The sequence below is a fragment of the Nannobrachium achirus genome (genome assembly GCF_963921795.1).
Source record: "Nannobrachium achirus genome assembly, chromosome: 22".
NCBI classification, from domain to species: domain Eukaryota; kingdom Metazoa; phylum Chordata; class Actinopteri; order Myctophiformes; family Myctophidae; genus Nannobrachium; species Nannobrachium achirus.
In genome coordinates this window covers 34401335-34535238 of record NC_137829.1, presented here as the reverse complement: position 1 = coordinate 34535238, position 133904 = coordinate 34401335, and the positions used below count along the sequence as shown (strand labels likewise).

The 133904-nt window shown below is 42.2% G+C and overlaps 6 protein-coding genes across 6 annotated transcripts in view; 4 read left to right on the top strand and 2 right to left on the bottom strand.

The window, feature by feature from the left end:
* cryl1 (crystallin, lambda 1) overlaps positions 1-23278 on the bottom strand; it is a 49601-nt gene extending 26323 nt beyond the window's left edge. The window contains exons 1-6 of the mRNA XM_080753067.1: positions 23137-23278; positions 21035-21142; positions 14732-14858; positions 5946-6107; positions 3463-3558; positions 677-775 (exon numbers count right to left, since the gene is read on the bottom strand). Coding sequence (XP_080609193.1) covers positions 677-775; positions 3463-3558; positions 5946-6107; positions 14732-14858; positions 21035-21142; positions 23137-23177 — 633 coding nt within the window. The 5' untranslated portion in view covers positions 23178-23278. The remainder of the gene's footprint in view (positions 1-676; positions 776-3462; positions 3559-5945; positions 6108-14731; positions 14859-21034; positions 21143-23136) is intronic.
* Positions 23279-24566: 1288 nt separating this feature from the next.
* On the bottom strand, positions 24567-38351 carry ttf2 (transcription termination factor, RNA polymerase II). Its single transcript, XM_080753471.1, has 17 exons — positions 38321-38351; positions 37387-37492; positions 34575-34655; positions 33766-33835; positions 31048-32768; positions 30797-30902; positions 29874-30058; positions 29396-29549; positions 28723-28814; positions 28502-28581; positions 27974-28113; positions 27467-27643; positions 27278-27336; positions 26158-26311; positions 25597-25679; positions 24964-25038; positions 24567-24775 (listed from the first exon to the last, which is right to left on the bottom strand). The coding sequence occupies exons 1-17, from the start codon at positions 38346-38348 to the stop codon at positions 24631-24633; spliced, it is 3456 nt and encodes a 1151-aa protein (XP_080609597.1). The 5' UTR covers positions 38349-38351; the 3' UTR covers positions 24567-24630.
* Positions 38352-39502: 1151 nt separating this feature from the next.
* Positions 39503-76195, top strand: cpap (centrosome assembly and centriole elongation protein; the record flags this gene model as incomplete). The annotated part of the gene is made up of 20 exons (XM_080753470.1): positions 39503-39901; positions 41758-41881; positions 42220-42436; positions 43256-43361; positions 43788-44540; positions 45648-46530; positions 47601-47730; positions 48530-48695; positions 48964-49095; positions 49506-49646; positions 49807-49900; positions 51290-51432; positions 51542-51631; positions 51913-52053; positions 52853-52937; positions 53140-53260; positions 57006-57202; positions 61215-61377; positions 63900-63986; positions 76159-76195. The coding sequence occupies 20 exons, from the start codon at positions 39503-39505 to the stop codon at positions 76193-76195; spliced, it is 4209 nt and encodes a 1402-aa protein (XP_080609596.1).
* Positions 76191-108796, top strand: LOC308307915 (caveolae-associated protein 2-like). Its single transcript, XM_080753246.1, has 3 exons — positions 76191-76567; positions 77201-77527; positions 105193-108796. The coding sequence occupies exons 1-3, from the start codon at positions 76325-76327 to the stop codon at positions 106120-106122; spliced, it is 1500 nt and encodes a 499-aa protein (XP_080609372.1). The 5' UTR covers positions 76191-76324; the 3' UTR covers positions 106123-108796.
* Positions 108797-114295: 5499 nt separating this feature from the next.
* On the top strand, positions 114296-122163 carry nabp1a (nucleic acid binding protein 1a). Its single transcript, XM_080753333.1, has 6 exons — positions 114296-115451; positions 115733-115871; positions 116336-116407; positions 117799-117883; positions 119443-119509; positions 120125-122163. Exons 1-6 carry the CDS (start codon positions 115355-115357, stop codon positions 120334-120336), a joined length of 672 nt encoding a protein of 223 aa, XP_080609459.1. The 5' UTR covers positions 114296-115354; the 3' UTR covers positions 120337-122163.
* A 5027-nt stretch (positions 122164-127190) lies between these two features.
* On the top strand, positions 127191-129723 carry LOC308308100 (C-X-C chemokine receptor type 2-like; the record flags this gene model as incomplete). The annotated part of the gene is made up of 2 exons (XM_080753469.1): positions 127191-127197; positions 128593-129723. 2 exons carry the CDS (start codon positions 127191-127193, stop codon positions 129675-129677), a joined length of 1092 nt encoding a protein of 363 aa, XP_080609595.1. The 3' UTR covers positions 129678-129723.
* Positions 129724-133904: the final 4181 nt, after the last annotated feature.

Below are 133904 nucleotides of genomic sequence, written 5' to 3'. Positions count from 1 at the left end.
AGCGGTACACATTATGTCTAGTCATGTCATCAACATGGATCTGTCCCATTTAGCGCCACCATCAGGCCGTTTTAAACACATTTTGGAGCTGATGGTCGCTTATCTCCTGATTAGGGAGTCTTACTGGTTATTAGCGACTTTAAGCTAGAAGATTTTCAGGACGCCAGGCGGACTACGGCTGCTATGACGTAATCGCAGTAGCGATCAAAATGGTTAAGCAAAGCCTCGGCGGCAACAGGTTCCGACCCCTTTCAATGAACGCTTTGGTTCCCATGGCGACGTGTACACGCAGCAGACGGAGTAGGCGCTACGTGGGAAGGGACCTTCTGCCGTAGTAGAAACGGCTGCGGCGACGGCAGGTTTATCTATCGAGCGTGGATCATTTCCGGTTACCGTTGTCATCTGCCGTTGCCGTAGCGTTGCTTAAGGTCGCTATTAATGTTGCTACTACAGTACAATGTCTGAGGAAACGAGAACAGAATAAATTTACTCTTTACAGTATGTGCCTGTACACAACATAAAAATAACACACACACACACACACACACACACACACACACACACACACACACACACACACACACACACACACACACACACACACACACACACACACACACACACACACACACACACACACACACACACACACACACACACACACACCTAAGCTCACCTGAACCAGTCTCCAGGACTCTGCTATGATGGCATACTGAACTCTGTTGAGGGCAAAGCCGTCGATTTCCTTCTTCAGACGAACAGGTGCCTGGCCAACCTGTACACAGACACACATGATCAGTTCATCACATACCCAGCAGCGTTGATTTCGTCGACTAAACCTATGACGAAAAATGTTGACTACCTTTTTTCACTGGCGGAAAATAAACATACTGTAAACTGAATATAAACTAAGCTATGATGATTAAAACTAAATATGTTGACAATTTCGTCAACTAATACAAACTAGACACTAAATGTTAGGAAGGGACTAGCGGAGAAGAGAGCCAGCATAACTAAGACGTCATGGTTGCACTCGGGTGCCACAGGCCGAAAATAGCCGATCTACAAGCTTGTAGATCGGCTATTTTCGGCATGCAGCTAAGTGAAAATCTGACATTTTGATAACATCACGGCCAGCCAAAAATACATTTTAGTCGACTAAATCAACTGTAGATTTAGTCGACTGAAATGTTATATTTAGTCATCTAAAATTAGACTAAAAGTAAAACATTCAGGTGACTAAAATATGACTAAAACGTATTCAAAATACTATGACTAAAACGAAATCAAACTTTGCTGTCAAAATCAACACTGACACCCAAAGACATACATTGCTTTTATACAAGCAGACAACGTGCAATACCACATGTGGTGAGCTTGTTAGATTTGCTATTTTTGTTATGTTTGAGAATTCTGAAATGTTTGTGTGCATGTGCATGTGAGTGTAAACTGAGTGCCGCATTTCAGTTGTTAACAGTACTGTCGACTAAGAACTGCCCTGGCAAAGGAAAATGTACAGTCTGGGATTCCCCCACAGTGTGGGGAGAGAGTTGGTTCAGGAAGCGGAAGCGTGTGTTGCTGGAGTGCTTCGACTTTATTGGCAAACAACCACTCTGTAATGAACCATTGAACATGGCTTTTCCTCTCTGTGCTTTGGATAAACTCCGGTGTCACCTCGGCTGTGAATTCATTCAACCATTCCAATCCACAGCAACTGTGTCTCGCTGACAGGTGTGATCCATGTTTATATGGAAGCTGAGCAATCAGCACAAGATTATCACCCCTCTTTTTATCTCCCCCATGGGCCCTCACCCATGACATATGAAGGATATGAGTGTGTGATGACTGTGAGTGTATACAGCTGTCAAAGCTAACAATCCATTAACGCAATGTTATTTTATCGCCACTGCTGTGCCCATTTCTTCTAAACATTCTAGCTATATTGATAAGCTATTGATAATTTACGGTAGTTATTGACAATTTACAATAGATATTGCTCATTATAGATATTGCTCATTAGTCTGGTTACAAATTGCCATGATCGCTGTCCGTGGTGCTGAACTAGGCCGTGTGTGCGGCACGCCTTTGTGCGCAATTTGTGCATGTCAGGCAGCTACGCAATGTAGTGTTATTTTGTTTCTCGTTTGTCCGTTTTAAGTTATCGATGATCAACATGAATAAAATGGCCTAAATAGCATTTAGCTAACTTATATAATCTGTGTGTGTCCTGAAACCCTAGCCTGACTCCAGTCTGAATCACGTGCACATCTCCTGGGGCGGTCTGTCCGTGACGTCAGCTGGGTGGATGTCGGTCTCTGTGTGTACTTTGCTACTATCACTAGGGCTGTCACAATTATTACATAATCGTCTCGTGATTATTTTTCATAATCGTCATAATCGTTTCCATGTTGAAAAATGTTCATATATATTTTTAAGTAAAAAAAATAGTGGAAATAGCAGATCTGCAAGCTCACAACGCGTCGCATCGCGACGCATTGTGAGCTTGTAGATCAGCTATTTCCACTATCAAGGTTCTTTTTCAAGTGTAAATCTGTCAAAATTGTAAGTAATTTCTTTAGGTTATGTGTCATATCTGCTATATACGTGCAACTTCAAAGCCTACAAGCCAAACAGAAATGTAATTGTCAACGACAAAAACACAATCAAATCGTTAATCGCAATTATTTGAGAGAAAATTAATCGTCATGTAAAATGTCATAATCGTGACAGCCCTAACTATTACTACTGTTGTGATTGATTAGGGGGTGAACCAATCGCCGAAGATCCCTCTTTGGCAACGCCCATCCCAGAAACGGCTGCAGTAGGAAGGGCTTTAAGACTGAATAATGGAGTGAAACGAAATGAAAATGCAAGCTACTGCATCCCCCCATAGTGTGCAGTGGTCCTCTGCGTGTTTTGTATTTCTCAAATGATTTGAATTCATATGAATGTATCAATGTGAGTAGTGTCTTACCACATTTCTTTTTTCTACTACTGGATGGAATAACATCAGACTACCATAAGAAAATGTGTTTGTTGTTAAGTAATGTAACTTCAAGCTCTAATGGGTTATTTAACACCATAATACACCATAATATACTCTATAGAGTACATTTATATACAGTATATAGCGTGTATGCAGTTGAAACAAAGTCACGCTTTACAGAAGTGCTGTAACATGACATAAAATGGTAAATGGTGCATTTATATAGCGCCTTTATCCAAGGCGCGAGCTTAATTAATTCAGAAGCAAAATTTGAGTTACAAATGTTCGCTTAAAAAACACATAACCGGTATATTCAAAGATTTGCACACATTTTCACGACTTCTCACAAATAGCAGATCTATATCTGCTAAAGTATAAAATTATTCCAGCCCTAATTGGGTTCAAGTCTGAAAACAACTGTGACAAAGGATCTTCCATGTGCAGAGAGACACAAGCCATGGTTTTGGGATCCCTACCTTGGTCATCAGGGCGTGGGTGGTGTCCATGACGGAGGAGGCAGTCTCCGGGTGGGGCACCAGCTCCACCAGTTTGACATAATAGGGCGGGTTCACCTGTTAGCAGCACAACAATAAGCATTACTAGGCAAAAAGGTAACAGTAATAATAACTACTGTAACTATTACATATGCTTTCCTCCGACCACGTGACTTGTTCGTCGCATGGCAATTACCCACGAAGCACTCTCTCAACAGTCAGTTTTACTGGGGGAAATATGCAGAAGGTTGAGCTATGCACCTTATGTACATTATATATCTGTTATTATACAACAGGTAGTCGGGCTCTCAATGGAAAACAGGCTCTCCAACCGTGAGAACCGTGCACCGTCTCATCAAATAAAGAAATCAGCTGCGTTTGTCACGAAAGAGAGCAAGCGCGCCTCTCTCCCCACACTATGCTAGGCGGCTAGGCTAGCGGTTTTCATGTGAAGTTCAGGGACATAGTAGCTAAATGAGGCATTAACAAATTACAAATTCCTATCGTATATCTTAATTACAATGAAATGAAGTTGACGTGTTTTTTTTAAGGGCAATAGTTGTATAATCGCAATATTACACTTGAGGGTCTGCATTATCGCGGTTATTTGTTCCTTCAGTCCTGCCTACGGCTCGTTCCTGCAGCAAGACTGTCGGGCCAAATAACCGCGATAATGCACACCCTCTCGTGTAATATTGCTTAACTATACTGTAGCTGCTGCTAGAAATTAGCTGCCTTCCATTGCCATTTTCTGCTCTAACCGTGCACCTTGTGTACTGCATATATTTGACTCATGTGGAATATGAGACTTTTCTGATCCGTTTCCTCGTTATCCTTTTCCTCGTTATCCTTTTCCTCGTTCTTGAGAACTGCAAACGATTGCACAGCAAAGAATTCCTCCCACTGTTTTACACCTGTAAACCAGTGAGGCAACACTGAAGGTGAAGATGATGCTGCTTTTTTACCCCCCTCTCCTGTGCTCAGTCTTGTGTCAACCATGGAGCTAGTATTATCCCTCTTCTTCAATTATCTTGTATTTATCTACAGTACACTGCACTACAGAAGTCTGTGTTAGTAACCACTGTAGAAAAGCCATATAATTCACTACAGGACAGTCATTACCACTGGTTCTCAAAGTGGGGTCCCTGAGGGGCTTTCAGGGGGTCCCCAGCTAAATGAGTGACAATTTAAACACTAAGCAAAAATAGCTGATCTATGAGCTCACAACGCGTTGCAATGAGAAGCGTTGCGAGCTTGTCGTAGATCTGCTATTAAATCTTGACAAACCTTCTCTTATGGGGGTCCCTGGCACAAATTATTTTTGAATGGGGGTCCACGGCCAAATACATATCAATTTGGGGGTCCTTGACATGAACAAGTTTGAGAACCACTGGTCCATACAGCGAAGTGGGTCTTGTTGACGTGTCAATGACCAAGGCATTCACTCACTTGATAAGTTACTAAATACCTTAAGTGTAAGTGAGTATTAGCTGAACGCCTAGTGTGATGGATGGGTAAATAAACATATTTATAAAGCACTCTCTCAGCAGTCACTATTGACATGTAAATAGAATACGGTAGAAAGTGGTGACACTTAAACAAACCTCCTCATTCACAGCTATGTGAGGAGGGAGGTCGGGGGCCCCAGGAAGACGTTCTTGCATGTACAGTATATCTTGCATATAAAGTCTTACAGTGTAACATCCATCTTTCGTGGTAACTTTGGGTCTCTTTCACTTACTACAGTCCTACTATAAAGGCAAAAATGACTCCCATAAAATCTAACTATGTGTTTTTAATTATTCTGAATCCATTGCAAGCATTTGTTTTGCACAAAAAACATTCCTTGGGCTAAACCCCCACCCCACCCCCCGACCAAAACGATGGTTCAGTGATGAGTCATCACTTTTCACAGTTTCGTGGGGTCCATATTTAGCCCAAGGAATGTTTTTCGTGCAAAACAAATGCTTGCAATGGATTCAAAATAATTAAAAACACCTAGTTAGACCCCTCACATCCCACTTAAAGCGTATTTTTGGGGAGTAATTTTTGCCTTTATAGTATAGTGTATATTAGAATGAGACCCAAAGTTACCCTAGCTGTCAAAGATTCTCCTAGGGATGTTGAATTTCAAACGTTGTTAGATATGTTACTAGACACCTTTACGAACACACTGGTGAAGAAATCGTTTGGTAAGGAATTTATTCCCAGCTTTGACAGGTATTCTGATAATATTCCCTGACTATCATTGTAAATCTAAATTGCCTTTTTGGTTACGGTGCGGTGAAGTTGCAATTGTTTGTTTCCAGAAAACGCATCTACTGACTTTAAAAGACCAATATAAAGAAGAAAGAAGCAACGCACTTCCAATGCCGGTACAGTTAATCACGAGTGCCCAGCTGAACTGGGTTTAGTTTAATTAAAACGTTTGACACCGGATTTATGGGAGTGGTTCGGGTACCAACCGGGTGAGATATGATGCAACGACTCCGCTTCTGGACCTGAGAGAAGACGTTGCTAGGCAACAGACAGGAAGTAGAGCTGCTCAGAATGACATCATCTCCTACATGAGTCTCCACCGCCTGGAACACACCCTGCTTGGCCTCCAACTGCTCAAACACTGACTCCTAGAGAACATGCACGCACACACACACACACACACACACACACACACACACACACACACACACAGACACACACACACACACACACACACACACACACACACACACACACACACACACACGCACACACACACGCACACACACGCGCGCACACACACACACACACACACACACACAGTCAACTTAAAACATGTCACAAATTCAACATTCATTTCATACTTAGAGCAGTGGTTCTCAATCTCAACCTTTTCAGTCCGCGACCCCCACAATAATCATATTTTAACTGGGGACCCCCCACCCCTACACAAGCACTTGGAATTGTAGGATTGGCATTGCATTGAGTTTGACTCGATCTATACCATTGTGAAAATAGCCGATCTACATGCTCATGCGAGGCGTTGTGAGCATGTAGATCTGCTATTTTCACTATTTCTGCTGTTAATTTTTTCCACGTTTGGAATTGCAACAGCTGAAATCAATAATATATCAGTACTCCAATATTAACCTGCGGGCCGCATTAAGTGAAGGTGAGGGCCGCATGTGGCCCCCCGGGCCGCCAGTTGCCCATGTATGGTATAGAGGCTGTATGACGGGAGACGCGCTGTGCACTGACATAGGGACAGTACACACTACACAGCCAACAGCAACCAATCACCATTGTGCCACTGTGATTTGTATACCATACTGAAATGAATGGAAATCCAGTCAAATGAAAGCACATTATTATTACTTAACATGAGTCTCAGTCAATGGATTAAGCATGCCAGACTAACTAGTACTTGTAATTTATACTCCATAACACAATGGCGTTGCTTGCCCACAACAGCTCTTCTGATTGGTCAGTGACCAACCAACCAGCAGGCTCCCTCTGCCTTGTTCTGCATCCTTCTGGTTGTTTATGCTGAGTGTGTTGAAATTATTAAAACAATATCCTGTTTTTGAAAAAAGGGGGAAAACATTTTACACTCAGTCACAAATCTATGCTGCACTCAAGATGTTCCTTTTCACTGAGTCAAGTTTAAAATAAATATGAATACATCAATACACAGTAAACCATTCAATTCTACTGAATAAACTAAGGGCGATTGGTTTAGATAACACATCAGTAGACTGGATGAAATCCTACCTGGAGGGAAGAGAACAAATGGTTGACATCAACGGAACCATGTCCTCGTCCCTCCCAGTGAACTGCGGCGTTCCTCAAGGTAGCATTCTAGGGCCGTTACTGTTCCTCCTTTACATTAACGACATGAATGCTGCCTGTAACTGCAAACTGTTCCTGTTCGCTGATGACTCAGCACTCCTGATCTCGGGAGAGGACAAATTACAGGTTGCGGAAGCCCTCAGCTCATAAGTCACCAAAATTCGTACTTGGCTTACTGACAACAAACTGTCTCTACACCTTGGTGAAACAGAATCCATTCTTTTTGGGACCAGACATTCTCTGAGTGAGATAAATGTAAATGATTTTGTAAATGAAGTTGATGACACAGTAATCTCTAGCAAGGAAGAGATTACCTATTTGTGCTGTATTCTTGACAAATACCTGTCTGGGGATAGCATGGCAACAATGGTGATCAAAAAAGTAAATCAAAGAACAAGATTCCTGGGCAGAATCTCCACTTTTGTCAACAAAAGTGCCCTCAGGACTCTTGCTGGGGCCCTCATTCAGTCCCACTTTGACTACGCTTGCACCTCATGGTACTCCAATATAAAAAAAACACTAAAGACTAAGCTCCAAACTGATTCTGCAACTTCTCGACCTGGGGCCCATGACCCATATTTCTCCCACACATTTTGCTAGCCTAAGTTGGCTCAGCGTTGAAGACAGGGTTAAACAACTAAAAATGGGATTGACTTTCAAAATAGTCAACGCAAATCTGCCCTCCATTCCCCTCAGTACCCGCATATCTGACCAAACAGCTCCAAAAAGTTAGCGACACCCACAGCCACAACACCAGAGGGAGCGCACACAATGATCTGATAACACAAACCCATAAGACAAATATGGGTAAATTCTCCTTCTACAACACTGCCACCCAGGTGTGGAATTCCTTGACTACCTCCCTTAAAACATGTAGCTCGCTGGCATCCTTCAAAACTGCCCCGAAAACTCACCTTTCAGGAGGCCAGAGAAGGAGGTAGTTATCATTTCTCCCATTATAGACAGGCGAGAAGTGAGCACCCCCCCCTTACCTTAGCCCCACCCCCTTGTTTCCCCGATCCTGTACATATAGTGTTTTTATAACTGCGATATTATTAAATGTTTTCTTTGCTTGGTAATTATCATGAATTAAATACTGAGGGCTTTCAACGTAAAAAAAAGACCGTAAAAGGTCTTATTTGAGATGTTCCTTTTAGGCAGGGTGTTTAACTGTACTTGTACTGTACTACATTTCAATTGTATTGGCTATACTTGTACTGTTCTCCATTTTTGTGTAATAAAACAATCAATCAATCAATATGTTTATTTCCAATTAGTATTGGTATTGGATGGAGAGAGAGGACTTTTGTCCAACCAAGCAACAGCAACCAATGTGTGTGAATAGGAACAGGACCATAGGAGGGACTTGACAAAGGAGCCAACACAATCACATTGAAGAGGTCAGGAAATTAACCTATAGCCAATACTCGGTTGAACGGAATCCCCCAGGCCTCCTGTTTTTGCTGTATAATAAATATCTTTGCATAAATAGCTGACCTACAGTATAAACAGGTAGATCTCGTAGATCTAGTTTGTAGACCTGCTATTTGTGTCGAATATTCATCCCAGAGTAGGGACAATTCAATTCAAAGGAGCTTTATTGGCATGAGAAAACATACGTTCACATTGCTAAAGCAAATGTCAAAATATGATAAAAACACTAGGGTTTAAGTGGTTAAATAAATTAAGCTGACTTTGTCCAACTCTTTCTTATCATAAAGGGGGGAAAATCATTTCTATTGTCTATTCTCTGTTGTGTTGACACAGATAATAAGCAGCTTTGGTTTATCCGGCCAAAGGCCTCTGGCTTGTGGTTTTTATTGTGACGCCGTATCAAGCCAAAAACATCCTAGTTAGTGTATTTAGGAAGGAGTGCCGCCTGCACACGGCCTTGTTCTTTTTTTAACACGTTTTGGAGTGACGAGTGAAAAGATCCAACTAAAACAACTGGCTGAGCAAGTTGAATACCTGACACGCACTCACACACCAAACATGCATGTGGTGCACCTCAAGGCAACAGTGTGAACAGATCAAAGCCAACATACAAATACATTTTAAAAATGTAAATCCTTGTGGTCAGGCAGAAACCTCCTAAAATATCTCCATGTTCTAACTTTTTTGTGTTTTTTCGTAAATTAAAGTGCTATCATATTATATATTATCAGGCTTTCAGAGCCATTCTCTTCCTACACTATAATTCCTTCCCTCGACTTCTGTATATACATATATATATAATATATATATATATATATATATATATATATTCTCCACAAGTTTCCAACATCCCATCATGCATTGCGCAGAAGGTGTGCGGCAGCTTCCGGCGCCGCAGCCGAGTGTGATCTACAAGCTCACAACGGTTGCATCTGCGACGAGACGCGAGCTTGTATGTCTGCTGTTAACTGGAAGTGTCCCGCAGATAATGCTAAAGTAAATTCTCGTGGAAACAGGTGGATACACACACACACACACCCACACACATACATACTGATAACATTTATTTATATTATAAATTGTGATGTCACATGAAGCTTGACCAATCCTCAAATCCATTACACTGTCCAATCAGAAAAGGGATGTAATGGATAAATCAAATACTTATTTCCTCCACATAGACATACACACAAAGTCACGTATTGGAGAAAATAATTTACATTTACAGCGTGATAAAACTTTTCACAAATATTAATACAGGTGTGCCTCTAGATTTTGACTTGCCCACTTGGTGTGCCACAAAAAAAAGTTTGAAACTCACTGGTGAGTGATCGGTTGGAACACTTTCACTGCAGACAGGGGTGTCACAAGGGGGGCGGGGGGGGGGGGGGGGGGTGGGGGGGGGGAGTGGGACTGCGTTACTAGGGCCCAAGGTGGAGGGACCTGTCTTTAGCTATTGAAAAATAGCAGATATACAAGCTCAGGTGCCGCGCTGCGAGCTTGTAGATCTGCTATTTTTGAAAAGTCGTGAAAATGTGTGCAAATCTTTGAATATACTGTATGTATTTTTTAAGCGAACATTTGTAACTCAAACTTTGCTTCTGGGGGGGTCCCTGGAACTAAATATTTTGAGATGGGGGTCTGTGGCCAGATGCACTCGGTGCCGCGCTGTGAGCTTGTATATCTGCTATTTTTCAATAGTTAAAGCCACGAAATAATGCGTAATAATGCGTTCCCAGTCTAAATGGGTTAAACCCCCTCCCCTTATGAAGAACATTCAAAGGGGGCCCGCAGTGAATCCTTGTGCCCAGGGCCCAGAATTTGGTGCGACACCCCTGACTGCAGAACATAAACAAGCGGGGATCAATAACAGTGTAGTGGGAAGGTAAACGTGGTGCTTCCACTCCGAGGGAATGGGAAGAGCCTGCATATTTCCCCCTTGCTTCATAAAGACTACATTGTGTCTTGGGCTGTGGTGAATTCGATCCGTTGTAATGATTAATCTAATGTCTGATGCATTGGTGCCCTCTCTGCACTATGCTCCGTGTTAGAGCCGTCCGTCTCCTTAACCTCTCCCTTCCTCTTGTGTTCTTTTCCCTCTCAACTTCTCTCGTGTTTCAATGTTTTCTTTCCTTTACGTTGTGTGTATCGTTCTCTTTGTCTCACTGCGTGAGGGGCACCAATGTCTGTTTTTGTCACAGTCAGTACAGGAGAGTTATTTTGCTTTCTTGGCTGGAAAACCTTATTTCCTACTGTATGTAACACGTGCTCTGTGTGTGTGTGTGTGTGTGTGTGTGTGTGTGTGTGTGTGTGTGTGTGTGTGTGTGTGTGTGTGTGTGTGTTTGTGTGTGTGTGTTTGTGTGTGTGTGTGTGTGTGTGTGCGTGCGTGCGTGCGTGCGTGCGTGTGTCTGTGTGTGTATGTGTGTGTGTTTGCGCCACATGAGAGTAAGACAAGACAAGTTGTATACTATGAGTATCAAGTACATCTTGTGTGTGTGTGTGTGTGTGTGTGTGTGTGTGTGTGTGTGTGTGTGTGTGTGTGTGTGTGTGTGCACGCGTGCGTGCGTGCAAGCAAGCGCGCACGTGCACTTCTGCATGCAAGTGTGTATGTTTGCTCGAGGACCATGCGCTGACCGGAACCAAAACAAGATAAGCGTGTGTGCGTGTGTGTGTGTGTCTTGCGAGGGTCCATTGTAAGAATGTGTGTTTGACTGCTAAGCGTAGCGGAGAGGCGATGAGTGACTGGAGGCTAAACCATGGTCTAATGGTTTCAGCCACCATGTGCCTCCTGTCATACAGCCTCTATACACTGACACTCCCAGGGACGTGCTGGCCATTGGGAAAAACGGGACAACTCCCGAACGGCCGGTTCATTCCCAGCCGGTCCCCCGGCCGGCCATTAGGAAAAAAATAAAATAAAATGTCGGCCTTCGTTCCATTTTGGGGGCTGGGCGGCCAACAAAGTAAATCGTCACTGTCGGGCAGAAACTTTGTGTCTCCAAGTTTCAAATTTGTCAATTTTTTTCGCAAAGCAAAGCCCTGCTTCATCATACAAGGCTGTCGCACAAAAGTAGTGAAAACAGCATATCTACAAGCACACAACGCCCTCGCGGTTGTGAGGCGTTGTGTGCTTGTAGATTGGCTGTTTTCACTAGTTTAAATCATTTTTAAAATGGTTTTGGACATACAAGGTTTCCCACCCAACAATGACGAAATATAACTCATGTAATTGGCCCACTGCTTGTCACTTGCCATGATCTGAAATGGCAAATCTTTGAGTAGCAGCAGCGCTATAGGGAGAGATCTCTCTCTATAGCGCGCAATGAGGGCCTCTACAACTCTTTTTTCCGGGCTGAATCAGGGGCCCAGCCACGTCCCTGGACACTCCTGTGCTTTCTGAACATGAAATATCTGACTGTTGTTGTGTTGGATTTGCTGAGGGACATTGGGGGTCCATGACTCTGCTGTTGATATCCCCCCACCAATCATTCACTTTTACTAGCCCTTACCCGTTCAAAGATATGAGCTCCGAAATGATGTGCAGTGTGTGGGTTATGGGATGAGGGATGGAAAGTAACTTTAACTGGTGCTTGCATGATAATATGTAGGAGCATCAATGTAAGAAATACCCGTTTTGTTTAATGGCTACAGAGATACTGTGTTCCATCCCCCCCCCCCCCCCCCCCCCCCCCCCCACCCCGCGCCCGCCCGCCCGCCCGCACACACACCGCCTGCCTGCCTGCACACACACACACACCACAGCTGGTTAAACATGTTGCCTCATGCTAGATGCAGAATAGATTAGCCTCAAGCTAGATGCAGAATAGATAGTAGATACACCATAAAAATGCTAATATACAGCATACGATTTGTGAAAGTGACAAACGGGCTTCACAGTTATGTCAGGTGTGTTCATATGCTAATTGTGATGCGATTTCAGATCAATTGCTCCAACCACTGAGGAGAAACGCTGTTTCAGACAGACAGACAGACAGACAGACAGACAGACAGACAGACAGACAGACAGACAGACAGATAGACAGACAGACAGACAGACAGACAGACAGACAGACAGACAGACAGACAGACAGACAGGACAGACAGACAGACAGACAGACAGACAGACAGACACTCACTCACTCACTCAGACATTTGCAAAATTATAGTATAGATGGCCTGCAGGGTTCTGGGGTTTTATCCCTGCTTCTGGTCAGAGTCTATATCAGACCTGGAATTTCATCATTTTAGGGGCACAAAGGCCAAATGCCAGGGCAGGGAGGCCATCAAATAAAACAAGATTTTAGTCCATCTATACTATAAATTTTGCGAATGTCTGTCTGAGTGAGTGAGTGTCTGTCTGTCTGAAACAGCGTTTTCTCCTCAGTGGCTGGAGCAATTGATCTGAAATCGCATCACCATCAGCATATGAACACACCTAACATAACTGTGAAGCCCGTTTGTCACTTTCACAAATCATATACTGTATATTAGCATTTTTATGGTGTATCTACTATCTATTCTGCATCTAGCATGAGGCACATCTATTCTGCATCTAGCATGAGGCAACATGTTTAACCAGCTCTCTCTCTGTGTGTGTGTGTGTGTGTGTGTGTGTGTGTGTGTGTGTGTGTGTGTGTGTGTGTGTGTGTGTGTGTGTGCAGGCAGGCTCCTACATATTATCATGCAAGCACCAGTTAAAGTTACTTTCCATCCCTCATATACTGTATGCACAGTGCACATCCCATAACCCACACACTGCACATCATTTTGGAGCTCATATCTTTGAACGGGTAAGGGCTAGTTGAAATAATTAATTGAACTTAAGGGTTATGTAGAATATAACAAGACACTGGTGTCTATGTGACAAGACAGACACGGGTGTCTACATATTGACAAGACAGAGGAGAAAGTAGTACAGTCAGCTGGGCTGGGGCATTAAGGCTACTGTGGCCTCAGGCCATTTTTTGGAGGGGCACAAGGCCAAACTGAGGGGCAACGACGGCCATGGCCTTCATGGCCTCCCTGAAATTCCTGCCCTGGTCTATATATATATATATATGTATGTGTGTGTGTGTGTGTGTGTGTGTGTGTGTGTGTGTGTGTGTGTGTGTGTGTGTGTGTGTATGGCTGCATACCTGTTTTTTTCCAGTTTATAAATAGGCGATCTATAGACGTGAGCGGCCCGAGATCAGACAGGTAAGGAGACGGGTAAGGATCTAGTTTATTATAAATGCACATTAACCACATTAACCCCAGTGACTATTTTCACTATTTGTTATATATGACTATGCTATATAGAACATGTCCTGACCCTGAAGTTTTCCTATAAAATATGCTTTTTCAAACCTTTCAAATGAACAGATCGCACTCTGCACGCTATGGGGTGAAAGGGAAACTAAGTATGCAGACCGGTCTCCAGAATGTGCAGACCGGTTCAAGAACATCCACTTAAACCCTATACTTAGTGGACTGGAGTCCCCCAAGGCTCTATACTAGGTGTCCTCCTGTGGCCTCTCTCTACACTAAACACCTTCACGAAAAATAGCAGATCAACAAGCTCACCAGCGCATGATCTCCTGATGGGGATAATGAGAGCGCACACATTGGTGTCAGGTAAGACTAAGACTGAATCATCATGACATCACCAAAACCAAAAATGTATTTCCGGGTAGATGGGTCTGGCAGTGTTGCATTGGAGCAGTATTATTCATCAACCTTATTTATGGAAGAACAGGACACTTGACAATTGTTATTGACGACCGTATTACTAGAAATATGTTCTATCCGTGTCTTTCAATGTGATATGAGATACATGAAGTGGTTCCTGTGTAAATAAGCAGTGAAACTTACTAGGATCTCCTTTTAGTTGACCTTGTACCAGTGAACTGTACTGTCGTGAGAATTTACCTTTTCCTATGCAACCTTCAAATACATTTTTCAATCAATCAATCAAAACTGGTCTATTACTGTACTTGTCTCCATTTGGTACCTGGACAAAGAAGGCGCCCTCTAGTGCGTGAGCCAGGTCATCATGACTGCTCATTAAGGCTATCTGCTCCGCTGCACTCCGCTCTCCTCTCAACATGTGCGCGTCCTCTAACTCCCCCAGCTGCCTCCTGGAGAAAACACACAAGGAGAAAGGTCAGTGGTATGCATACAAATGCTACGCCTATTCAATCATTATTTTGCTAATAAAATAAGTGGTGAATGATTTATTTTGTATTATTTATTATTCTATGCAGTTAATTTAGAGACCATAAAAGTGCAGTAAAATGAAGTACACATTCATGCGTGCGCACACACACATCCCCCAAAGTCAGTGAGCTGTCAAATATGAGGAAAACTTTAACACCTGACTTGTTAATAAAACACAATGAGCTTGCAAAACCATGACATATTTACCAGACCAAACCCAGTACTGAGCTGGCCTGCAAGTAGCCTGCATTAATTACAGCCCAATTCCCCTGCCAATGATTAAAGCTTATTAAAGCTTACTGATGTACTATATATTTCAGTAGTGCATTCCCCGATTCAGAGGCAAATTTTAGATCCTAAAAACATATTTTAACCTGGCATCCCTATCTGTTCAATCTACAAAATATAATAATATAATTAAAGATAATAATGTCCCGAAGCGGGTATGTTGTACGGAATCCCCAGGTAGATGGCTGTGTTGATTCTGAACTTGATAAAACACAGTGGACTAACACCACCAATACAATGCAATGCTGGTTTTGCAGCACATTGCTTCATCAAGTTCAGAGTCAACACATCCATCTATCCGGGGATTTTAGAGAACTTTGTGCTTCCATAATTTGACAAGCCGTATGGAGATGATGATTTCCTTTAGGCAGAAGCACTTGGCTCAAGCCCACAAAGCCAAAACTACTAGTAACTGGTGTACTGACCATAGTATTACTGGGCTTAATTGACCAGCCAACTGACCTGAACCCCACAGATAATCTGTGTTGTGTCGTGTTGTCAAGACTCAGGATGATGAGAGACACCGGACTCAACCACACAGATGAGCTCAAGGCCTCTATAATAGCAAACCTGGGCTTCCATAACACCTCAGCAGTACCACAGGCTGACCACCTTCATGCCACGCCCCATTGATGAAGATATTTGTTCAAAAGTATTCCAAGTACTGAGTTCATACATTAACATAATAACCTTTCAGAAGTTTGACATTTCTGTATTATAAATCCTTCTGAGTGCTTGTGTGTAATATTCTAATATTTTGAGATATGGATTACAGAAGAAAATGAACTTTTACACATTATAATAATAATATTTGTTGTCGCATTCCAAAGACAATAATTTTATAATAATACATTTACCCCCATTGATTCCGGATGGAGACACAAATGCATTTGTGTCTACATCCGGAATCAATAGAGGGTACATTTATTATTGCGACCGTCAGGTCACACTTACTACCAAAACCTCCACCGGCTATCTGTCTGTCCGATCTGTCCGTCCGTCACACGTCACACTTTTGCCCTGCTCATATCTCCGCAACCGTTGCCCTGATCCATGCCAAACTTTGCACACATACTCCTTGCCTGCCAAACCACAACCATCAATTCTCACATGGCCCTCTTCTAGCGCCACCATGAGGCCGATTCTTGAAAAACACATTTTTGGACACTGCTCCTACAATTTTTGCCCTAAAATCACGCAAACCAGTACACAGTATGTCTACACTCATCTCATCAACATGGATATGTCCGATTTAGCGCCACTTTCAGGCCGATTTTTTAAAACACATTTTTGGACACTGCTCCTACAAATTTTGCTAAAATCACGCAAATCGGTACACACTTGCTCTACACTGATGTCATCAACTTGGATCTGTCCCATTTAGCGCCACCTTCAGGACGATTTTTTAAAACACATTTTTGGACACTACTCCTACAGATTTTGCCCTAAAATCACGCAAATTGCTACACAGCATGTCTACACTCATGTCATCAAAATGGATCTGTCCCATATAGCGCCACCATCAGGCCGATTTTTTCAAACACATTTTTGGACACTGCTCCTACAGATTTTGCCCTAAAATCTTGCAAATTGGTACACAGTATGGCTACACTCATCTCATCAACATGGATCTGTCTCATATAGCGCCACCATGAGGCCGATTTTCACAAACACATTTTTGGACACTTCTCCTACACATTTTGGCCTACAATCACGCTGCGACCTGACCTTATCTCCCGATTAGTGAGTCTTACTGGTAATAGAATTAATGTCTTAATGTGACAAAAACAACTAAAATATTATTGAACTCAAGTCTCTATGGGGTGAGTAATCATAGACAAAAAGTCATTTTGGAGGTGAACTACTCCTTTAACAACAGATCAACAGACATGGTCAGGTAAAAATCACAGAACAAACACGTCGTAAACCATGAGAAAACACGGTGTCACAAAGGGAAAAGGGAAATGTGGGCAGATGGCTCAATGCAGTCGGGTCAGTTTCCAGGCCAAAAAGCCAGCATTAATTATAAAACTAGTTGTGTTCACTGGGGTAGAGTAGCTATGGCATAGAAACCTATCTTGGTGTTAGTTATGAGTGCTGTATGAAATGAGACATGGCCTCGCTCAATGAACCTGTCAAAATTTAAACAATTGAACCAGGCGTTTGTTTGAAAACAAATAAATGTACACGATAATGAGGTTGCCTGGCTGGTACTGTATGACACCATGGATGGAATGCTAGGCGTTGACATTTGACAGCTGGTTCAGCAGGAAATCTGACAGAGAGGGAGACTGAAAAAACAGACGAGCACGCCCTCTACTGTTTATGTGGTAGACTGCAGCTCACAGATGGTGAAAAACAGATGACTGTTTACTTGAACCCACCCTCAACTTAAGATTTTGCACATCACAGTCATTCTGGCTATAAACTAAACTAAGATTGAGCCCTAACATACAGTAAATGGTTCTTGGTTATCGACAACCATGCGGTACAGTTTAAACAACACTGACCTTTAAAATATAGGCTATACTACAAGGGTCTTCAAAGGGGGGTCCAGGACCCCTAGGGGGTCCTCAGAATTACTACAGGGGGTCCTCTTTTTTTCTCCTTTTTTATGTGCATGCACTTGAACCCTAGTGTCCATATCCTGAGAACTTTAGCCAAAAATAGCAGATCTACAAGCTCACAACGCCTTGCGCATATCCTGAGAACTTTAGCCAAAAATAGGCGATCTACAGGCTCACAACGCCTCGCAGGAAGAGGTTTGGTGTAGAGGGGAAAAAGAGCAGACTAAGTATCGAGTGAAAGGTCAAGTTTATTAATTATTGACGGTTCAAGTGGTTAAATATCTGAAAACACAAATTGACATGAATCCAAAATACACATTTATACATGATTGTTCTGTCAAACGATGAAACTATATGGAATTTGTGATAAGATTGTGTGGGGGTCCCTGCTCTCTCTCAACTGAGGGGTCCTTGGCCTGACAACGTTGAAGACCCCTGTTCTATATACCAAAGAATTGCATACCAAACCAGTGAAATGATTTCTTGTTTGCTAGGTCTATGAAACTTCCATTTGTGTGGTCTGATTTCCATTCGAGTGGAAGAATTTTACTGACACATCCCATAATACTGTACGTACCTGCAGTGTTGTGGTACTTCTTCATACTGTACCTGCATCTTTGATCTGTGATATCATTAACACCGTCAGAACAGACAGTCGTCTTTCATTTTAAACACTTTTGTCATTCCGGCCATTTCCGGGAGCAATCTTTTAAACCAAAGAAGACAAGATAGTGTAACAGAAATTTATCTAGACTAGAGTTTAGAAGTTTTTAGTTCTTTATTACAACTGTACTTGGACTGCATTTTTTTTTCTTCTTTTTTCGGTCTACTCCAAATATCTTTGCCAAAATTAGCCGATCTACAAGCTCTAGATCCGGTGACTGTTCCCAACAGAATAGGCATGTTCAGGTTCAAGTTAACCCATTAAGACCTGAGCTCGATTCTACAAATGTCTTCTAAATCCTAACAGTTTTCTGAAACACTTATGTTGCTATATCAGTTTTGTGCCAGCAGTGGGCGTGTGGAGTTTGCATGTTCTCCCCGTGTCTCCTAGGGTAGATACCCTCACAAAAACATGCAGTAATCCTTGTCTCTATTATGCCCCCCCCCCCCCCCCCCCGGCCAGCCGAGGCACCTGATGGAGAGGAAAGGAACTGGTTGGAATAACATGTTCCTTCCACGTTCTACGTCCAAACCGGGGAAATCCCCCGTCAGGTGAAAAGAAGCAACTTGGACTACTCATGCACTGAAGGAAGTTTGAGGTCAGTCCGTCTCCCCAGGCGCGGCAGAGGGAGAGCAGAGACCAGGATTACAGGTTAGGTAATTGGCACTGGGTGAAAAAACGGGTTACAAAATCGTGGGATAAAAATTATAAAAAAGAAATCAGTGATATTAGTGTTTAGTGTACGTCTGTGTTTTACAAATATTGAACCAATGAAAGGTATTAAAAAAGTGCCTCTGACTAGATGCTTCATCAAAATGTCCGTCAAAACCACGAACGCCACTTGAGCTGTATTTGGGTAAAGTGATGAAACATTCATGCATCTGAATGTAATACCATTTGATGAGACAGTATTGTGTTGTTCCTGAAAAGTTAATATTTGGACATTTATACCAGGGGGGTCTTCAACGTTTTCAGGCCAGTTGAGAGAGAGATGAAGCAGGGAACCCCACAACCTTATCATAGATTCCATATAGTTTCATAGTTTGACAGCACAATCATCAGTATATTTTAGATTCATATCAATTTGTGTTTTCAGATATTTAAAGGAGCTATAGTCAACTTTTTCATTGTAGGTCCGACACTTTGTTTACATCCTAGTCTATAGACTAGAATGTAAACAAAGTGTCGGTCTGACAATGGCCAAAATGATTATTTTATCATTATTTTACGCCTTTTGTGGTCATTTTTGAATAGAAACACATATATGAAGCTTATTTTTTTATAAAATATTTTCGAAACATTTTTATTTTAGCATCCGTTTTTCAAGAGAAAGTTGACTATAGCTCCTTTAACCACTTGAACTATTGACCACTTGTCAATACTTAACTAGTAAGACACCTCAGGGTGACTTGCGACCTCAGGGTGACATGCGACCTCGCCCTAAAGGACAAGGTCGCGCCAATTCTGATGTATATGGGACCAGTTACTCATATATGGAGACCCCTTCATGACAGTTATGTTATGTCAAAACATGCCCATATATGGACATTACCAAATATGAGCATTCCCATATATGTCCTTAATATTGATAACATAATATCCTTAATAATGTTCTTAATATTAACAATATAGGAATCTCCATATATGGGCATAAAACGTAGGGCCTTGGTTTGATGCCTGTGGATTTCCATATATGGGCATAAGGGGGTACCCTAACATTCTCATTTTCGGCCTCCATTTTCTGTACAATGTCACGTGACATCCCTTTTATGCCCATATACTGTACGAGTCATTCTGTACCACATCACTGTGATCAACTTTCGCTTTGCCATGCAATAAACTTCAGAGCAGTGATGTGGCACAGAGTGACAGTGAGTCACAGTGATATGGTACAGAATGACTCATATATGGACATAAAAGTGATGTCACGTGACATCACTTCCTGTACTGAAAAACATGTGACATCACACTGACATCACTTCCTGTACAGACAGACAAGCGACGAGGTTTTTCAGGGTATATGCGACCTTCGGTCGCAATAAACTTTACCTTTCACTCTGTACTTAGTCTGCTCTTTTTCCCCTCTACCCCAAAGCTCTTTCTGCGAGGTGTTGTGAGCTTGTAGATCTGCTATTTTTGGCAAAAGTTCTCGGAATATGGATATATGGATATGGAATAATTATATAATATAAAAAAGGAGAAAAAAACTTTCTATCAATCAAAGATTTGGAGGACCCCCTGCAGTAACTCTGAGGACCCCCTAGGGGTCCCGGATCCCCTGTTGAAGACCCATGATCTATACTGTATGACAGTGCTATACCACAATGGGTTCGAAAATATCTCAAATCAGAAGATGACCCAAAAAAAAGGGAAAACAGACAAGCATATAAGATGTACATTAACCACTAAAAAGGGGTCCCCCAAAGGTCTATACTTGGTCCCCTCCTTTTTTCCCCCTCTACACCAAGTCTGTTTGTCGAAAATAGCCTATGGTTCTAGGTCACAACGCGTCGTGGCGCCTTGTGAGCTTGTAGCTCGGCTATTTTCGCCAGGTTGATGTGGTTACAGTAGTACTGACTTGATCTCTGTGATGGCCTTGGCTGCCAGTCCTGCCTGGTTGTCATAGATCTTCACCCTGTAGCCTCCACTGGCAAACACCATCGCCCAGGAGCGGCCTATCAGCCCACTGACACACACACACACACACACACACACACACACACACACACACACACACACACACACACACACACACACACACACACACACACACACACACACACACACACGCATATTAGTTACAGTATATATCTGCTGCGCCTGCTCTACTCACAACAACTGTATGTCTATCTCAGGTACCGTATAAGGTGATTTACGGTGTAAATATGTAGATTTTGTGTTTAATTGCTTAGATTGTTTGTGTTTCTTATTCCCTTTCTCTTATTTCACCCACTTTTTTTACACCTGTAAACATGTGATATGACAATATAACTGATTCTGCATATTCAAATTATGCTAATTGATGCATTGTTGTGTTGTCTGTTTCTAGACTATGAATCCTGTGGGGCAGCAAGCAACTATTCATTATCTTCTTATAGTCATTATTCAATTGATGATCAAGAAATTGATAAACACTGTATTAAGCCATTATTTCATACGGGCAAATAATGTGACACGTTGAGCAGCTTGTAGGTTGGCAATCTTGTGACTTTTTTATTATTATTATTCACGTACAATGATATGCCAAAAATATAACAATTATAGATTATTTAATTAAATTACCAAATACCAATTATACTTTGTAATTGTTTCAATCGTTAGTTTGATCTACTGTTGCACCCCTAGAATGCTACAGCACAAACGATGATGAGGACATATAGCCTGTAGCTGACCATTACACAACAAACAATCTTACAGGTGATTGTACACTACAGACTTGAACATTTAGGCCTATAGTACTGAAAAAGAAAACACCTGATATTAATGTATACTTAAACTTCACTATTATGTCATTTTCATTCATAACAGGTCATCTGTGGTGCAAGTACTGTATGAGGACTGCAGAGTCACTCTACAAGTGCAAAAACCTGTCAAGTGTGCAGTAATCATGAACAACAGAACTTTGGGGTTAAAATGTAAACCTTGCAGTGATCAACTCATCGCTCAACTCCACATAATGTTGCACAACAGGCCCAGATTTACGTGCTGTCATTGCAGAATTGAAGTTAAAAGAATGTGGGGAGAAAGTAAGTCAGTGGTTCTCCAACTTTTTGGGCTTCAGTACCTCCTTTACTGATTGCTGAATCCAAGTACCCCCTTTAATCGACAACAACATTTTATCAGAAAATACATTCTAATCGATGTATTGTATCTAATGTATTGATTAGAGACATCAAAAGTCCAGTTTTTACGTCAATATCTTGAAAATAAAAGTAAGTAGCCTGTTGTTTTCTCTTAAGTAATAGCTGTGCTAGTCAAAATGCTTATTAATTTGGTTTAAAGCTTTACAGAGCAGAAACGCATATACATGTGTCGATGTTTTATCATTAAAAAACATAACAGTGAAATAAACGTTTTCATTTTACATTTTCTCTCAAGTACCCCCTGTAGTACCGTACCGCCCTGCGTACCCCCATTTGTTGAAACACTGTTGTAAGTGATATCAGGAGAGAGAACCACACAAAGATCATTTATCAGATCATTGTGTTTCAGTTCCGATGTTGTCTGCTCATTTGTTTATTTCATCACTTGTTTATCCTGCATGAGTTCTCTCCTCTGATTGGATCAAATTGGTATCCCAACCTGAAAGTATATTTTCTGTTTAAAAGAGCCAAAATATACTATGGTCCTTTATTATTTAACACGTACCGTATTTTAACCAACAATAAATACATCACTTAAGTTTGCACCTTAAAAATGGGGTAAGAATTGCAGGAAATCCAATGAATAAACGTCTTCAGATTGCCCTTAATTTAGACAAAAGTGTATTAATGATCTAGGCCTCCTGTTAGCTATAGGTATACAGCATAGAAGTAAAGATTTCAGATATTTAGCATATCAGAATTATGTCATGCATGTTTATCAATCTGAAATTGATCAGGTAAGCCAGCCACAGACAGACGACTGTTGTCAACATGGCCAGGTTTAACATATAAGTTAGAACGTTAAGGTTATACTGACCTGCCAATGACAGTGATTGTCTTCCCGTCAGATGAGCTCATCTTGTAAACCGTTATTTTTGTCAGAGCAGAGCAGCAGACTTGCTGTGTTATGGTTGTGGTCAGTCACTTCATAGAACTTCATTCACTACACTGCCCTGTCACATGCTCCTACAAAGGGAGACGTGACTACGGTGCGCTAAAAGGTCCAAAAAATACCGTTTGCTTTTTTTTTTAACTGTTCAAAGATCAGAAGAATACCTCAAAATTGTAATTATGTACAGTACTTTAGTAAATATACTTTACACCACTGCAGAAGCAGCACAAAGAAGTCATGTTTTCACGTTTATTTAATTTCTAACTTCTCTGCATCTCACATCCAACACTTTGCAGGGTATGGGCCATTTTCACTATAGTTTTTGTTTATAATAATTGTTTAATGTTGTCAATAGTTTTGTTTAATATTGTTGACAATAATTACACATTGAGTTTAATATCGCTGACAATAATAGGCCTACATCATATGGATTGTGCACTGTGCATCTTAATTGCTGAAGTGGAAGATCTGAATTTTATTCTGGGTACAATAATGATTATAATCCAACATTTCACAAAATCTTTTTATATGACTTAAATTTATTTTACACATTTTTCTGGTAGACATGATTTTGGTCATTTTAAATGAAATGAACGCTTCGAAAACAAAAAAAAATCCTGCAGAAATGTTTTTCAATGTTTTGCAACTGCAAAAGATAGCAAGACAAAAAGACTTGGACCACATATCAAGTTAGCGATAATTTGCAATAATACAAAGACATTTGTATAACTCAATATTTTGAGTTTCTGTTACTGTACAGATAAACTAGTGACTACCAAGAGTATGGCCTCTAATTATTTCTGCACAGAAAAGGATAAAAGGATAATTTTGGAAAATGCAACAGATCTGAGAATCTGACAAAAAAAAATACATCAATTACATTAGGTATGCACCGATGATGAATGTTGAATGCCACCAGCACATCTGCAAAGTTGACATTCACTGATGGCTATAGCTGATATTTGCAGTATCCGTTAGTGTAACGCATCAATTTTGTACTGGCTACTTGGTGTGTTTATCTGCAGGTGTGTTTATCTGCAGTTTACCAAGCTGCAGTTTCGGAACAGTTGTTTTATAATGGATATGCTGGTTTCACTGGCACAAAAAAATAAATGTACAAGTAATGTGAAAGCATGTCATACTTTATTAGAATACACATAATTAAAAACACACTTCAAGTCATGATTAAACCTTGACATCAGTGGTTCATCATAACTTACTACTTAGTGACAACCTTTAGCATTCTTTGTACTGTAATGCTCATAGATTATATAAATCTGAAATTTGAACAAATAAGTGCAGCACTTTGCTTGAATGTAGGTAGGCTTGCAGTGAAGATATTGGAACTTGTGATGATGGCTGGATCTGGAAGTGGAAGTTGTTGGAAGTGCAGGGTCTTCTACCTCCACCACCATTGCCTCAAATCCCAAAGATGACCCTGAGGTCGGCCAGGGAGAGCTTGGTGGCTGAACTTCCCGTTCCAGAGAGCACTGACTGGGCCAGCTCCTTTTTCTTCTCCTGGAGGACTGAAATCTTGTCCTCCACTGTGCCCTCACACACAAACCTGAGCACAAAAACACAGGAGAACTTAAACTTGCATGCATTTATTTATCGGGGGAAATGTACATGCAAGGATGATATGGTAGCCCTTGAGATTTCGTACGTGATCTGCCATTGTTTGGGAGCACACTGCAAACATACATGCAAGGTAATTTACGTTGCCTGCGAAGACTTGTGTATTCAACATTTTACCTGTGAATGGTAACGTCTTTGACTTGTCCGACTCTGTATATGCGGTCGCATGCCTGGTCCTCCAAGGCTGGGTTCCTGTCAAAGAGACAATCAGTTCCGGGCTCAGCTCACCTTTTAATTAATGTTATCTCAGTTAATCTGTTCGGTGTTAGTTTGTGTTGAAAATTGTGACGGAATAATATAAATTACAGAAAAGACCTGCAATACTGTAAATGTGATAGTGAAAATGTATTAAACTCAATTACTCAAGTAAATGTATTACAAACATTTGAGCATGTGAAGGCTGAAAAATTAATGCTCCGTTTTCATGTGGCGTTTCAATTTACCTGGCCGGCTGAACTGAAACTAAACTCACCTCAGGCCTGGGGTTAGTTTGAATCATTTGTGAATGCCGTTTAAATCTTGAACACATGCATAAAACAAATTGCTTTAATCTTGCTTTGAATACCAGAGGGGAGGCACTTACAAGACTGGAGCAACTCCGATTGCACCAGAAGAGTTGCTACAGAAAACTATTCAACTACTATTCTGAAATGTCCGCAATAGTTCTGTTAGTTGTACTGTTGTAGCTGTCAAACACTAGCCAAAATAAAAATGAATCCTGCGTTTAGTGAGTGTGTGAGTGAGTCTCACCAGTGCATGTCGATGAGGAAGAGGTGGTTTCCCCCTATGAGGTTGAGCCCCACACCCCCAGCACAAAGAGAAACCAGCATCACCTTGGAGAAAACAAACCACAGAAACATGTTTAAATAAAAGAAAAATGCGCTGTGGGGTGGGAGACGGCTGATTTAAGCAGACACCTGGCCTGAGCCCAAATATTTTGGGCATCAAGGTTATAAGATGCACACAAGATAAATCAGTCATCCCCCCACACATTCTGGGGGAGCCAAGGTCTGGACAACACAACATCTGCTCTCCTCTGTGACCATTTCTTCTATAGCCAAGTAGTTTTATATACTCTAGTACCACAACTTGGAAAGCAGCTTGTGAGATTCTATAAATGCAAGGAAAAGGTGCGTTTTGACCCGAAACCTTGCCTGTCTGCAACTAAGCCCGTTACATGCACATGATAAGAATTAATTCATAAAATCCCATTAAAAATGTCCAATCTTCTCTGTGGTTGCCAACCAACCAACACACTACCCTAACCTGTGCTAAAACATGTAGTGAGTGTGAAAACTAGGGCTACAGTACCTGTGGTCCTTTAGGGTTGGTATTGAACTCCTCCACAAGGTCCATGCGTTTTTTGGGAATGACAGAGCCGTCGATGACCCCGTAACTCAGACCCAGCTTCTCTAGATGAACCGCCACAATCCGAAGCATGCTTGTCCACTGTGATACTATCACGCTGGAGGAAAAACACAATTATACAGTATACTATACAGTATGTATATTGTATACTGAAATATATCGAGTTCTATCCATTAGAGTGCAATAATATGGTGTTATTTTTGTCACATTCCTAAGCCAATAATTTGATTATAATAAATGTATCCCCATTGATATCCATCCAGAATCAATGGGCCTAAAAAGAGTCACCTCAAATTATTGGCTTAGGAATGCGACAAAAACTACATAATTATATTGAACTCAAGTCTCCAAGGGGTGAATAATCGATAGGAAAAAAAAAAAAAAAAAAAAGCCAAATCAAGCCTAAATTAGATCTGTGCCATATCCAGACTGGAATGTGATTTGTTAAGTCATACATATCCGACTTGAGCCACATTCAGAGGTAGTTTCAAATCTGATTTCTAAAGATGCGTCTCAGTCTGAACGCAGTGTCCAACTGTCACTTGCAGTGTGACCCGAGCGTCACCGACATCATTACAGAGCGCGAGAATTGCATTTTGATATACCGGTAAGAGAGTGCAAGGCGTTTAATGAAAATAAAATAGTTCAGCATAGGTTTTACACTACAGAAGAAATGTCGAGCAGCATTCAGTGGACAAACAGAGAAATTCCATGTCTCCTAGCACTTCTCAGTACAAGCGAAATTTACAGAAACAAGGCAATATATGAAGACATATCTCGTATCATGGCAGAAAATGGGTTTACAAGGTCCTATCTGCAAACTGTGCAAAGTAAGAGGAAAATTAAGAATTTGAAGAACAAATAAAGAAATGTTCTAGCATGGCAACGCCTAAATCTTCACGCGAGGCAGCTTTGGGTTGACGTTTAAATCAGTCTGAACACAGATTTGTGACAGATCCGATCAGGTCACTGGCAAATGCAGTGTGATCATTCGGGCCAAAAGATCAGACCAACAAGTGTGTGTGGTTCTGGAGGTGAAGAACTTAAGGTGGGGTGGAGTTACCTTTTCTGATCATCACTTTTCTCTTTGATTGCCTTGAGTTCAGTCATGACAGCAGAGATCTGGTTTGAAAGATTTACAAAACAAAAAAACATGTCTTGCATTGAAGTTGCAATCCCAAACTTCGTTAAGTGAATAAAAGGTTTGTAGCTTCAAAGCTACGCAATTACAATGGCAGCAGCAGGCACAGACCTTGGTGCTTTCACAGGTGTCCTCAAAGAGATGGGAGGGAAAGCGGCTGCCGTTGAGCGACACAGTGTCTTTAAGGTCTGGATCTGATGGGGGGCTGGAGGAGAGGCACAGGGCATTGAGCTGCTCCTCTAGAGACAGGACGATGCCATCACCCTGCAGTTCAGTCTGGTCCAGAGTCTGGGGGAGGAAGTGACAGTGTGATAATGAGATTAAATCAGAATCAACTAATTGCATGGCACCGTTTCATCAGACAACTTCAAATGTAAAGTGGTTCCAGTATGTGTGTGGTGTGAGAGAACACATTGTCGCGTTACCATGTGCTGTACAGATGTGATGTATAGATGTGCAATTTTTGAATTTCTTTGAAAGCTTATTTTGACCTATGACATGCCCAAAACAGGGTGAACATGGTCAAAATAAATCAGGACACGTCAGCTGTATAATTGCCAATAACAATGTCGTCAAATAATGACTGATCTGCCTAATCTAATCAAAATGTATGTGTACCTTCTTTAGCAGTGACAGGTGACAGCAGCACTGTCGGAGGCGCAGCAACAGAGACAAGATGTGAACACCGGTGGTTCCTTGCTTGGATGATGACGTCGCTGCTGCAGGCTCTGACTGGGAGAGACCAAACTCCTGGGCCACTGAGATGGACAGACACGTACACAAAACTTCATTTAGTGCCTCGACTCAACAATCTTGCCTTGTAATTAGTGCCATGTATATATTCCCCTGGGGCTGTAAATACTGATTATGTTCTTACCGATTATTCCATCAATTACTTTTAAGACTAATTGAATGATTGAGAAGCATTTTTTAAATACATACAGGTAGGCATATATGTACATTTATACACACACAGAAGCCATATTTTCTACTTTGTTGTCCAAGACAAGATAGCGAGCTTGTCGACTGACTAGCCATTTTAGAAAAACGATTAAATAGATTAGCTGCATCTTCTGTTTGGAGCTTCATTCATTGGGGAGTCTGGATCGGTGGTCAACCGCAGCGATCAAGCATGTGATATCTCACCTTTGTCGAAGGGATTGGAAGTTGAAGCTTTATTCACGTCATTTCCCTCGTGTTTCTTGAGGTAGTTTTGAAGAGTAGACCTGGATGAGAAGAACAGGAATCTTTAACCAATTCTGCAGTCCAGAATGCCTCAAATGCAAATGGTATGGGGGTTCTATTACTTTCTAAAACTACAATTCTCGATTGTGATTTTTTTTTTTACAAAGCATTGTGTGTCGCACCTCGACTGTGCGAAGACCACCTCGTAAACAGCCAGCTCATCCTCTGACAGTTTCAGACGATGAACCTCACAGGTCCGGTCAGGAAGGTATACCTGCAGCACATACAGTACTTTCAGTCAGCACCAACATAGTTTAAGTGTTCCATTTCTCATACTACTGTAGAATCAGTATGGTTCAAGGCTGTACTTTATTGTTACGTCTTTTGTGCAGGTACATAAGAGTAAAACTTGTTTTGTTTGGCATCCTTCAGACAATGCAGTGGTATATCTAAAATAACAGCAAACAATATAATAACGGCAAACCACATCTAAAAAAGAAGAAAAAAATAGTCTAAAAGTGGTAACAATAATAATAAGACGTAGAAAGATGAGAAAAGAGGGTGCAAAAGGCACAAGAGCAACGAGAAAGAAAAGATTCCTTTCCTTTCCTTAAATGTACATGTGCATAAAGTTTGGCATATTCTATACGCCAACAGCATATTTTTCCAGTAGTTTCTACTGTACTGTACTTAACTCTTTTGTAAACATCTTCACAGTATGTTCTATACGCAACAGGTTAGTATATTCAACACAGTATAAATTTATGTACAGTAGGTGCAATTCAACTTCACAGAATTTCCCTTGTGTTTGTACTAGGCCATTAATATTGTTAAGGTGTGTGTGAGTGTGTGTACCAGTGGTTTTCCTGCGGAGTCCCGTTGGTCTTTGGTGCGTCTGAGCAGCAGACTCTTGGTTAGGAGGTTGAGTCTCTCTCCTCCTCTCTTAGAGCCGTTGTCTACCTGAGCCTTCCACAGCTTGTACTCGTCAAAGGGAGAACAACGCAGGAACCTGGCAGAGAGACACAAGGAATGAGAGAGAGAGAGAGAGAGAGAGAGAGAGATGAAGTTGGAGTAATGCATCATGGGTAAACATTTTGATGACACTAAATGAAAGACAAACGATGCATGATATAAATAAAAATGCTCAAATTGTGAGTTTTATGCGAGATAATAATGAGAGAAGTAATGTGCCAAAATTAAATAGAAATTGTGGGACAAAAATGCACAATTCAGGCACTTTATAATATTTGTATTCGCATCTTTGTTATGGGTATCTGAAAGACAGAAACAAATAATCTTAACTGGTTTCACCCAAATGTACATGTTTTCTTACTTGAGCAGGGAGTACATGTCCAGCAGATTGTTCTGGATGGGGGTTCCAGTGACGGCCCAGCGAGCCTGGGCTCTGAGCCTGCATGCGGCCTGCGATTGCTGAACCTTGGGGTTCTTGATGTTGTGTGCTTCATCCAAAACCACGCGGGCCCAAGCCACACGCAGCAGAGGAGCCGCGTTTGACGGCTACAAATATCAAATCACAAAAATAATAAACTGTTAGGGTTCAGTTAATGTATCCTATTGATTTCAGGTTGAAGAATGTTGTTGCATCATGTCATTCCTCCCCTCCGTCTATGGTTCCTAACCGTTCCTTGTCTCTTTTCACTTTTGCACCTCAACAAAGCAGAGGTTCATTCACTCAATTCTTGCCATTCTAACTGTCCAGTCCAACAGTCAACTATTTAATGTAAAAACATGCTTCATTCTCAGGTTTCTTTCATGTCCACAGACTTGAAATACCAAAGCCCCTGAGGTGAAGACGTACTGTATGTACAGCATCACATGCTGCAACTTTAACAATACTAAGAATCTAAGAGCTACAGTATGTGCTCATCACACCCGACTGAAAATGTTGAGCAAAGGGAAAGCACAATGGCTACAGAGTCATCACAATCCTAGCTGAGCACATTACGTTTCATGACAAATCTGTCCATTTGAGTTTTAGACATTGTGTGTGATAGGCTAGTGCTAGACCAAAAGTGCAGAGGTTATGAAGTTAACACATTATGTTCCACGGCAATCCAGGAAGTAATTTGGTATAATGTACCGTATAACAAAGTGGTGGACAGACGGAGCCACTAACAGCACTAAAACGTTTGGTTATGGTGTCTAGGGTTGGTAAGGCAAGGGCACAGTAGACCAAAGTCCAGTCCCCCAAATATAGCACATCTTTATTGTTAGTCTAGTTTTTATCCTGCGTACCACACTGTCTGAATCCTTGCTGGGTTGCTCAGCATCCTCCTTCTGCACAGGGACCTCCTTGGACACCAGGCTATATGTGGTCACTACTACATCATGGTTAGCCAGCCTGAGGAACACACAGAAGAACTCAATAATTCAGTTCTATAAACAATTATTGAAAGAGGAACAGTCACACAGTCAAAAATAGTCAATCTACAAGCTCCCGTGTGTGTGTGTGTGTGTGTGTGTGTGTGTGTGTGTGTGGTGCTTACACTCTGGCGTTCCTCTGCCGGTTGGGCCCATGGTACAAATACACACTCAGTTTTCCTGTCTTGACGCGTCTGTCAATCTCGTTCTTCCAATGGTGAATCAGGGAAGCGGGGCAAATGATAAGGGTGCCCTTGGAGACCACCAGTCCGGAGTCATTCTTGGATATCCAGCTGTCCAGTTTTTGGTCGGCATCTTTGTGATCCTCCTCTTTCGTCTTCTTCTTCTGGGCCAGGATGAGAGCGATGATGGTCAGGGTCTTCCCTAGACCCATGTCATCCGCCAGAATTCCTCCACAGGGTTTCTGGTTCTCTCTCCATAGCAACCAGGCTAAAGCTTTCCTCTGGTGGGCCAAGAGAGTCACCTTGATTCCCTTGGGGTCTGAGACCTCAGTGTCAGGACCAGGACACGTCTCCATGGATTTGTGTAGGTGTTCGATGGCCTCCGAGGTGGCATTCTTCACAGCCAGCAGACGACTATCAGTCATTCTCCCTCCGTAGAATGCCGATTCCTGGGGGTGCGCTCCATACTGGCTGGAGCTGCCTGAGGCCTGTAGGTAGAGAGGGCCTGGGGGTGGCGGGTACGGCAGGAGGACTGTGCCCCCTTGCCGACTGAACGGGTTACTCTGGAGGGGAGGGGCCTCTGGCTTGGCATGATCACCCCCACCATCTCCACTGGGGGACTCATGTTGAGAGGCAGCGGTGATGCTCAGAGACTGCAGAGCATCCTCCAGATCTTTGACCTGACTCTTCAGCCTCTCCCCCTTATCAGGCAACGCAGACACATTCACTACAGACAGAGTGGCCTTTTTCTGTTTGAGCTGGGCAGAGAGCACACTGTGTAGCTCTCTAGGATCCTCCTGTCGACCTTTGACCTGGTGGAACCCTGGGAAGGCGCCAAGGGTCTTCTGCACAGAAACCACCGGGGGAGTCCTCTGGGTGGCAGGCTTCACTGACACCAACAGTACATCATCGTCGTCATCATCATTAACGCCAATGCTTGCATTGTCAGGTCTGGATTGATCTTGTTCTTTGGAGTGAGTGGCACTTGGTTGTGTGGGTTTGCCAGAAGACGGAGGGGTGCTGGTGCCTTCTTCAGGGTCTGCCTGAGTGATGCCAACAGCAGAGGAGTCGGAAGCACTCTTCTTAGTCTTGTGACTGGCTTCTTCTTGAGTTTCAGTGGTTTTGATAGTTGGTTGTTGGGCAGAGGCCCCATCGTGAATTAGTGGGATTTCACGTGCTCCGTCAGTGTGTGGGGACTTGACACTAGCTGTACTATGGTTCTTTGTTTCTTGGCATCTCTCTCTATGGCCATCTGTAGCTTTCTCTTTCCCTTCACCAACTACGTTTTTCTCACTGACAGTTTCGGAGACGCTTCTCTCCTCATTTGAAACCCTCTTCTTTACCTTCATTCCCGGTGGAAGCTGTTTACCACGATATGAATCTGACGTGCACAAACTCCCGCTGTCCTCGTCATCAACACCTTTGCTGTGTGCATCTTTTCCATTGCCCTCTTTACTTCTGCTTTCCAGGCTTGCTGCCAGTCTGTCCCTCTCACTTGTTTGGTCTCTTGCTTTTTTCTCAGTCTCTGCAGGTGCCAACATCTTCTTCCATTCAGAATCCTGCTGGTCCGTCTTTTCTGGAGCCTTGAAAGGGTTTCGAACCGGTGGCAGGAAGGAGGGTTGAAGTGGTCTGTCGGGTAATGGGTTCTGATTCTCCTTCTCTGGCTGGAGGGAAAACAGCAGACCAAAAAAAAGAAAATGTAACAAATATTACTGTCAAATGAACACAGGATGTGTGCCTAACTGAGAAAAAACCCTGACATGTTTGTCTTTAGCTTATAAGTTACCAATTTGAAAATAGTCAATGTTGGTCTCAAGGATGTGATCAAGACAACACTAAATAAAATGTAGGAATAATTGGGGGACAAACCATTAGGCCAATATTAAAAAGCATGTTTGATTTCATCCTGACAGCTATCATGATTGGTAGACAGGTTCTGATGAGGGGTTGGAAGAAGGCGGGGAGTCCCTTTTTCCAAGAATGGTATGGAGAGATTGGCAGGGTGGTTGCATATGAGGAAATGATTTATAGGAGGACTGATATAATGGATAAATACATCTGCAAATGGGGAGGCTTTATAATGTGTATGGCCAATAGGACTTGAGACGTGGTTATGGCGCAACACTGTTATTCTGTATTATGTACAGTATGTGGCTGTTACCCGGGATTGTTTGGCATTGTTTTACTTTAGTTTTACTTCAGTTTTTTGTTTAGTCTTGTGGTTGTGTTTATTGTATTGTATTGTATTGTGTTTTGTTTTTGTCGGTTCTATGGTTGCTGTGTACTTTGTTCCATGTTATTGTGAAATTTTTAAAAAACAAAATACACATTGAGTAAAATAAAAAGCATGTTTGAGGTGCAGATTTTAGTCACATTACCAATTTGTCAACTGAAAGTTGGCTTGAGCCATGTGTTAACTCTTGACAGATATGTACATGTCCTAGTCCCAAGCCCAGCGACCCCCCCCCCTCCATCTCTTTCCCCATGTCCTGTCAGTCTGTTAATCTATCCAAAAGATATCTTACAAATATAAATAAGAAACGTACATGTTCAAAAGCACTGCTGAAGAGAATCATGTTAAACTGAGACCCTTTGAATTTACAGAGGAATGAACAGATCCATACATGTGTTCTATAAATGCAAAGTCAAGTAATGGCTTACTGGAGTCCAAGGCACAGTTCCACACCACTTCTTTCCTTCCGTCTTCCCCACAACACAACGGTAGTATATCCTGTAAAGACAGCTTAACTCACTTAGTGCCAAACGACTTTCAGATCAACTATCTCACTATGGACTTCCCTGCCAAACGACTTAAATCGACTTTTACTTAGAACATTTTTGAAAAAAATTTTTGGACCCCATTAAATCTAGTAAACATGATTTCAATCACGATTTTGCATGTTCCACCCCCCATACAGCCCCATCTTTCATACAGGGCAGCCATCTTTGCTTACATAACATGTAAAACATAATGGCTATTTTCTCAAGAATGCCTGAACGGATTTCCAATCTGATTTTTTTTGTTTGAAAGCTGTGAACAGCCTGCACAAACATGGTGCATGATCTGTGCACTATAAATTACATGGAAGTCTATGGCAGGGAAAACCCAAAGAAGGCATATTTAATTGGCAGTAAACGAGTACACACACACACACACACACACACACACACACACACACACACACACACACACACACACACACACACACACACACACACACACACACACACACACACACACACACACACACACACACACACACACACACACACACACACACACACACACACACACACACACACACACACAGTACTCGTAACCCTCTGTATGACAGAGATGGTTCAAGCATATCATTCAAACACATATCCACTGTCCCCGTGAACATACACACAGAGCTGTCCTGTCATTCCATGTCTCTTGCGTTTTCTGAGCCATGCTCCAGAAATAAGAACAATGCAGACACACACACCTATGTTTCTGTTGCTCACGTGAGAGCACTTGAAGTTCCACAATGGAGTCTTCATGATTTATGCAGTGGGATGGTTTCACACTAAAGGAAGGGAGACACATGAAAGGGTAAAACATCATTTCAACTTCCTTTAGACATCATGCGAGTCCAAAACAATAGCAGCAGGAAAACACCCCCTTTCATCCAGAATGCATTTAACCATTTTAATAAATGTGATGCCAAAATAGTCATTACAATCTGAAAGAACGGTCGTATGTTCAAAAATGACCAGATGACTTGAACGTTTTGGATGGTATTTATCTCTTACGGTCATGTTTTGATTTGTCAGTCCAGTGGAAGCCATTCTTTTTTTTTTTTTTTTATATTAATTTTTATTTGATTTTATAAAAGACAATACAAGACGTAACAAGACAACACACACCAGACTGGAGAGCATATAGTATAAACGAGTGGTAACCTATCATACAAAAAATACAAAAGTCTTATTTAAAAAGGTGGAAGCCATTCTTAAGTCTGTTTTTAAATGGAGTGAAATGCTACACTTTCTTATAGGGTAGGGAACAGGCAGAATCCTCTCATCCCATTAAAGGGGCCACACCATGCTTTTCAAAATATATATTTTATATAAATATTGGTCCATGATACGGTTTTATACAGATTTTAGCCTAGCCTTACATTAAGCCGACCTGCAGTGGCTTCCGCATTTTGGCTTTGGGACGGCTGCATGAGCGTCTTACCGTTTATACAGACAGTTCGGGGGCATGGTCGGCAAAACTGCAATTGCGACTCTACACATGCACAAAAATGCGAAATATAGCACATCGCAGAAGTTCTGCAAGATGTATACGACTTGTCCGGAAGCCTTGTTTAATGTATTAGTCCGTATTTTTAAATAAAATTAGTTTTTACCAAGTGTACAGCTTTTCCTCGTTTGCTACAATGTTAGCTGCAACAGCGCCCGTTGGTGGCTGGAAGCATTATTGATACGTCATGTCCTTGTATGAGCGAATGGGGGAATGGATGAACGTCACGTGATAAGTGCAGCCATCTTTAACCAAACCAGAGATGCTCGATTTGAATCGACACACGAAGGATGGCGTCACGCTCGCAGGAGTCAGACCGCGAAGATCAAACAGAGGAGAAGAGTAATAAAAGGAAAAAGAATAGTGAGACAGCAAGTTCAAGTGGAGAGGAATGTTCTGTAAAGAAATACTTGGTTGGAATGAAAGCTGTATCGAAAGCAAACGGATTGTTTAGTCAACCGCATGCAGTGAGCAAATTTGTTGTGAGTAGAGTTGGAGAGATAAGGTCGGTGAAAGTGACAAGAACTGGGATGGTGATAATGGAGTGCAGGAACGCAAGACAGATGGAGGAAATGTTGAGAGTTAAACGGTACAACGGGAGCGAAGTAATGTGTTTCGAGATGACAGAGAAGCCAAGGAAGAAGGGAGTAATTAGTGGAGTACCACTGGATGTTAAAATGTGGCAAATTGTGGATGAGTACTGTGTGCAGGACGCTAGGAGGATGTCTCGATATAGAGACGGACAGAAGGAGCTAAGCGAATCAATCTGTATAACGTTTAGAGACGAGTTGCCAGACAGAATTCATGTTAATTACGTGATTTATAGGGTTAGGCCATTCGAGGAAGCACCACTAAGGTGTTATTGCTGCCAAGGATATGGTCATGTGGCGGCTGTCTGCAGAGGAGACAGAAAGTGTGGAAGGTGTGGAAAGGGAGCAGACGAATGTACAATAAATGTGAAGAGGATCAGATACCGGTCAAATGCACTAATTACGATGGAGCTCATTATGCTGGATCTGCAAAGTGTCCAGAAAGAATCAAAGAAGTCAGGGTAAATAAGATCAGGAAAGAAAAGAGTGTGACATATGCGGAAGCTGTGAGGACCCTGGAAGAAAAGGACGTGGTGGAAAAACAGAGTGGAAAAAGAGCCAGAGGGAAAAGGGACTGGAGCTGCTGAGCATGTATTCTGTTTTGAGAAAGGAAGATTCCTTGCATTTATTGCTATGGTGATAAATTGTGCTGTAGAGATTCCAAGGAAATCGGAGAGAATTAGGATGGTGCTGGACGCAGCTAGGCGGTTCCTGGACATTGTGGAAATAAGCGGAGAAGATCTCAATGACATTTTGAGAGAGGAATTTGCGCCGACAGCGATGTCGGACGCATATTAGAATGGACAATGTTGTGAAGGGATATAGTGGGCACTAAGTAGGCTATCACTAGTAATGTACTAGTGAAAGAAGAAGAAGAAGAAGAAGAGTAGTCTGGTCCATGAAAATGGACCAGTAGAGGGCGGTAATGCACCGGATAAACTGGATGCCAACCGCCGTTAAACACCAAGAAGAAGAAGAAGAAGTGAATCGACACACACTTGGTAAAAACTAATTTTATTTAAAAATACGGACCAATACATTAAACAAGGCTTCCAGACAAGTCGCATAAACCTTGTAGAACTTGTCCAGAAGCTATGTTTCGCATGTGTGCATGTGTAGAGCCGCAATAGCAGCTTTGCAGACCATACCCCCGACCTGTCTGTATAAACGGTAAGTCGCTCGTGCAGCCATCCCAAAGCCAAAATGCGGAAGCCACTGCAGGACCGACTTAATGTAAGGCTAGTTTTAGCCTACCTAAACAACCACTCGCATATTGAACTTTCACGTTCTGTCCGAGTCTAATTCCAAGCCGTTTAAGAAGCAATACCAAAATGCCCGTCACAAATATTCAGTAATATGAAGTCTACGAATATAATGTGGGTAGGTAGCCTAACCAAGGAGGAATAATAAAAGCTATACCTTGCTTTTTGTACAAAATCACATCCTCGCTTGTCAGCACAGAGGTAGAAGCTCTTTCCTTTACTGGGTCCATCCTTCACGCCCGTTTTCAACATGCACAAGCATCCTGTACAATGACATGGGTTTTAATGTCAATAATGTGATTTAGTGAAAACATAATAAAGGGTAATTATGCACAGAAATAGATAGGTTAGCTTTAGCCTATTAATGATCACAGAAAACGGAATGTGCCTTGTCATTTGGCAAGGTTCCAAAAAAAACCTTCAACCACTTTAAAAACCCTGACATCCCTTCTTTGGGCAGGATTGTAGACGATATTTTTGGAAGATTATTTGTCAATTCTTCGGAAGCTCACAACGTGCTATAGTGAGCCTGTGGATATGGTGTTTTCGGAGACAAAACAATGCAAGTTTTGAAAATAGGGCTTAAGTGGTTAACTTTTGAATCCCATTAAAGGAGGAGGCTGGATTTAGTGCATAAGGTCATGATTCTTAAAAGTAGGGTCCGGGGAGGCGGGGACCCCCAGGGCTCCCCAGCTAAACGATAGTTTGGACCCAATGGACCCATTATGGGCTCTGTAAGTCAGAGAGCTACACACATGGAACCAAATGGGCTGGGACCCATTTGCACACTCAGTTAAATTAACATTGATTTTAGAATATAAATTATGGTCTCAAGAGATAGAAATGCCATTAAATGGGGGTCCGTAGCCTAAAGCATCGTCAAACAGGGGGTCCTTGACAGTAACATTTTTGAGAATCACTGCTGCTAGTAGAGCTAGCTAGGCTACTAGAGCCGTAGTTTTTTTTTCCTTCTCTCTCTCTCATGGGGGTCCCTCCCTGGCATATCCTTTCAAATGGGGCCCCGCGGGGTAATACGAGTCAATTTGGGGGACCTTGACACGAAAAGGTTTGAGAACCACTGATCTACTCACCATGTTTATCACAAATAACTTCTTCCATGGTGCTCCAACCGGCTCCAACTTGTTGTCAATAATGTCATTAGCTGTGTTCCGCTAGCAGGAGGATTTAAATCTTACACTGACCAATCACATGTAAGCAGTAAACGTTTCCGGGTTAGAATGATCAGAATAAAGGTTCGACTCCAAATTAAACTACAAAATTACTACAAAACTACAAAACTACTCTTTTTTTTTTAATACTTTTTTTTTAAATTAAGTTGACAATGACAAGCGTTGACAAGACAAACACATATTCTCAGGATGTATTTATTGTGAAATACCAATGAAGTTGACTCCGGAAATTATATAATAATTATTAAACACATTTTTATTTTAAGACCAATTACGATTTACGTTTCGCGTCAGGTACAGTTAAATACATGATTTTGCAAAAAAAGCAAACAAATTCAGATAAGAGAATCTTGCGAATAGATTGTCGAAACAACATTACCCAGCATGCAATGCTTTGAGTTGTCGAAACAACACTACCCAGCATGCAATGCTTTGAGTTGTCGAAACAACATTACCCAGCATGCACTACTTCGGCTTCCGCGTCTCGCGGGCTTTGTTTTGCTATGGCGGTAGGCTTCGAATCTCCTCCTCGGTGTCTTTCTTTAAACTTTATTTCCATGTTTATACAAATAAATTAATTTCTGGTGCTACATTACGGGTAACTACCGCATGTTTTATCACAGTTTGGTATTGTTGCAACTTTCACACACTTGTCATTGTCGGTAATTTGTTGCTAAAACTGTGTGTTTCACAAACAGTTTGCATTCACTTGATAAACAGCTTCTGTACTTCATACTGCAGTGCACTCTGACTAGGGGATATGACGACATCGCATCATATATGTATTTAACCAGCGATCCACCCTTGTGTTATCTTCATGGGACAAACATGCCTAAAACGTTTGCTGTTGCTAGAGCAACAAACACTCCTTTTAAACTGCCACATCCTATCCCTTCCTTTGCATTGGTGTGATGAGCTTAACAAAACCAAAACCATTGATGGCTAGTTCCAGATAAACAAACTCTATAAATGCTCTGAAAGTTTTGACTGGAGAGACGGTGGTTGACTTCTTAACCTGTCACTAATAATCTGTTTGTTTCTAATCCTGGGATTAGGCAGCCGGCTGTTGAGTCCTCCTACGTGATGTCATCTCCAGGTGGGCTGCAGTACACGCAGTCGGACTTCCTCGCCCGCTGGATGCCAAGCAGCTCCCGTGCCGGGGTGATCCTCAACCCCTCGCCGGTCTTGGCTGAGTCTCTGCGGCACAGCGTGGCGTGGAGGTCCCCGCCGCCCCGGGGCCCCAACCTGATGGGCCCCGACGACTCCTTCGCCTCTGACTTTGCCCCGCTGCCTGTCTCCCCCAGCGGAAGCTGCTGTGCCAGTGTGGATGCTGCTGTGCCGGCGGCAGAGCCGGTTCCACCCACCCAACCAGAAAGGACTGTGTTTAAGAGCCTGCATCCTATCCAGCCCCCGCAACATGGGTTTGGAGAGGTGCTGGCAAACCAAGCGGAGGAGCTACCCCTGAGGATGAAGCTGGAACAGGTAAGGACAGCTGTTCTTACACTTTTTTTCAGTCTGAGAACTAATATTGAGTTAAAAACAACCAGGGCATGACACTAAGGCTTGTCCTGTTGTCCAGGACAACTAATAAATTAATCTTTATGGACAAGTTCATTAAAATGTACTTGTCCGTTGGACAAGTGGCTCTTGGTTTCGCTTTTTCTGTGACGCTCCTAGCAGCTTTATGCAGACTATGCCCTGCCGATACTTTGGTGTGGAGGGGGCCAAGGGGGGTCTTATTTATTTTTCGAATAAAAAAGAAATGGCAAATTTTTATCCGGACTAGTGACTGTTGTGCCTGAACAAGTGAATGGGAAATGTTTATGTACTTGTCCAATGGACAAGGGCCTGTCCATTGGTCCATTGTTGTTCAAACCCTGGCCTGAACAACAACTCTTAACAATCACTCACTTGATTTTGTTCTTACTATTACTTTTGTACTACTGGACTACTTAAAGTAATTTGCACTTGAAAATAGTGTGTAATTTTACATTGTCTAAACATTGTCTAGCCGCAAATTGCATTTGCAACACTAGATTTTCTTTTTTTAAATCTGTTGAATCTATGGTTACAATACCTCCCATAGGCAGCCAATGCATCAAAACAGTTTTTTGCTATCTGATTGTATTAAACAACGTCAAACTCACCAATATTGGGGCTCTATGGAAAGCTTGGAGTATCCTTTTTCTATCTGCAAAGTGTTTGTTTCATAAAAACCCAGCGTAGGCATATTATGAGTTATATCTGTGTTGCAATTTGCGGCTAAACATTGTCTAGGTTTCTAAAGATTCTGTTTTGGGGGAGAGATGGGGAATGACATGTGGCATAGGTCGCCTGGATTGGGAATCGAACCGGCAACGCCAGCAGGCATCATAGCCTAGTATGTGGTATGCGCCTGGACCACCAGGCCAGCGGGTGCCCTGTCAAGGTTTCTAGGTTACGTTAGATATATATGCTGTTGGCTAGTAAACAAATACTGTAAGAAGATTATGATGCGTTCTAGGAAATGTCCATCGCACAAGAACACTGGGGCTGAGCCAAACTCATCACAAGACACAAAGTAGAGTTTCACTGGCTGCTTGTGTCTGATTCATTTGAATCATACAGATCAATCTCAGAAAATTAGAATATTTTGTAAAAAAGCATTACAGACGCCATAGCACCCCAAATCATAACCGACTTCGTAAACTTCCCACTGGAATTCAAGCAACTCTGACTTCACAAGGTTGACATTTCTCTAATATAAATCCTTGTTTTGAGTGGTCTTGTGTAATACAGTAATATTTAGATACATGGACTGGACTTTTGATATTCATGAGAGCTGTATGCCATGAAAATTCAAGATTTTAACAAAAAAAGGTTTGGAATAATTCACTGAATGTGCAATGTATCTAGAATGTATCTAGAATATATGAAAGTTTCAAGAAATATATGAATGTTTCAAGAATATTTACTTTTACAAAATATTCAAAATGTCTGAGAGACAAGGTCCAAGTCTGTGGACCGCAGGGTCCGTGACAGAGTAGGTCTATCATGATTCATGGAGGAGGCCTGAGAGGTATTGTGGAGCCAGGGCGTTTTGACACTTGTTGGTGAGAAGGAGGTGTTAAAAAGTATAAAAAATAATTTTGGTGTCCGAAAGATCGTCTGATGGTGTGTGTGTGTGTGTGTGTGTGTGTGTGTGTGTGTGTGTGTGTGTGTGTGTGTGTGTGTGTGTGTGTGTGTGTGTGTGTGTGTGTGTGTGTGTGTGTGTGTGTGTGTGTGTGTGTGTGTGTGTGTGTGTGTGTGTGTGTGTGTGTGTGTGTGTGTGTGTGCGCGTGTGCGTGTGCGCGCTGAAGTTGCGTCGGTGGCAGCAACACATGCAGGAACAGCTCAAAGCCCATCAGCTTGAGGAGCTTCTCCGCCTGCAGGAAGAGCAGCAGAGGCTGCTGGGAATCAATGGGTCTCAGCACTGTGGAACTGGTAAATGGCATCACATCAGGGCACGCCTAACCATGAGATGATTACAAAAATCGTAATCAATTAATCGATAATTCTCATCAAAAAATCAAGACACATTTTGTTGTATGCAAAAAATTGCTGCTCTACAAACTCATAACGCGTATCATGAGCCATTATGAGATTGTCGATCGGATCTGCTATTTCGGCTATTGTATTAAAAAAATAATAATAATAATGAAGATGTTGTTATAATTACTTTATTATAAAATGAATACACTCTTTCGATTAACTGTTGCACCCATAAATAATATCCATATTAAATGTCAATGTGTGTTGAATGGCGATCTTCCACATTGCAGATATTTCAGAGCTGTCGGGAGCAGAAGGGGAAGAGAGCACCTTTCAAGCTGGCTCTCCCTGCGGAGAAGCTCCGTTCAGCTCCGCAGAAGATGACCAAGAACAGAGCTTTAATGCTAGTAGTCATTACGAGGACTATGACTCAACACTAGTATCCCATAATGGCATGTCTGTGACTGAAGACCACCGCAGAGATCAAGAGAAACACTCACATGACAGGTACATGTATTCTCCATTTAAAGTATTGAATAGAAGGATACTTGAAGGAAATTTGAAATGACTGTGCATGTAATTTTTAGATTAATTTTCATCTGGGTTTGTGGGTTTTTATTTTGTTGACAAAGTAGATCTATGTTTTTGTTCATGTGTTTACCGCTGTTCTGCACACTGCCTGTGTTTCCTGAGTGTTTGTTTGTTCCCGTGTGTGTGTGTGTGTGTGTGTGCGTGTGTGTGTGTGTGTGTGCATGCATGCAAGCCATGCGTAATATACCCGCATGTTTGCATATTATGAACATACCTTCGTGTGTGTGTGTGTTAGGGCATTCACGAATTGTGATTTTTAGTATTCTAATTATTCTACCTCAAAGTATTCGAATAGTCGAATATTCGACAGGACTGGCCAATTGTCAAAATATTAAGTCAGCAAGAGGCAAACATTGTGAACAATATTTATCTGTGGAACCGAGTCACATTAAATATAATACCTACAATTCCAAGTGCTTGTCAGTTCAAATATGTTTATTTTGGGGGTCATAGCCTAAAAAGGTTTGAGAAGCCCTGGTATAGAGCATTAACAAATGTCATCCACCAGGGACTTTACAACTCATTCTTATGACTTAGCCAAGCTTTATAAACTATATATTTTTTTAAAGAGAAAAAAAAAAGTGAATATTCGTGAACAACGTCGAATAGTGACTTTGATATTCGAATATTCGACTAGTTGGTGAATGCCCTAGTGCATGCATGCAAGCCATGCGTAATATACCCGCATGTTTGCATATTATGAACATACCTTTGTGTGTGTGTGTGTGTTTCCAGGCCCATCAAGCCAGGCATTGGAGGTCAGACCCAGACGTTTGACGAGCTGTTAGAGCAACAGCTGAGATTGGAAGAACAGAGGCTGAAGTCTTCGCAGCAGCAACAGGTTACTCATAATCAGAACATGTTTTGTGTGTGTGAATATGAGTGATGATTTGTCTGTTAGACTTATGTGTATAAACCTTTCAGACCACGTAAGAATTGTTACAAAGATGATAATTCAACGGTTGTTGGAGTATTTGACACTGTACTTTTTTCACTATGAACTCTTACTGTTTTCATTTAGTCATTTTGCCAATAATTCTATGCATGCTTTTATAACCCAATTGTACAATGCAGTAATTCGAATGTAGAATACAGTCTTTAGCTTTTTGTGCGCTTTCACATTCATTTGTGTATTTAAAAGGATCCCGATAACATTGGTTGTATATTTCTGTAAATAAATGATCATAAATTCCTAAAAGGAATTGGCAAATTAACAGATTTCTTTTAATATCCATCTTGTGTATTATTCATTGTGTGATTCCCACAGAGCCAAAATGTAGCAGAGGCTGCAAGATTTCCTCCTAAGAGAGCCTTTCTGAGGCGAGGCGAAGGCCTTTCCAGATTCACTAAAAACAACCGCAAAGGTTCCTTACCCAACAACAACAGGGAGATGATGACCGAGCCCAATCCGCAGCTCCGGGACAGAGTAATCACTCGCAGAAAGTCGGAGCCTGCAATGACCCAGAAAGCCACCAGCACTGGCAGAACCAACGGCGGAGCCCAACGACTTCCTGTCCAGCGCAAAACAGCTGTACTCAACAAGGAAAACCGTCCCAGAGGTCCCTGCTCGCCGCCTCAGGACGTCGGAACCCACAGCAAACCGGTGGTGCCACGAGCCACCAAGGTTCTGGGCAGCCACCAGAGACAGAACACAGATGGAACAGGTCATTCAGCTCTGGCCACGAGAAAACCCGGGACTCACGACGGGTACCCTCCGAACGCCGTCACCAAGGAAGTGGTGGTTGTCGCAGCGACAGCTGGAGGCAGCAGCAAATGCCAAAATCGTGTCGGCACCAGAGAGGACACGCACGGTTCCAGACAGAGGCGAACAGAGTCGGAAGAGGTCCAAGGGGAAGATGGGGGAGTGCCTGAACGTTCCTTTGAGCTGGCGCTACAAGAGAAGCTGCAGCGTTGGGATTCTGCCCGGCAGATGGAGAGCATGGAGCTGGGAGAGTTTGAGCTGCTGGAGGAGGCTGCTGACGAGCTCTCCTTCTCCTCCAACTCCTCTTTCGTCATGAAGGTAGGGCTGTCACAATTATTACATAATAATCGTCTAATCGCAATTATTTGAGGTAGTAGCAATTATTTTTCATAATCGTCATAATCATTTCCATGTTGAGAAATGTTAATATACTGTAGTTTCAAACACTTTCAGAAAGTATTGGAAATAGCAGATCTACAAGCTCACAACGCGTCACATCGCGGCACGTTGTGAGCTTGTAGATCGGCTATTTCCACTGAATTTTATTTTTGAAGTCTAAAGTTGTCAAATATGTCAGTAAATTCTTTGTATATTTAAGTTATGTGTCATAATTACCAGGTGCAACTTAAAAGCCTAAAAGCCAAACAGAAATGTAATTGTCAACGACGAATACACAATTAAATTGTTAATCGCAATTATTTGAGTGACAATTAATCGTCATGTAAAATGTCATAATCGTGACAGCCCTACATGAAGGTGACTCCTCTTTTCACCTGCTAAACTAGTAATCTTTTGCTTTATGAGAGTGTGAGAGAGTACAGTATGTAGCTCGATGCGAGCTGGATTTGAACGCAGCCACCAGGGGAAAGTAGTTCTGGTATACTGTACATGTTATCTGTGGTGTAGTCTCTATTCCACAATCTCCGAATGCTACATAGAGTCTGGAACGGCAGCTCCCGAACGGCGAGTATCGGAAGTAGCCACTGCTGCACAAAACTGTAGTCCCCTGGTAGTCCCATTGGAAACATAACAGAAGCACACTCGCACAGACAGAGTCATTCGAGCGGCATATTCTTGTAATGGATGTATAGTTTAAGAAAACATTTGAAAACATTGTGGAAGTAACACCAACAACACCAGAGAAAGACGATCTGTCACATCCGCTCTATCTCGCACTCATCGTATCTATTTCCGTGCCCCAGACTGTATGCCGGGAGCATTTGCAAATCGCGGAGGCAACAGTCTGGCCACGCGAGGCTATCTGTGTTGTAATCCTTTGAAAACTAAATGCAATCTGTGTTCCCTGGTACAATGTGGACTTTTAACCATTTCTCAAAAACAATTAGTTTTTTCCTAATTGTGTTTTCTGACCGTAAGATACCGGCTGAATGTTACAAACTCTCCTTTGCTCTCTTCTACTCTTAGATTCTTCATATGGACCAGCAACACCGGCAGCTCCTGGCCGCCAAGGGGCTCCACCAGCGTCGCCTCTCGTCCACACCCATCAAATCCCCCAGGCCTTCCCCTCCTAAGGCACTGCAAAGGTGTAATAGTCTTGATAGCATTGGTAGCATTGGTGGAGGTGGTACCTGTAAGAGCAACGCCTCAGGCGTGCTGGTTCCCAAGTTGAGGGATTCGCAGAAGAACAAAATTGACGCAGACAACTGTGATGAAGAGGATGACGGAACGGACAGCAAGCACGGAACAGGAACATCCGACGCCTCTTTCTGCAACGGCTCAGAGTTCGGGGACCAGGAAATGGCAGCGCAGCCAGCACCACCGCCTACATTTCCCAGCAACCAAATCTGTTTCCACCAGGCGCCCCTGGCCAACCTGCCATACGACAAGCGGTCGTACCAGGACCACAACAGCAGCCTTGTGGGGTTTTCAGACGCGGCGGAAGGCGAGTATGGAGAGACTGACAGCATCGTCAGCAACCCTGACGACTCCACGCTGGTGGAGGACAAAGACCACCAGCAGGACAGGCTGGTGTTCGATGACGACGACACGTGGCATGACGTCGATGAGGCCGTCGGTGGCCTGTCGAATGACAGTAGAGGGCCCAGCCCCGTTTCCAAGCCGGCGGCCAATGGGAGCTCTCCTCCGGAGAGGGCTCTGACGAGGAAGGTGGCGATGAACAAAGGGGCGGGGCTAGATAAGGGCGTACAGGAGCAGGATTGTGTTCCTCCTCCCACCTCCCAGCTCATGACCAGGTTGTTCCCCTCGCTGAAGCCCAAAGCCCAGACTGCAGCTCCCCACCCTCAACCCGCAGCTGCTACGGAGGTCGGAAGGGCTGAAGACGCACCGGGTGAGACAAACAGGGTTAGGCCAAAATCTACTGCACTGCATACACCTTACCTTCCCCACGTACACCCTAGTGTCTCTGGGCATGTCATAATAGGTGAATGTTCTGCAAAAATAAGTGAGCGTTTTTATGAAGGGGGGAAAAAAAAGCCTATATTAGAAGCTCACATCGCATTGCTATTTTCAGCAGTCAATGGTTACCAGTACTTTTCCAAAAAAAAGGGAAGCATTTGCGTACAGTTAAGATCTTAACATACCCGGGGCGAATTTGCAATGCAATGTAAGCTTCCACACCGGCATCGAATTACCACAGAGCGAAAATGCGGCTCTTATTTTTTCACTCTGGTGTCAAATTTTGGGGACATTCGCAGGCGAACTGCTCTCTCTCCCAGTATCGAAGCAAGCTATCTCTACCCAATTTAAAGAGAGAGAGAGAATGGTCGAGAGACCATCACTTTGCATTGAGAGGGATTTGGGGGAACAGCTGTTTCTGTGTGAGGCAGACTGCCTGTTGCCGCCAGTGGTGGAAAAAGTACTCTCATGTTTTACTTAAGTAAAAGTAGGGTTTATAACTACGGTAGTAACCACAGTTTTAAAATAAATACGTTGAGTAAAAATACACTATTTGGATCCGAGATGTAGTGGAGTAGAAGTAAAAGTAGAAATTGGACATAATCAAGTTAAGTACAAATACCTACATCAAGTACAGTACTTGGTTACTTCACTGAACTGGCTGCTGCTGGGGAACCCTTCTGGTGGTGGCCTCTCTGCTGTGATGTGATGGGTTGTTTGATGCCAGCCCGAAACAATTTGCACCACAGATAGGCCTAACCTTATTCAATTTGACAAATGTTATACGCATACGCTAATTCGCTGGTGTGTAATGATGATACAGTTTGTGTGCAGCATACATTCCCAGGGTGGAAAATACCTTCATTCTAAATTATTTACGCCACTATTTATTTCATGCTCTACTTCACAAGTTCATTCATCTAGCCACTACTGTAGTAGTTTGTCATGTGGTGTAGTCCTCCATACATTTTCTAATTTGTGCGTGCGTGCGCTTGTGTCCAGGCAAGCAGGTTCAGTCCAGACTGAGGGAGCGGCTGGTGGAGCTGGAGTTGGAGATTGAGCGCTTTAAGAAGGAGAACGCTGCCCTCACCAGACTCAGACAGGACAATGAGAAGCAACAAGAAAACCTCAGGTACAAACGATCTTTCCCCCTGTACACCGCTGCCTGTTATCCAGAGTTATAACCAAAATAGAATGTCCTTTACACACATTGTATACCACAGTGTATGATCTGTAATGATGTTTCTTTTTTTCTTTTCATTTTTTTCAAAATATTATCCATTTTGATTATTGTCACCCGTATCGTGACACTTCTTATGCATCTTGTAGGTTTTCAAAAAATATTCTCACAGTTTGGGGTTGGGCATATATTCTTTTGCCCTGCTTTTGATAAAGGCACTATACAAATACAGACCATTAACATAATCAGTTTTCTCACAGCCAATTTCAGTTCACGTTCAGAATGAGCTGTACTGTCTTGTTCGGTCACAGATCCTTGAAAATGGATGTGATGTATACAATATTGAGGAGGAGCCTGATTTCATGAAACGCTATGCTCCCCTCTGAGCAAGTCTGAAAATAGTTAAATGTTCTGGTGGCTATAGTATGTGGATATACATATTGGTTACTTACTTTTTCCTCTTTTTTTTTCCATTGTTTTCTTGACAACAGATGCTAAGTATGTTATTTACTATAATATAGCCTGTTGTTTAGACAGATGCGAGATTTGATGTTTACCTGAAATCCTAGTGCCTATGAAACACTGTAGTACTTACGTGACCATCTTACCCTATTTTTGACCCGGGTTCATGCCATTTATTCCGTTCTCGCACTTGTAAGTCACGCTGGATAAGGGCGCTTGCTAAAGGAGCCAAGTCAGATGTACAATACATACTGTACGGTTTGTGTGTGTGTGTGTGCTCCCTGTGCAGGAAGGAACGTGCAGAGTTCGAACTTTCGAAGGCGGAGGAGATGTCCAGGTTTGAGGAGCACAAGAAGGAGGAGAGCAGGAAGCTGCAGAAGGAGCGCCGGGTGTTCGAGAGACACGCCACCACGGTGAGGGCCATGCCAGACAAGAAGGAGAGAGAGGAGATCCAGGTGAGGCAGAAACACACTCACACATACCTTTGAACCTCTTTCAACACAAAAAATAACAATGGAAACCGGGGGTAGATAGCGCCCTGTAGCGGCAGTGACGTACAGTGGTCTATATTTTCAGAAATTACTCAATTAGCAGTAGGTCATCTGTTTTAACTATATGTCATACGACGAGGTATATAGGGTTTAAGTGATTAATATTCCAATGATTTACCTTAGTATATGTCTGCATACTCCACAACACTGATTGAAAACGATCCCTCCCCAGGCCTTAAAACAGCAGCTGAGCTCCGTGCAGGAGGAGTTGAGGAGACAGGAAAGCCGCTGGTCCTCCACACAGAGCCGCCTGCGGAAGCAGATCGACTCCCTCAGCTCTGAGAACATGGCCCTGAGAGAGGAGGTACTGAACTCTTCTGTCTTTCACCGTTGTCTCACTGTATTTTGAACAATGCTACTACAGACCTGTCCAACACACTTTGTGTAGTAGGTGGCACGCATTTTGACATCGGAGTGCACCGTAGCAATTTGTCACTCAAGTACGCACAAATCTGGTGCCGCTTTGTGAGTTGGACCAGTTATCATTGTGCAGTGCTCAAGTCTATGCAGGTGTCTTCCTGACGGAAAGAAAACCAGATCTCTGTTTATTTCGGTAATTGTAATGAGAGGAGCAAAACATGCTCCTTAGGGGGGAAAGAATTTTAGGGCACGTGCCGCAAAAAATCATAGACGGCTATAGAGGGAGTGAACTGCCTACTTTTATTTAGCTTTTGTTTCAGAACTTTTATTTAATAATTTCCCCTTATCACAAAGGTCCGTACACTGGAGAAACTCCGCCTCAGTGCCTGGAAGAAGAGCCAGTCTGAAGGAGAGAGGGACAAAGACAAGAGGGAAATCCCCAGAATGTTTGAGAACAGCAGTGTGCCTGCTGCAACTAAAGGGGTGAAATTTGCAGTAAGTGTGCTTGCTAAGTTGTACCTCACGAGACGTGAAATAAGTTCTCAACGCACAGACCTGTGGAAATGATTTGCCATAAACGGACCTTTTTAAGGAACTGTGGTTACTAATTCAGATCTTACTACCCCTCTCTCCTTTCCTTTCCTTCTGTGTCCAGAGCCCACTTGACACAAGAGGCAGCAGCCCTCCACAGAGCAGTTCCACAGCGGCCACTAGAGGACACCCAAGAGAGCCCAGTTTAGCTCCTACAGGTTCTGAACTTTAATTATGTTCTATTCATAACTTTAATTATGTTCTATTCATAACTTTAATTCATAACTTTAATTATGTTCTATTCATAACTTTAATTATGTTCTATTCATAACTTTAATTATGTTCTATTCCAGGGGTCTTCAACGTTTTCAGGCCAAGGACCCCTTAGTTGAGAGAGAGATGAAGCAGGGACCCCCACAACCTGTTCATAGATTCCATATAGTTTCATTGTTTGACAGCATAATCATCAGTGTATTTTGGATTCATGTCAATGTGTGTTTTCAGATATTTAACCACTTGAACGGGGTGAAATCAAAAACATGTTTTTCACACCTTTAGAGCATATCTGTAGTGATAATATGGCCATACCTAACACTAGATGCCAAAAAAATAGAAAATAAACTATTTTTGTGTATATTTATATCGAAGGTCCCTACTAAATAGGCCATTCTTAATTACTTCCTGTGAACAGAAATTCAAAAAGTGATGACATATAGAGTTTTTGAATATAAATGAACCTTTGATTACATCACCTGTTTGTTTCCCATTGCTGGCTCCCATTACTCCCATTACTCAGATTTTAAATCCCATCGCCTGAAGGGCTGGTCCCCTCGGATTGGTTCAGAAACACACAGGCTTCCTTTTCAAACTGAAACTTCAAAATACAATACCCAAAATAGTAATTTCATTGGGTCTTTAATAAACTTGACCTTTCACTCTGTACTTAGTCTGCTCTTTTTCCCCTTTACACCAAAGCTCTTTGCCAAAAATAGCCGATCTACAAGCTCAGCTTGTAGATCTGCTATTTTTGGCTAAAGTTCTCAGAATATGGACGCTAGGGTTCAAGTGGTTAATATAAAAAAGGAGAAAAAAGGTTTCTATCACTCAAAGATTTGGAGGACCCCCTGTAGTAACTCTGGGGGACCCCCTGTTGAAGACCCCTGTTCTATTCATATAGCACAGGTGCACTGCACAGCTTTTACGAGGTACTTCATAAGAAGTCGCTGAACGTCCTGAAATCTCTTACCCTTTGAAATATTGTCGGCCTCTTTGCACTGATCCTTAAAGGAGCCATAGTCAACTTTTTCTTGAAAAACGGATGCTAAAATAAAAATAATGTTTTGAAAATATTTTATAAAAAAATAAGCTTTATATTTACGCTTTTTGTGGGCATTTTTGAATTGAAACACATATATGAAGCTTATTTTTTTATAAAATATTTTCGAAACATTTTTATTTTAGCATCCGTTTTTCAAGAAAAAGTTGACTATAGCTCCTTTAAGTTTGTCAATATGACTATGCATGCAGCAATGGTGTTGTGAAAGTGTTGTTCCTCTGGATTCCCCGACTGAATCTCCTCTAGCTCACTATGGTGTGATTCCTAACAGGTATGAAGAGCAGCCTGAGGAAGTCTTCAGCCCCTGCATGTCTTCCCTCAGACCTCGGTCGTATCATAGAGCAGAGGTCTGCATCCACGACTAGAACCCAGGACAAAACACACAGCCAGGAACCCAGAAACGACACGTCCCCTGTAAGAACCACACACGCACACAAAGCCTGAATCACAGTTTAACATAATCATGTGGGTGCTGGTCACCATCTTGGTTTCAAATCTGGCCCTGTGTTGTTCCATTTCACAGAGAAGAGTCTGTGTGCAAAGTGAAGAACAACCAACGGTGTGCAGCGAACCAGAGTCTGGCCAGGAACTTATCACACACTCTGATGGAAAGGTGAGGAGGTGGAAAGAATACACACCAGTGGGGACTGTCTTTTAATCATACAGTGTATATATTATATATACAGTATATACTTTGTTGTCCCCCAGGGATCTATGCTGGGTCGGCTCCTTTTTACCTCAACAACAACAAATCACTTTGTCAAAAGTAGCTTCACATAACAGATTGTGAACTTGTAAATCTGTTATTTTGTTTCCCAAATGTTCACTCCAGATGTCTTTCTTGTAGAAAAGAACGTGTTTGAATTGAGGCTGTGTTTTTTCTTTCATCTTCAGATTGAAAAGGTCCTTCCATGTGGTGGGCGGCTGCTCGTCTTCCCAAACGGCACCAGGAAGGAAGTGTCAGCCGACGGACAGGCAGCAAAGGTCACTTTCTTCAACGGGGACACCAAGCAGGTCATGGCCGACCAGAGAGTGGTGAGCAGATTGTTTTAAAGCACCGTTTCCCAAACAGTGGGTCGTGACCCATTTGTGGGTCACGTCACGGACCAGTTTTTATGGTTCACGACTCGAGTAAAGGCCTTTGCACACAGGGTCCGATTTTCCGCAAAGGAAAAAAAACGGACAATAAATGAACACAAAGTGTTTAGCTTATGGGTCACCAATTATTTCGAGGTAACCGGAAAGTCACCTGACACGTTGATGATTTAAACGGAAACAAAAACATCGTTCACTTTTTCTTTTTTCTTTTTTTTTCGAAAAAGGAAAAGAGTCTCATAGTGTTAGTCTTTGGGGCGAGTGGTGGAAAGCGAGGTGGACACGGAAGCGGCTGTCTTTGGAGTAGATCGTCGCGAGTGGACAGGGATTATATTCCAATTCCAGGACAGCCGTGGGCATCTTTTGAGGGCTCGCGTGAGCAAATCGTAGCAACGCTGAATATTCTATGATAGTGAAAATCTCTGAAAGCGTGGCAGGTAGGTCGATGTTAGCAGTCAATGAGTTAAAACAAACAAACACACATATCTAAGAAATTCCAAAATAAAATAATTCTAACAATTTAGAATTGGTGAAAATAGCAAGCTCGCGACGCAGCTTGAAGCGACACGTGCGCTTATAGATCAGCTATTTTCACTAGTTTGGGTCAGGGCCAACGTCTGATCTCTTTTGGGTCTCGACCTGAAAAGTTTGAGATTCTTGGGAACCACTGTTTTTAAAGTATTCACCATTGTTAATTCGTTTGATTAACTGTTGCAACACTACTCTGCTCCTCGGTCAGATCTACTACTTTGCTGAGGCTCAGACGACCCACACCACATACCCAGATGGCATGGAGATCCTACAGTTCTCCAACAACCAGACTGGTGAGCGTGAAAGAACACACAGTCTTCTCTCCCTCTTTCTCACACACCTTTTGCTTGAACTGTGTTCAAAATAGTCACATTGTTCAATGCCCAGTTCTCCAGTTCAGTAACAAAATAATTCCCAGATGGTGACGTCATCATAAAAAGGACCAATTCTCCGGTTGACATTTTCTGTTTACAAATCAGTATATTTTCCTTCCAGAGAAGCATTTCCCAGACGGTCATAAGGAGATCACCTTCCCAGACCAGACTGTGAAGACCCTGTACCCTGATGGCAGGGAGGAGAGTGTTCTGACGGATGGAACAGTCATACAAGTCAACCCGTAAGTCAGGAGAACACTGGAACACGGCTTGACTTGACTACATAAATCTGGGAAAGCATCTGTCGTTTTAGATTTTTTTTTTTACATCTTTAATTTTATACTTTGGATATTCAAAAATAGCAGATATACAAGCTCATAGCGTGTCACTTTGTGCCATGCTATGAGCTTGTAGATCGTGTGTGTGTGTGTGTGTGTGTGTGTGTGTGTGTGTGTGTGTGTGTGTGTGTGTGTGTGTGTGTGTGTGTGTGTGTGTGTGTGTGTGTGTGTGTGTGTGTGTGTGTGTGTGTGTGTGTGTGTGTGTGTGTGTGTGTGTGTGTGTGTGTGTGTGTGTTCATATAAATTCATATACATTTGGGAGTCCTTGACATGAAAAAGTTTGAGAACCACTGATAAAGCAACATAGTTTTTAGTTTTTTTTAAAGAAAAACGGCCTTCAGTGTATCACTTTGTGCCGTTCTGTGAGCTTGCACATCTGCTATTTTTGAAGAATATTGAAAGTGTTTGAAAAGATGGGGGTCCGGGACCAAATGCATATCATGTTGGAGGTCCTCGGCTCAAAATAGGTTGAGAACAACAGATTTAGAAGGCATTTGTAGAATCAGCCTTCAGTGTATCACTTTGTGACACGGCCTCAGGTCTTAAAGGGTTAATGGGTTAAATGACTTTGCATTAACTGTTCTGCTGCCGTTGACAGTCCTCACCGTCATTGAAAGGGTTAATACCATGGCGCCGTTGACGGTGAGGACTGTGAATCTTACTGTATATACAGTAAAGATATCATTACTTACTTAATGTCGCTCCGGTCCCGCCCGCATCGGTAATGTCGGCGATTTGTTTACAACGCACGTTGGGCGTGCACGCGAAGTGAAGCTCCTCAATGTTAAGTCAATGGAGAGGCCCATAAAGAAACTTCATTTAAACAAAATAGCCATTTTGAGACATTTTGCAGCAGATCTAAATGTAAACAAGGCACAAGGCAGGGCGCAGCCATCTTCCTCTTCTTGTCCCACACTGTCATGTGACTAGATGACGTAATCGTTGCCGTCAAGTGATAATCCAAAAAAACAAAAACAACCCCCTTCCAGCCCTTCAAAATAATAGCGGCGGCCTATGGAGGAAACTGCGTGGCACCGAGGCACCAAGCAACCAAGCAACCTTCAGATTAAGAGGCACTAATTGTGTTAACAGTACAATATGACTTGGCAGGGTCAGATGGTAGACCTGTAGAGGCCTGTACTCAGTAAACAGCTCAGTGGCCTTGTGGTTAGAATGTCCGCCCTTAGTCCGGGAGGTCGGTGTTCGATCCCCGGCCGGGTCATACCAAAGACTCTGAAAAATGGGACCCAGTGCACTCAGCATCAAGGGTTGGACTGGGGGATAAGTCCCTGTGACATACTAGCGTCATGTCCAGGGGTTGTACTTGTACATCAAGCTGCCTCACGCTACAGAAACAGGAGATGGGCTCCTGCCTTATGGGCCTCATGGCTCGGCAAGGCTTACTTTACTCAGTAAACATGGTTACTTTTGAAATGTCACTACTAGGGCATTCACGAATAGTGATTTTTAGTATTCGAATTATTCGACCTCAAAGTATTCGAATAGTCGAATATTCGACAGGACTGGCCAAACTGGCAAATATTAAGTAAGCAAGAGGCGGACATTGTGAAAATAGCAGATCTACATGCTCACAACGCCTCGCAACAATATTTATCTGCGGAATCGAGTGCTTGTCAGGGTGGGGGTCCCCAGTTCATATATGTTTATTTTGGGGGTCACGGCCTAAAAAGGTTTGAGAATCCCTGGTAAAGAGCATTAACAAATTCATCCACCAGGGGCATTTACAACTCATTCTTATGACTTCCTATCTAGCCAAGCTTTATAAACTATATATTTTTGGAGCGGTGTGTGAAACACAGCAGCTCCGCTATAGGCAGAAATATGTGTCCAGTCTCACAAGTGAGAACTGTCCCGTTGAGTTTGAACAGGATCTGCGCATGTGCGCACAGCAGTTACACAACATTTCGGTACCTATAGATAGGCAGAAATGTGTGTCCAGTCTCACAAGTGAGAAGTGTCCCGTTGAGTTTGAACAGGATCTGCGCATGTGCGCACAGCAGTTACACAACATTTCGGTACCTATCGAATTGAGTTCCCCTCCGCCCTGATGCATGGAGAATGATGGGATTTTTTGTTTCGTTCAGTTCGAACAGGATCTAGGCATGCGCGCACGCGCCACGCACGCACGCACGCACGCACACACACACACACACACACACACACCACGTCGCGATAAAAACAAAGGTTAGCGGCAGCGAGAGGGAGACGGGGGGAGAGGAGGGAGAGAGAGAGAGAGAGAGAGAGAATCGTATTTCAGAGAGAGAGAGAGAGAGGGAGAGAGAGAGAGAGAGAGAGAGAGAGAGCTGCAAGCTCACAACGCCTCGCGCAAGACGCACATCGAGGTGTTGTCTGCGTGAAGATCAGCTGTTGTGTGTGTGTGTGTAGTCCGTTAATAACAACTAACAAGCATGGTATGTTGGCGTATCTCGAGTCGACCCCCTCTGCTGTCTGCGTCTGCCCGTGATAGCCGTTAGAGTGGAGGCTCACGAAGCATGCAGCCACCGTAGCGAGCCACGGGCAATCAAGAATTGACACATGTCAATATATAAAATAGGTGAAAAAAGTCAGGGACTTTGAACAGTCTATCCAAATATATCTCTGTTCCATCTATTCAGCATGCAGCCACCGTAGCGAGCCACGGGCAATCAAGAATTGACACATGTCAATATATAAATAGGTGAATATATTTATATATTTTATATATTTACCTGGAACTGCTCAAATTCACCGCTCCACTTCGAACCGAGGTTTGATTTTTTAAAGAGAAAACAATAAGTAAAAAAAAAAAAAAATATATATATATATATATATATATATATATATATTTTTTTTTACTTATTGTTTTCTCTTTAAAAAATATATTTTATATATATATATATATATATATATATATATATATATATATACACACACACACACACACACATACATATCTCTCTGAGCTCTGATTGCAATATATACTTATTTCAGATGTATGCAGCAAATCAGTGGCAGTGGTTTTGTAGTTAGTAGGCTACTTGTGAAGCAAAATCACTTTATAGATTGTGATACAATTTGTTATGACATTAGATGTGTGCAGTGTAGTTTGGGGAATAATTATGTATAATACAACTGTGTGTATTAGTACCTTACAATATCCCAGACGAGATCTAGACTCGTATCATGAGATAGATGAATAATAGTATTGATATATATCAGGGGTCTTCAACGTTTTCAGGCCAAGGACCCCTTAGTTAAGAGAGCGATGAAGCAGGGACCCCCACAACCTTATCATAGATTCAATATAGTTTCCTTGTTTGACATCACAATCATCAATTTTGGATTCATGTTAATGTGGGTTTTCAAATATTTAAGCACTTGAACCGTCAATACTTAATAAACTTGACTTCTCACTGTACTTAGTCTGCTCTTTCCCCCTCCAAAGCTCTTTGCCAAAAATAGCTGATCTACAAGCTCACAACGGGCGTTGTGAGCTTGTAGATCAGCTATTTTTGGCTAAAGTTCTCAGAATATGGATGGGAAACAAGTTTCTATCACACAAAGATTTGGAGGACCCCCTGTAGTAACTCTGAGGACCCCCTGTTGAAGACCCCTGATATATATATTTCCCATACTCTTTCCTGTCCAGTGACGGCACCAAGGAGATCCAGTTCAACACGGGGCAGAAGGAGGTCCACACAGCCCAGTACAAGAGGAGAGAGTACCCAGACGGCACGGTGAAGACCGTCTACACCGACGGCAGACAAGAGACGCGCTACCCCACCGGACGACTCCGAATCAAAGACAAAGACGGTAACGTCGTCCTGGACCAGATCGCCATGGACGGTGATTCTCAACCGTTTTAATTTCAAGGACCCCACAGCACTGGATATGCATTAGGACACTGACCCCAATTTGAAACTGTGTTTTCATTTCTGGGACCCCAAATCTATACTGTAAAATATGAGTCATTGCTAATTTAACTTAAGACATTGCACTTATGAGCTTCAGTCAGTACGACGTGTCAAACAGTGTCCTCCCTGACGCCAGTCTAAATGTCTCAAAGGTAGAGTAGAGCGACCACCTCCAACCATTGCAGATGAAGATGAGGATGTTATTGTATTAAAGGAGTAGTTCACAGTACACCCAAAATCACTTTTTTTTCCTATTGATTACTCATGCCATGGAGACTTGAGTTCAATAATATTTTTTTGTATTTGTTGCATTCCTAAGACAAAAATGTGATTATAGTAAATTTACCCCCATTGATTCCGAATGCATGGCCCTGGATGGGGACCCAAATACATGGCACTGGATGGGGAAACCGTCAGGGTACTTTATATTTATTATTAAATTATATTATTTATAATTTAATTTTTGTCTAAGGAATGTGACAAAAAACTAAAAAATATTATTGAACTCAAGTCTCCTTGGCATGAGTAATCAATAGAAAAAAAGTCATTTTGGGGGTGAAATACTCCTTTAACATCCTCTACCATACAGATTGGTTACAATTATTTATTCATTAACACAAGTTCCAGAATGGAGCTTTACCTCAGAAGTGGAGAAGTCCTTAAACCCCAGGGGTCCGTCCCTGGATCCCACATGGAGAACCAGTGGCCCAGGATGCGTTCAGGTCAGGAGAACTGGATTATGAAGTATGCAAGGAAACATCTGAACTAAGAAACAAAACCTTCGTCCAGTCATTCTTTATAATATATCACTTACAGCCATGGCAGAATCTTGATTTGAATTTTCAAATCCACTGCAAAATATTTTAAGTTATTTCAATTTTTTTTTCTAACCAGGTTGAAAATCACATCATCATGACCTTGTTCTGGTTCCCACCCCAGAGACAGTCACAGTACAATGTTGCAGCTAGGAAACAAATACCTCATACTGTATGGCAGCACAGAGTAAACGGACCTCCAGGATAATCTTAGGCTGTGTGTGTGTGTGTGCGTGTGTGTGTGTGTGTGTGTGTGTGTGTGTGCGCGCACGTGTGTGTGTGTGTGTGTGTGTGTGTGTGTGTAATTGGGCGGGGGGGGGGGGGGGGGGGGGGCTGCTTGAGTGCATTGTGTGTAGTGATTTTATCTGTAAAAACGTGTAATACATATTTATTTTCTTAGCTGATTGTACATTTTGTTTGTAAAAAATAAATTTTACATTTCTCTGCTTTTGAGGAGAGAGTGGTCTTTAATATATCACTAAGTCTGTTTTAGTGAAGTTTGCACTTGTTGCAGACAGTGTGTGCAGTCCGAATGTGTTACAACTGTTGCACGAGTGATTCTTCTGGGCAGCAGGTCCATCATGACCTGTGCTGTAGTGTACTAGCCTGGGGCCAGCCTAGATACTAATGCATCTTGCTAACTAACTGCAGTATGTACCTTGTTTTAACATGGCTGGGATGTCTAGCTCAGCTAGGCCAAAGGCTAGTAGTGTACAGCCTTGACTCTCCACTCAGGCCTGTATGGCAGAACTTCAGTCTCCATGTTGACCCTGCTATAGTGTTGGAAGTGTGGGCATGCAGCCCCACCTAGCGACGGATTGGTGTATAGCATCTTTCAGACAGCATTGCAGACAAACTAGAGGTCTATTCAAATAGGTTGAGCTGCCTGTTGAACTTGATTGTCAATCTGCCTGCCTCATCAGAAAGAGAATTGTTCAGCTTCATACATCTTAAAACCTGTTGGATGTATTTGTTTAGTGCGCGTGGCTATCATTTAAGGCTTATTTATTGGCAGGTGGTAGATCTACAGACAGACAGGAGGATGGTGTGAATCTGATGTCATTCCATTGCCAAATATTTCCCCCCAAAAAATGGGATCACAGCTACAACCTGCTAATGGTGCATATATTTAATTTGTTATTCAAAGCGACGACTGTGGGGAGTCGGGCCCAGAGAGCCTTGATTCCTCCATGGATGACAGTGAGCTGGTTTTACAGAGACAAACTCGATCTGGATGAAGTGTAAGTAAGTGGCCCCCAACCATTTATTTTAGTAGATGGTTATGGTTATGGTTCGTATAAGCCAAACATAAAAATTAAACTTGAACAGCAACACAATTAAAAAGGAGATTGATTGATTGATTGAATATTTTAATATACAGAAATGCAAAACAGCACGAGTACCGTCAAACACTTTGCATAAAAGGTTATTTACTATTCATTTCAGTATGTGAAAAACATACTGTACATCAAATGCATAGAAATTGTAATCTAAGGAAAAGTATGTATATGGTTAGTTGGTCATTTAGGCATAGAGATCCAAAATGAAAAACAACTTGCCCAACTTGTTCAATGTCTTCATACTGTTCTAAAATGGCGTCAAATCAAGAAATTGCAACTTTTAAACATTAAAAAATCATGGACTGACATGAACGTCCTGGGGTTTTTCAAGTATGTGAGACTGACTTTTTCCTCCCGGACAATGTCATATCACAGGAACATCCACATGAGTGATCCCAAGATGTTGAGAATGACAGAAAGAAGGGGACACCAGCTCATGACTCCTGTTTCCAGTACAGCCTCTTCTGGACACCATCAAAGTTGCTTGCGAAGCCTTTTACCACCCCTAGAAGAACATTTCAATTTGAAGAGAGGATGGTGGCAACCAAGGCCCCAATGACTTTGAAACAGTACCTGAAAGTGAAGCTGACCAGGTGGGGTTTCAAACTTTTTGTTTTGGCCTACAGCGGCAATGACTAACAGGGGTGTCCAAGCTTTTATCAAAGATGCCTACATTAAAACACCCAAGGGCCGACTATATCTCCTGACATAATGTACTTTCGGTCGGACCATAACAAAGTCACATACATATGCATCACATTTAAACAATTTTATTAACTATCGTCATCAATATTTAATAAACTATCTTTTTTTAGGTTTGTGCTCTGAAAACAAAAAACAAAACACAAATAACTCTGCCTTAATTCACATTACCAAATGTAACCAGATGTGCAAGGTAAAAAATACAATACAATAGCCTTTCTTTGACCCCCTCAGAATGAGACAACAGGGAACAAGGAATCCTGACAAATTAGGCTATACTCTGGGAAAATAATATTGTTTGACGGTGCTGGCGGGCCATTCATAATACAATTTAGGAATGAAGCCATGGCTCACCACATGCGCTGGGCTTGCAGCACATGACACTGTCATATCCCTGATAAAGGGCCGTAGGGGCTTAAACCCATGTCGGTAACACTTTACTATAAGGTACAAAGTAATACACTTAGTTAATGCTTAACTAACACTTTATTCCTGATTAACTAATACATCAGTTAATCATGAATTAATCATGAGAAATCATCAAGTAATGTTGGAATAGCTATTACTTAACTAACTTAATCTATCAGTAGTTAAGACTATGTTAGTTAATAGTTAGTTAACATCAACCATATTATGGATGGTTTGTAGATCTGTTTTTTTTATTGATGTTTTTTTGGTTGATGTTAACTAACTATTAACTAACATAGTCTTAACTACTGATAGATTAAGTTAGTTAAGTAATGGCTATTCCAACATTACTTGAGGATTTCTCATGATTAATTCATGATTAACTGATGTATTAGTTAATCAGGAATAAAGTGTTAGTTAAGCATTAACTAAGTGTATTACTTTGTACCTTATAGTAAAGTGTTACCTCAATGTCAATAGTCTTTTTGTGATTATACTACTACACCAGTCCGAAACTCTTCAGGGCTATGAGGTCTGTGTCACTACAATCCACCTGGCATACTCTGGAGGACATGTGGAGAGGAGGAGAGTCAGAACCAAATCTGTTCCATGCCCAACACCTGTCATAGAATACAACAAGTACATGGGAGGTGTTGATTTGTCTGACAAACTGGTCCAGTACTACTCTGTACACTACAAGAGCATCGGTACCGGACCTTGTTCTTCCACTTCCGGGACATTGCAGCCACAAACAGCTTCCTCCTTCACAAGGAGCTCTGCAAAGAGAAGAATGTCGAACGCATGATCCACAAGGTCTTCCTGAAGGAGCTGACGGCCCAGTTGTGTGGTGTCACAGTTATGGTCCATCCTGCAAACGAAGGGACACAGTGGACACGTGCCCATCGCAGTCAATCCAAATGCTGACATTGAATACACTTTCAATGTCTGATATGACTGAACTGACCACGTGGATTAACTTTTAGATAGGCTTGACAATTTCTTTGAGAGAACCAATGTGTGAAAATTGAACATTAATTTAGCCCAAGGGGGTGTGGGCTTTCACATTGATGATGATCAACAGAATTTGAGTTCTGCTGCAACGGGTATCATAACACTCAGCCTTGCACAGCCAGTCCGGGTTCAGGTCCAGCCTGATTGACCTTGCTTCATTTCCTACTTTCCTGTCTCGCTCTCAGCTACCTGAATAAGTCATGAAAATCTTAGCCTCAGAAACCCAGGCATTTTATTTTGGCGATAGAACACAATAGAGAAAATAATATGTGAGCTACATTTGCATTATTTATTATTTATTTGTTTGTTGATGTTTTAAAAGTTGGAGTTAATGGATATAGTATGAACATGTATGTTTAGTAGCTCTATATCAGGTTTTTGTGCAGTTTTAGTACTGTACTTGGCCACAAGGTGGAGCAAATGACTAATGTGTGTGTATGTACATAAAGTGATGCCACTTTAAATGTCAGTATAAAGGTTTTTGATGTGGAGTATGAAAAAGTGAGTTGCGAGCCTTCCTTTCCTAAAGTAATTCACTGTGTTTTACCATTTGGCTTAGCACCAAGACAAGGGAATTTAATTGAGCTTGAGTGATGTTTGTCAAAGATCAGAAACAAATGACAGTTATGAGGTGATACTGTGATACATAGGCTATTGTACATATATGATTAGATTTCCTTCAGCATGTCTCATTGATATGCAGTTGCATTGACTGCATATACGTCAGTCAAATCGCTGTGTGTGTGTGTGTGTGTGTGTGTGTGTGTGTGTGTGTGTGTGTGTGCGTGTGCGTGTGTGCGTGTGTGTGTGTGTGTGTGTGTGTGTGTGTGTGCGTGCGTGCGTGTGCGTGTGTTTGTTCAGCTTGAATACTTGAACTGGGATCTGATTTCATATGCAGCACACTAAGCACTGTGTGGAAAAGATGCTCTGATAAGCAACCAACTGACGTCACCACCAGGGGTCCTTCTTGAAGGGGTTCCACAGGGTCCCCAGCAAAATAACCAACATTTAAGTTCTATGTTTGCAAAAATGAAAATGTTTCAATTTGCAGTTCTGCGACTTGTAGATCTGCTATTTTCAATTTTTTTTAATATGTTCACCTGACATTCCCAAAATGGACGCTAGGTTGAAACACTTATATTGGACAGTATTATTCTCTGACTAGAAATGAGAGAATGACCGTGTAAGATAACGATATAGACAAATTGTAGAAATCTGTACTAAATCTAATCTAACATCAAACATCTTCTCTTATGGGGAACAAAACATGCACAGAATCCAGTGGCGTGACTGGCGTCAGTTCAGAAAAAGCTAAGGCAAGACACCAGTCATGTTGCCATACCTTAGCAACAGGCATGATACATTTATTTCAAGAAGTACATTCTATTTTTCCCCCTGTTTCTACGGTTTCTTGGGCTGGATATGGCAGCCTGGAACGGTTGTTCAAGTGCAGCTAAACTTGGCATGTTAGTAAACGTGCCACAGCATTGCACCTGTGCAGCTGACCCGCGGAACCTGGGAATATACCATTTTGTCAAGATGGGGAGAATATAAGTGTGGAGAATATAAAGTGACCATTTTGTTACATTTTGCATTTGTAGTTATTTTACTGTAATTTAAGAACATAATAACCAGCACAGATAGACAAAGAGACATTCATGGATTTATATTTAGAAGTAACTTTTATCTTCCCCCTGGACCCAGGGTATGGCTGCTGCATACCCCTGCCATACCCAATTGACGCCCCTGACAGAATCCCTGGCGCACAAGGTCCTTTCACATTCGGGTCTGTGGCCTAATGCGTATTAATATGGGGGTCCGTCCTTGAGATGACAATATTTGAGATCCACTGACCTGTCTGAGGAAGTGTCTGTTGAACAAGGAAGTGTCTGTTGAACAAGGCTGATTATGTTGAACGTTGGGGGGTGGCCTCGGACAACCTATAAGGTCAATGGAGTGCACTCTTAGGTTCAGTGGTGGGTCATTCTGGCAGATGGGAGAAAAAATGCCCCACCAAATTCTTAGCAGACCTGGCAACTGTGTGCGTGCGTGCGTGCGTGCGTGCGTGCGTGCGTGCGTGTGTGTGTGCGTGCGTGCGTGCGTGCATGCGCGTGTGTGTGTGTGTGCATGCATGCACTCGTGCCCCCAGAACATATAGTGTAACTTAGAGAGTAACCAAATGGACCCTTACAGGTTACATTTGTACACTCTCAGGGTTAAATAAACACTGAGTTCTCCTATGAAAACCTCCCTGTTAGGAGAGGGGTGGTGGGGTTGGTCCTTCCTGGTTCAAGCAGCAGACCCAGTCAGGGTAATCCTCGCTCTTTCCTGTCCGCTTTCTCTCCCAATCCAGGGAGCCCTGCGGACAGGGAGGAGCAGCAGGCAGGAAACTTCTGCCGGTGTCTGGGTGTCTGTTCTCGTCCCAAGCCCTGGGAATGTGGTGAATGTTATCACTCAGGAACGCTGAGATTCTCCCATGTTGGAATGAACTTTCACTGCAGGAAGTGATGTTTATGAATGCATGGGCTACGCTGTGCATGACCAGGGGCGTCTCAAGGGGGGAAAAGTGGGACTGAGTTACTTACTATAGGGCCCAAGGTGGAGGGCCTTAATTATTTTATACTTTATCTATTGAAAAATAGCAAATATACAAGCTCAGTGCGACACCGAGTGCCGCGCTGCGAGCTTGTAGATCTGCTATTTTTGAAAAGTCGTGAAAATGTGTGCTTTGAATACATTTATTGTTTAATATTTGTGGTCCTTCACATGAAAAAGTTTGTGCACCACACTGACATAGAAACATAGTTTTTTCAAAAGACTTACACAAAATCTTTTCAAAAATAGCAGATCTACAAGCTCACAGTGCGGCACTCGGTGCCGCGCTGTGAGCTTGTATATCTGCTATTTTTCAATAGTTAAAGTTCCCAGGGCCCAGAATTTGTTGCGACACCCCTGCATGGGCTTTGCCGACGCTGTGTTGTTCACCCAGACTGGAGGAATATTCAGAGTCCTCCTATGTTTCCACAAAGTAACCAGTTTTTCATGTTTGTGTTTCATATTATTGCTTCCTATAATCCTATAATGGATTCCTATAATCTTGTTTAAGGCTATAGGTGGAGGATGTTATTGTCGGTTACTGCGTTTCCATGTTGAATGTTTGAAGAGAAGGCGTGACCATGCCTAATACCTCTTGTACTGTAAAGGTGAAATTGCTAAAAAGTGTATTTTGAGCAGTCATGTTGCATACAACACTACACACACACACGCACGCACGCACGCACACACGCACGCACGCACGCACGCACGCACGCACACACACACACACACACATGCGCGCACACACACACACACACACACACACCAACCACACACACACACACACACACACACACACACACACACACACACACACACACACACACACACACACACACACACCCACACACACACACACACACACACACACACACACACAGTACAATAGAGGGTGACTGACAGGAGTGGGTGGGGCGGTCTTTGACAAAGGTCACAGATCAGATTTAAATCCACAGCAACATGAGTTCATGGCTATCGACCCCAAAACATTCACCAGGGAAATGGAGCGAAAACAGTGAGCTCTTCCCAAAGCAATACGTTTGGTTGGGTGTCGACCTCTTAACAATTCAGTCCATAATAAGCTAGAAATATCTCTATAGTGTTAACCTGTCACATATTCGCAGGAACCATGAATACAACGTAGCCTACATCTTGATGGGGAAAACAGCAGTGGTATTCTGATCAAATGTTCAGCCCTCTCTTAAAGGGAGGATGAAAACGGTAACAGGATAGGTGGGAACTGGGAACTATAGGGATGTAAAAATTATATTTGATCCAAAATGTATAAAAAATATATATATTTAAAAAATAAAAAGTAAAGTAAAGTATACATGATTAGAACATGCACCATCAGACTTAGTTGTGGGCTCGCCTGGAAGGCGAGCACACGTATGTTATCTTCATTGTGGGCTCGCCAGTAACTGGCGAGCACACTTTAGATATTGTCATTATTTATTTATTTATCTAGTATACTGTAGACGGGATCTTCGGTTCCGTTCTACTCCTACATACTTAGTGAGAAAATGAAAATAAAAACATCAATGTGTTCAGTTTACAGTGGCGAAGTGTGCTATTATTTTCTATAGCAATCGGCCAAATGGTGGCGCTGTAGGAAGCCTTCGAAAGTGCGATCTTTGAACAGGTATAGCTCATGCTGTGTTATACATACAGCCATGAAACCTGTATACACTTATGCGTCTCCTCATGCCGAACAACTTTTACCCTCTAACTTTTGACCTCTGACCTTTAGGTCTCCCACAATTCGGAATTATATGAAAAACAGTAAAAATCTATCTCCTCCTGGGATTTTCGCGTCAAGTGCACAAAACTTTTTTCACATGAACTTTGGACCAATACGGTCAAACTGTCTGGTCGGATTTCTTTTAAAGTGAAATATAATTTTTTAATAATTCAATCAATATTGCGGTTTTATGCAAATTATTCTTCGGCCTCTAAATCATACATGCAAAGTTACACGTTCATGGCATTTGGCAAAGATGTGGAGGGTTAGTCAAAGTATCACTGAAACCAATTTTATTCCAATCGGCCAAAGGGGGGCGCTATACGAAGCGTCTGAAAATTCAAACTTCAAACGGGCATAAGTCATGACTCGTTTCGTTTGAAGACATGCAACTTGTTACACGCGTGCTTTGACTCAAGCGGAAGACATCTGTGTCGTTGTTAAGTAAGCTCCGCCCTTCGATTTTCCGCCAATTTGAGCAGTTTGTAAAACGCTTAAACCCGCTTTTATTCTGGAATTTTCGCGTCACGTGCACAAAACTTTTTTTACGTGAACTTTGGACCGATATCTAAAGATCTGTCAGATCGGATTTCTTTAACATTGAAACATGCTTTTTTAAATAATTCAAACAATATTGCATTTTTATGCAAATTATTCTTCTGCCTCTAAAACATACATGCAAAGTCACATTTTCATGACAAAATAGTGTAGAGGGTTAGTTCAAATATCACTGAAACCAATCTTACCCCAAATGGCCAAAGGGGGGCGCTATATAATTTTGAGCAGTTTGTAAAACGCTTAAACCCGTTTTTATTCTAGGATTTTTTTTGCAATTTGCATGAAACATTCTACACGCAATCTAAGGACCTTTATCTAACATGCCTATGAAGTGCACACAAAAAAATTATAAAATTATAATAATACATATAGCTGCAAGCAGCGATAAAGTGTCCAAAGCCAAAAACACCTCAAATCATGAACACAGCCTGGGATGTGCGTGAAATCTTGCAAGCACATTCCCAATAGGTCAAGGAACAGATACCAACCTTCTCACATTGGCCTGTTATAGCGCCACCAGCGGGTCAACTTTTGCACAACACATTTTTGGAACAAAATGGACCAATCTTTGACGCCAGTAACGTCAAAGAGAGCACCGCCTGCGATCTTGACATTTTGTGCTTTTATAGCCATTGTTTTCTGGCTTGAAGCGAGCCCACAATTGTTTCGAAGGAACAATATTTTTCTAGTTGTGGGCTCGCCTGGAAGGCGAGCACACGTATGTTATCTTCATTATTTATCTATCAGTCAGTCAGTCAGTCAGTCAGTCAGTATCTCCTCAATATTTTGGCGCGCTTCATCTCTTAAACGCTTACACCTTTCAACACCATTCAAATTTTTATGTGTTCAGCTTACTGAGGACACGTGTGCTTGTACTTTTGGTTTTGAAATGTTTTGTAGTATAAATATAAAAAAATAAAAATGTTTAACTTTAAGCACCCAATGCATTTCCAATGGGTTTAGTAGAGTGGAGAGAAGGATAATAGACCCATGTTTATGTTAAGGCGCTGTGGCTGCAGTGTTCACACTTCAGATATGCTATCTATATCATTGCGTTCACACAGGTCTGCTCTCTGATTTGATCCAAATGTCTAAGCTGTGTGATGTATAAAACTATAGTTATAGTTAAAACTATAAATAAATGTCCCTCTCCACTCTACTGATTACACAGCTGTGATCAAGAATCAAGTCCGGGCGATGGGATGTAAATCCCATAGCCATATATCCTAGAGCCCGCAGGGACAGTCAGCCATATTAGTGGTTGTTGTTGGTTGTCAGGGAGATATCAAAACCAATGCATTTCCAAGTCAGATCCACAAACACAATAAAAGCCATGCTCCACTCCTCAGTCTGGAGTGGCCACATAGACGCCTTGGTTATAGACATAGTGGAGGACAGATGTGATCTGGGATTGTTAGCCTACAGTATATGCACTCAATATACTCCACTACAGTTGGAGTCCATTTGACAGTTGCTGGTTCCCAAACACAGAATCAAAAATGTAGATCTAGAACACATAGAATATGTACAGTACAGTAAGGTTCAGTAGAGTACAGTAAAAGTACAGTAAGGTTCAGTAGAGTACAGTAAAGTACAGTAAGGTACAGAAAGGTACAGTACAGAAAGGTACAGTAGAGTACAGTACAGTAAGGTACAGTAAAGTACAATACAGTACAGTAAGGTACAGTAGAGTACAGTAAAGTACAATAAAGTACAGTAAAGTAGAATAAAGTACAGTAAGGTACAGTGGAGTACAGTAAAGTACAGTAGAGTACAGTAAGGTACAGTACGGTACAGTAGAGTACAGTATAGTATAGTACAGTAAGGTAGTACAGTACAGTAAGGTACAGTAGAGTACAGTACAGTAAGGTACAGTAGAGTACAGTAAAGTACAGTAAGTTACAGTAGAATACAGTAAAGTACAGTACAGTAGAGTACAGTAAAGTACAGTAAGTTACAGTACAGTACAGTACAGTACAGTACAGTACAGTAAGGTGCAGTACAGTATAGTAAGGTACAGTACAATACTGTAAGGTACTGTACCTTACAGTACCTTAAAGTATCCTATTTGTTGGGTTGGAATCGAGCCCACACTGTTTCGAAGGAACAGTATTTCTAGTTATTTATAGCTATATGTGTATCTCCTCAAAACTTTGGCGCGCTTCATCTCTTAAACGCATACACCTTTCAACACCATTCAAATTTTTATGTGTTCAGCTTACTGAGGACACGTGTGCTTGTATTTTTCGTTTTGAAATGTTTTGTAGAATAATTATAAAAAAATAAAAATGTTTAACTTTAAGCACCCAATGCATTCCCAATGAGTGGAGAGAAGGATAATAGACCCATGTTTATGTTAAGGCGCTGTGGCTGCAGTGTTCACACTTCAGATATGCTATCTATATCATTGCGTTCACACAGGTCTGCTCTCTGATTTGATCCAAATGTCTAAGCTGTGTGATGTATAAAACTATAGTTATAGTTAAAACTATAAATAAATGTCCCTCTCCACTCTACTGATTACACAGCTGTGATCAAGAATCAAGTCCGGGCGATGGGATGTAAATCCCATAGCCATATATCCTAGAGCCCGCAGGGACAGTCAGCCATATTAGTGGTTGTTGTTGGTTGTCAGGGAGATATCAAAACCAATGCATTTCCAAGTCAGATCCACAAACACAATAAAAGCCATGCTCCACTCCTCAGTCTGGAGTGGCCACATAGAAGAACGCCTTGGTTATAGACATAGTGGAGGACAGATGTGATCTGGGATTGTTAGCCTACAGTATATGCACTCAATATACTCCACTACAGTTGGAGTCCATTTGACAGTTGCTGGTTCCCAAACACAGAATCAAAAATGTAGATCTAGAACACATAGAATATGTACAGTACAGTAAGGTTCAGTAGAGTACAGTAAAAGTACAGTAAGGTTCAGTAGAGTACAGTAAAGTACAGTAAGGTACAGAAAGGTACAGTACAGAAAGGTACAGTAGAGTACAGTACAGTAAGGTACAGTAAAGTACAATACAGTACAGTAAGGTACAGTAGAGTACAGTAAAGTACAATAAAGTACAGTAAAGTAGAATAAAGTACAGTAAGGTACAGTGGAGTACAGTAAAGTACAGTAGAGTACAGTAAAGTACAGTATAGTAAGGTACAGTAGAGTACAGTACAGTAAGGTACAGTACGGTACAGTAGAGTACAGTATAGTATAGTACAGTAAGGTACAGTACAGTACAGTAAGGTACAGTAGAGTACAGTACAGTAAGGTACAGTAGAGTACAGTAAAGTACAGTAAGTTACAGTACAGTACAGTACAGTACAGTACAGTACAGTACAGTACAGTACAGTAAGGTGCAGTACAGTATAGTAAGGTACAGTACAATACTGTAAGGTACTGTACCTTACAGTACCTTAAAGTATCCTATTTGTTGGGTTGGAATCGAGCCCACACTGTTTCGAAGGAACAGTATTTCTAGTTTTATATTGACCTTAATTGTTGAATGTTTAAGGTTAACGATTAAGGTCTAATATATAATATAAAATTAAGTCTGATGGTGCATGTTCACATCATGTATACTTAAAGGAGCTATAGTCAACTTTTTCTTGAAAAACGGATGCTAAAATAAAAATAATGTTTCGAAAATATTTTGTTTACACTTTGTTTACATTCTAGTCTATAGACTAGGATGTAAACAAAGTGCCAGCCCTACAATGAAAAAGTTGACTATAGCTCCTTTAAGACATTTTATTTGTATTTATTTTGTTCTCTTTTTTTACGTTTTGGACAAAAAAAGTCAATTTTACATAGAGGTGCCCAGATGTGCCTAGTGCCCACCTATCCTGCATTTCAATATATCTCTAAAGGGACGATTGACATGACTACAACAGTGGATCTCAGGGTGGGGTCCAGGGACACTCAAGGGGTACTTAGGGGGTTACAGAGTGTACCCAGATATAGTTAGGAACCAAATGGACCCTCAAGGGTCTGTAACTTTTACTGTATGTAGTCTATGTACAGTATATATATCCATCCATCCATCTTCAACTGCTTATCTGGAGTCTGGTCGCGAGGTCAGCAGCTCCAGCCGAGAGCTCCAAACTTCCCTCTCCCAAGCAACATTAGCAACGTCCTCCTGGGGAATCTCGAGGTGTTCCCAGGCCAGTTTGGAGATGTAATTCCTCCATCTGGCCCTCGGTCTGCCCCGGGGTCTCTTCCCAGTGGAAAGTGCAGCGAGGACCACCCGTATAGATCCCTGAACCACCTAAGCTGGCTCCTTTCCAAGTGAAGGAGCAGAGGTTCTACTCCGAGTCTCTCTCGGGTGACTGAACTTCTCACCCTATCTCTAAGGGAGATGCCAGCCACACGTCCGAGAAAACTCATTTTGGACGCTTGTATCCGTCACCTTATTCTTTCGGTCATGCCACACTTCATGACCATAGGTGAGAGTAGGATGTATGTATGTATATGGTAATCATATTTAATAATGGAGCTTTTCAGAGACCTTTCAGTTACATGTAACACGCTTCACGCTAGTCCCCACCACTGAAACCCTTGAATTGGGTTACAGAGGTGAATTGTCTCAGGCAGGTCCTGGAGGCAGGGTGGTTCCATAGCAGGCAGAACACAGGTATGAACTTTGACAGTGACAGAGTAGTGGTGTCTGCTTCTGTGAATAATTGTCAAAATGCCTTTCTACCTGCGTGGCAGAATACAACAAGTTGAAAGGGGATAATTGTGTTCACTTCCCTATTGCAGCTCATTGGCTTGGAACAAGCAGTCTGCAGAAGCATGGGGCATGTTTATGAAAGCTGGTGTCTTATTTATAGCCATGTGGTTATGTCAGTCTAGTTGGACAATCACACGCCGGCGACGCCGCATATATGCAAATTGCAAACATGCTCATATGCACGTACGTGCGCGAGCGCACGCACGCACGCACGCACGCACGCACGCACACACACACACACACACACACACACACACACACACACACACAACAAAGTGGAGTTGTACATTTCAGATGCTTTGGAAGTGGAGATAAAATGTAGAACTAAGGTATCCACTCAAACAATCTTTACATCTATGGCCCCAGGCTCTCTTCCTCCCCAACATTGCAGACGCATAAATAGTCTGCGGAAAGAAAGAAAGAAAGAAAGAAAGAAAGAAAGAAAGAAAGAAAGAAAGAAGGCAAGTAAACAAAGCAAGTAAGCAAAGCAAGCAATGATATTGACCCCAGGCCAGAGTAGACCAAAGGCTGAAAAAGATTTTCAGTGTGGCCAAATGAATTGTACATCAGAGGCTTCAAGTGTTCTCCCTCTCTCATCCTTTGAGCCATGCAAACACGGCGGAACATGCATGATGTCTCCAGACCCAATTGGTCACATGTTTAGTTATGAAAGATTTTCAATTGGTTAACACTTATGCTCATCTACTTGGGTGCATATCATACTGTAACTGCAATGTCTTGTTCTCAACTCTGGCTATGACCAGCTGTTTGATTTTGTATTATTATCCACAGTCATAGGACCACAAAAGAAACAAGTCTCCAGGATGTTTTTGTGTTATCCTTTTAGCCTTAATGTCTTTCTGTACCATGTGCTGAAGCTGAATTACATGTCTATCAATCAATAAAAGAAAAGAGCTGAATGCATTGCAAGTACAGTAGCTAGTTTACCCTCAGGTGGTCAAAGTACTCATGGAGGAGCTTTGCAAATATACCTCCCTCAGTCTATGTTCTACTTTTGATAGTCAAAGATGGCAACACTTTTGCCCTTGGCAAACCTACAGTACCTGTCAGACAATGCAGCTGATATCCAGCCATACTAAACCACACCCTGTTGAGGTTTTCCAGGTAGGTTCCCTGCAACTGCCTAATGATGCAATGAGTTTCAGATCAAATTCCATGGCAGTTGAAAAGCTAGACTGTGGTTGGATTAGTATTATGAGCACACCCTTTTCCCCTGGAACTTCTAAAGTCAGCACCTCACAAGCCAAAAGGTAAAAATACCATTACAGTGTTGTGGATGTAACCAGCTGTTTTACACTTGTTGTGGTAAAAGCTGACACACCGTCACTTGTAGAAAATAGAAAACAAACATAGGCCCAGTGACAAACGAATATATTGGAGGCTGGAGATCAATTACACCGAATTCCATTATAGATTACTATTCTTCTGCACACTAAAATCTTGAGTGTTAATTTAACATTGAAGCTGTCAAATTGAGCACACAGGTTCAAAGCTGAAAATTGATCATTTATGCAAAAACGAACTAACAATCAAACAATAACAATTTCACAAATCTGCAGATACAGAACTGTGTACAGACTTGTGTAAATCGGAGGTGTGACAATGAGGTGAAACACAACACAGATCATAGCCCACACTGTGAGTGAGTCTGGTGAGAACTGCACTTACAGTCCTCGTTACTTCATCCTACCACATAAATACTGGTTGAATACTGAATCTATATATAGTAGAAGTCATGGCCTCAAAAGGCAAAAGACTTAGGACAGTGTACTTACATTTCTTGGCCTGTTGAAGGCAAATATTCCCATTGTATCAAAACAGAACAAAACAAATTCACTCTCTGAGGTATCGGGGTAAGCATGGTAAGGGAGAGATGGAGACTGGGCCTTTAACACATGAACAACAACCACAAGTGGTTAAATATCTGAAAACACAAATTGTCATGAATCCAAAATACACAGATGATTGTGCTGTCGAAATATGAAACTATGGATCTATGAAAAGGTAGTGGGGGTCCCTGCTTCATTTCTCTCTCAACTAAGGGGTCCTTGGCCTGAAAACGTTGAAGACCCCTGCATTAAAGTGTATGATGAAGGAGATAGAGACAAGAAGAGATGGGGAAAGGGAGGCATGGTGTGAGAGAGAGGGAGGGAGTGACCAGAGTAATGGAACGGAGGGGATGCAGGGGCAGTTGGAAGAATTGCAGGATGGGAGCGTCACTCCCTCCATACCAAGAGGTGAAAGTGTGAAAGGTCAAAGCTCAAAGGCTAGTGACGAGGGGTCATGTCACACGTTCGTGTACAAAAAAAAAAAAAACAACATGTATTCTGTTGCCTGAGTAAGATGTAAGCAGTGAAATGCTCAGTGTACAAATGGAACCAAATGATTCAACCGGGTCCATTTGTACACTCCCGGAGTTGCAATTGGTTAAATTAACACTGAGGATTTTACTGTGTCATTGGAGTTGAGTCTTTGCACTCTGTTTGAGTTAAATGAACACTTGGGATAGTACTGTCAGCAGTTTGGATAAAACTGATTAGATCAAAAAGCCATCCGCTCTAATTTGATCAATTAGACTTTGAAAGGTTTGGGGAGAATTTGTATGAGCGGTATTGTTTGATGTATGCGCCGCTATAAAGTCTTGAACTTGAACTCAAACTACAGTACAGCGATCATGTTACAAAATGTGACAACGCTGTTAATGACTACTCTATTAATGCCTGTGGCAGTGACAGTGGAGAGACCCAAACAGGCAAAAAAAGAAAAAAGAAAAATACAAATACAAAACAGATGTTTATATTTGGTTTATAATTGGCCAATCTAAGATGTGTGGCTCATGAGGGAAGACTATGAAAGAATGTTGTTGTTAGTCAGAAAACTTTTTTTGTAAGAAAAAGCATAAATGCCCTACTTGATCCTACTACAGCGTAATAATGTATGTATGTATGTATGTATGTATGTATGTATGTATGTATGTATGTATGTATGTATCTATCTATCTATCTATCTATCTATCTATCTGTATGAACAGAATGAAGTCACAGTAAGCCTAATCTTAGGTTAGGGTCTTGTATGAAATGGTCCTATAACCATATCAGAATCCAGTCAATCACAGGTGCCGGGCCCTGAATGCCTTCCATAGTTTAAGGTGATAGGATTAAGATTATTGTCATGGCAATCATGCGTTGCTTTGTCTACTGAAGAAAAATCAATTCCACAGATAAACCACTTGCAAGCGCACACCAGAGGAGCTGTTTGCTCCCTTGTGAAAAAGTGACACAGGCACATGATCAAAGGACAATGAAAAATGTGTGTAAAAATTAGAAATATGCATCACTTATTGTATCACTTGTTTGATTTTACAACAAAATATTGATTTATGATGGTGTGATTCTTGTGAATGTGGGCATGTGGATAAGTAAGAGAGAGAGAGAGAGAGAGAGAGAGAGAGAGAGAGAGAGAGAGAGAGAGAGTGTGTGTGTGTGTGTGTGTGTGTGTGTGTGTGTGTGTGTGTGTGTGTGTGTGTGTGTGTGTGTGTGTGTGTGTCAGGAACGTGCTGAGAATGTTAGAGAGGCAGGGGCTGACATTTCTAAAAGGGCCTTTAGGTGGGAATATTGAAAATAGCAGACCTCCAAGCTCACAACGCGTCGCGCTGCAACACGTGAGCTTGGAGGTCGGCTATTTTCGGTGCGTGATACCACACGGAACTAACTACGCATAATCAAGTCAATTCTGGAAATGTGGCGTACAGCATAGATTTCTACACATGAAATGATGCAACCAAGTGCAGGAGAGTTTGGACAAGGCAATTCTCTTGAATGCTGCCTCCGTGTATGGTATGGAAAGGGGGCATTTGAATTTCTTTCACCATATTAAAAAGTAACTGCATTCATGTTCTGGAGAGGGCACTTTTTTACAGACTGATAAAAGGGCAGGGGCTCAAGCCCCCTTTGATGTCTATGTGTGCACGTGCCTGATGAACTCACTGTTGAAACAGAGACTTCCACATTTCCATGTGTCACTGTGTCCTATGGAGCGCATGGAAATAAGAGGGGAGAGGGGACGCCCCAGATGGTCATGAGACACACACGCACACGCACACACAAGCACAGGCACGAACAGGCACACGCCTACCAGAGCAGGATGTGAGGAGATCCATGATTTATCCCAATCTATTGTCTGCAAAGTTTCGTGCAAATTCCTGAAAAAATAAAGCATTGAGATTAACCCTTTGGACGTGTCTATACAACACACACACGCACGCACGCACGCACGCGCACACACACACACACACACACACACACACAAAGCGAAAGAACAATCCAAACAACAACAGAACAAAAGTAGCCTTCACACATATTTTGCAAATGCAGTCAGGCATGCAGAACGTGGACTGGTGCTGATGAGTGGTCACATGAACACACACACACACACACACACACACACACACACACACACACACACAAACACACACACACACACACACACACACACACACACACACACACACACACACACACACACACACACACACACACACACACACACACACACAGCCCCTGTCTCTCCTTTCTGTAAATTTAGGGCTAGGCATGCACTGTTGCCAGCAGCAACCAAGCCACGCCCATTGGCTTGTATGGGAGGTGTTTTGATTGTGTGTGTGAGAGAGAGAGAGAGAGAGAGAGAGAGAGAGAGAGAGGGAGGGAGGGGGAGAGAGAGAGAGAGAGAGAGAGAGAGAGAGAGAGAGAGAGAGACGGACACAGAGGGAGGGAGGGAGAGAGTGTGTGTGTGATGTTTTGAAGTTGAGAGAGAGAGACATAGGCCTAGAGAGGAGAGAGAGAGAGAGATGTTTTGAAGTTGAGAGGGGGAGAGAGAGAGAGAGAGAGAGAGAGAGAGAGAGAGAGAGAGAGAGAGAGAGAGAGAGACTTTTGAAGTTAAATCTCCCCCTCAGTTCTCCATTGTAGGAGCTGGCAGCAGCAGCAGCAACAGAGCGACCACTGAACTGAGTCCGTTGACTCTACTCGCAGGTCTTTTTAAACCTCCTCCATCATCCAGGTGTTTGTGTGCGCGGTGCATTCGGCCTCTCCTCAGAGCGACCCATTAGGAACCACCGACTGACCGACACCAACCATGGGAGAAGACTCGTCCCACGCCGAGCGCAGCAGCAACAGCAGCCTCACCACCACCGCGGCAGCAGCAACAAGCCCGCAACTACTACAACAGCAGCTCGAACCCTCCGAGCTCGTCCTGGTCCCCAGCTTCAGCCCCAGCTCGGCCCCGTCGTCCCCGGCCAGCACCCTCGGCCGACTGGGCCTGAAGAGCCCGACCAGCTCGTCCTCCGCGCCGGGGAGCCCACACGCCGCCGGCGGCCAGGTGAGGAGCAGACAGTCAGCGGCGTCGGTTCAGAAAAAAGCTAAGGTATGGCAACATGACTGGTGTCTTGCACGCGCGCCCTCGCAAGACACCAGTCATGTGGCCTTACCTCAGCAACAGGCACGATTACAGTACATTTTATTGTTTTCCCCCGTAGCCACGGTATGGCAGCTGCCATAGCTTGCCATACCCAATTGACGCCTCTGGACGGTGGGGGAAAGTAGACCTATCTGTTGTTGCGTCGCGAAGCGATGCGTTGTTTGTGAGCTTGTATTTCAAATGGCCAAAATGTAGGCCTACATATATTATTTGCCAGGGCTGAAGACGTGGTTAGTGTGTGTTTTGTAATAAAAATCGAAATTCACAAAGTATAGCAACTAAAGTTTTCAAATAACTGTAGTGGACTAAAAGTAGCCTATAGGTCTATACAATATTGCCTCTGAGATGTGGTGGAGGAGAAGTAAAAGTACTGGAAATTGGAAATACTCCAGTAAAGCAGCTCAAAATTGACGCCTTTTCAAAAATAGCAGATCTACAAGCTCGAGCTTGTAGGCCTATATGTGCTATTTTTCAATAGTTAAAGCATAAAATAACGGTTTAAGTGACTTAGTGGTTACTCTCCTCCAACCGCAGGTGAGCGCCATCACCGTGGTGGCGCTGCTGGACAAGCTGGTGAGCATGCTGGAGGCGGTGCAGGAGAACCAGCGGAGGATGGAGCAGCGGCAGGCCGAGCTGGAGGGCGCCGTGCGCGGCGTGCAGGGCGACGTCACCCGCCTGTCCAAGAGCCACACCAGCACCTCCAACAGCGTCAGCAAGCTGCTGGAGCGCTCCCGCAAGGTCAGCGGCCACATGAAGGAGGTGAAGGAGCGCATGGACAAGCAGGCGGTGCAGGTGAAGCGGCTGGAGGCCAACCACACGCACCTGCTGAAGAGGAACCACTTCAAAGTGCTCATCTTCCAGGTAAAGTAAAGTTTAAAGCCCGGCATGGGGGAGATGGATGAGATCACACTGTATGTATGATTGATTGATTTGATTTGATTGATTGATTGATTGATTAGACGTTTGCATAGGAAAAGGTACTGTTTCATGGTACAAGGTCAACTAAAAGGATACGCCCAACAAAGCCTATGGCGTTTTTCCTTTTTTAAAAAAAAGTCATATAACATTGAATGACAGACAGATTTAAGTACAAAGGACCCCAATTGAAACAAGCCATAGACTTTCCTGTGCTTGCTATAACTGCCAATAAAGTATTCAACCAATCAATGAATCAAATACATAATGCATAGTGTTTTCATGTCCTGCCTGCCCGGGATTTGAACCTGGTGCTCCCTAGGGGAGATAGCCTACTGTCTTGTTTGCTTATGAGCTCCATGCAGTAATACTTGTCAATCGGTGTCCTAGCTGGCACTAAGGTCTACATTTCTCAATGAAGAGTAGGCTATTTAGAACGAGCAACACCCTCGCCCCGCCCGTCCCCATCCATTGAGTTCATGGACAGGTGGCACTGGCGCCATCTTTCAATGGTGTGACATCATCACGTTCTCTTTCTATTATTAACCTCCAACCACTGCAGAAACAATATTGAATTAACATACTCAATCATACAGAAATGTGTCAAAAGAACGTTTATAATTCCGAAGAGCAGTGTTTGAGGGCACATTGGAACTAGATAGACCTGGGAGGGTCTATTTTAGTTCCATTTGTAGGCCACACCCTCAGAGGTAAATAAACACCTAGGACTTGTGTGCACTCTTTCAAGTGACTGCAGACACAGCCAGACATTAATATGTTGCATTAATTGGCATCAATAATTGTCTATAACATTGTCTCTAGATATTGCACATTGCGGTTAACCAACCATGTGCTGATGACAGGGCTGTGGAACATGTAATAACTTGAATACACCTTGAATACTTGCAGAACATCTGAGAGATTTATTTAGGTGGATGGTTTGAGACCAGACTTACATAAAGAAATAAGATTTACTGAAAGATTTGGGTTCAGCAGGTCAGCTTTGTGCCACAGGCATGAGTATAATTAAATATAGAACAAGAAGAATGAGATATGTGTTTGTGAGTGTGTGTGTGACTGTGTGTACAACTGTGTTATGTGGGGGGAAAGAAAGATTCAGTGTGTGTGAGTGTCACAGACAGGTCCCTGCTCAATTATGTGTGTGTGTGTGTGTGTGTGTGTGTGTGTGTGTGTGTGTGTGTGTGTGTGTGTGTGTGTGTGTGTGTGTGTGTGTGTGTGTGTGTGTGTGTGTGTATGAAGGGTGTGTCTGGGAAAGCAGCTGAAGGATAATAAAAGAGGGCTCAGACACTGTCTGTTGACTAGATGTGTTTCCACGTCAATTCATAAAATCAAGTGACATCCTTTTGCAACGCATTTACTATCAACTGCTCTTTTCAACCTGTTGGTCCTGCAGCTTGCTTTGCATTTCTTTGCTGTACAAATGTAACCAAATTGTCCCATTTGGTTATTTTACTGGGCAGCTGTCGTGGTCATTGTATTTCACATGGCACTCAAACACACTCTCTTGAACTCAAGTTCAAGCTCAGGCTCTTCAAATATTACTCTTTTCATTCCTTATCAGTCTTGAGGTGCATGCAGAGTACAATCCTCAGTGTAAATCTTATTCTTAGTGTTAAATTAACAGACAATTTTATAGAGTGAGTGTCATAGCATTTGCCTAAATTTGAGCTTGGGACAATATTTGTGCTTAATTTGAGTTCAGTGTGTGTGTAGCCACCCACACTGAGCAGTGTGGCTTTCTCGTGCATGTGTGTGTGTGTTCATCCACATGTGCATGTGTGTGTCCTTGGTACTGACTGAAAGGCTGGTCAGTGTGTTGACACAGCTATGGCCATTAAGGTTTCTTATCTGGTTTCCCAGCTACCGAGATGCCACACAGTAATAATGCTTAGTGTTCATTTAACTCAGGCGGGTACAAATGGAACCAAATTGACCCAATATGGTTCATTTGGTTCCATCTATACCTGCTACTAGTTAAATGAACACTGGGAATTCTATAGAAACAGGTGCCCACACTTTACTACTGTACACAACATGGCCATGTCTCAAAGATACTAGACATGCGATGCCTTTCATTGATGTGATTGAACATTTGATTAGTGCCGACGATGACTGTATGGATGAGTGGGGTTGGTTTCCCAGTGTTATCAAATGCCAGCTGCTGACTTTCTAGTCTCTGTTTGACTAATCTTTGAGCAAAACACGGTTGACGGAACTTTGAACCATTGGTACTAGTACTACACCTTTAGAGTACAGGCCTAACCTGTGGAACATACTGTATACATGTGAGACATTCTTAACCTCAAACGTCTTGGATTCGGTTTTTATTGTATGTAAATAGAGGCCAATATCTTAAGATGTTTGTTTTTCCTCAACTACATTTCCATTGGCGCTGGTGGTAGGATTCGACTATCTAATAACTTGCAATGTGTAGAAAGTGCCAACAATGCTGTAACAATGTTTACGTATGGGGTTTCAATTAAAAGTGCTGAATTGGCTAACTTGGGACGAAGTGTTTGTTTTTTCTCAAATCTCTGAGCCGTAGTATGAGAGAAGCCTTTGTAGATGGATGTCACAAGGGCTACGGTGACTTCAGCGGTGTGTTTTCTGTGTGTGTGTGTGTGTGTGTGTGTGTGTGTGTGTGTGTGTGTGTGTGCGCGTGCGCGCGCGTGCAGGTTAGGCTTTGGTGGTTATGCTGATGAGTTGGGTCAGGTGTATGTGGTTACAGAGTTAGTAAATGAGACTTGGCACGCCCCAAGGGGAGCTAGGAATATAATGGAACTAAGTTCAGGCTCTGGTTCCTCGCCTCCCTGTCCTTTTCGCTCCCGCCAACTCTTTCTCTGTGACTATCACTCCCCCCTTTCCCCCACTTGTTTACTATCCATTGTTCCCAAAAATTGGAAAATGACACACTTATTTCTGTTTTGTCATTTAGCTGCCAGTTGGATGTTTTTTAGGCAGTTTATTTTGTTGTTTTCATAGTTTTCTGTGTTCAAACAGACTTAAAGCTGTATCCTATTCACAGCTTCATCCATACATAAACATAAACCATTTTTGAGCGGTGGTCACACACACCGTCTCCTATACGTGGCCGTGTGTGTGGGTATGCGTCCGTCCGGCCGTCCGGCCGTCCGGCCGTGTATGTAGCCTCAAGCCTGCAGTACCTTTTTTGACCACACATGTTAAGGGAGGGGCGCTGTTGTTCTCTCTCTCACTCACACACACACACACACACACACACACACACACACACACACACACACACACACACAGTCACACACACACACACACACACACACACACACACACACACACACACACACACACACACACACACACACACAGGGGGAAGGGTGGGTCAGCATGTGTGGTCAAGTATTATTATTATTATTAACAAACTGAATGTTTTAGGGTCAAATACATTAGAGTGTGTGAAGAAACTACAGCATTGTAAAGCACACTAACCCCGCTGCACCCACCCAGTAGTGCTGTTGCACAGCCTCCACGACCACCGCTCAGTTCACACGGGTGTGATTTTTATATTTACCGTCTGTTTACATGCTCCATTAAAATGTTACAAAACTTAGTGGAATAATTTACTCAAATTGACTAAACAACCTCAAGTACAGGCGCAACTTGATTTACGTACTGTACTGAAATAAATGGAATCCAGTAGCTTCCTTGAAATCCAAACAAACTACAGTTTGCTTTCTTTGGAAATTGTTTGGCAGTAATGTTAAGTATGGTGGGACTCATAGTCAGTGGCCTAAACACGCCTGTCCATTTGTTTGGTCCTTTAACTGTTGGAAACACTAGCATCCCTATTAGTGATGCACAGGTCACAACTCAGGCGGGTTCGGGTAAGGTCTTTTTCAGATCTTGGGTCCGTCCAGTAGGTCTCTCATAATGGTCGGGTTGTGTTTAAAAAAAACAAAAAAAACCTTGACCCCCACTCCACTATTCTGGGGCAAACATTTGGTGAAAACGAGGTATAACTTCCGACGAAGATGTTGAGTGTAGAAGGAAACAAAGGGCTAAAGCCCTGGGGGACCCCGGGTCAACTAAATCCCACACAGGGTTTAAGTTGCTAAAATGTGACCCACCCCCCTTCTCAGGCCACCAGGTCCTGAAGCTACGGTGATACCATGAGCCTCACATGACTCCCTGATAAAGCATCTACTGTGAACTAGGGCATTCACCAAATATTCGAATATTCGAATATCAAAGTCACTATTCGACGTTGTTCACCGAAGTCGAATATTCGCTTATTCTTTTTTTATTGTTTTCTCTTTAAAAAATATATAGTTCATAAAGCTTGGCTAGATAGGAAGTCATTAGAATGAGTTGTCAATGCCCTGGTGGATGAATTTTTTAACCCTTTATACCAGGGGTTCTCAAAACCTTTTAGGCAGTGACCCCCAAAATAAACATATTTGAACTGGGAACCCCCACCCTGACAAGCACTTGGAACTGGTATTAGATTTAATGTGACTCGGTGTCCTATAAAAGGGATATTTCACTTTAAAAAAAACTTTTTGTAATTTTATCGTCTAATCAGGCTTTTTGAAGTTATAATGGGCTTGTATAGGAAGGTCCTGGAAGGGGGAAAATGAATATCAAATATCTAAACACTGAATGAAGAAATTCAAAAACTGTCCTGGGTGTTCCCAAAAGCCTGATTAGACGATAAAATGACAAAACGTTTTTTTTTTTTTTAAGTGAAATATCCCTGAAGGTAGGGATTTACACTCCTTTAAGGCCTTCGGTAGGGCCTTCCACATTTTAGCGGCATAGCGGGAGAACAAATTTTGTGGCAAATCTGGGTTGAACGTGATCTGTGGAGCTGCCTCTGGTGTTGTAATTGTGAACACCCTTGACGTTTTGGAAGTATTTTGTCAGGTACATGGGTATCCTAGTGGTGTAGTGTATCTTGTACACCAGGCCCATTGCAAGATAAAAGAGAAAAGCCCCTGTACAGTCACTCTCTGTTCTTTTGGTTTTATCTACTTGTAAACCCCCTCCCCCCAACTGATAGAGTCCTAAGCATTGATAGAGAACACTCCGTGCCCTGTACGGGCCACCCCATGTGGAAACACAGAGGGATTGTGGGTGCATCCAGGGGTGTCGCACCAAATTCTGGGTCCTGGGTACAAGGATTCACTGCAGGCCCCCCATGAATGTTCTTCATAGGGGGAGGGGATTTAACCTATTTAGACTGGGAACGCATTATTACGCATTATTTTGTGCTTTAACTATTGAAAAATAGCAGATATACAAGCTCGGCTTGTCACGCTGTGAGCTTGTAGATCTGTTATTTTTGAAAAATCTTGAAAACCAGAAGCAAAATTTGAGTTACAAAAAATTTCAAAAAAATACATATATTCAAAGATTTGCACACATTTTCACGACTTTTCAAAAATAGCAGATCTACAAGCTTACAGAGCGGCACTCGGTGCCGCGCTGTGAGCTTGTATATCTGCTATTTTTCAATAGCTAAACTATAAAATAATGAAGGCCCCTCCACCTTGGGCCCTAGTAACTCAGGCCACCTCCAGCTTTTTGCCTACGCTGTCAGAAAATGACTGGGACCCATGCCGCTCCGCTGCGCTTCTCCTTAACGAGGTCTAACGAGCACTAACGAGCGATGAGAATACGTGCACAGCCCTTAATTGTGGACGTTTTGGACCCTGTTTGTTTGTGTTTGTGCACCAGTGCTTTTCCTGTCTCCAGAGAATCCCCCCCCACTTTCTAGCCTCTTTTCTATAACACACAAATACACACACACACACGCACAAACATGCACGCACGTTCACATGAACGCAAGCATACAAACCACACACAGAATTACCAGACATTTAAGATTCCAGCAGTATGTGCACGATGGAAACATTAGTATGACTCATGAGGTTGGTGTTAGGCAAGGTGATAGGTTCAGGTTCTGCATTGGAAAAAAGCAGTTAATAATCTCTGGTATGAGAGAGAAAGAATGCAAATATTTATGTTTAAATAGTTTCATCTGCTATTATTTTCAGCAGACCGATTAATAGCGCTCTTTAATTTTATATGAGGCCACAATCTGATATAATGTATCGTTTCCATGCGTCTCTGCGTCATTAGTAATGTATCACTAATGGCATGTAACTTGAAATATTTCCACGAGTGCGTGTTTGGAATTTAATTTCCTGCCATAGTCAGGAGTAATTTGTTTCGTAGAAGATCCATATCTGTTCCTTCTCTGCTCGGTCCACAATGGCATTCCGTCCCTCCAACCCAGGCTGACAACAGCTTGAACAGCAACAAACAAACTCAATTAGAACACTGTGAGAATGCAGTTTCTTTTCTTTCTCTCTCCCTGTGTGTTGTTCTGATGACAAGAGGTGGCCGTGAGGCTGTTGAGAATTGAGGTGGTTAGAAAGCACAGTTAGAAAAGAAAATGCTGATCCCATCTTAACTTTCATTTCATAACTTCCATTTGGCTTAATCAACCACATTGTTTGATTGCGACTATGAAAACCGGCACATCCTGTCCGTCAGTCCGTCCGTCCGTCCGTCCGTCCGTAACGCCTCAATGTCTATAGCTATAGGTTTTCAATCCCTTGTGTAATTTATATTAATAAAATAATTATTTTTGCTGAAAGATCTTTCACAGTGCCGCTTTAGCTTGCACCAAATACACTTGGAAATCAATTGTAGGAGGGTGAACTGGTATTTAGGCAGGCTGCCCAAATAAAATAATGATATGGGAAACCCAGGGATGGAAAGTGGATGTTCTGCGATAGTAGTTGTTTTCATGGAGGGGTTGTGGTGGAATAGGGAGTCACCCTCTGTCTCACAGATCGAAAGCGCATTCATATCGCATCGCACGGGAAGAAAAACATGCTTCCACGCTAAACCAAACACAGGGACTGCTTCTTAAAACAATGAGGATTTGGTTGTTATTGTACCATGTTGAAGGTCACTTTGTAGGACCTTTGAGAGAATTGGACTTGGTGTTGCAAAATGCATGATAACTCGGGACAGTGACACACAGCTTTTCATGGATTATCGCTCCATCGCAGCATGGTATTTATACTTTTAGGAGGCAGTGGATGTTTACGGAACATTTGAGTGACTGGTTCTTGTCACTTTTATTTGCTTTACCTCTAGTTCTCAGAAGGCCTTTGTATCTTAACTCTTAATCAAAGGTTGTGACAGTAGTCCCTTGAATATCAGCTGTCAGCAGCTGAGCCTGAAGTGTGTTTATCTAAATCATTAATGCCGGATGACGAGCTGTACTGTATCTTTACCTATCATCTTTAGCTCCTCAAGAAAGCAGCCTAGGCAGTATTGAATAGAACTGAAAATGAACATCCTACCGTACCTAATCCAATACATCAGGGTTCTTCAACAGGGGTTCCGGGACCCCAAGGGGGTCCTCAGAGTTACCACAGGGGGTCCTTCAAATCTTCAACAACTTGAACCCTAGTGTCCATATTCTGAGAACTGTAGCCAAAAATAGCAGATTTACAAGCTCACAATTCAAAATAAATTGATGACCGTGTTGTCAAACAATGAAACTATATGGAATCTATGAACAGGTTGTGGGGGACTGGGGGTCCCCGCTTCATCTCTCTCTCAACTAAGGGGTCCTTGGCCTGAAAACGTTGAAGACCCCTGGAATACATTCTTACTGCATGCAACCAGGTGTATCAGCTGGTCAGGACACATTCTATTCATTAGTGAGTTTGGTTGTCTGCATTTGCATCATGTAGATTTGGCCCAAACGTTCATTTTCGCTACCATTTGGTGGCAAAATTTATCCGTTTATTTGTGGGGAGTTCATTGTTTTTCTTTGTTCTCCTCATATCTCTTCATCGCCGTAGATCAGTTTATTAATTAGTTACCCTTTCCAGCTGTGAATGGCCCGGTGAGCACACTACAAACACCTAAAACACTGTTTGAATTATAAATTATTTATATGGTCTGCAATTGGGACGCCACTCGACTCTAGTTTATGAGCAGACCACCGGGTTTTGTTGGAACGCCCAACTCAGAGTGTGTCTATCCAATCAGCTACAGTGTTTCCATTGTAGGTTACATCACAAATTCCACCTTTATCGGCTGTCAGTACCGCTCTTCAACCAGGGAGTTTAGGGCGTTTACCCCCCCACCCCTACCCCCCCCCCCCCCCCCACACACACACATAGTCCTTCCTTGTCCTTGTTATCCAAAGATTTCAACATTTTTGAAATTGCACTTGTAGATTGTCCATTTATCCCAGCTGTAATTGTAAAAATATGAATTAGCCATCTAAAAATAAAGGCTTTTAAAAATAGAAGAGTGCCTTGGTTTATTTTTCCTTAGTGGCATTGTATTCTATTTGTTTGTCCAAATGTCCCTTTTATAATGTGTTTATTTTGGTCTGTGTTTTGATGTCTTAAGGATGAATGTTGTGGTGGAAATGTGTTATACAAATAAACTTAACTTGGCCTTGCCAATTGCCAAATTAAATAGATATATTGCTTCCTTTTAACTTAGACATCAAAACATAACTAGTACATAAATCCCATTTAATTTAGCAGTCAGAGCATTCTTTTACTAATACAGTACAGTACATTCTTGCATTCTTACATTCTGTACATTCTTACAGTATATCTGTGGAGACACAGATACAGTATACTGTATTCAGGAATGCTCTTGGCAGAATGCAGGCATTAGTGCGTTGGTTTAGTCGTAACGAACCTTTTTGAGTGTACATTGCGTGAGTGAACCATATAGACTCATCCATTATATATCATATCTATTTCTTCCACACACAGGTTGAAGCAGGCCGCTGGCTGTAGGCCACAGCTAGGGGAGAGAGAGAGAGAGAGAGAGAGAGAGAGAGAGAGAGAGAGAGAGAGAGAAACCTCCAGCAGGTGTTGTGTTCCATTGGGGCTGGGCTCACTGACGTAGCTCAAGGCAATGTGATATCGCTTTAATGCGAGGGCACATGTGCACACACACACACACACACACACACACACACACACACACACACACACACACACACACACACACACACACTTGTAGCTACTGTAGGATTCTTGGGGTCCGCATCAGTGTGCCGACGGGCCGGTATTCCGACACTAAAACTAACCCTAACCCTAAACCTAACCTCAGTAACCGTGCCGTGACGAGTAACTAAGCTGCCGATGCTAGTCGGAACAGCGGCCCGTCGGCATATTGAGCGGACCCCGCACTCTTGCACACTGTGCTTTGCTTTGGCCCTGACCCATATAAATGCACCCGTATGATACATGTTGTGCTATTTCTCAGGGTTAGAACTGCTGGTTTTACTGTTTAGCACCTGAAGCTGGCAAATTGCTATTTGATGAGCAGATTATTATCTATTATTATCATTATTTCCCCGCTCAGAATTTCGAAAATGCCCAAGGCTAATACTGATCATCACATGAGTTTCATCATTCACAAAATATTTGATGACAAACATTTTTGGTTATTTTCCCATTCATGTTGGATCCCAGACATAGGTCCCTGAAAGGTGTTGTTGTGGCAGGTAAGACTGTCTCTCTGCTAGTAAAATGGCTGCAGTGCCCAGGGGACATGCTTGTTGGAGCCCGACCAGATTTGTTTACAACATGGCTTCTCGCTTTGTTGTTGTCGTTTTGCCTTTGGGTCCCAGTGCTTAGACGAGCCTCACAGTTTTCCAAGCCAGAGAGAATGAATGTGTGGAGGGGAGAGAGAGAGAGAGAGAGAGAGAGAGAGGGAGAGAGGGAGGCTCAATATGTTTTTCCCCCTCAAATTACTGTACTGCAGTGGTGTAAAGTATCTACTTTTACTTAAGTACAACTTTGAGGTATTTGTACTTTACATGAGTATCTTTCCAATACTTTTACTTCTACTCCACTACATCTCGGGTCCAAATATAGTACTTTTACTCCACTGCAATTATTTGAAAACTTTAGTTACTAGTTACTTTGCAGACATAAATCATATTATAAAACATACATAAACCACTTTAGCCCTATTTCATACCTAGGCTGTTTGAAAATAGCCAATCTACAAGCTCACAACGCATCGCGATGCGACGCGTTGTGAGCTTGTAGATCTGTTATTTTCAAACATTTAGTACCTTTAATTTTGGTATGTTAAGTATACATTTTGATGCCAATACTTTCATACTTTTAATCAAGTACATTTTTTATTCTGGATTTTTACTTGTAACAGAGTACATCTACAGTGCAGTATCGATACTTGTACTTAAGTACATAATGTGAGTACTTTTCCCACCTCTGCTGTACTGCATAGAATGAAGAGAGGACAACAGGAAACAAAAATAAAACCCCTACATACAGTACATGAGCCATGGTTTACCAAGAATTTAGATGCGAGAACGGCAGTGTTTTTTTTGTGTGATACGTCACCAGTCAACACATGGGACAATGTCTGTTGCTTGGGATTTCCTGCAGCGATGCAGAGAGCGTTGACGCGCATAGCATCATGTGTTGATCTCTCCTAGTGATAAATACACGCAGATAAAGTTGAAAACAGTGGTGATTTCCTTTAAGGACCTATAGAATTTAGGTTGTGGAAGCCTCTGTCTGTGTGATTTGGTCAAAACAAGATCTGAATAGGCAAACAAAGATTTGGTAATGTGTGATATTGATTGGTTGCATGTCTGGTTATGTTGTGTTTTTGTTGTGAGTCTGTCTGGAGTCTGGACCCCTGGAAGAATGGCAGTTAAGCTAACAGGGATCCAATTAAAGAATAAAGAATGACCTTAGGGGGAAAAAGAGAAGAGACAAATTGAAAACTGTTTACAATGCAAAAGATATGAGGAGGCAGACTGATTGAGAGACATTTATGAGACTGTGTATGTGTTAGTTTTAGCACTTGCTCTCTTTTCCTGTCAACCGCATTCAGGTTTGACAAGTCTGTCTTTGGCTGTCGAACGGTGTCTGTGGCCAAATCCGCTCCGTTGCCAGTGGCTTCCTCAGATTCCTGCTGTAGAACTATGGGTTTAATGGGATTGCTGTGGTTTCTGTTGGGTCCTTCCAACCTTTTTCCATACCGGCACAAAATGCTTGCTCAGAGCTGTTGTTAAGAGAATGGTTTTAGGCCAGGACAAACAACCACCATGGAAAGTGAGAGGAGAGAGAGGAGTAACATGGAGGTGATTTGGGCAAGTTTACAGTGTTAAATATTCTTAATTTAACTCAGAGCAGAGGTCCATTTGGTTCCACGTGTACTCTCTGATCTACTGTACAGACCCGTAAGGGTCCATTTGGATCCTATCAATTACTTATCTTGGGACCCACCCCTGGAGTTGAATTAACGCTATGTGTTTTACTGTGTATTGTCTTTGTTTTTGCAAGGTGGCGTTTTGTTTTAATGACCAAATCCTTTCAAAGCTGCTTAGCATGCAAATTATCCTATTGTTTGAGAGTAACAACCAGGACTGAGCAAGCCTCCATGAAGCCGAAAGAACATTTTGTGTTTGTGTTTTAATGGCAAATACATTTTGTTTTATCTACTGTAGTCCCCCCCCCCATAACAGTTTACAGTTTACAGTTTAGGCATTTAGCAGACGCTTTTAATCCAAAGCGACTTACAATAAGCAGATAAAACATCACAATAATAAACAAGATAATATGTCAGTACATCAACAGCAATATAACAAATGCAAATGGATATCTATCTAGAAAAAAACACAATATAATCAAAGTTCTAAAAACCTAAAAAAAAAACAAACGAATGCTAACTAGCTTCAATAGGTCACCAGCACTTTCGCCTATAACATATTCGCCTACACGCATTTGGTCCTTTCGCCTGGCATTTTCGCCTTGGAGGAGAGTCTTTTCACCTACCTGTCTGAGCCATTTCGCCTACCCTTAATTCTGCTGTCAGACTGTCCATGTTTGCAAATTATCTCTTTGTCATTTAAATATTATAGTGACTGTGACAGTGGTGTCAAGTGAATCTAACAGTTTATTTGACATTTATTATTTACATCACATTTTATTCCTAAAAAATGGCAAAATAGTTTTTTATGCCTGTTGACAGGCAAGGTTGATTCTATAGGGTGTGCCAAATGTAGTTCTAAGAGCGGCCATTTCTTGGGTAAACACAGCCTTACACAGGTGTTCTGATTGGAGTAAAGCATTAGTTCTATGCAATCAAACAATTGAAACACCTGTGTTTTTACCCAAGAAATGGCCGCTAAGGACTACAATGACGTAGGCGCTGGCACACACTATAGGCTATTTAGGTGTAGCATATATCTTATATAGACCTATATAGGCTAATAGCCTACATATATATTTTGGATAGCCTAATGTTAAAACAATATAGGCCTACAATACTGTTCAATACTGCACCAAAGAATGTATAGTATCGGGACATGGATTAATTATTTGGGCGCACCTGATTCCAATAGCTCTGTATTTATGTGATTACTATGGAGTGCATAGGATAGCCGTGTGTAGGTTTGACATGTAACACCACTGTCACAGTCACTATAATATTTAAATGACAAAGAGATAATATGAAAACATGGACAGTCTTACAGCAGAATTGAGGGTAGGCGAAATGGCTCAGACAGGTAGGTGAAAAGACTCTCCTCCAAGGCGAAAATGCCAGGCGAAAGGACCAAATGCGTGTAGGCGAATATGTTATAGGCGAATATGCCTGACACCCTTCAATATGGTCATTGATTTTCTGTAGTGCTAAGAGTTTAGGTGGAGTCTGAAAAGGTGAGTCTTCAGTCCATGGCGAAAGCTAGCGAGTGAGTCCGTTGTTCTAACAACACAGCATACACATTATTGTTAGAGAGTTACTGGTTGGCTTTGCAGAGCTTTTCAATTTGTCTAATTTCAATCCCATTTATATGCCCTGTCAAAGATGAGTGTGCATGGCATGCATGCAATACATAAACAAGAGTAATCCACCTTGTATTGGTATTTTAGAAATGGAATTGCAACTATTCAATGAAGCTGCCAAAATGCATAAAGCTGTCAGCTTCCAAGATGAATGTCTTTCAGTCCTCCCTGCCTATCCCACAGTCCCTCCTGTCTGAGCTGTCTACAGCACGGCGCACATTGACGCGTGGACATTTTGCACTTTGAGACCCAGCTGAAATAGGTGAAACAACTAGAGACTTTTCTGGGACCCCCCCCCCCCCCCCCCCCCCCCCCCCCCACACACACACACACAACACACACACACACACACACACACACACACACACACACACACACACACACACACACACACACACACACACACACACACACACACACACACACACACACACACACACACACACACACACACACACACAGTATTACATTACAGATGCAGGTGGTAACTTATCTTGGGACAACTGTATCTAATTGGCAGAGTAGAGACGTGCTTGTCTCCTGCCAAAGAAAGTCAAGGTCCTGTTACTCACCACAGAACCAGAGAAAACAACGGTCCTCCCTTTATGGCCTCTGTCCACCTCCCTCTTCCTTTGTTCCACCTTGACCTCTCAAACCCCATCGTTCACTCAAACCCTTTTGCCAAGGCCTAAAACGTCCATGGAAGGGAAAACAATAGCAATTTTTTGTTTTGTAACTCGCTGTATTTTATGTGATAAAACCCAACTCTGACCTTCTGCAGTGAGGCAACATGGGGACAATTGAAAGTACCGTTGGTGAAACAATGGTGCTGATATAGCAGCCTACAGCAGTGGTTCCCAATCTGTTTTGCCCGTGCGTGACCCAAAAGAGAAATTAGACGTTTGCCCGGGACCCACACTAGTGAAAATAGCGGCTTCGTGCCGCGTTGTGAGCTTGTAGATCTGCTATTTTCACTACTTCTTAAAAACATGCTTTAGAATGTTTGTTCAGTAGCAGGGTTCTCCCTGTCACTCCAGCTCTTTAGTAAACAGAAAATACTTTTCCAGCTGAATTATAATAACTAGAAGCTGGGCCGCGGCCGAGCGTCTAGTCGGGGACCGGCCTACTCAGTAACGATGTAAATAGGGAATGAATGCCCCGCCCTTGAATGCAAACCCCATTATACCTGTTGTCATAGGACCCGTTTTGACCATCTGTTTGCCTGTGTCCATTTATGCCCATATATGGAGATATCTGTCTTTCTGTGTACATTTCATGCCCATATATGGAGATCTCTATCTGCCTGACGGGCGGCCGAGTGTCTAGTCGGGGACCGGCCTACTCGGGAAGGATGTAAATAGGGAATAAATGCCCCGCCCTTTAATGCAAACCCCATTATACATGTTGTCTGCGTCCATTTTATGCCCATATATGGAGATCTCTGCAGACACAGTTCCGGTTCCGGAAAACCCTGATGTCAGACATCACCTCTGCATACAGAGAATCCGAAACCTTTCGTTCCGGTTCCGGAAAATCGCGTATCGGGTCGGGTCGAGGCCGGGCACTGCACTACCTGCTGCGATGGGTAACACGCGTGCCGAAGTCTCGTGTTGTCTCATGTGGTGTAGGTGATGCCTTTTATGCCGGTACCGGAAAACCCTGATGTCAGCTCCGCATACTATTTGCACAGGAATGATGTCAGAATGAGTCAGGAGAAGTGATGTCACAATGAGTCAGCGCCGGTTCCTCCGGAACAGCCTGATGTCAACAATCAGCTACGCATACGGAGATTCCGAACCTTTCGCACTGGTTCCGGAAAACCGCGTATCGGATCGAGGCCGGGCACTGCACTCCGCGCCGCAGCGGGAAACGCGTGTGACGAATCTGAAGCCGATGGGACGAACGGTTCTCGAGATACGCGGATTACATACACACACACGCATGCTCAACGGCTAATCATTAAAGCTGCACTATGTAACTTTCCTGCTCTACCCGGATTTGAAGCCGGGTCTCCAGCTAAGGTAAATCTCGATAGTCCGAGGTCCCATTAGTCAGAGTAAGGTTAGGTTTAGGGTTAGCATTCATTCACCAAGTTAGCATTCACCAGCGTCGGTAGGTTAGCATTCACCAGCGTCGGCAGGTTAGCAAAGAAGTCGAGCATACAGTATATACATAGAATAAGCAGCAGTGTTCAATCAAGTGTGCAGGATGAGGATGACGTCAAGCATATATAGAATAACAGACTATCAGCCCTATACTTCTTTTTGATCCTACAGTATGCTCATGTTTTTAGTTTTTGTTTTTTGTCCATGTCCTCGTTTAGTGCCCCTAAATCTATAGGATCAATTTTGTCCATGCTTGTCAAACAGGAACTGCCAGAGCTTCTACAGTGTGTTGTGTTCAGAGAGTTGGCATGATGTTCAGATGTTGGCATTGAGTTGGGCATTGTGTTTTGTTGTTGCGTAATGGTTGCAAAGCCAGTAAACATGCCTTGTTTGTAGTCAGCCAGCTCTAAGGGAATGACCGTGGGAATGAATTCCCTGACTTGTGATCCTTTTTGCCTGATATTGGTCATGACATAAACTTACGTTTGGTCAATTATGCTATCTGACTTTGATATTAGCAGTTTGTGACAGCAAACAATATTCAATGTTCGTATTTATTAACATCAATGCATTGCAACGATGACTTGAGAAATTCAAGCGCTCTAGAGTTGATTGTCACAAAAACATGACCAGTTATTGTCATCATGTACATTTGGTGTGTGTGTGTGTCTGTTCATGTGTGTGTAGTCTGTGTACAGTATATGAGACATTCAGACAGAGAGAGGGAGACACACAGGTTTGCGTGTGACGTATATTCACACGTGTGCATCCATGCATCCTTGTTGGAAATGCATGTGAGTGCACTCCGTCCCGAGTACGTACGTATCCCCCTGCTTACATAATGAGCTCTGTGCATTAACCATTTCCCATGACGCACCCCTATCAGCCGGAGGGAAGAGGAATCTCATTTCCTTTAACTTTACTTCCTTCCCTGGGCCATAGACGTTGTCCATGCTGTGTGTGTGTGTGTGTGTGTGTGTGTGTGTGTGTGTGTGTGTGTGTGTGTGTGTGTGTGTGTGTGTGTGTGTGTGTGTGTGTGTGTGTGTGTACATGTGTGTGTACATGCACACTATCTGTGGGAGGACCCGTTGTCTTCGGTGAGGATAGGTAGACTATTGTGGTAATTTGAGGATTTTTTTCTGGCCCTTAGCTGCTTTTTTCACAGGGCTGTATTAAGATGGGGGGTTAGGGTTAAAATTAGGCTTTAGTTTAAGGTGAGGGTAAAAGGTTACATATTTGCACATAGTGGTGTGAGTTTAGCAGTTGGCAGTTGAAGGAATGTGGGAAATTGGTCTAATGTCCTCCTGAGTATAGTTAGGGCTGTCACGATTATGACATCTTACATGACTAATGACTAAATTATTAATTTGTCACTCAAATAATTGCGATTTTACGATTTAATTGTGTTTTTGTCGTTGATAATTACATTTCTGTTTGGCTTGTAGGCTTTGAAGTGGCAGATATGACACATAACCTAAATATATAAAGAAATTATTTACATATTTGACAACTTTATACTTTAAAAAGAACATTGATTGTGGATATAGCCGATCTACAAGCTCACAATGCGTGGCATCGCAACGCGTTGTGAGCTTGTAGATCTGCTATTTCCATTATTTTTGAAAATGGTTGAAAATCTATGAAAATTTTTCAACATGAAAATGATTATGATGTCAATGTAAAAATATGCGATTATGTCAAATAATTGCGATTAGACAATTATGTTATAATTGTGACAAGTATAGTGTGTGTGTGTGTGTGTGTGTGTGTGTGTGTGTGTGTGTGTGTGTGTGTGTGTGTGTGTGTGTGTGTGTGTGTGTGTGTGTGTGTGTGTGGGCGGGGGGTAAATCTAACGAAAGCAATTTACAGGGAACAGGTATCTGAACAACTCTAATTCTGGGCCAGGGGCAAACAATATTGTCAAGAAATCAGCAAATCTACAAGTTCACAATGTGTTGAGGTTTGATGCGTTGCGAGCTTGTAGATCAGCTATTTGAATTAATGAACTTTATTGTCATTGTTGCATAAAAACAAGTTTAAGAACAACGAAATTGGAGCTATTGTCTTTGGCGAAGATGTTTAGTGTAGAGCGAAGACAGCTGTGGGGCCTAGCATATAGCCCTGGGGGACTCCACTCAACCAAGTGTAGGGTTAGCTGGTGAGTTCTCTGTCTCTGTTTTACTGTACATTTCTAACTCGCCCACATACAAAAGAGTGTGTGTGTGTGTGTGTGTGTGTGTGTGTGTGTGTGTGTGTGTGTGTGTGTGTGTGTCTGTGTGTGAGTGTGTTGACGTGGACTTTAAGTGCAGGCTCCTGGAGACACCTGACGCACTGAACCAACACACCTGCACCAACCACACCGGTTGGGATTAACAGAATCACCATCCGTCTTTTGAAGCGCAATGAACACAAACGCCTGTTCTCCACGCTCGCGCGCAGCGCACACACACACACACACACACACACACACACACACACACACACACACACACACACACACACACAGAGACGCACACAAATGCAAACACTGAAGTCCAAACAAATCTGCAAAGCCTTTGCAATTTTATTCAGATATAAGTGTGTACACAGTACACACTGCTTGCTTTTATATAGCCTACTGCGTGCGTGCGTGTCCATGAAGCATTTGTACTTTTACGAGCTTTCAGTGATTGTGAGTTGTGAGTTTTGGGTGTGGGAGATTTATATCATGGAGTAATGGAAAATGTAGAGTGGATCTATCTGCTGTGGAGATGTAAGAAGATATGATATAAGACATACAGATATGATATGGACGACATATAAGGTGATGAATGTATGGAGATAATGCAATAGCAAGGAATGAAAAGAGAACATTCCACTCATGGAACTCATGCACCTGTCCACCCGCACACACACGCACGCGTGCACGCACGCGCGCACGCACGCATGCACGCACGCACGCACACACACACATGAGAGAGAGAGAGAGAGAGAGAGAGAGAGAGAGAGAATATTGGTCATTGGTGGTATAGGATATCACTAGTATACATTCTCTCACTCCCACACACACACACACACACACACACACACACACACACACACACACACACACACACACACACACACACACACACACACACACACACACACACACACACACACACACACACACACACAGTAAAGGATACAGTACACAGAGAAACCGACAGAAGCAGTAAGGTATCATTACAAATGTGTACACACACAGAGAGACTGCCCCACCCAGATCTCTCTGCATTCATTTGAATAGAGCGTAACAGTCAGTCTCCTAACTATAACAAGTTCCCGGGATTGACTGGAGAAGCAGAGAAACAAAGGATTTCTGTAGTTTCACTTGAGTGGGTCTTAAATGCAAACCAACACACGACACGACAGCACCTCTCAGGCTGTGTTTATAAACTCACTCGATATATCTCCACAGAGTTTTGAGGCCCTTACTACAGCCACTTCATCCGAACATTCACCAAAATAGCAGATCTACTAGCTCAAAACACGTTGCAAGCTTGTAGATCTGATGTAGATTTGGTGAAAAGGAGGAAAATGAAAGGGCCCAAGGATCAAGCCCTGTAGGCAGTCATCAGGTTAATGCAGTGGTTCTCAACCTTTTTCAGACCCCCAAAATAATCATATTTTAACTGGGAATCCCCTCATCTTGACAAGCACTAAGAGTTGAGGCATTACATTTTATATAAAACAGTTCTATTGTGAAAATAGCAGATCTACATGCTCACAACGCGTCGCGTTGCGAGGCGTTGTGAGCATGTAGATCGGCTATTTTCACAATTTCTGCCTCTAATATATATATTAGAGGGAGAAATATATTTGACAATTTGGCCAATGTCTAATCTGTCATTTTAGAGGTATTAAAGTCCTTGAATTGTTACTTTAGAAATGTGCAGATACCCTCTTTACACTTAAACTTTGTTTACTGTTGAGTGACAAAACAATGTCGCACATTAAGTTGCTCATCTGGGGACACCCCAAAATAATTTGGGGACCCCCCTGGGGGTCACGACCCACAGGTTGAGAACCACTGGGTTAATGTGGTTGAAATTTAAGTTGCACTGTACATACAGTATGACTACTTGGAGCAGTAGATGCACAAACATCCACCAATATGGTAGAGCAGGGGTCTTCAACGTTTTTAGGCCAAGGATCCCTTAGTTGACAGAGAGAAGCAAGGACCCCTACAACCTTTTTCATAGATTCCATGTAGTTTCATTGTTTGACAGCACAATCATCAGAGTATTTTTGATTCATGTAAATTTGTGTTTTCAGATATTTAACCACCTGAACCGTCAATATAAACTTGACCTTTCAGACTGTACTAAGTCTGCTCTTTTTCCCCTCTACACCAAACCTCTTTTCTGAAAATAGCCAGTGTGAGTTTGTTGTTCGGCTATTTTCGGCCAAAGTTATCAGAATATGGGAGTATTATGGGTTCAAGTGGTTAATATAAAAAAAGGAGAAAACTCCTGTAGTAAAACCTGTAGTAACTCTGAGGACCCCCTAGGGGTCCTGGACCCCCTGTTGAAGATTACATTATCTACCACTTAACTGTGGTAGATAATTTAATTTTCTGTGAAGATTAGACACATTTTATTAATAACTTTTAAGGCGCGCCTGGGGCTAATTCATCTATACTGTAAATCTATTTGTTGTAAACACCATCAGGTGAAAGATGACATAGAAGTCTCTATCATGGTCCCAACACTATGTCATCATGACCTGCCTGATTACTTCAGATTACATCTGATGAAATCAGTCAAGAGTAGACTGTTTCTTCTTTTAAATATATATACCGGTACTTGTTCAGGCTTGCCTACTGTTCTCACCATGTGTGGCTGGGTGTTGTTGTAATACAGTCCTGTCTGATAGTATGTTTGTTAAGCAGACAATTCAGAAACTTAGTAGGAGGGGGAGGGGGGGGGGAGATGAGAGAGAGAGAGAGAGAGAGAGAGAGAGAGAGAGAGAGAGAGAGAGAGAGAGAGAGAGAGAGAGAGAGAGAGAGAGAGAGAGAGGAATCTGTGATGTTGACAGCTTGAGAATATTGCTTGATTTACACTCGGTTGCACACGCCTGAGAGAGGTTCTTCCTTATGTAACTGATTTATGTAATTGTACTCGTGTGTATGTGGTGTTACAGTATATGTGGGTTTTACTGTATGTGTGATTAAGCCAAAAAGGGAGGTTTCTGGCCAAGACCCTGCATTAAAGTTCTATTCCAGTGGTTCTTCTGAAACATTTTAATTTAATTGACCTCCATAGTTCTCAGTGTACAGATTGGCTCCATTTGGACCCATTTGTACACTCTCAGGGGCCTTTTCCACCGGCAAAGAACCGGTTCCAGAACCAGTGCCGGTTCAACTTTCTTGGAACCTTGGTTCGTTCTTGCGAACCGGCTTGCGTTTCCACCAGATTGAACCATGACTGAACCAGAGGAACCAAGGATTTTATGGTTCCCGGTCGGAACAAACTTTTACGGTTTCGGAACCAACCCCGGTTCTCGGTGGAAAAGCTCACCTCTGGTTCATCCCATGGGCGGGAGAAAGAACCCGAACCGGTTCTTTGCCGGTGGAAAAGGCCCCTCAGAGTTGTTACAGACCTTTAAGGGTCCATCTGGAACCCCCTTAAGGAACCAGAGGGTTCATGGACTCCACTATATTCTGTAGGTTTCTCTACACATATAAGAGTGTACAAATGTCCATTTGGTTAGATTTGTACACTCTCTGAGATAGTTGAACACTCAGGATTTTACAGTGTGCTCCAGTTTTTAGTGGGAGGCCCAGGGCCGTACATGTCGCCGTAAATTAACTTTGTTTTCTGCCCAACGTAATGTCCATCCAAACTTCTCTTAATTAATATTCATTTATTTCTTTCTCTCTAGTTTCTGTTCCCTCTATCCCGTCTAATGTTTTTGTAAACACTGGGTAATCTCACATGGGTGAATTCACATACACATACAGCACACACGCACACGCACACACAGCTCCTACTAATGAGTCTTTGTATTGAGGACACATTCATTAACGTGAATTCCCAAAAGGAACTGAACCACAGTGTGAGGTCTAACAGTCAGAACACCCCACCAAACATCGTCAAAATGTATTTACAAAATACTTCTTTGAAAGTTTGACTTCATATTAATAATCTCTTTAGTGTAAAGTAGAGGAAGACAGAGAGATGGGGGTAATGGCATTGTGTTGGTGCTGCACTGTTTTTGATAGTGCAGTACCAGATTTAACCTCCTAGGCACCCTTACAAATACTTAACCCTTCTTGTGCCGATCCCGAACAAGTTCGGCTTTTTTTCAATACAAAACAATATTTTCTTTGCTATTTTACTTACCCTGAGCTGCTTGTAGAGACGTGGGTGGTCCTGGCTCGTCCTACGCTTTCCAACGAGCCATTCTACGTGGTCCGACGATTTATTCCATTGAAAATGGCCAGATGCAAAGTTTAGAGCCCCCCAATTTTTACTCCATTTATGCTGTCGGCGGCGCGACGTATTCCGGGGGGGTGCCGATCCCGAACTAGTCCGGCTTTTTTAATAAAATGAATTAATTGATCTGAGGCCTCGCCGAAGCCTCCGTCTAAATTTTCATCCAGGCCGCCAGACCGTGCTCTGTTTACACAGCCCGTGAGAGGGTAACGCCGCCGAATCGCGCCGCCGAATCCAATACATTCTCACATCTTTAGAGGTCATTTTCTCTGAACTGTGTTCCTATGGAAGGGAAAACGTTTTTTTTGGCGGCTAAATAGCCCCAAATCGGGCTTCTAAAATGAGTGTTAGCCTATAGCCATCTTGTAGCGCTCTTCATGCGGGTCACTTTCATTCCACTAGTCAACGTGAATTGAAAACTGACTGCTGCGTGGGTCTGTAACAGCAGTGGTCTGTGGGGTAATGTCTGGCACTTTGGCGCCCTCTTGTGGCCTTGGCACAAAGGGTCATGACATCAAAAAAAATTAAATATTTTTTTGTGGTTTCCTGACCTCAATTACACCCAAAAAAATGAACATTCAACATTCAGTGGTTTTTCTGTAATCTGTAGTTTTTTGAATAATAAGCCTCAGAGGCCCTATTTACTTTATAATACGACAATAACAGCCGACCTAAAAGCTTGCAATGCACGCTATGAGCTTGGGTAGAATGTTTTAAGATTTGTTTAACTGTTTGGAAATCTTTTAACTTTTTTTTTACAGAAATGAAAACTTTCACCTAGAATGACATGCCCAAAATTTGGACCCCAGGCTGAATGTGGATAAGTTGTCTTTTTTTCTTTTTCTTTTTTAGCTCACAAAGGTTGGCAGATAATTAGCCACGCTAAATGAAACAGGTTCTGGGACATTCAGACAATTACCGGAAAGTAATACAAAGTCAATTTAGAATAGCTCTTTGTGGCTGAAAAAAAGAAAGAAAAAAGAAACAGTCACACTATCCAAAGTGGCCCCTGATAGACTTAACCCTATCTGTTTGGTGCTCCATGCAATGCAAAGAAATTAGACTTAATGTTTGGCCTAGGCGTCTCTCTCTCTCTCTATCTCTCTCTCTCTCTTGTTCTCGCACGCACGCACACACGCACTCACGCCCACACACACACACACACACACACACACACACACACACACACACACACACACACACACACACACACACACACACACACACACACACACACACACACACACACACACACACACACACACACACACACACACGCTCTCAGTCACATGAGCACACACGTATACATACAAAGACAAATTTATATCCAGCTTTCACTCAAGCAAGGGCAACATGTTTTCTGCCTGTCCACCAAAGTGTCAGATCCAAATGGAACTTCAACAGTTAATGACCTTTACTTCCATTGTCCATTCACGACTCACACAAAAACCCACACATTTTCTCAGGTTGCCCTGGTGCCTCCACCACCGAATGTGCCGTTAGAAAATAACCTTTAAAAAGAGATATAACCTGAATATATGACAATAGATTTTGAACTGTAATCTCTGTGGATGTGGTGTAATGTCTGATTGTGTAGTGTCTGATTTCGGCAAATACATTACACAATACAAATTCTCACTTTTAATTTACTGTGACTTTGAGTTGAATTAGCACTCAGGATTTTACCTTACAGCTGATCAGGCGAGCGAGGGCCGGCTGAAACTATAGCCGTGTCCCCCAAGGTTCTGTGTCTGTCTTTTAAGATTTAGAGTTGCTCCTTTCCATACAAACACCCCTGTGTGTCACATGTCACCTGAGGCAGTGGGCGCGGGGGGCCCCTGGGGTCCTTTAGAGTTTCCAGGGAGTCTCCAACAAAACGAGGAACAGTTTAAGCACTATTTTAAAGTTTAAAGCCCTATTTTATTCTTTCTACTGTACCAGCTATTTGTGTAAATTTTTCTGCTTATAATGACATGGCAAAACTGTGCACACCAGGTTGAAAGAGGTTACTTTCACCGATTTTGCTGGCCAACTTAGCCCAAGGAAAGACTACTCAGATCATAGGTTTCACTCTTTCCACTGTTATCTACACACCTTCAGAATAGACAGTTGAGAAATTCTGTACTAAATCGGATGAGGGTTTCGGCCCAAAAGGCTATCTTACCGTACTTATTTGGTCCCTCAAATGATGGTCCAGCTGTTATTTTTTCAAAAGATGCAATATATTAAATGTTGGCTCGATCTGTCCTTCCCCACCAGGGCTTCAGACAAGAGCGAGTGGTTAAATTGTTAATCCGCTTATTTATCTTGCTCAAAAGTCATTTCTTTTGCTACACATCTGCCGCAGATAATGCCTTTATTCAGTAAACATTGTTTACTCCCACCCAGCGCCACCATTATTGTCTTAAGCCGCGAAATCTCGGCAAGAGTCGAGATTTCAATGTGTCAGATGCTATTAAAAAAAAAAAAATCATTTCTTATTAACTTAAAAATATCTGATATATATCCAGGAGGTATATTCATCCTAGCAGTTCTAAAGTTACTGCCTTATTGTGTTTCTCATTCAGATCAACTACGCACACTGTGTGAAAATACCTAATTGTAACAGCATTACCAAACATTTAGCTCCACACACAGAGCTTTGTTCTTAACCAGCGAGAACACACTGACAGATTTACTAGCAGTTACCAGGAGATACCGCACAGGCCTGGCTCACACCTGAGCCATGAATCATGCCGGCGTGGTTCAGATCAAGGTGATCTGGGTGTCAGGTATCTGGATGTTAGTTGAAAACAACAGGGCCTGCCTGGCCGCCTGGCTCTTCCACACAGCATGAAATGATAGGGGTGTTCACATAAGCTGTTATGACGGGCTGTGGTGTGAACTTTTATGATTCAGATCTGCATAAAATAGTAACTAGTACTGTAGTAATACTTAATCTCCACCTCTGTAAGGTACCAGGTGGGTGGAGTTACACACTTAAACCCGTACGGTTCAAGTGGTTGACATGGTAAAACCCTGTTGACCGGGGTACCCCAGTGCTCTATACTAGAACCTCAGGGGTCTTCAACGTTTTCAGGCCAAGGACCCCTTAGTTGAGAGAGAGATGAAGCAGGGAGCCCCACAACCTTTTCAGAGATTCCATATAGTTTCATCGTTTGACAGCACAATCATCAGTGTATTTTGGATTCATGTCAATTTGTGTTTTCAGATATTTAACGACTTGAGCCGCCATTACCTAATAAACTTGACCTTTCTCTCTGTACTTAGTCTGCTCTTTTTCCCCTCTACACCAAACCTCTTTGCCAAAAATAGCCGATCTACAAGCTGCTACAGTTCTCAGAATATGGACACTAGGGTTCAAGTGGTTACTTTAAATAGGATTGGAAGATTTGGAGGACCCCTTGTAGTAACTCTGAGGAACCCCGGCCCCTAGTGGTCCCGGACCCCCTGTTGAAGACCCTTGCTCTAGCACTTCCCTCACACAAAATCTCTTCCCCCGAAAAGAGCCGATATGCAATCTCTGCCGAATGTTTTCCCCAGAATAGCGACGATAGTGTTCAAGAGGTTAACCCTAAATTATAGGTCTTAGTTGTACGACAGTGTTGCTCACTGACAATAACTGAAACAAAAAAAAAAGAAAACTGAAGGAACGAGTGACACTAAGATTTTAATCACAGCTACAGTACATACATTATATGTATAGTTTTTTTATATACTATAGAATTTTTGTTTGTTTGTTTAATTATACTGTATCTGTCCGCCGTCACCAGTGCTAGATAATATCATTGTGACACATTTCTTGACTGTCTTTTAGTAATATTGACAAGAAGAATAAAACACATTATTATTGAACCAAAAGATGGAATATTCCCTTTGTCTGACAGAAAAGCTTAGAACTGGTAAGCTATTTTAGATGGTGAAGACAAGATTTGCTTTGTGAGTGGAGACAAAATGTTGAACGATTGCTGTTCTTTCCAGTTAAGGATTGCCATTGGTATTGAGTGAGTAATTGACAGGGGGCAGGATTTTTTGCTGGCCTTCTGGTTGGTCCAGTCTTTAAGTATGCGTTGAGCAATTAGTTACGCAGTCCTCCAGTAACTTGTGACATGCTGTCACTTCAAGCATTTTTCCTAAGTTCTACAGCTGCTATTCATTCTGTCGAGGGCACCGTGAACTCCTACAGTGAGGCAAGCTCACTCTGACAACACATTTGCGCAACACACACGTTATTAAGACAAGGCAAGACTAGAACACACTCACATAAATTGCCCCTAATTAGAAATGGACCTGTTTTGAAAGTAAAAAACTAAAGTAAGTAAGCCTTGCCGGGCCATGTGGCCCATAGGGCAGGAGCCCATCTTCTGTTTCTGTAGCGTGAGGCAGCTTGATGTGCAAGTACACCCCCTTGACATGATGCTAGTATGTCGCAGGGACTTACCCTTGACGGGCAGGTGTAACTGATAAAAAATAAGTAATATTTTGGGTGAACTACTCCTTTTCAGCTGAAATGACTCTTTCAATGGTGTTCACCGGCACCAGTACACCTCTCATGTGTAAGCTGAAAGCTGTGTGTGTACGTGTGCATGCATGAGTGCGTCCGCAAGACTCCGCATACCGATGCTCAAACGCCCAACTGACAGACTTAAACCATCCAGATCTCTCCACCCACCCATACACATTAGTAGAAGGCCCCCTTCTTTCTTGGTATTTACCAAGTGAAACATCTTATCACACATCAGAGGATTTAGCTCCAAGCCTTCAAAGCCATATGTTAACCACTGGCATCCAGTCACACTTCATCGTTACTGTTACTTAATCAAGCTTATTCATGTCTGTGTGGTCCTATGTAGAGGTCCTCAGCTACTGTACAGTAATAACTCATGGCCTGATTGTTTTCCAGTTAAAGCTAATGCAAAGGTGCCAAGCAACACTGTATTAACCACTTTCAACCTGGCATCCCAGGTTTGGGAATGGCATACATCCTATTTAAAATAATAATAATAATCTCTGAAAATACAGAAAATAGTCTATCTACAAGCTTATATGTTGTGAACTTGTAGATCACCTATTTTCAATGAGCGACACCATTGCACGACAAAGTATAAAATAGGTTTGATTGTTCTTTTCCTTGATTTGGGGCAAAATGAGCAAAGACCCTATCGTGATTACAAATCAATACACATTATCTGCAGTTACTCTGAGGAAAATCAGAGTCATGTCTGTACGGTGTGAGTGCCCTAGTCACGCTTGTCTCGTATAATTTGCCATCCCTACAGTTATCCTTCATTTAAATCTAAAAAGAAAGGAAGCAGTCTAAATTAAAAAAACAGACTTCACTTTCCAACCCATATTTGACAATCCTGTATTCCCTAGACTTTACTGTTAAATTATTTTCCTCATTTTCTGTATAGAAACATTGGATCTATCAGGGTAATAAATAAAGGTTGAGGTGAGTATGGCTCCTAGCCTCACCTAAATCACTGGATTTCAAAGGGAAGATTGTGATCTATGTTTGTTTCAATAGGCCTTCTTGCGGGAAGGGTGCTATTCAAATCATTTCCCTCCTATTGCTGATCATCTCTCACAAACACACTCTATATAATAAGGCCATGTATGTGTTCCTGGTTGCAAGGATGGAGGCAAAGAAAAACAGGAGGGGGAGCATTTGCCTCCTGTTGGGAAACAGGTGAATTCCTTAGAATTCTCTAGCAAAACACAGCGGAGACATGTGGAGACGGGTCTCTCTGAGCCCTCCACTGGCAATCCAGTTCAAAATGTCAGAATCTATTACAGGTGAACTTTGACATGCATTTACGATGGCTAAAGCATGTGGTAGAAGCATCCATTAGAATGTTTATGAGGAATGTGTGAGTGGAAGTACACCTGAAATTTGATGACGCAATAATCGCAGAAGAATGCAGTGAAAGACTTGTAAAGTTGCCCTCCTCCTTTATAGACCTAAACTTGTCTATGCTGGCCATCGTCAATTCAAAGGGCAACAAACCCTGCAACTGTCGCAAAGTGTTAAACCGGTCTCACGCGTCAATGCTCCATATTTCTTGCTGACCTAAAACTAGGGTCAAGTGGTCATGTTCTCTTCACATGACCATGTCCACAAGACCACAGTCTTAACCCAGCTATCTCTCTTTTCTCTCTCCCTGCAGGAAGACAATGAGATCCCGTCCAGTGTCTTTGTTAAAGACTCTCTCAAGTCGCCCCAGCCTGGCCAGATGGATGCGGAAGCCTTCCAGCCTGCTCCTTCTGTCACTGGTTCTTCCAATGGAAACCGATGCCAGGACGAGGCTCTCCAGACGATTAGCCTCTCTTCCGATGAGGATGATGCCATAATGGGGAACCACGAAGAGGAAGAGTTTCTGGAGGCCGATGCCTCGTTTGGCCTCGCCACTGCCTTGCCTACTGAGAGATCCCGGGCTGACAAGTTCAAGCGTTCCAGCCTGAAGAAGGTGGACAGCCTGAAGAAAGCCTTCTCGCGCCAGAGCATCGAGAAGAAGATGAACAAGATTGGCACCAAGATCGTGCCGCTCGACCGCCGTGAGAAAATCAAGAAGAGCCTCACCCCGAACCATCCCAAGAGCCCAACATCGAAGAGCTCCTCCTTCAAGGTGTCTCCCATGACCTTCAATGTCAAGAAGGTGAGAGACGGTGAAGTCCCCATGCAGGATGGGGGCTCGCCCGGGGACGTAGCCCATGTGGAGATACCTCCTCTGGGCAGCTTGGATGGAGAGCTCCCTGTAGAAGAGAATGGAGAGCTCCCCCTAGCGGAGGTGCATTCCCAGGAAGGTCTGGTCGAGGACGGAGGGGAGATGCCAAGTTCTTCCACTCTGGGGAGCGTGAAGGCTGAGCTGACGATCAACGGAGAAGTGGAAAGTGTCGAGTATGACCTGAATGGCGATCGACACGCTGGCCTGGCAGTCCCAGAGCAAGATGAAGAAGAGGAGGAGGAGGAGGAAGAAGATGAGGAAGAGGAGGTGGTGGTGGAAGCAGCAGCAGAGAAACACCCTGATAGCCCCGTTAAAGTTGTGACAGAGCCTCCGATTTCCACAGCAACCATTGCTGTGGAGCAATTGGCTTAATCTTAAATTAGATGATTTCATTGAGCATAATGTTACCCATTTTCCTTGTTTGTCCACTGTGTTTTGTATATTGAACTCCCCACTGCACAACACGTCCTTCCATTCTAAGCAATCTTTATAAATCTCCTATTCTTAAATTAAATGGTCTTAGGTAGTCCTGCATAAGTGTCTCTGTCACCGTTTTAAACTTCTCTGATATCTTATATAACCTACATACTGTATAGGCAACAGGTTGACTCTTCAAACCTGGCCAGAGGACCATACACAAATCACTAGTGCCTATTATCCAATGCAGGTGCTCCTTAGAACCTCTACCGGGGCTGCCCAAAGAAAGCAACAATGTGCCAAGGTGCCATAATTCACTTTCAGCATCAAGAGCAGCCCATCTTAAGGATGTTGTGCCAACAGTCTTACTCCTGCAATATTTATCAGGACCTATTTGTCTTGCTGACAAATAGCTTCTTTGTTCTTTGTGCCTTTGTGAAAAATGGTAAATCTTAGATGAAGGTAGTACTGCGCTGTCCTCGGCTTGTGGATGCACTGTGTTGCCAGGATGTCTGAGACTTGGTATGGGGAGATTTCTACTCAAAATGTTCACTTTTATTAGTATTGGTGTAATAATTCTACCCTTGCTGAGTTCAAATAATTGTCAAGGATTATTTGCAGATGTCTCTGACATCAGTGCAAATTCTTTTACAGATGAAAAGAGTCATTCAGGTTTGAGTTAAGCTGTAGCTTTCCTTTCTCCAGAGTAAACATTGTCGCATGGTAGTCTCGCGTAGCCAGACGATGGGATATTGCGGAGGTCTCCAATCGTCTGGCTACACAAGATAGTCGCAGGGAAACTATGTTTATGCACAGGGATTACTTCTAATGAAGTAGTGGCAAGTAAGCAGCAGTAACATGAACAACTGTTAGATTATGTTTTAGTCATGAATGCTTGCGGAGGCAACACCATGGACAAGATGACTCCATGCACATGCATGCTCCTGTACACACCAACGCCTTTGACTTAAACAAGCTGGTAGTCCTGGAGGGATGGATTCCTACAGTAAGCCTTATGGAGATAAGAGTGATAATAATATATGTCTTTTCAGGAACTGCTCGTACCTATCACTGAGTGAGAAGTAACACTCATCTCAGCTATGCACAACTCCCGTGAGGGTTGCCTCTGGCTACTGTTTTAATAAGGTTTGATACTTGCCAGATGACACGCTCAAATATTCAACTTGAGGAATGGAAGAAGACCTTGATAGAATCAACTACATAGTTTTTCCAATCCTGTCTGTGAGTTTCCTTTAAGTGCCTTCCAGATTACGTCATTCTTCGTAAAATCATAAACATGCCTGTGCCCTTAGTCATGATAATAACATGCCATGACTCCCTAAATGAAACTATTAAGCAAACGATACTACGTGCCTGTGTTGCATTCAAATACAAGACAGGTGGAAGAAATGGAGTACGACAGCAGTCCTGGGTTTGACAAATGGCTCCGGCATGTCCCAGTTTTCTTGTTCTCTCTTGAGGCACCTGGAGGAGAACAGGAGGCTCCCAGGAGCCACAGGTGTTTCATCCTGGCAGAGGCTTCTGGGCATAGCCTCCAGAGTGGGGCGGAAGTGGCAGTGGCAAGTCTGTATCGACAGGAATGTAGAGTGAATGGATTTGGTGCTTGGGTTTAAGATGGGTTTTAGCAGAAAGGGGGAGGAAAGGGGAGGTTTTTGAAATAGTACTAGAAGATGGAAACGGTGAGAGGTTTAAGGGGGTATTGCATGGACTTTTTTCAAATGGCTGGCACTTATGAATGGGCAACTTACATGTTATCGAAGCCATTGTTTTGACTGCAGTTATAAGCTTAGTGATGTCCCACTTTGAAACCGCCTAAACCTAATAATGTCAGAATTATTTAAGAGGAAGACCTGTTAGTCATTATAGAGGTCTGGGTAACAAAGAAATTATAATATGATGCATATGATGAAATTAAATATATTCTGCAGTGCAGTAGGGTATATAAGGGGATGGCATTTCTTGCAATGTGCTGCAATGGTTTACTTTGTAAGGTGGAGTTAAACAGTCCAATGTGTCCAGTAGACTAGCGAGAGAATACATTCTGAACAGTAGAGCTATATGTTTATACTTTATGAAATTACAAGCTTGTTAACTTTTGTGTGTGTTTTATGCTTAGTTGTGGAGGGAATAAATCACAGTAGCCTACTTACACTACTAATAGTGTCAAATGTGTACATTTTATGCAGAGGTTCATTTAACTGGTTGTGAGGTATTCTCTGTTATTCATGAAAATATTTGAACTTTTCTTCTTCTTTTTTTGTCTTTTGTTTATAAACTAGATTTGTGAATGCAGGCTGATGTCTCACTCTCAAAGTCCCCCTTCATTGTTTTTAAATCTGTTCACTTCAGATTATTCAGATTATTCACAGGGAGCCATGTTGTGCCTGAATGCTCAGTCTCCACACATCCACAATATGGCCGGGGAGTTGAGTAGCAACACTAGAGTACATTTTATGGTCTATATTGAATTCTATATGTATACGTTATAGCTTATTTAGATCTGTAAATCACTTAAGCCAAAGAAGCTTTTACTCTATAGCAGAAGACTCCTTCGGTAGTCACTGTAATGTTTACCCTAATAATGTATGCCTTACTGTCTCTGTCATCATGTAGGCCTAATTAACATACTGACCCAAACTTTTGAAGAGTTTAGCGTCATAAATGCTTCAATAAAGATTTTGTAACAACAGTTTGGAATTTGTCCTGTGTCATTTGTATGAGTCCCCCTGTGTGATATTATAGAATCATTTTATTTTTTGTCACACCTGAGATTCGAACCTGGGATGTCCACGTTTAGCCTAACTAACCTTAACCCATTAAGACTTGGACATTATTTTATGCTTTAACTATTAAAAAATAGATATACAGCCACGCTGCGAGCTTGTAGAGCTGCTATTTTTGAAAATGTGTGCAAGTCTTTGAATATTTTGACCCGATTCTATAAATGTCTTATAAATCCTTCAAAATCAGTGCTTCTCAAACGTTTTCATGTCAAGGACCCTCGAAAGTATTTGACCACGGACCCCCATCTCAACATATGTTGTTCCACGGACCCCCCCAGAAGCAAATATTTGAGTTTGCTATGAAAAATATCTATTCAAAGATTTGCAAATATTGTCAAGATTAAATGGCAGATCTACAAGCTGCTATTTTGTAATAGTTAAAGCATAAAATAATGGTTAGTGTTCCAGTTCACCCCCCCAAAAAATCTTGTTTTTCGCATTGTCACATTTACAGTAGAAAACTCAGCCGGTCATCAAATTATTGCTGGCTTTTAGGGGATTCTCACTTTACCAGTTTCCTTCATATGCTCACATATTAAACTTGCATCATTTAAGAGATAATAGCCACACTATTTGTGAAGATGTTGCTCAACATTTCCAATGCAAATTATTTAGGTGTCATAGCTGCAATTAAAAGCAATATTGCGGCTGCATTAATGTCGTTTAATTCAAGTATAAATATTAAATCATGTTATAGCGCTGTTAGCAGCATACTTTCTTTGGCTCCAACACAGAGAAAGTAGGCCTATCTTGCATCAGCAGGGCTGCCAACTTTCAGGAAAACCTAAGAGTGAGATTTTTCTTTTTTTGCGAGGGGGGGGGGGGGGCTTTGGTGCCGCAAAAGAAAAAAAAATGATATAGGCCTATATATGTTCAACAAATATTACAATAATTTAGGTTATTATTATAATTTTATCGACCCTTGGAGTCACTATTACACCAACCAGGTAGCCTACAGTATGTTGCACTGGGTGGGTGTTATTTAATTCTCCAAATCTAACCCTCAATAATGAATATGTAATTTTGAGGCAGAAACGTAGTTAATAGCCTATACTGTGGATCATTTTGGTGGGGGGTCTGTGGGTCCTCCCCCAGAAAAAAATTAAAAGAGTAGATGTTATTTCCTGTATTCTGTTGCATTTTACAGGGAGTTTGATACTTTTATCTGGCTTTACTGGATGAGAAAATTATGGATAAATGTTTACATTAACCTGCAAGTAACACGTCTTTTGCTTGAAGAGCTGTTCTTTTTGCACATGCATCCATCCAAAAGTCCCTCCTCATTTAAACTGCCTGCTAGTAGTAGCCTAAGCAATGGGCATTTTGGATGTGTCGAATTAAATGTTGTAGATCCTCCTGTCGCCTGTCGATCTTAGAGAATGATGTGCGCAGGAACGTGCACGCAGCGTTCCTCACACCAGACGCTCACGCACACACAGCGACGCATCTAATCATTAGGGCTACTTCAGAATCAGATCAGTATTTTAAGCCCTTTGTTGCTCAAATCGCGGCCGAAGTGGATGTCTCAGTGACACTTGAGTTGACGCAGTTTTCCACTTTGTGACGGCTGGTGATTTGACGGCGTGAGAAATACCATGTGTGGCGTGAGAGCGTGAGAAGAGGGTCAGTTGCGTGAGTCTCACGCTCATTGCGTGAGGGTTGGCAGCTCTGTGCATCAGCTTAAACTTTCATTGCTTGTGATGGATAGAAGTAGAATAAAAGTAGGCTATTATTTGCAAATTCTACATGTCCTCAAAACTAAAAATATAAACACTAATTACACACTGTGTTGTTGTCATGGGAAACTACAACTAAAATTTGTCTTTTGACCTTCAAGTGGAGCTATTCTGCTTACATTCACCCCAAGATTCGCAGGCGGGGGACGAGGCTGCATTCACCCTCTTTGACCTCCCCCATCGGGAACAAATGTGACACTAGACCCGATTCGAACCCTGGTCTCGTGCATGGGAAACCACAAACATCCATGTGTTGGGGCTTCTGACCATATATAGACCGTAAAATATAGCTTCAGAGTTCAGACTGAGCTACTTTGCTGCACAATCCAATGACAATAATGGCTTTCGTGGGTGTTTGTCTCCCCCTAGTGTCTGTATTTAGACTACAAAGCCATAGCGGTACAAAAATGTTCCGCTACCATTGCTGTCGATTATAAACGGGCATATTGTATTAGGTTGACAATAGATACACGTACAGGCATGGAAATGGAATCGTACAAACCTGTTAGCAAATACTCATACATGTCGGATTTGTTTATTGTCGAACTATAAATCGGACGTATGCTACGATATATGGCATCAGTCACGGTGGCCGAGAGGTTAAGGCGTTGGACTCGAAATCCAATGGGGTTTCCCCGCACAGGTTCGAATCCTGTTCGTGACGATGTTTTTTCTTTTGCTGTTTATGATTAGGCTATGACATGGCGACTGGACTGCAATATATACAGAAATACCTCCATACTGCTTCCTAACAACATCCACGCAGGTCCTAACACTTAACAGTTCCTAACACGTCCTCTTAGTAACATCGATCTGGCTAGGTTTAATTGTTGCTTGTTGAGATCGCCTGCAGTTTGAGTGAAGAAAAAAGCACATGTTTAAATCTGTGCATGCCTGTGTTTTTTTTCTCACTCAAACTACAGGCGATCAGATCTCAACAAGAAACAATTAAACCGACGTACGCACGTACCCTTCCTCCGCTCTTTTCCCACCACGAATTGTCTCGTTTAGAGTCGGACCTGTAGGCATTGACCGTTAGGAACTGTTAGGAACGATGTTGCAAGTGTTCGACCCACGTTAGGATGTTTAGAAGCGTACTTAGGATTGATTGATTTTAGTATTTATAAGGAAAAGGTACAGTTTCATGACAGTAGCCTACAGTTCACTTTAGCCATAAATGATAACTCCTGTAGATTTTCGAAGACGCTGAGAGAAAACGTCTTCAAAATAAAATTACTCTACAGGAGTTATCATTTGTGGCTACAGTTAACTGGCACCGCACAACTAAGGTCAACTAAAAGGAAACTCAGGTAAACCTTGCGGCTTATTTCCATTGAGATCCTTCTTTGGTTTGCAATCCAATCGCCGTGTCATAATCATGAACAGCAAAATAATGACAAAACATCTTCACGAACAGGATTCGAACCTATGCGAGGAAACCCCATTGCGTTTTGAGTCCAAATTGTCCAACGCCTCTGTTAGTTCTACATCTGTTGCCAGTTAATGTTCGATAAAATTAACATTATTGGAGTTTGGGAAGTCAAATATCAATTACATTTGCAAATCTACAATGGTCTCTCTCAAGGTCTGACTGTGTGTTATATTAGGAAATGAAGTACCCCTCGCACTCACATATTTTTGAATTGGCTCAGTGGATTATTAATCCATCCTGTTGTTACTATGCCCCCATTAGCTCTGGTCCATCGCGTCACCGCCTTGACAGCCCATCCAAACAGAAGAGTCCTGGCTATCTGCCACTCACTTTGCCACTCGATTTGCCATTCACATTTATGCATGCACGCATACATGGGTTGCATGTGTAATCCTAAACGGCCATGTTGAGGACCAACACAGGTGTTTCAATTTATTGGTCTGATTAGTTCTACGCCAATCAGAACACCTGTGTTGGTCCTCATCATGGTTCGTTCTGGTGGCACAATTATGTCAAATCGACCGGCTTCATCGGTACTCGTCTGTCTGGGTGCATGTTGTTAAGAGATAGCCTATGTAATATAATAGGCCTAATTTAATTTATTTATATTAATTTAGTGAATACATTTTCTCCATTGACTTGAATGGGAAAATGCAAAACTTAATCCTCTTCGTCCCAAGTGGGACATAAGGCTTCAACGATCTGCCTCCATCGGGATCGGGACCTGTCTTGTGCTGCATGTTGTGCCTCGCCCCATGTCAGATACAGAGATATCCATATATGGGCATGAAAGGGACAAATGGTAAAATGGAATATATTTCCATGCAACACATTTTAGTTCTAGCCCAGCTTGCTTTTTAATGTTCTGGATAAACTTTTAGCCAATAGGAAGCAGCATTCTCTGTGACGTCACCATTATCCACCTGTTTCCGCGAGAATTTACCTTCTTAACTCTATGGAATTTACTGTAGCATTATCTGTGGGACACTTCCGGAGAACAGCAGACATACAAGCTCCTGTCGTGTCGCAGAATCGCAGATGCAACCGTTGTGAGTTTGCAGATCACACTCGGCTGCCACACACCTTCTGCGCAATGCATAATGTTGGAAAGTTGTGGATTAGAGTAAGGATTGGTCAAGCTTCCCTTGACAATCTGGCTATCCAGACAATAAGTAGGCAACCACACTTGCAATTTCCAATTGCATCTTTAGTTGTTGTTGTGCTTATGCCTTGTAGGCATAATGAATACACAAGGCCTAATTAAATTAATACACAGAGTGACTGGTCTAACTAATAACTTATCTGGCCAACTTTCAGTTATCATTTATTGCCAGTTTATTTCAGCTCCAAGTCAACGCCACAGCAACCAGTTCAGTCAATCTGTCCTAGCCAGGATTCGAAACCACTGCGACCCCGCTCCCCTCCCAGGCAGTCCGTGTTGTACTCGAAATCCAATGGTGTTCCCCGCAGAGGTTCGAATCCTGGCTGTTTGTGACAATGTGTTTTTTTTTTCTACTCCACTATTAGGCCTACATCTCAGAGGAAAATATTCTACTTTTAGTTTAACTCCACTACAATAATATGAAAGCTTTAGTTACTAGTTAGGTCTTCTTACTTTGATAATTAGTCTACAATGTGAAATTGGATATTTCTGCACAATGAGTGCAGTCCTTTTACTTTTGTACTTTTTGTACTAGTATATTTTGATAACAATACTTTTGTACAGTGCAGTTGATACTTTTACTCAAGTGAAAAATGTGAGTGGCATGATTCTCTTTCTCTCTCTCTCTCTCTCTCTCTCTCTCTCTCTCTCTCTCTCTCATGAACATTTCATCCAATCAGAGAGAAGCAGAGAGCCAAGAGCTTTTGGAACAAACCAATGTTCTTATCGAACCTCTCCTCCTCACATCTGCAGCCAAACCCACTTGCACATATCACGGCCGAGTCGACGTTCACTTGAAGATTTGTGAAGTACACGTTCTCACACATGTCACACGGTCTAGACACAGTTTATTGAAAAAACGACTAGTATCTGGTCCGCCAAAGTACACGATAATATCCACCCACACTCCCCTGCGCCATGCGACACGGTGGACCAGCCCGCCGCGTATAAACTTGACCGGCAGCGCGCTTTGTCGTCGCTTTTGGGGGCATTGTTGAAGCAGGAGGGGACAACATCACAGCTCGTGTAGATTATCTAATAGCTATATATAGTAATGGTTTCTCTTTTAGCGTGGTAGAAAATCATAAGAAGGGTCGGTCCCTTTGATTAACACGACATTTGGCTTAAAACGAATAACGTCAGTGGCCATATGACGCCACCGACACATTATTATTAGGTCTGCAAACAAAGCAGTTGGTCAGGACGAGAAAGAAGCTCACAAAACAGAGAGAGGGATCGTCTAATTTATCAAGAAGCTAACAAAAGAAGATAGGAATGATAGCATTGACAAGACAACTGTATGCAATAGATGATCTAGCAGCTCTAGTGTGTAGTTTATGAAACGACAACTTGATATATTGTATGAAATCACACGAAGTCAGTGAAAGCTGTTCTTTTTCCTGTGAGAACCATAAGGCCTATTTGATGCATTTTATAACCGTTAATAACTGCCAGAGTGTCAAGTCCGATAAGGATCCGAAAGTGATAACCTACTCCAGCTAGTAGTTAATAGCCCTCCTTATTTAGATTGGGGTGTTTTGTTACGGATAATAGCAGCTTTGGGGGAAACAAAAGCAAAAACAAGATACCAAATCAAGTACCAAACTTGGTTGTTTTAAATTTAAATGCTCTTTCCACGCCAGGAAACGTTCCATGCAGGAGGAAGTAACGTTGAGCCGCGATGGCTAACAGAAAGTTGAGAGAAAACAACAGAAGCAGCAGCACCAGGCTAACAGCTAATGCTAATAATAGTTTAATAGCAGCGTGTTGACGTTATTGTCTCGGGTGGAGAGGAGAGGGGGAGTTTAACTGCATTTCCACCTCTCCGCCTCGTCGTCTCGTAATAAGGAGTTAATTACTCAGTTGTAGCTCGTCACAAATAAACATTGACAGCAGCTCGCTATAGCTGTCGTTAGCTAGCATGCTAGCTCGCTGGATGCCCGAAGCCAGTCGCTGCTAGCGAGCAGGTTTATGTGACAGACAGGGGGAGGAGGGAAGTTGACTGTTGCCAGTTTTATTTATTTACATTTTATTTAAAAAGAATATCGTAGCTATGTCAAACCCCACGACCAGCGAGGCCCTGTTCTTGATCAAGGACGTGAAGCCCGGATCGAAGAACCTGAATATTGTATTCATCGTGTTGGAAATAGGTGAGTTCTCAACATGTCACTGCTGCTCTCTGACTACATGCCTTCATCTCCCCCTCGCTGCCTGCCCGTTTTCTTAAAGGGACAACGGTGGAATGGATGGCAGGCGCGCGCACGGACACACACACACACACACACACACACACACACACACACACACACACACACACTCACTGTGTGTGCAAAGTATAAAGTATGTAATGTACATACAGCACTTTTATGGGTCTCTTAATTTTATTTATTTATTTTCTTTTCCTACTTGTTATTTGTGGTTCTCTTGGTAGGGCGAGTGACCAAGACCAAGGATGGCCATGAGGTGCGCTCCTGCAAGGTGGCAGACAAGAGTGGGAGCATTGCCATCTCCGTTTGGGACGAGCTTGGCAGTCTCATCCAGGCGGGGGACATTATCCGGCTGACCAGAGGGTAGAGGGTGTTACACTTACACACATGCATGCTTTCTGGCATTCACAGGGGCAACCCAGCAGTATTCAGGGGTGTCGCACTTCTGTGAGCTTGTAGATCTGCTATTTTTGAAAAATCGTGACAATGTTCAAATCCTTCTAGGTTTCTATGTCAGGGGGGCTCAAACCTTTTCATGTGAAGGACCCAAAATGATATGTATTTAGCCACGGACCCCCATCTCAAAATATTTCGTTCCAGGGACCCCCCCCCCCCCCCAGTGGGTCTATAAGCTCGGAGCGTGGCACTCATTGCTGTGCCGTGAGCTTGTATATCTGGCCCCTCCACCTTGGGCCCTGGTAACTCAGTCCCACTTTAACCCCCCTTGTGACGCCCCTGCAGTATTCACATACTAGGAGCTGACGAATGCTTGTTTGAAAATCCAAATGATACATAATGTGTATTTCTGTTGTCTGGTCCTCCAATAGGTATGCATCCATTTGGAAAGGCTGTCTGACCCTTTACACTGGGAGAGGTGGAGACCTGCAGAAGATAGGCGAGTGAGTAGCCAAGCAACATGGTCTATTTATATTTGTAGGAAGTGCTTGTGCCCGTTGCCGTTGGAATCTTGTGTGCCACAGCTTATTGTATGGGCTGCACAAACCTCTTCAGCAATGACCTAGAAATATTGTTCCATGCTCATTGTGACCCAATCCAGGGTAGTATTTATTCATAATAATAAGTAATGGAAATTAATTGTTTGCACTGGTGAAAACAGCCATATTTTTAAAAGATAAAGCATAAACTGTCAGGATTCCTTTCATTGCAGTCAGGGCAAACGTGCAACCTGTTAACCAAAAAATAGCCCTAAAGCTGATAATTGAATCACGCAATGTGTTTTTGTGGAGGGATTAATCTAGGCAGCATTCACTTTGTAGCACTTTGTGACAAAAGTGGAGAACATAACAACTATAGTCAATACATTAAAGAATGTAGTACAATACAAGTACAGTTAAACACCCTGCCTAAAAGGAACATTGCAAATAAGTATAACATCATCACAGTTACAAATACAAAACAGTATGGGGTAGGAGAGACAAGGGGGGTGGGGCTAAGGTAAGGGGGGGCTCACTTCTTGCCTGTCTATGGGAGAAGTGCTAACTACCTCTGCCTCTGGCCTCCTGAAAAATGAGTTTTCAGGGCAGTCTTGAAGGAAGCCAGCGAGCTACATGTTTTAAGGGAAGTAGTCAAGGAATTTCACACTTTCTTCCCAGGAATCTTGTTCTTTGGTTTACTTTTCTGATCACCATAGTTGCCATGCTATCCCCAGACAGGTATTTGTCAAGAATACAGCCCAAATAGGTAATCTCTTCCTTGCTAGAGATTACTGTGTCATCAACTTTGACCTTGAAATCGTTTACATTTATCTCACTTTAGAGAATGTCTGGTCCCAAAAAGAATGGATTCTGTTTTACCAAGGTGTAGTGACAGTTTGTTATCGCTAAGCCAAGTATGAATTTTGGTGACTTCTAAGCTGAGAGCTTCCTGAACCTGCAATTTGTCTTCTCCCTGCAATGTGTGGGGACAAATGGGAAAGGTGGGTGAAAAAAAGATGTCATTGTCAGAATGCTTTTCTATCTAGGGCTGCAACTGAACGATTATCTTCATAATCGATTAATCTCCAATAAATTTAGACCATACAATTAATTACATGCAGTAAGTGAATGAAGTGCCACCTGATGATACTCCTCACAACATTCCCTTTTTATGCCTCATGACATTAGACAACACAAATGTCAGTATTAAGTCATGGATGAACTGATTGGACGTAGGTGGCGTCTTGAAATATTTGATTATTGATTATTTGATTACTAAAAATAGTTTTGGATAAATTGCCTGTCAAAAGTTTTCTCCATCCTAATCCTGTCTTTTTTAATTGTCTTTCTCCCAGGTTCTGCATGGTGTATTCAGAAGTGCCAAACTTCAGTGAACCAAACCCAGAGCTGCTAGCCCAGTCCAACCAGCAAAACAAATCTGTGAGTACCTGCTAGTCCTCAAAAGCATTTTTAACACTTTCTTTCTTATTGTGGAGGGCCGGGCCAAAAGGCAGTGCTCCCCGCAAGATGTGCTCCCTGCAAAACTAAACACACAGCTTTACCTCTGACTTCAGTAAATAAATACTTAGCAGTCCATTTTATGTTGAAAACCAGGCATTCGGCATGGACTGTTATTGAGACAATAATCCAATGATCACACACACGTGCATCAGCATATGTACGTGAATAAATAACTTCAAAATAAAGGAAATGCAGCTTTAGTCCATACATGAGGTAAAATAAGAAAATGTGTATATTTTGTAATTTGCCATTAACCCTACAAGGGCCGATCAGAGTGAACCAAAGGGCCGCATACGGCCCCCAGGCCGCACAATGCCCAGGTCTGACTTGGACTATATTACTTTTCCGACTTCATTCCATCTTCCTTTCCCATAGTTTTGGTGGCACGCACTTGGGCCATATATATGTCAAATCGACCTGCTTCATCGGGACACGCATGCATGCTATTTTGCTAAGAGATACGTTATATAGTTTAATTTCTATACATTTATATTCATGAATACATTTTCTCTATTGACTTTAATTAAAAATTAAACTTTTCCCAAATATGGAGATGGCTGACATTATAGATGTCTGACATCATAGACCACATGAGACTGACATAGTATGTCCATTTATGGGCTTTCCAAGATATGGGCTTAATATTGATGACATCAGGGATCTCCATATATGGGCATAAAGGGACAAGGACTGACACAGATCTCCATATATAGCCATTAATTTACTAGTGAATTCATTTTCCCCATTGACTTGAATGGGGAAAATTCAAATGGTAAGACGAAATTAATTTGCGAAATTCGTTTCACGGCAACCACACTTTTTAGTTTTAGATCAGTCAAGACTAGAGGTACAGGACAGAGTAGAGACACACAGTAGGAGACAAGACAGGATTCAAACCCAACTTGTTGCACTCAACATGGAGAATATTACCTTCACCGACACCAGAAGGCTTCCTGTAAACTGTCAGTCTAACCAGAAGGCTTCCTGTAAACTGTCAGTCTAGCGGAGCATATAGATATAGAAGTGTTTGCATAATAATATTTTGGACAGGATTTTATATATTCAAAAGGTAGATTTTAGAATTATGAGTTGTTCTGCTCATATTATATAGTTTGTGTGGCTTATATTTAAAATGAACACTTTAATTGTAATTGTTTTTGGAAAATAAATGAAATGGTAATTAAAAATGAAAAAATAAAGACGAGGACAAAATCAGTCACCAGAAGCAGGAACGTGTGTTTTCAATTACAGGTAGTCTAAATATGGTTAAAATGGAGTTCAGTGGCCTTAGACACTGTAGGAGTTGGAATGTCTGATCAAATGAATATCAAATATGGATATATTTAATCAAGCTATAACTGTTTGAGGTGAGTGCTCCAGAACTGCTTTGCTAATAGCTGCTAACAGTGGAAACCTAAATGTGATGCCTTTCAGATGATTATCCCGTGACAAATGTCTACTTTCTATCTGACTGACAGGGTAAACCAGACCAGAATCAGAGGGGGAATTCTCCACCTCAGAATTCAGGTACACCTGCCCCACCAGGTAAGTTGTTGAAACAAATTGAGTGAACTGGTAAATACAGATGGTTTCTGTCTATCTGAGTGATTTACCAAGGTTTAGATATTTCTCCTCTTGAGGCGAGTGTCCTCAATGGACCTCAATGGCATTTGATTTGTGGCTCTCATGACGGCAAGAAATGTATTTGGGAAAAACCCAAGAGCAACATTATTCAAGAAATCGTAACACTGTCACTGGTTACTTGTCCAGGCCTCTGCAGTGTCTACTGCAGTGAGACTGACAACTGTCTTCTTGCATCTCATTCATGAGTACTGGTACAATTGCACAGAGATTACAGGAGAGTTGCAACAGTTTATCGAACTAATCGATTATATATATATAAAAAAAATGTAAGCTTGCCCTCCCTACTTTTGCAGGGCTTCAGGCTACTCGATTGAGTCCATTATTAAAAAACCCAAACACAGAACATTTTCACATTGATTTGTCGATTATTCAATTAACCTGATAAAGTAATCGATAGTATAATTGCCAACAATAGATTTTTACAGGCATAATGTAAAGTCAATAATACTGAGGTAGATCACTGCAACTCTAGTTGTCAATTTTTTTCCTTCTTTTTCCCATATTGTATCTCCACAGGTAACGGTGCCATGCAACCATTTGCCAACAACAATAACAACGCCCCGCCTGGTGCACCCCGTGACTCCACCTTCGGGGGTGGAGGGCGCCCCAATGGACGGTCGCCTGGCAACGGTGCACCCCCAGTGACTGCTACTGGTCCTCCTACAACAGCAACTAAACCCTCGGTTACCATTAGCAACGGCAGGGACCCACGTCGTGCCAAAAGATAAAATTGGGTTTTGGGGGGAGGGTGGGGTGGTCATGTGGAATCTACTTCTACCGTTTATTCCTCCCTTCCTCTTTATAGCCCTTCAGCCCTCACTACTTTCACGGCCAAAACCGGCTTTCACAACAATTAAATAAATGATAGGCTTCTAGTATGAGTATTTTTTTATTTTATACAATCTAACCGTAGTAAAATGTGTCATTTTGTTGAGTATAGTGCTAGTAGGGCTATCGGGTAGCAGCACAGTGAGTAATTCTGATATACCGCCTGACACGCTCATGGAACTTATCTTGAACTGTCAAAGTTTTTGGCATTGTCTTTTGGCCAGCCTTCTCCCAGCCCGCCGCCTCCTCTCCCTCCCTCCCAATTTCCCACTGCAACTTGTCCATTTTGTGCCAGTGTTATGCCTGATTCATACTTTGTTGCACGGTGTGTCGTACACCAAAAGTATCTGATCTACAGTACAGCTATTCTTGGTGCACGACGACACTGGCGTACGACAACATTTAAATCGGGTGTTACAGTTTCACTCCAACGCCCCATCCCTGTTTTTATTCTATGAAACTATACACCCTACTTGAACACTTGATGCACTTTTCTTCTCTTAATTTATAGCGAAAAAGACAAACAAAAAAACTTCGCTGTCATTTGATTCAGGAAATACGTTTCTGCTTTTTGGGTAGAAAACAAGGCCTTACGTAGGTGAAAATGAGCTCTTGGACTGAATGCACAAGCGAAACTCTAAAGGGTCTTCCCTCTTTGAACCAAATCGTATCAGAAGTGACTCTGTGAAAGGAAAGGTGATAGTTTTGAATTTTTAACAGATGGTAGGTAGCTTAGAATTGGGTTCAACGGTTTTCATCTTTTTCTTCTTTTTTTTTTTGCCTTCAATTGTGAATGATAGTCTTCATGAAGCTGGGACCACTTAGGAACTACGGGCTCACCAAATAAATTACACATTATTCTGCTGCCAATGTGGGTTTTCTGTAGTTTGTTTGACGTTATAGTCACATTGCATTTTCCTCAACTGAACTGGAGTCTCAGCAGCTGAACTAGCAACTGACGGGAGCAAGAATTACATACGTTTTGAACACCGGCTTCGACTGCTCTCTTCGCATTCAATCCGACTTTTTCACCATTTCTCAGGCGTTTGAATGCAGAGAGTATGCACTGGGTATCCACGGAGTACTTTACTCCTCCGTGGATACTTTGAAGTACGCATGCGCCGATATCTCTCGCCTTGAATATTATTCCCCTCAGGGGAATCGAACCCAAACCGTGGGTTTGTTGCATCCGTGCTCTACTGACTGAGCTAATGAACGGATGAAGTGACTCCTTTTTTGTGCATTTATCTATGACGTGGATAGTGGGGTAGGCGTGGAGAGTGAGGGACTGAATATTTACTATTCTGTCCATAACGGCACATAACTCGGTAACGCGGCTGAGTGGGATTGGGCGCCGTTCCCACCGTTCGTCGCGGCAACTCGGCTCGCTAGCGCTCGCCTCGGTGGCGACTCACGGGGGTCATCGGCGCCCAATACCGCGCCGCTCTGTCGGGGTCTGTGGCGTGGAGCGTTACACCGGGGAACAGAGCATATTTTGCATCTGGTTCGAGGCTGGGCTTCACCTCAGGTTTTATTTTTGCGCTCCTCTGAGGTTGACCACTAGATGTCGACATTTTACTACTAATATCTCTGCATTGGCATACTGGATATCCAAGTATCCTGGATACTTTCTGCATTGAAGAGTCTGAAAGCACGTGAATATTTCGCATTAAGTGCGTTGATATCATTAGAAGCAGGTGTTTTGAATGGCAAGCCACACAAAGGGATCCAAGCACACTGTTGTCCAGTTAAATCTTTGTGGTGATGTAAATAAACAAATTGTTCATGAATGGCTTTACTGAATTGGGCTTTGCTGCCGTGTTCTGCACAGAGCTACAGAGGGCAATGCCTGTGGAGAGGAAGGTCAGAATCTGTCTTTTTCCAGTGTAGCTGCTCACAACAGCTTGTGGATTGACTTATTTTTGCAGAATGTTTGTCCCCCAATAGGGATGCTAGGATTCAAGTGGTTGGGCCTTTCAGGTGCAACTGTTTTGTAATGTTTTGAAGCACAAGCACCAACATTTTCTTGGCAGAACTGCTGCTCAGTGTGTCCCAGGAGGGAACAAGTCATGTGATATTTCATTCCACACTGCCATCTAGTTTAACAAAAATGAACTACAGTACAGTAGCATACATTTTAGACCATCTTGCAACAAGCTACAACACTGACAGATGATGGTAAATGAATGACTGGTAAATGTCAATGTTGAATGTGCATTATGTTAAATATACAGTATTCTCATGTAGAACAGATGGCCTTATAGAGTTATACATTCCTGAACCCTAACTTTCCCTCAACAGCATTTACTGGATGTGGAAGAACTAGACTTTATGTAGTGTAGCCTATTTGAAAGTGACTGAATTCCCTTTAAAGAAGAGATTTGTTAGCTTTGTGGTCCCCATTTTGAAACCGTATTGCAAATGACCCATATAACCCACATTGCCCCATATCCTTTGTTGCACCAAGACATTATGGCTGGATGTGCATGCACATGTTGCCTTATCTCTGACCAAGCGGTTACCTGAAATTGGACATGGTATTATACTAACACACACATCAAAATAACATTTAATGTATTGTAAACATCATAGTGTTTAATTATTGACTTGAATCCTATACTTAGTTGATAGGAGTCTCTATGAAAGGTCTGCTAGTAGTCTAGCAGCCAGAAAGTGAACCCGGACATTTTGAGTACCCTAACGTTTTATGTTAGAAATGTTGAGTATGGGTCCCCAGCAGTTAAAAACTGCCGGATGCTAACTTGCATATGTTGGGCAATTTTCATAATTAGCATAATTAGCTTTAATTAGCATAATCACCTATAATAATGAAAAATATGTCAAAAACTGATTGGCCGATTTGAACAATATTGGAGTGGTTTTGGGGGTTATTGAGGATGCTGAATCCATTTCTGACATTTTCTAAATTCAAAATGGCCTTTTTAAACCGGAAATGGCCATATACCAACTTAAATTGGGATGATTTTGATACTTTTTTGTTGATTTTCCAAATGATGAAGTGACTATTTTTGATAGGCTATTGTGGCAGTGATTGTTCTAACAATTTGTGTGTATTGTCTATATTTTGCTTTTGAAATGCAGATAATCTATAAGCATATAAATAACCACATTTATAATTTAATTCATAATCAAAATCAACAAAAAAGTATCAAAATCATCCCAATTTAAGTTGGTATATGGCCATTTCCGGTTTAAAACGGCCGTTTTGAATTTAGAAAATGTCAGAAATGGATTCAGCATCCTCAATAACCCCCAAAACCACTCCAATATTGTTCAAATCGTCCAATCAGTTTTTGACATATTTTCCATTATTATAGGTGATTATGCTAATTTAATCTAATTATGCTAATTATTAAAATTGCCCAACATATGCAAGTTAGCATCCAGCAGTTTCTAACTGCTGGGGACCCATACTCAATATTTATAACATAAAACTTTAGGGTACTCAAAATGTCCGGGTTCACAATGGGGCTCTATGGGCTGGCTACTGGACTATAGTATTTCCCTCCACCAAATGTCTTAGCCAACACTTCACTGCAACACTGAGTGTACAAATGGAACTAAAACCTGGAGACTGACATTCAGTAATTGGGTCTTATGATGATATAAGAAAATTATAAAGGTGAAAAAAAGGAAATATTGAATTTGCCACGGACAAAACCAAGTCTTGCAATGGATATATTTCTCCGTGTATACGGACACTAAAACAATTGAAACTTGTGTCTCCTAATCTTAAAAAGTGGCAACTGATAGTTATAAGGTTTGATAAAGAAATGCCAGAACAATAGATCAATATGGGAATTCATGTCCAATTATTTACTGAAGAATAGCAAATTGTACAGTTTTATACATTTCTGCCTATAATGACCATGTCCAGAACAGAGCTGAAACTTAGAACGATTAATATCGCAGCCATAGAGAGAACAGCAATTCATGAACAAGGATGTAAATGAATAAAAGCCCAAAGCAAGCCTACACCAACGAAAGTCAGTTTTTGATTTAACCAGTTCCCACCGTGTTCAACTGTGCCTTTTTTCAGTAGGCTATATTACATTAGTGGTCTTGCATGTTAGCCTAGATGCTGCTGTGTGTGTGGATGGTCATAGTAGACAAGTCAGAGCATTCATTCATCACTATGCTTGTATAATTGTGTCCCTCAGGATAAAATTAGCAATATATGTTAATTACCGGTATATTAATTCACCAATGTTTTGTACTATGACAAGAAAAGTTAACTTACATTTCAAGTAGTTTTATTTGCCATTCAGCCATATAAACGGATATATAAATACATCTTATCTTAAATACATGAGAATAATAAGGTGTTTTTTCAAGCCCAGTGCGTGTGTGTGTGTGTGTGCGTGCGCGCGCGTGTGTTCAGTCTATTTGTCCTGCATAACCATTTGCACCGTAGATGTCTGCAGGCTTATTGGCTATCTGTTGCCTTAGTCACTATAGTGTATTATTGTTGTATATACACTGAACTTGAAAAACACTTGTTCACCTGCACATTTATCACTGAATTTTTAGCGGTGGCTGTGGCTCAGGAGGTAGAGCAGGCGTCCGGCGGTACTAGTCTACTAGTACGGCGGTTCGAATCCCGGCTCCTGTCCACATGTCAAAGCGTCCTAGGGCAAGACCAAACCCCACATTGACCTTGGTCTGTTAGCTCGCCACCATTGGTGTGTGTGTGTGTGTGTGTGTGTGTGAATGAGGGAAGTGATAATGCCAGAATAGACAAATAAGAGCACTGCAACAGTTAATTCAGAAACTGGAGTAAAAGAGAAAAAAAAAAAGAAATCTGTATCACATGCTACATCCAACAGCTTATTTAACCCATTTAGGCCTGAACACATTATGATGCAATATTTTATGCTTTAAATATAAAAAAATAGCAGATATACAAGCTCACAGCGCGGCACCGAGTGCCGCGCTGCGAGCTTGTAGATCTGTTATTTTTGAAAAATTTTGACCCGATTCTATAAGTGTCTTTTGAATCCTTCTAAGATTTTTGGAAAACACCTATGTTTCTATGTCAGCAATCTGGCCAGCCATCGTCAAAGAAAAGGTCCTTTTCACTTAACTGGAGCTCAGTTAGTCTGTTCTTGAGAGACTACTATGTCAGTGGTGCTCAAACCTTTTCATGTGAAGGACCCCCAAAATGATATTTATTTGGCCACGGATGCCCATTTCAAAATATCTAGTTCCAGGGACCCCCCAGAAGCAAAATTTGAGACACAAACGTTCGCTTTGAAAATACATATATTCAAAGATTTGCACACATTTTCACGACTTTTTCAAAAATAGCAGATCTACAAGCTCGCAGCGCGGCACTCGGTGCCGCGCTGTGAGCTTGTATATCTGCTATTTTTCACTGGTTAAAGCAATCAATCATTTCTAGGTCTAAAAGACAAAACTTCCCTTCCCAGTAACCACTTACATAAACCCTGTAACCTTCTGATGTACGTATCATACTTGTGACATTGGAAGTGTTGCAGGAAGTGTGATGGTAGAGACTCGTGGCAACAGAGATGCAAGTCATCATGAGCTAAGAACTTCCTCTAAAGAATGTCTTTTCTCTATTGACTTTATATTCATGAGACCAGTATTACATATATAGAGACGCGATTCCAAATTGATATGTTTTGGCTGTAGACTCCCATTTGCAAAGATGTTGTGCCAAGGACCCCTGTAAGAGAAGATTTTAATTGTTAGATTAGATTTAGTACAGAATTCTACCTACATTGTAGGTAATGGCATAACAGTGGATGTAAAATCGAAATATGTACATTCTATCATTCTATCTAATAATAGCTGGTGAAATACAATATTTGTAATTTTGTTGGGGAACGCCTGTAACCAATGACCCCTTCAGGGTCTTCGGACCCCCGGAACCACTGAAGAACAGTATTGTATTCTGATTCTGATTGTTTTGATCACAATGATAATATATTTTATCAGTTTCTCTTTCAGTGTTGGTGAGACAAACAGTAATCTCATGACAGAAGCAATGTGGCTCTGGGTACTTTCACAATATTATTTTGCGTACTCTCAAAATGTTCATACAAACCATAAAACATAATTATCTTCAGTTTCATCTACCTGGGATTTGTTTAAGAAAGGAAAACAAAGTTAAAACCAAAACAGTTTCTAAAATATTGAACCAGGGTTAACCAAATGAAAGATAGTGATAGAGCCCTATACAGAATAAATAAACAAGGGAGATGAGACCTGGGACTGTGATATATTTATTTATATTTCACTGTAAACTTCAGAACAAGTATTTTGAGTTCAAATCTTTGCCAATTATTAAACTAGATAAAATATATCTATCTCTGTGACAATTGCAGTGTATTGTGATGAGAATAAGTAATTCCAATTATGCTTTGGTTATTGACAATACAAATACATACAATTGGACTTATATCGGGCTTATATATTGTACGTACATTTGAATCCCTATACTTAGTGGACCAGGGTACTATATCTCCACTTCCCTCTACAGCAAATCTCTTCACCAAAAATAAATAATCTACATTATTTTGGTTGTGATGCTTTGAGAACTTATGTTCGCCACAAGAATAGGGATGTTATGGTTCATGTGGTGTAAGTGTGTACATGTTATGCAAATGAGGAAATCTGGCTGGAGTCAGGAGGGGTGTATACATACAGTATGTGTGTTTCCCTGTCTGCTTGTGACAGACATACTGGTATTTGTAAAGAGGACTCCACAATGACGGGTGAGAATCTTTAATTCTCAATTTTAATGTTTTATTAGACTATAATTTGATTTTTTTGTAATTATTATGACTAAGTAATATAGTTTGTTCATGAGAATGTCACCTACTATTTAACCTACTATTTAATTGTGTACTTTAAATATACACAGTATTTTACATAATTTTAATTGCATCAACTGTGCTGTTTAGTATAAGTCAATTATTTATCTTGGAGAAATATGTTTTATGATTATGAGACATTTTTCTAAGTTTCTAAATAATTTAAAAACATCATTAAAGGGGAAGACCACCCATTTTCAATATTGAACATGTCATTAAAATACCTTAGAGGAGTTGTGTGGAAATTTAAAAAAAAGTTCCCCCTCTTCTGTGTTGCCTAGAACTGGAGGATTGATTTTGGGGTTTGTATTGCAAATCACAACTTGATGACATCACACATCATCACACTCTAGGCAACACAGAAGAGGGGGAACTTTTTTTCTATTTCCACACAACTCCTCTAAGGTATATTAATGACATAGTTCAATATTGAAAATGGGTGGTCTTCCCCTTTAAGGTCTTAGGAATTATATCAGTACTATTTAATGGGAGTGTCCTTTAAGAGCACTATAAATGAAGCCACAATGCAAAAATATATTTGTTCAGATTATTATTATAGTGAGGCCAAAAATGTATGCTGCTTTAACAATAAACACCACACTGTTATTGGGCTATAGTGTTGCTACTGTAACAACACCATATTCTCATTGAAAAGCACATTATTAAAGCAGCACTATGTAAGTTTTTATTGAATTAATTATTAAATTACATTTTGTCCAATCTGTATGGTATGGGGTGATTGTATTTTGTCTCCCTGCATGCTCTTCTGAGACGTTTAGATCGTGTGTTCATGTCTCACCTAGACAAAGGATCTGACATGTATTGACACACAGGAAGTTTCAATTTGTGCCCCGAGCAAGCAGACAGGCTCTATTAGCTCACTGGTAAAACATTTCAGCACTCGTGCAGGAAACCAGGTTCAAATCCGGGGTAGAAGTAGAGTTGCATAGTGAAGCTTAAAAAAAAAAAACATTTACGTGTCCAGTTTGGGAGACCCCCTCATTTGTTTTGAAATGTTTCAGCATGACTGTAGACAGTGCTTAATATGGTGTGTCTGATGTGAAAATATTTGTATTTACAACGTAAAGTTTTAATGTAACATCTGGTCTGTTTATATGTATGTTTTAAGAGCTGCACGGCTACAAATTCCAATCAACTCTGTTGACATGGCAATAAAGTATTGAATCTTGAATGTTGGTCCGTTTAAAATTACATTTTAGCAAAATTCCCCAAAAAGGGTTGAATGATACTTTTCACTCTGATTAAAATGTACCATATTATATCTCTCATTTTCAGACCCCAACACATCCAACTTCATCATTGATGACTTTGGTAGCATCTACAATGATCTCAACATCACCTACTATGATAATTATTCAGAGTTCACCATTGACCCTTTCACCCAGCCCTGTGAGGTCATGGCCATCTCTGATGTCATCATGGCTGTCGTCTGCACCTTCTATGTAGTCGTCTTCCTGCTGGCCATCCCTGGGAACCTCGTCGTGGCTCTGGTGATCGGCTTCACCAAGTACGCCTTGTCCTCCTCCGACCTCTACCTTCTGCACCTGGCTCTGGCAGACATCCTGCTGGCCCTCACCCTCCCCTTTTGGGCCACCTCCGTTACCCTGGGCTGGGTGTTTGGAGATGCCATGTGCAAAATAGCAAGCGTAATGCAAGAGCTCAGTTTCTACGCTAGCATTCTCTTCCTCGCTTGCATCAGCGTGGACCGCTACCTGGTGATCGTGCGGGGAATGGAAGCGCGCAAGGCAAGCCGCCGCCTGGCCAGCACGGGAGTGTGTGCCTTCGTCTGGTTCACTGGAGGGCTGCTGTCCCTGCCCGGACTGTTCAATTCGTCCTTCGTCCCCGGTGGCGGTCAGCACGAAGTGTGCGCCGAGGTCTTTGACCCCAGCAGCGCTGACGAGTGGAGGTTGGCTACCAGAGGCCTGCGCCACACCCTGGGGTTTGTTCTGCCGCTGGTCATCATGGCGGCCTGCTACGGAGTGACCATCAGGCGTCTCCTTCGCACGCGAGACGGCTTCCAGCGGCAGCGCGCCATGAGAGTGGTCGTGGCCGTCGTCATCGCCTTCCTCCTCTGCTGGACGCCCTACCACTTGGCGGTGATCGCGGACACCTTCCTCAGGGCGAAGATAGTGACGTTCGACTGCGCCGCAAGGAGCGCGGTGGACAAGGCCATGTTTGCCACCCAGAGCCTGGGCCTGCTTCACAGCTGCGTCAACCCAGTGCTGTACGCCTTCGTCGGGAAGAAGTTCAGGAGGAGGTTGGTGCAAATGCTGAGGAGGACCGGCGCGATCAAGAGAGTGCCGGCGAGCAGGTCCAACAGGTCCTCGCTGTCATCGGAAATCACTCTCACAGTTATGTGAGTGCCCCAAAGGGACATAATTGCAGTGGGTGTGTCTCAGTTTTTCTTTAGGCATTTTTTCTTCTTTTTTATTTGCTACATTTAAAAGTATGAAGCCCTACCTCTGCTGATTTGGCCCAATGCAATTGAGATCACTGTCGGCCATAGACTGCACACAGTGGGTAAACGCCACCCCTGCCCCTGGGCCGCCCCTGCCCCTGGGCCATAGAGAAGGTGGCACACAAACAATGACAGAATGAATTCTATTACATTTCTGGAATTCTGTTTCCCCTAATTGTCTTAATGAGGACAGTGACTCATCATGTTTTACTGTATCAAATACACTTATGTATTTTGTATTTTATATCATTTTCTTTTAAGGTTCCTATGCCCTAATAATTACTGTAATTATTTCCAATGAGAGTATTCATTCATAAACTGCCTCATGAAGATCACGATGGTTACTTAAATGTGTTGCATGCTTAGTACTTACGGTAGCACCATTTTCCCCCCAATTTTGTCATTGCCAATTCCCCATGCCTGCTGCAGTCCCTGTCACTTCCATTCCCCCAACTGTTGGCCTGGGGAGTTCTCATTATATTGACAGATATTAATGACTGCTGCCGCAAACTTCCCATGCATGCAAAGTGCTAGTCTAGCCAGTAGCCGCCTAGCCGGGGAACTGCTCTGTGACACTCCGTCAGTGATTTTTATGTTTTGATTGTGTGCTGTCTCATGTTTTTTGAGCACGGGTAGAGAGCCTACATGTTGTTCTCATTCACATTTTTGCTAAATACTTCTGAAGAGAGTGAAGGGGATATTACAAGCTAGTTTAGACCCATTCAACATGGCTGCGGGGGTCGGGGCAAGTCGCGTCAGCCGAGTGTGACGTAACCCCGCTTTCCCCTATTAAGAACAAAGGAGGGGGCGCCCGCTGGCCCACTGGTCCAGGCACATACCACTTAAGCATTGCCACATAGGCATGGATGCCTGGCGGCGTCACCGGTTAGATTCCCAAACCGGACGACCTTTGCCGTGTGTCACTCCCCATCTCTCCCCCCATTTCCTGTCAGTCTACTGTCCTATCAATAAAGGCGTAAAAGCCCCCCAAAACACAAATCTTAAAAGAACAAAGGAGGGTGGACATAGACTACCATCTGCCTCCATTGATACTCATGGAATCATTAGCCACTTCCTTTCACCAGAGAGGGAGGGTTTTCAGTGGCAGGGTGTGACACGAGCAGAGGTTCTCCCCCAGATCCCCTCACTCACTGATCAGGCAACCCAACCAACCAATAGGAGTCGCCAGTGCAGCAACAAGGACACTATGCCTGCCGCATTCCCGTCCACAACACCCCTGTGTTATATCAACTCCACTTGTTTCCCATCCAACACCGCATCGACTATAACAGGGGTCTTCAACATTTTCAGGCCGAGGACCCCTTAGTTGCTATGATATGATATAGTACTATATTGTCAGTTCACACTGAAATTTGAAAGAGAGATAAACCTTTTCATAGAATCCATATAGTTTCATTGTTTGACAGCACAGTCATCAGTGTATTTTGGATTCATGTCCAAATTTGTGTTTTCAGATATTTAACCACTTAATAATATTTAATAAACTTGACCTTTCACCATGTACTTAGTCTGCTCTTTTTCCCCTCTTCAACAAACCTCTTTCCCAAAAATAGCCGATCTACAAGCTCGAGCTTGTAGATCTGCTATTTATGGCTAAAGTTATCTGAATATGGATGCTAGGGTTCAAGTGGTTAATATAAAATAGGAGAAAATCACACAAAGATTTGGTGGACCCCCTGTAGTAACTCTGAGGACCCCCTAGGGGTCCCGGACCCCCTGTTGAAGACCCCTGGACTCATCCTAAGATCATCCTTCATACATTCAAGGCCATCCATAACCTCGTCCCTCCATAATCTGTCTGACTCTGACCTCCTTCACATTAACATTCCCACCCGGTCTCTCAGGTCTGCCTCCTCCATCAACCTGACCGTCCCCCCAGCCCGTCTGTCCACCATGGGGTCACCAGCCTTTGGAACTCCCTCCCCCTGACATCAGACATCAATCCACCTATTTAAAATCCATCTCAAAGCTCACCTGTTAAAGCAGGCATATCGTCGGGTGAAAACCTTGTATGTCCAAAACCATTTGTTTTGCATTTATCATTTTAAAAATGATTTAAACTAGTGAAAACAGCCGATCTACAAGCAGACTCTCAAGCCCCTTGTCGAGCACCTTGCCTGTTTTTGTGTTCTACATCACTTTTGTGAAGATGTTCTGCATGTAAAACATGTTTTGTTGTTGTTTATGTGACTGTTACTTCATTATTAAATGTCATGTTCATTTTGCAAAGCAACTCTTTTTTTCCCCCATCTTGTATACAAGGCAGTTTGTGAACCCTAGCGTCCTTAATCTGTGCATGTCATTATAGGAAAACTAGGGGTTGTCACACATAAAATGACTTGTCTTTTAGTTCTACTGGATCTCTTCTCAACTAGTCCCTCATTAACAATTTGTCATTTGGTGCTTTAACAATCCGATTCGTGTTTTTACCTATAACTGCACACTACCTAAAAGTCAAGGATATTTTTCATATCTGCCTTTTATAGCACCACCAGGAGGCCGACTTATTTATATACCGGTATATAAAAAAATGTGTGTGTGTGTGTGTGTGTGTATATTATATATATATATATATATATATATATATATATATATATATATATATATATATATACTTTATATACATTACTCCTTCAGATTTTATCCAAATATCCAAATTTCATGTGATTAAGACGGATCTGTTAGTTTTTTCATATTCCATCTTGATTGGCATCTAAAATTGTCATCTAAAATTTGCAGGAGTGGCCCGTTTTGAACAAAATGCCACAAATCATGAACGCAGTGTTCGATTGTGGTGAAACTTTGCACGCAAATTACACATTATCTCCATAAAGTGATCAAGATGGATTTGTCTGAGTTTTCATATTTCCATAGCCCACTATAACCCACCTGACCTGGTGGAGACCTGTGCTCCGAGGAGCACTTTTTCGATAAGCAGGGGCTATTTTTATACAAGGTTGCCTGGATCCAATCTGCTAAGTCCAATACTCTTGGTCAGACAGTGAACCCAAAAGCATGATGTTAAAAACTATGCAATGAATAGGACTGAATCCAGAGCTAGCAGCTCCTAGAATAATCATATATTCATAGAATATAAAGAAGATCATAATAAAATCATACATTGTATTCACCTTACAGGGATATAAATGTTTCTATTGTTCAGACCTGTTCTCAGCCCACACCAGAGTACATCCCTGTGGGCTGAAATATAGAACAGTGGTATCCAAGCAACTGCATGTTCATTACGGAATGTAAAATGAATTTCTAGAATAATTGTGTTATATTTAGATCAATAATATGTGTTTAAACAAGATTTGTTGTTTTTTCTTCCAAGACTGCTTTCATTTCCTGTCAAGTGTAAGGCAAACAGCCAATAAAAACTGATTGCTTTTTGCAACTTAATTAGTATCTTTATCGGTCCATGCTCTTCCCGCCTATAACAGTATAACAATATATATCCTAAAGTAAATCATTGAAGTGTTAGCCATCTTGGTAAACTTTCACATGTTGGAATGTCGTGGCACTTAAACCTGCAATTCCTGCAAAAACAGGAAAGTGGAATTTCCATTTAACCACCTATCCACCAAAGGTAATATAGGTCGGATTGTTGAATCACCAATCCGACCGATATGCCCTATATAGCCAGGCATGCCATATATGAGCATAAAAGCGACATAGGCAGACAGACATGTGACAATGGGTAAAACGAGTAATGTATTCCCAACTTGAATCTTTCCTGAGTATGCCGGTGTTGGTCTAGTAGTCTAAAAGAGGCTTCAGGTCCATCTTGGGTGAGATATGATGTTATGCCATCGCCTGTCTACATTATTCTATCCTGTCTCTCTTCACTGTGCCATCAAAGAAAACACACACACACACACACACACACACACACATGCACGCACGCACAAGCACACACGCACACACACACACACACACACACACACACACACACACACACACACACACACAGACCAGGGGTCCATTTCCATGCCCCTTCCTGTGCCTCACGGCACGCTACACTATATCTTCACAGATCTTGTAGATCTGCTATTTTCACCAAAAGGTCACCCAGAATATGGATCCTAGGTTTGTGTTACTACATGTA

Coding starts and splice junctions, on each gene's coding strand:
- nabp1a (XM_080753333.1), top strand. CDS start 115,355: ATGTCAAACCCCACGACCAGCGAGGCCCTGTTCTTGATCAAGGACGTG. Junction 115,872..116,335: donor ATTATCCGGCTGACCAGAGG/GTAGAGGGTGTT, acceptor GTCCTCCAATAG/GTATGCATCCATTTGGAAAG. Junction 116,408..117,798: donor GACCTGCAGAAGATAGGCGA/GTGAGTAGCCAA, acceptor TCTTTCTCCCAG/GTTCTGCATGGTGTATTCAG.
- ttf2 (XM_080753471.1), bottom strand. CDS start 38,348: ATGGAAGAAGTTATTTGTGATAAACATG. Junction 27,644..27,973: donor ACCTGTCACTGCTAAAGAAG/GTACACATACAT, acceptor TTCCTCCCCCAG/ACTCTGGACCAGACTGAACT. Junction 26,312..27,277: donor AAAAGTGATGATCAGAAAAG/GTAACTCCACCC, acceptor TTTTTCCTCCAG/CGTGATAGTATCACAGTGGA.
- LOC308307915 (XM_080753246.1), top strand. CDS start 76,325: ATGGGAGAAGACTCGTCCCACGCCGAGCGCAGCAGCAACAGCAGCCTC. Junction 76,568..77,200: donor CACACGCCGCCGGCGGCCAG/GTGAGGAGCAGA, acceptor CTCCAACCGCAG/GTGAGCGCCATCACCGTGGT. Junction 77,528..105,192: donor TCAAAGTGCTCATCTTCCAG/GTAAAGTAAAGT, acceptor CTCTCCCTGCAG/GAAGACAATGAGATCCCGTC.